The sequence below is a fragment of the Chiloscyllium plagiosum genome, unplaced genomic scaffold, assembly GCF_037043375.1.
Source record: "Chiloscyllium plagiosum isolate Xiang-an unplaced genomic scaffold, Cpla_swu_hap1 HiC_scaffold_13, whole genome shotgun sequence".
Taxonomy (NCBI): Eukaryota; Metazoa; Chordata; class Chondrichthyes; order Orectolobiformes; family Hemiscylliidae; genus Chiloscyllium; species Chiloscyllium plagiosum.
In genome coordinates this window covers 78451852-78596030 of record NW_028270151.1, presented here as the reverse complement: position 1 = coordinate 78596030, position 144179 = coordinate 78451852, and the positions used below count along the sequence as shown (strand labels likewise).

The window sequence follows — 144179 nt, the reverse complement described above, 5'->3', positions numbered from 1 at the left end:
CTCCCCTGATCTCTCTCTCCCTCCCTCCCCTGATCTCACACCCTCCCCTGATCTCTCTCCCTCCCTCCCCTGATCTCACACCCTCCCCTGATCTCTCTCTCCCTCCCTCCCCTGATCTCACACCCTCCCCTGATCTCTCACTCCCTCCCCTGATCTCTCTCACTCCCTCCCCTGATCTCACACCCTCCCCTGATCTCACACCCTCCCCTGATCTCACACCCTCCCCTGATCTCTCTCTCCCTCCCCTGATCTCTCTCCCTCCCTCCCCTGATCTCTCTCCCTCCCTCCCCTGATCTCTCTCACTCCCTCCCCTGATCTCTCTCACTCCCTCCCCTGATCTCTCTCCCTCCCTCCCCTGATCTCTCTCCCTCCCTCCCCTGATCTCTCTCCCCCCCTCCCCTGATCTCTCTCCCTCCCTCCCCTGATCTCTCTCTCTCCCTCCCCTGATCTCTCTCACTCCCTCCCCTGATCTCTCTCCCTCCCTCCCCTGATCTCTCTCCCTCCCTCCCCTGATCTCTCTCCCCCCCTCCCCTGATCTCTCTCCCTCCCTCCCCTGATCTGTCTCACTCCCTCCCCTGATCTGTCTCACTCCCTCCCCTGAACTCTCTCCCTCCCTCCCCTGATCTCTCTCCCTCCCTCCCCTGATCTCTCTCCCTCCCTCCCCTGATCTCTCTCTCTCCCTCCCCTGATCTCTCTCTCTCCCTCCCCTGATCTCTCTCTCCCTCCCCTGATCTCTCTCTCTCCCTCCCCTGATCTCTCTCTCTCCCTCCCCTGAACTCTCTCCCTCCCTCCCCTGATCTCTCTCCCTCCCTCCCCTGATCTCTCTCCCTCCCTCCCCTGATCTCTCTCCCTCCCTCCCCTGATCTCTCTCCCTCCCTCCCCTGATCTCTCTCCCTCCCTCCCCTGATCTCTCTCCCTCCCTCCCCTGATCTCTCTCCCTCCCTCCCCTGATCTCTCTCCCTCCCTCCCCTGATCTCTCTCTCTCCCTCCCCTGATCTCCCCCTCCCCTCCCCTGAACTCTCTCCCTCCCTCCCCTGATCTCTCTCCCTCCCTCCCCTGATCTCTCTCCCTCCCTCCCCTGATCTCTCTCTCTCCCTCCCCTGATCTCTCTCTCCCTCCCCTGATCTCTCTCTCTCCCTCCCCTGATCTCTCTCTCTCCCTCCCCTGATCTCTCTCCCTCCCTCCCCTGATCTCTCTCTCCCTCCCCTGATCTCTCTCCCTCCCCTGATCTCTCTCTCCCTCCCTCCCCTGATCTCTCTCTCTCCCTCCCCTGATCTCTCTCCCTCCCTCCCCTGATCTCTCTCTCCCTCCCCTGATCTCTCTCCCTCCCCTGATCTCTCTCTCCCTCCCTCCCCTGATCTCTCTCTCTCCCTCCCCTGATCTCTCTCTCCCTCCCCTGATCTCTCTCCCTCCCCTGATCTCTCACTCCCTCCCCTGATCTCTCTCACTCCCTCCCCTGATCTCTCTCACTCCCTCCCCTAATCTCTCTCTCTCCCTCCCCTGATCTCTCTCTCTCCCTCCCCTGATCTCTCTCACTCCCTCCCCTGATCTCTCTCACTCCCTCCCCTGATCTCTCTCCCTCCCTCCCCTGATCTCTCTCCCTCCCTCCCTCCCCTGATCTCTCTCTCTCTCCCTCCCCTGATCTCTCTCCCTCCCTCCCCTGATCTCTCTCCCTCCCTCCCTCCCTCCCCTGATCTCTCTCTCTCTCCCTCCCCTGATCTCTCTCTCTCTCTCCCTCCCCTGATCTCTCCCCCTCCCCTGATCTCTCTCTCAATCTCTCTCTCTCCTCCTGGTCTCTCTCCCTCTCTCAATGCCCTCCACTTTCTCTTTAAAATCCACCAAACCGTCCCCGCCTTCCCTCTATCCCTCCTCCCTCTCTCTCTCTATTTAATATCCGCTCTCTCTCCCTCTATCCCCCATTCTCTCCATGATATTTCTCTCTCTCTACACCCTCCCCCTCTCTGTAACCTTCCCTCCGACTTTATCTATTCCCTCTAATCCCTATTTCTGTCTCCAATCCCCCATCTCCTTCCCCCTCTCTCTCCTTCCCTCTCCTCTTCTCCCTCTCACCTTCTCCACTCTCGGTATCCTCTCGGCGCGCAGGCCCAGGCCGCCATCTTCACCCGCGTTTACTTCCGGCTGACGGGGCAGCATCCGGGTCAGCGGTAGGCATCAGGCCGCCATGTTGGTAAAGGACTGGAGAGACAGTGTGGAGTGATAGATAGTGAGAGAGAGGGAAGGAGAGATGGAGGAGTTGGAAGGCAGGGAGAGAGGGAATAGAGAGAATGGGAGAGAGAGTAGCAGGGAGGGAGGAATGGAAACAGTGTGAGAGAGAGATGGGGAAAGGAGAGAGTGGGGGATGGAGGGAGTGGGATTGGATTGAAGGAGGGTTAGGGATATAGAGAGAGAGGATGGGAATGGGGGGGCTAGTGGGAGGACGGAGAGATAATGAGGACATAGAGGAGGATAGGTGGGGGGATCATTGAGATTGTAGAGAGTGTGTGGAGTTAGGGAGGTCAGTAGGGAGTGAGGAAAGGGGTTAGAATGAGAGTGAGGAAATTGGAGGGAAAGGTATAATGTAAGTGGAGGAGGGGTCTACAGAGATTGGAGAAGGGGAAATTTACAGGCAGAGTGAGTGAGTGAGTGACAGCAAGAAGGGTAGAGAGAGAAATGAGGAGGTGGGAATGGAGTGAGGGATAGAGGAGAAGGAGAAAGGAATATAGAGGACGGGGAGATAGAGACAGGATAAATTGTGACAAAAGCATGGTTATGTTAGCATAAGTAAACAAAGTTTAGAGAGTGAAATTTTTCTCAAATGTTTCTATCACTGTGACACCATTTTGAGGCTTAAAAATTGTTGTGATTACTTGAGTGATGGGGAAGAGAGAGAAGGCCATCAGATTGGGAGTGAGAGTGGGATTAGTATTTGCTGCTTTGAAGCTCCTGATCCCCACTTGGGATCCCAGTCCCACTTGGGAAGCCTGGTATGAGGTCAAGGACAGGATGACAATGATTAGATTGAGAGGAGGATAACTGTTTGCTGAGTACTTTGTTTGTTGCAGCTCATATTTCCCTCATACCTGCCATCAAAAAGGCTTGATTTATTGTCTTTAAAATTTCCCCAACTCGTAACTTTATGTCAACTTGTTTGTCTCACCTGAAAGCTAAGTAAGAACAAATCAAAGCACAGACATAAGTGGAAGGTTAGAGCAAGAGTAACAGAAAAAGCCAGAAACAAAGAGCAAGTGAGACTTAAATTGCCTTCAACTTATCACGTGTTATATAATAATATATATTTTGGTTTGAGGTTAATCAATTGGATGAAAATTTGTCCAATTTGAATGTTTCTTCTTCTTTGTCATTCAATATACTTTCAGAAATTAATAAAAAATAGCTTTTCGCTTCCTTTAAAACTTAAAAGGGTCACTGGAATTGAAGTGTTAACTTTGCTTTCTCTCCCCAAATGCTGCCAGAACTACAGAGTTTCTCCAGCAATTTCTGTTTTTGTTTCAGATTGCCAGATCTGCAGTTCTTTGTTTTTATTTTCACTTTTTTTCTTCAGTTAATATACTCTCAAATAAAACATTTTTTTTGAACTTTTGGCTATTTCAAGTTGGTATATCAGCTAAAAACTGATTTCAACCAGGTCACAAACTGCCGAAAGTCAAATTTCTCCCTGGTCTTATACGATGAGGGCAGCCACATTAGTGTTAATAGTGACAAGTTGCTCATTGCGATTTATGCAACACCCACAGTGAAATGACTGACACAATGTCATTCATCCTGAGACCCAACTTTCAGCTGTAAAGTTTAGATGGCCGTCAACGTGAGGTCAGAAGCTTGAGGCTTTCAAGGGAGTGGTTTAAGCACTCCATTCCTAACTTGCAGTACCAGAAGAAAAATTAACTTGGGATTCAGAGGCACTGGGATCAAATTGAATCAGCGAGGAAGCTTAACAAATAACATTTTTTATTACTTACCACCCACTGAAGTATAGAATGGATCAAACTCCGAGTGCCTTCATTCAGGGGAAAAGTGAGAGGCTCCAGTGCGCAACATACAAGGTGCAATGTATTAAAATCTGCTGTTTTTGGAAAACCTCTCAACCTGCAGATTTACAAACAGGAATATATTTTGTAAAGGGAGTTAACTGGTTTGGTTCCAAGTATCCACCAAATCTTTGTTAACTATAAAGAGTAAAAAAAAGTGTTTGAATGAAAAGATGGCCTGATGGAAAAAAGAACAAACTAAACATAGATTTGATTTAGCCATTTTAAATTACAAATTAAATCATAGCAACAATGAGCATCCATGTACAAACTCTAGTAAGCAACACTGCAGGCAATGCACATGCAGTCTGAACTCTATAGTTCAGGTCCCATAGTGCAATAAATAATTAGTCTCACAGATTGTTTACACTATCTTGATAGTTCGTCATTTTCTTGAAAGTTTCTGCAAGTCATTTTTGTTTTGAAAGCAGCAAAAGTATGGAAAGATGTGCACGATGTTTTGCATGAATAAACGAATGGTAGGACTTTATATTTGAACAATCTTGATAAAAGCTATCTTAAAAGAATGGGTATTGCATGCAATGATTAATGTACTGTTAACGATGCATTTTACACATTACTTCAGTTTTAAGATTAAAAATGAAGTGTCTGAGCTACAACAGACTATGGTGACTTGCTGATTTAAATGTATAGTTTAAAATAGATGATAGTTTTAGCAGCCAACAGTTCCCTCCTAACATACAATAAGTCAGCACCTATTGTACCACATTGGGGTATTAATTCCAGCAGCTGGATTTTCATGGGGGGAAAAAAAACGGACCCACAATCCAGTCTGTTCCTATAACGTAGCTTAGTTTGTGAGCCAACATCCATCATATTTAAATCAAATAATTTATCAGTACGCAAGTTTTCAAGGCATTTAATTCTTTTATTTTCCTCTATCACTAACTCTAAGTCCACAACTGCTGTAAGCTTCTTGAGTTATCTTTGTGGCTGAATTTCTGAGCTAAGAATCGTTCTTAGAGCTATCTTTTTTGGATATTTTCTATTGTCACAGAATTATCTACCATAATGTGAACCATAGCCACAGACTTTAGGTGCTGCCTGAGGTGACCTTGGTGGTATTAAGATGTTATCTGATTCGAATTGAATGATTCTAATGGTATAATGCAATACCTTGTTAGCTTTAACTACAATTTCTCTACACTGGACCTGAGCTACTGGCGATCTCTGAACTGTGACATGAAGTTTCTTATCTTTCTCAATCATTTTCAGTATTGCTGGAAATGAACAAAATTCATGGCACACAACGAAGCTATTCAGCCCAACAGGTTGTACTGATAAGAAAGAACTTTCTCGCCTAATCTCACTTCTAGCTTTAATGGGACTTCAAATGTAAACATTCAACTGTTAGAGAAATGATTTGAATATTTATAAGAATACTGACTGGATCTTTGAAAACCTTTAACAAATGATGTATGAGAGAAAAGGCACTAGCTACAGAAGCACTAATGTTGCTTCCACCAAGAGCAGGGGTTTGGATGGATACATCGATCTTGTAGAGGTGACATGGTCTGGTTTGTGGGTGGAATAAGCTTATTGCAATTTATTGAACCTAGTCAGAGAGAATTTTGAGATAATTTGCCTGAGGAGCAGTAACGCTATGCTTCCTCTCTCTTTCTTTGCACCTCATCTCAACAAAGTGTATGAACTGAAAACCCATGTTGGTGATTTCCTCAAAAAACATATGAAATTTGTGAGTTCAGCTTCATGACCCCGAAACTAAAAATATTGAGAAGTGTCTGAAGCAGGTGGTGAGTTTAGGAAAGCTGAAGTACATCATTGAAAAGTATTGTGATGCATTATGATCCCTGCTGATGGTGCTACTGGACAAGTCAGATCCCAGATGAAATTCAGCTTAATAGGTGATAAGTTTTTTTTTGTTACTTAACATTGTAGTTAGTCATTAAGACATATTCACATGAGACTGTAGATTTTCTTTAATGACAAAAGAAACAAAAAAAAACAAACAGGCTAATTAAATACAGATGACATTTGGAAAGCTATTAGAACACATCAAAAAAGGCTCAGCCTGTTTCCTGATATTCAAGAGATTCAAGTCAAGAGAAATGGCGCCTGTCTTTCAACTTATACTTCACTGACTCCTGACAGTTTCTTTGCTGTGGACTGAAGGCATAATCTGATAGTTCTCCCCATCTCCAAAAGAAGAATGGAAATGTGTTCTGAAGATACATTTTTATTTCCAATAAAAAAAGTCTTCTTAACACTACTTCCCTGTTACATTAACAGTAATAATAATTAGTATTAAATGTACAAGTTTCATAACTATAGTTTGCCTAATCCATTTTAATCTTGTGAAGGTCTCGTTAGATTTCTTTCTTCTAATCCTAATTTTAATTGATCAGTTTCAGAGATAAGGTCATAAGCATGGCTTTGCTTTTATAATGTTACATAGTGTGTAAATTAATCTGACAAACTGGATCGCTGAACCTGTAAAAGCACGCTGTAATATGAAAGTGCAAGCTTTGTTTCACCACTTCATCTGCCAAACTACCTTTCCAAATGAGGTGAAATATCATTTAACTCCATCCTCATGAATCTCATTATTTTTATTCATTCAGGGGATGTGGGTGTCGCTGGCTATGCCAGCATTTATTTCCCATCCATAATTGCCCTCGAGAAGATGCTGGTGACCTACCTTTTTGAGCCGCTGTTGTCCATATGCTGTAGGTTGGCCCACAATGCTGTCAGTGAGGGAGTTCCGGAATTTTGACACCACAACACTGAAGGAAGTGTGGCCCGTTTCCAAGACAAGGATGGTAAATAGCTTGGAAAGAAACTTGCAGGTGGTGGTGATCCCATGCAGCCCTTGCTCTTCTAAATGGTAGTGGTTGTGTGTTTGGAAGGTTCTGTCTATAGAAATCTTGTATACAGAGCATCTTGTAGATAGTGTACACACTGCTGCTAATGAGTGTTGTTGGTGAAGGGAATGGATATCTGTGGCTGTGGTGTCAGTCAAGCAAACTGATACGTCCTGGGTGGTGTCAAACTTCTTGAGTGTTGTTGATGCTACATTCATCCAGGCAAGTGGGGAGTATTGCATTGCACTCTTGAGTGTCACTTGTAAATGGTGAATAGGCACTGGAGAGTTAGGAAATGAATTATTCACCACAGAACTCCCAGCCTCTGACCTGCTCTTGTGGGTACAATATTTATCTGGATAATCCAGTTCAGTCAATGGTAACCACCAGGTTGTTGACCATGAGGGATTTATTGATTGTAATATTATTGAATGTCAAATGGCCATGGTTACATTTCCATGGCCATTGCTTGACACTTGGGTGCTGCAAATGTTAATTGTGAGTTATAAGTCCAAGCCTGGATATTGTTCAGGTCTTGCTCCGTATGGCTCTGGACTATATTAGTATCTGAGAAGTCACGAATGGTGCTGAACGTTGTGCAATCATCGGTGAACATCCCACTTCTGACTTTATATAGGTAATGGAAAATTAACATTTATTGTGAAATCTATTGTGCACAGAAGGTCATTGTTGAAGCAGCTAAAGATACTTGGCTGAGGGCGCTACCTTGAGTAATTCCTGCAGTGATGGCCTGGACTTAGGCACTAACCATGGATTATCTTGAACAAGTTCCCCATTTGAATCAGAATCATCCTCCAAGTTACTACCTCTTCTTTCTAAGCTTATCTCTGGCCTAGTCATGTTGTCTAATTTCCCTGCGTCTTTGTTGTTCATGCTATTTTTAATGCCATCTCCTTTTCCATTTCTCTCTGATTATCTATCCTGTCTTCACAGTTCAAGCTCCCTTATTTCCAATTATCTTTTACTTTCTTCTTCCTCCATTGCCATTGCTCCCATTTGTATTCCTCCCATTTTTATTTTCTTTCTCTCTCCTTGTAACTCAAGTTTTTTTTTCACTTCCAACTAAACCTTAGCTCTTTATAAATGAGACATCTCAATGCCAAGTTTCCCACCTTCTAGTTTCAAAATGTTAAACACCTTGCAAGATCCAGCTTTTATTTCTACCTTCAATTTAACTGCTAACTCTTTCAGTTTAACCTCAGTGATAAATTTATGAAATGCCACCTGCTCCCACAAAATTCTTAGCAACACACAAAGCCATTTTGATCGTCCTTTCGTCACAGTTGCTCCAATCAACTGTAAACTACTTATGCAAAAATGCGTCATTTGGGTTAATGGTTATGCTAACACTTGATTGACAAATCACATCTCAAGGAATCAGAAAGTGTTTTTCTTTAAGTATTTTGGTTTGACCTCTAACAATACCAACTTGCTAAATATTGTTAACGTTTCCATGCATGGCTCGGCTTTCACTTGTAGGAAACTAATAAATAAATTGTTTCACAATAACAATCATAATCATTACTGGAAATATCGAATATGGTTTGGTGCTGACTTGTGAGAGGTTGTTCAAAAGCTGTTATTCATTCAGAGATTGGTTTGAGTAAACTGATCCTTCTGTTCACTGGCATTGGCCGGGTGAAGTATGTGCTCAATGAAGTGTCAAATCAAACAATTAGTCATTGAGTTGCAGTGAATCTCTCTGTTCGACTGGGAGTGACAGGTATTAGTACTGTGCTATCCTTAACGACCCTCCACTTGATCTATGTTGATGGTGCCATATATTCACTTTTGTGAAATGCAGATAACTTTGAGAAATTTTAATATAATTTCTTGATGCCGTAATCTCTGTGGTATTGACTTCTACCTACATGCTCTGACGATTGACGAGGACAATACAGTATAATGGAATCGATTTTACGCTATACACAGTGAAGAATGGTTCCCTTTTCTTCTGTGGAGAAGGATTTTTCTTCTTTGTTTTTGGAGAGTGTACAGTTTTGTATTGTTTGTAGCTGGATGCAACTATAATCTGCAGTAACTCAGAGAAGACTTTAGACACAGCCGGTGAGCCAAATTGGTTAAAGAGGTTGGAGAGCATTGCTATACCAAATACACTATATGTATAGCTATACAAGAAGACACAGATCTGTGGAATTATGAGCAGGACAATATGAATTTATCCAAATGTGAATATTGCGATTCCTACAATGAGATGCCTATTCTGGGTGAAGAAATCGTTACTGTACAAGTATCTGCAAATGCTTCCCATCCTGAGGACCTTCATTTTCCACATAATGTAATTCAGGCATGGATGAGTGCTATGGTGCACTCCAAAACAGATATTTTGATGATCCCTTTAGTCATCTGTCTACTTGCCTCACTTTTAGCAACTCCTCTGGTCCTGTTGGCCATCTTTTCAAACAACAACCTTCGTCAGGAGACTAGGTATCTGCTACTTGCCAACACTTTGGCTAATGATTTGATTTACTCAATACTGAACACCTTCATTGATGTTCTTAATGCTGCAGGTGTGGGAATGCCTAAAGTTGTTTGCGAGACGCTCTTGTATGTGCTAACAGTGGCTTATTGTAATGGGATCCTGACAGTCACGGCTATGGTGGTGGACACTTACGTGGCTGTGGGTTGGCCTCTTCGTTACACCTCACTTCTGTCACCCACCCGGACCCTTAAAATTATCATTTGCATATGGATTATCTCTGCCCTTGCACCATCCATTGTCTACATAATAACACTGGGAACTCAACAGAATCCATTCTCCACATTGTCAATTTGTATTTTACCTTTAATATTTGTGCTCTCCGTCCTTCATTCATCTCTGTTAAAAATTTATTACAGTTTCACAGTAATCTACTTTCTAATCTGTTTAATACTGATCTTCAGTTGCTATGTCATGTTATACTGCAAAACAAGGACTTCAGGAATATGGGCTGGCAACTCCAGGGCTCGAAAGACCTATGTCATCAATTCAGTGTTATTCATTTTTTATTTCTTTCCATTGATTGTACTGGTGACTGGGGGTGCACTCCAAGAATTGCACTTGATTTCCTATATGACGGGACTTTGGATCACTCTGTCAATGGCAAACATGCTTATGATGTTACCCAAGGCAATTTCTCCGTATGTTTATGCATTCAGGTATCGAGAAGTCACAAAAACAATCTGGTCTTTATCGATGCTAAGGCATGTACGACGAGTAAGTCCAACTGGTTAGTACGTTAGAACGAGTAAACTAGCTAATGTTTGACTCCATTGAGCAAAGCCTTCCATTTGCTTTTATCAGTGAAAATAGTGAAAGGGTTGTATTTGTCTTTGAGATTTATCTGAGGAAATACCCTATAAACGAATACACTTACACTCGTAGAGATACATAGCATGGAAACAGACCCTTTGGTCCAACTTGTCCATGCCAACCAAATATCCTAAATAAGTCTAGTCCCATTCACCAACATTTGGCCCATATCTCTCTCAATCCTATTCAGAAACCCATCTAGATGCCTTTTACATGTTGTAATAGTACCAGCCTCCACCACTTCCTCCACAGCTCATTCCATTCATGCCCATCCTCTGCATGATAAAGTTGCCCCTTAGATCCCTTTTAAGTTTTTCCCCCTCTCATCTTACAGAGTAGAATTTAACTTATGAATTGAAGACAAGGAATTTGGCAGTTTTTTTAAAATAAGCAACTTGCAAAATGTTGTTGCAAAGACAAACATGTTACTGAACCTTCATGTCTTGTATTAACACAACCAATGCAAGAATGCCAAACTTTAACCGATCACCATGATTTACACTGTTTGGTTAGCAAGTCAACTCTAACCGAACGAGGCACGTCCTTAGGGATCTCTAAGTTCTCCAAACTCCGAGGGAATTCAAAAAAGATCTTGAACATCACCCTTTTCTGTTGTAATATAATTTGCAGTGATTGTTTGAAATTTGGCATTCTTGTATTTGTCCTGATTAGCGCAAAATGGGAACCTTTTATAAAATCCATATTTTCAGCAATGCTAAAGTTCTGCACCACCAAGGATAGTTCCCAGAGAGAAAGTGTTCAGTTTGTCATTAATAGGTCATAATCCTTCAAATTTATGTGATTCCCCTTAAGAAAACTAAGGCTGTATTTGGTACAAATTTGAACCAACCTCTCTGGAAACCCTTGCTTTACTCTGCCTTTGACTGACGGGAAAAGGCATGGGCACTTTTAAAGTGGTGATTTTCTTTTTCTTTGTTAAAAGTCGATATGGATGGATATGGGCCAGGAGGAGGCAGGTGGGACTAGTTTAGTTTGGGATTATGTTTGGCATAGACCAGCAGACTGAAGGGTCTGTTTCAGTGCTGTATGAGTGTATGACTAAGTTGCAATCTTCCCATGTTAACCCAAAGAAAACTGTCATTTCCTCAATTCTTCTTCAGCAACAATTTTCAGCGGCAACTGCAATGGTGTTCTTGCCAGTACAGGGTTCCTATCAGGATAGAGAGTCAAACATTACAAATTACATCACAGCAGCTATTCAGGCAGTGCTATGAATGCCACTTATTTGTAAGTAAGTTAGCTCATTTGGCTGGAGAGCTGATGTGTGATGCAAGATGATGCCAACAGCCAGGGTTCAATTTTCGTACCATCTGTGGGGTTCATGAAGGCCCACCTTCATGTCTTGCCCCACATTCATAGAGTGGTATTCCTCAAGCTATATGTGACTAATTGTCTATCTCCCATGGCCCTTTGCAGTGTATGATTAATCTGAGAGGGAAGCCATCCCACAATTCATTCATGGCTGGCTAGACCAGCATTTATTGCACGTTCCTAATTGCCCAGAGGTAGTTAACAGTTAGCAACATTGTTGTGGGTCTGGAGTCACATTAGGCCAGGTACGGATTTTTCTCACATTAGTGAATCAGATTGGATCCTCCCGCTCAATTCGTGGTCATTCCAGGTTTTTATTGAATTCAAATTCCACCATCTTCCATGGTGGGATTCAAACCCAGATCCCCTGGGTCTCTGGATTAACAGCCTAGCGATAATACCTTTAGGCTATATCCCCATACTCACGTGTGACCCAAAGCTCCAAGTGAAACAGATAACTTACTGCAAAAGGTTTATTCAGTTCAGCACTCCACAAGCTAACAATTGCATTTCAGAACAGCAAAGTGCTTGGCCTAGCCACATTATTCAGGTTGTATTAGCTATGAACACCATTAATCACACACATTAACATAAGTTATTTAGTAACTTACCTTTAAAAACTGTTGACAAATCACTGTTAAAGAGGCAAAAAGATAAGTTTTTAGCTTCTGGTAACTGCTATGGAGGTAATTTATAGTAATACATTGAATTGCCTGTGTAATCTTTTATATTAGTTTTGTCAAAGGAACCTTTAGTTATATTTATGTTTACACATGTCAATTAATCACTAGTTTACTCAACTTTATGTTAGAGATTGTGACCAATAAATAGTATTTAGTCCATGGCTGTTGGTGTGTCTCCTTCCTTGACAAATTGATGAGAAACAGTTAACTCCCTCAGTTAATAGTTTGAAGATACCAGATCAGTGAATTGAATTACTTTTGATCTGGACTGGATTACACATAAAACAATTTAACAAGCTGGATCATCTTTCAATCTGTGCTGGTAGATAAACCCCAGACAGTTCTTTAGTGAGGAATTTAAAGAGAGGGCTGGGGGTTTTCCTGGCTCCTCAACATATACTTATGAAGACAATGAACAGCAGCTTTCTTAACCTTCATGGTTACCCTGTAACACTACTGCTACATGACTGCCAAGCAATAACCATCTCCAATAAGAGACAATCTAACCAGGCAGGTACTTAATACTGGTGTGTTACATGTTGTGATGTCACACACCTGTCTTAAAAGTTCTCACCTGTCTGGTCAGGAACCTGTGCCAAAATACAACTGCACCCATCCACTTGCCCCTTTAAAAACATGGGAATCCGTTTCTGTTGACATGCATGGATGCATACACGTAATTATCTCCGTATATTCAAGTAACATATAACACAACCACCTCTCGTCCAGTTACAATCATTTCAGCTTGACGTGTAGCTTCACACTACCATCTGCAATCCCTTTTCACAAATGGATGTATATAATTTGTCATAGATGTTATCTGGCATGATATTTTCATTATCCAAGTCAACATCCATTGTAACTTGAAGTAGTTAATACAATTCTGATATCTATTTCATTGCAGGCCTTGACCGTTTCTCATTGCAATATCATATGATCTAGATTGGGCACAATGATGTAATGTCTTTCCCTGAACATTTGTTTGTCTTGGTTCGTCTTGGAATAACTGTCTGCATGCTCACTAATCATGTTCATGTATTATTTTCTCCTTTCCTTCCAAATTTGTGCTGTGCACATGTGGTTTTTGTTGATGAGTGTATGGCTATGCAAGGGTCTGTTTCCCAAACACAAGATCAGCCACTGGAGGACAGCCATTGTTTAGAGGAGGAGCACATTGATTTAACACAACTATCTGACAATCTTGGCAATCGCTTTACACTGAGTCATCCACAAGACTGTTTGACGGAGGGTAGTGAGGAGAACAGGTAATATGTTAAATGCCCCATTTCCTGCACAATACTTGGAAGAGTTTGCTAGTCTACTGCGGAGCAAACAAATTGAATATGGCAGTCAATGTGTCAACAGACATTACATTAGTGGTATCTTTTGTTGCACAAAAGTAAATTTGCTGAAATAGTCATCAGAATGTAATTATGTCCTTTGACGTAGAGAATAACAGTCACTATCTTGCACCTCAGCATGGAACTAATTTCATTTGAGGGAGATCTTAGAATCCCTTTGGTGTGGAAGCACGCCGTTCATCAGTGCCACCCCTCCAAAAAGCATCTCACCCAGACCTACCCCTCCCCCCCCCCCCAAACTATCCCTGTAACCCTGCATCCTCCATAGCCAACACACTCAATCCACACATCCCATGACAACATGGACAATTTGGCATAGCCAATGCATTTAATTTGCACGTCTTGTGACTGTGGAAAGATGCCACAGCACCTGGAGGAAACCCACGCAGACATGAGGAGAATGGGCAAATGCCATACAGACAGTTACCCAAGGCTGAAATTGAATCGGTCCCTAGTGCTGGGAGGCTGCAGTACTAACCACTGAATGACCGTGCCACTCCACCATGAGATTGTCAGGATTGATGGAGTTCACATTATTCACATGCTTTTATTAGTTGATTGGTGTTCCTACTAATATTAATTTTAATAGATTCACTGGCCAAGCTCTTTGTTTCTCTCTGCACAAGTATGACCTACATTTATGTGGCCTAGAATGCCTCTTAGTTGACTTTCAAAACCTCCTAAGAGCAAAGATGTTCTTTTTGACCTACAAATGGAATGTCCCAACTAAGAGCTTGTGGAATTATATTCTCTTGAAGATTACATTTCAGGAGAGTCCTAATCTGAATGACCAGAGCAAGTGTACAAGGTCAGGGAACTGATGGATATGTCTGGGCTCTACACTAATGATGATCTTTTTGAGCTGCTGTAGCTAATCACCATGTGCTACAGCTTGCTGTATCTGACTGTAATCAAGATGCAGGCAATTGCGTTTATGTTAGCTTCTGGTTCAAATTCAATAATTTCTATTTGTGGGTCTAAAAGAATGTCTTTGCTTTTAGAGGGTGTCAGAAGTCAACTAAGAGAATCAGAAATGGACAGTTGGGAAGCTTGGTTTCTAAATTGTACCCCTGGATTTTCGTAAATATTTGGTGGAGTTTGGAATATTGTGTGCAGTTTGGTCTCCTTATCTGAGGAGGGATGATCTGGCTACAGTGGGAGATCAAAAAAAGTTTACCAGACTGATTCCTGATGAATGGCTCTTGCCCGAAACGTCGATTCTCCTGCTCCTTGGATGCTGCTTGACCTGCTGTGCCTTTCCAGCACCACACTCTCGATTCTAACAGGACTAGCCAGGTTAAATGTAGGAAAGTTGTTCCTGATGACTGGTGAGTACAGAACTAAGGGTAATAGTCTAAGGATATGGGTTAAGTCATTTCAGACTGAAGTGTGGAGAAATGTTGTCATTCTGCGCAATTCTGTGCCACAGGAAGTGATTTAGGTCAACACTTGGAATGTTTTCAAGAAGGAGTTAGATATAGTTTTTAGGGCTAAAGAGATCAAACGGTGTGGGAAGAAAGTAGGAACAGTACTGGGACCTATAAATCAATTTTTCTTGAATGGACCACACATCATTGTGCCAGTGTCATTAATATAGCTTGTGATATTTACACCAGTGTCAGTATTGACATTTAGCACATGTTGTCCTTTTCTTTTGAAATATATGACTCGGATCGGGGTAAAGGCTTCAATTTTTCTGATCACATCGATGTGGACAGTCAAGCCTGACTGGGGTTCTCAAGCAGTAAGATTGCAGTTACCTCTTGGTCTCAGTTGACATGTTTGTGTGGCATGATGGAACTTGGAAGTTTTTTTGGCATTGTTCCATGGTTGATTCTTTTTCACATGCTGTGGATCATTGTGTCATACTTTGGGTTCTGTAGGTGATTGGAAATCTGACACATTTCTAGCCTAATGTCCACTTGTAGATTGTCACTTGTATATGTCACTAAATGCTAGACAATATTGTTGGGAAAAACAAACCACACCTTATATAAATTTAGGTGTTGTATTGAACCTGCAAATGGTTGCAATAACTTGCAAATGCTGCTGGCCTGCTACAATTGCTTTAAACCCTTGTCCTCCTTCTAACAAAATGTCAGTAGTATGTTATTTCTTCAGGTTTGTTCAGGAATGCTTTTTGGAAAAATCTGCTGGCTATCAAAGCAATGAACAGTTCCATAAGCCTTTCAGCTAAGTTCACTCAGCAAAATTACATTCCATACATTTGTATCAACAGATGCTGAAAATTGATCATCTCACCCATCGTTGGTGGTATTACATGAACTCAAGCCTGTATATCCTAAAATAGGCTCAACTTTAAGTTGATCTTCCATAAGCGGAATGATTTTATCAGGATCTTTGCGCTGCTCATCAGGAATACTGGAAACAAAACATAATGGTCAACGAATGTTTTTTTATGAATGGAAGGAAGTTTCCAGTGATATTCTACAGGGCTCAGGGGCAGATTCCATGCTGTTTTGGATATAAATATATTATACATTAATGAGCTAGACTAAAATGTGGTAGATGTGACTGAGAAACTTGCAAAACCACAAAAAGAGGATGCATAGATGATGGTAAAGAGGCGAGTTGTCAACTCCAAAATTATATTAATAATTTGGTTGAGTCGTCAAAAAAGTGCAAATGGAATTGTATCGAGAGAAGTGTGAGCTAATCTATTTGGGGCGAGTGAAGAGGACTCAAAACTAGAAATACACTGTTAAGGGGAGGATATTGAGTCAAGCAGAGGAAGTGAGAGATCTTGGAGTGTATGTCCACAGATCCTCGAAGATGACAGGACTAGTTGTAAATGTGCTAACGAAGTATATGGAATATTTATTGGATGAGTTATAGAATACAAGATCAAGGTGTAATATTGTAACTGTAAGAAACTGTGGTTTTGAGTTTTCTGTATAGACTTGATCACTGCAATTCAGGAAGGAGATAATTTCCGTGGAAAGACTTCAGCAGAGGTTCGTAAGAATGTTGCCAGTGCTGGACTCTGTGGCCACAGGGAAAGATTGGCGAGAGTTCTTTTCCCTATAACAGAGGAGGCCACTTGAGAAGACTAGATAGATTAGACAGGTAGATAGGAAATAACTATTGCCCCTCATGAGGCACAAATTATTAGAAGGATTAGACAGGATATTAGAAAACCTGCCTTGAAGAAGTTTTCCTCCTCTCTCTACAAGAATCTCAGGGAGTCCCTCTCCCACTGCAACTCCCAGGTCATTTCCTCTGCCCTGAAGCTCTTCAACAATGCCCTGAAACAAACTCGCTACCACAGCCACATTTGCTTCCTCAGTGCCTGCCTCCGTAACAACAGTTTCCTCATTTCCCCTTCCCACACCTCACCCTAGTTCCAAACTTCCAGCTCAGCACTGTCCCCATGACTTGTCCTACCTGCCTATCTTCTTTTCCACCTATCCACTCCACCCTCCTCCCTGACCTATCACCTTCATCCCCTCCCTCACTCACCTATTGTACTCCATGCTACTTTCTCCCAACCCCCACCCTCCTCCAGCTTATCTCTCCACCCTTCAGGCTCTCTGCCTTTATTCCTGATGAAGGGCTTTTGCCCAAAACGTCGATTTTACTGCTCCTCGGATGCAGCCTGAACTGCTGTGCTCTTCCAGCACCACTAATCCAGAATCTGGTTTCCAGCATCTGCAGTCATTGTTTTTACCTAGGATATTAGAAAAGGTCTTTTCACTCAGAGCCATAGAGTCATACAGCATGGAAACAGACCCTTCAATCCAACCAGCCCATACTGACCATGTTCCCAAACTGAAACAGTTCCACCTGCCTGCGTTTGGCTCATATCCCTCCAAACTCCTAAACATGAACTTATCGAAATATCTTTTGACTGTGGTAATAGTACCTGCATCCACCATTTTCTCTGGCAGTTCATTCCACACACGAACCAGTCTGTAAAAACGCTGCCCCTTCTTGTCCTTTTAAAATCTTCCTCCTGTCACTTTAAAATTATGTACACTAGTTTTGAACACCCCCACCCTAGGGTAAACACCTTTGACATTCACCTTATGTATGCCCCTCATGATTTTACAAACTTCAATAATGTCAGCCATCAACATCCTGCGCTCCAGTGAAAAAGGTTCCAGCCTTCCCAGGCTCTTTTTATATCTAAAATCCTCCGTTCCTGGCAACATCCTGATAAATCTTTTCTGAACCCTCTCCAGTTTAACAATTTCTCATCTCCTTCTTTTTGTTTCCAATCGATTTCCTAGGATTTTAGAAGGAGAGAGTTTACCATCAGCAAGTGGGCGGCACGGTGGCACAGTGGTTAGCACTGCTGCCTCACAGCGCCAGAGACCCGGGTTCAATTCCCGCCTCAGGCGACTGACTGTGTGGAGTTTGCACATTCTCTCCGTGTCTGCGTGGGTTTCCTCCGGGTGCTCCGGTTTCCTCCCACAGTCCAAAAGATGTGCAGGTCAGGTGAATTGGCCATGCTAAATTGCCCGTAGTGTTAGGTAAGGGGTAAATGTATGGGTGGGTTGCGCTTCAGCAGGGCGGTGTGGACTTGTTGGGCCGAAGGGCCTATTTCCACACTGTAAGAAATCTAAGTAATCTAATCAAAGAGGTTGATGGGTGTCTGGAATCTGATGTCTAGTTTGTTGGTGGAGACAGAAACAGCTAACTAGTTTAAGAGGTGCCTGAATCTACACCTGAGTGTTATAATACAAACCAAGTGCTGGATGCTGGCATTTAAATGGCTGGTTCTTTTTCTCAGCTGACATCATTGCCTTCTGAACCATAGCTTTTGTATGGTACTATGTGCTTATGTGCTGGCCATGCAACCCTGTCTTGGCTACATCTGCCATTTAGTATGCAATTTTGGTGCATTTGACCTGCTAAGTCATACTTACCTCATGATATTTCTGGATATTAGAGTGTAAGATTGGTAGTTTTATACTTGCTTTGTTGAATTTTGTTTAGTAAAATTTCTTCTAGGTGCTTCAAACTGTGGAGCCTTGTACCTTCTCTCTATTCACCAGTAACTGGAATTTTAAATTTTATCTACTTCAAACAAAAACTTATTGGTTCCTAACCAGATTATAACTAAATTAGGGGATCTGATCTTGGATTGTATCAAGCTGAAAACAAAATGATTAGAGCTAGAAGTGGAATCCAATGAAAGTGCAAGTGGAATCACAAATCAAGAGATTTTGTGGATATTGCAGGAGTGTGCTTAAAACAGAAAAAAAATGTAGCTTATGTAGTGCAGTCATTCCAGGTCTTCCTAAACATGGAGCGGTATGGTTGCTTAGTGGTTAGCACTGCTGCCTCACAGCACCAGGGACCTGGGTTTGATTCGAGCCTTGGGCGACTGTCTGTGTGGAGTTTGCACATTCTCCCTGTGTCTGTGTGGACTTCCTCTGGTTGCTCTGGTTTCCTCCCACAAGCCAAAGATGTGCAGGTTAGGTGAATTGGCTATGCTAAATTGCTCATAGTGTTCAGGGATGTGTAGGTTAGGTGCTTTAGATAAGGGAATGGGTTGGGTGGGTTACTCTTTGGAGGGTTGGTGTGGACTTGTTGGGCCAAATGTTTCCACACTGTAGAGATTCTATGATTAAAAGTTCATGTAGGAAATGTGGGAATATTATTGCTACAGCATTTAACAGGATCAATAGATCCCAAAATCATTCGAATAATGCTATAACAGTACCTTTTTCAGATTTGATATCTGGATTTTAATCTGCCATTTCAGTTAATAATGAGGTTATCATTTGATGCTCAAGTTGTACCAATGGTTTCAATATTGTTTAAATGAGTGGCATATAGCCCTGAGGAAGGGTCACTCAACCCAAAACGTTAATTCTGATTTCTGTTTACAGATGCTGCCAGACCTGCTGAGCTTTTCCAGCGATTTCTGTTTTTGTTTCTGACAAATAGCTTCCATTGTTATGTAAGTTATGTCCCAAATGAGAAGTGAGAGTCATTATTTGAAACAGATCATTTAGCTCCTCTATTCTGTTACCTATACTCCACACAAACTTCTTCCTATACTACTTCACAACCTTAAATTCCACTATTCCTTTCCCTCTTTTACTTATCTAGTTTCCCTTTAAGATATCCATGAAATTCATGTCCACTTGCAAGAAATTTAATTTCTTATTGAATTTATTTGTGTCTATTTTATATTGATGGCCCCTTATTTTAAGATTCCCATAATGAAACCATCCTCTTGACATTAATCCCATAACAATTTTAATGATCTGTATAAAGTCACTGCTCAGTTTTCTGTTTTCTGAAGAATGAGCCCCAACATTTTCAGTTTTTTAAAATAATGATAAATTTTCAGCTCTATTGTACCATCTATTTACATCAGTCTTGTGCATGCAGAGTGACTTACAGGATTCCTCAATCACCATGAGTCTGGGAAGTGCATTCTGTTGGTATCTCTCACAGATCAACTTTTGGCTTAAACTGCTTCTGTCTTGTAGATTGAAATTTCATATTGGCAGGATTTATTCTGACAACTCACTCATATGGTGTCAGTGCAGATTCACTCACGTCTTATTATTAACTAATGATAATTCTAAGTACATTTATTGTCACCATGTAGCATGCTGGAATTCAAACTCCCATTTTCAGATCTGCCACAAAAGTTAAAGATTTTAAAATAAGTACATAAAATTCTTCATTTTACCAGATTTTCAGGCACCATTTGATAGAAAACATGGACCAAGTTACTGTACTTGGCAAGAGTTCAAATTTATTACAGGTAATTAGGCTCAAGCAGGTAAACAGTTATCAGCCATTAGTCTATAACATTGCTAATTAAACCACTAATCTCCTTATAAACTTCACCTTACACACACAGACAAACAGATGTAGAGGCAGGGACAAAAAAAGCATAGACAGAGGGCAAAACTAGAAAGACAGTTCAGTCATCTTTGTCCACAATTCCTATTGAGTTCATTCTTGCTGCTCCAAATTTGCTTCCTGGCTTCCCTTTTCTGAATGCTCCCTTGGATTGCAAGAGGATGGCTAATTCATTTGTAAAATGTCTCTTGACTTGTCAGTTAAAAGTTGTATCTTATAGCAACTGCTGTTACAAAGATTAACGGGTTTTCTTCAGGTTTAAAGTGAGTTTTGACTGCAGAGAACAGAGAGAGTACTCCTGTGCTGGTGGAGGTCAAAACACTTCTCTGTATTTTGTTCCAGCGCCATGCTGTTCAGTTACCTGACAACCAATCACATGGCTGTTTGCACCAAAAGAACTTTGCCATCAAAAATAGGTCATAATTCATAGGCCAATTAATTTATTGTTGTCATCTAGCTGCTGTTTGTAACCTCTCAGCTCCTATTCATCTAAAACCACTGCAGTGACTATTTCTTCAGACAAATGTTTATGATGCTGCCTTCCATAATATGCAGCAATCCTTGCAAAACATTGTTTTTTTTTAACAACATAATGATAGAATCCCTACAGTGAGGAAACAGGCCCTTTGGCCCAACAAGTCCACACTGACCCTCCAAAAAGTAACCCACCCAGACCCATTCCCCTATATTTACCCCTGACTAATGCACCTAACCTACACAGCCCTGAACACTATGGACAATTTAGCATGGCCAATTCACCTAACCTGCACACCTTTGGATTGTGGGAGGAAACCTGCACAGACACGGGGAGAAGGTGTAAACTCCACACAGCCAGTTGCCCAAGGCTGGAATCAAACCTGGGTCCCTGGCACTGTGGGGCAGCAGTGCCAACTACTAAGCCACCGTGCCGCTTAAATCTTCCTAATTTTTGTCCACAATTTTAAAAGCAAGTAACCTACTGCCATAGGTATGCATTGTAAGTGTTGGACAAAAATAAAAAAGACACATTCCATATACTATCTGCCTATTCATGTATGAATATTGTTTTTTTTTCAAATTCTGAACAGTGAAACACTACAAGATAGAAGTGCTTGGTCATTTATTTCAATAGTACAGGCGAAACCCAACAGAATTGACAACATGTTATCCTAAACATAGCATTCCTCTTCACTGTTTGCATGATGATTTGCTACAAGTCAATTGAACATATTCAATGCTAACAGCACATCTTTACAAAAGCAAAATATTACACATATTGAGAATTTGAAACATGAACAGTAAATGCTGAAAATATTCAGCAGGTCAGGTACCATCAGTGGAGAGAGAAACAAAAGATGGACTTTCCTGAATGTTCTTTCCTTCCTCTCCACTTTGCCCTGCCTTTGTATCTGTTTAAAATCCAATATACCTCCAAATTCTCCAATTTGGGTGATAGAGCACCCTAATCCGAAATGTTAGCTCTGTTTTTTTTAGCTTTTCACAGATGCTGCCTTCCCATTTCCAGCAGTTTCTGTCTCTTATATACATCCTTTCATTTGTTCCTTTTTATTCGGCTCAGCCAATTTGAACCTGGAGGCAAACATTTAGAAATTGAGGGAAACACAATGGAGAAAGAGTTATCGCCACGGCAACCGTTTGGACAAAGCCTGCAGCACCTGAGAATCAGTTCCAGGGTCATTGCCAGAGCAAACAAGGATATTTTGGTCAACCCAGTGATGTCGAAGAGTGAGCTCTGTAATTAACACTGCAGCAACTGTTAGCCATTCAGGTTGTATTGAGGCATTTCTCATTGTGTTTTACACTCATTGACAGTGACTGTCTCCTTATCAGACTGAATCTAGGAGAGCAAAGTTGTCCTTTTCGCTTCTGACTTGGGATGGCAATTTCACACACTCTCCAAAAATAAATCAATGGTTCCTGTTAGTTGGGGAGGGAGAGGTGACCAACAGCGGAAACACTGAAGAGAATATCGTAACTCAAATTCAGTGGGATTTTAAAAACTTTTGGTTCCAATGGCTGCCCAATCCCTCCAGCAGGAAAACCACTCCATTTTGAAATGTGAGCTTTATTAACACCCATCTGTGGAACAGGAAGCCCCTGCAGCTCGCAGATTTTACATGAACATAAAAGGAAGAAAGGAGCGCAAGGTGGCTTCAGCTTGCACAGTTCTTGTGAAGCATATATGATGGTGGTCATACCCTGCGCCATCAAGTTTTACGCTATAGGAACCATTCTGTATAGATATTTAACATCATGGAGTCAAAATGGTACAACTGGAGGCCATTTAGTTCATTGAGTGCATGCCAGCTCTATGTCAAGTGATTTAATCATTGGCATACCCCATTTTCTTCCCATAACCCTGCAAATTTATTTCCCTGAAGTGCTCATCCACTTTTTGCGTGAAATCATTCATTATCTCTGCTTCTGCCACCCTCTTGGGCAACAGTTTGTGGCACATTACCACATGGTGCAGAGAAAAACGTTTCTTCACATTGACCCTTGTATTTCATTCCAAAAACCATAAATCTGTGTCGCCAAGCTCTTAGCTGATTCAGGCAGCTCCCTCAGCTGCCCAGTGTAAGGCCCTGATTCAAATGACTGTGAAGTAACAGCAATATCAACCATTCTGAGTTTTGATATTGCTACAACCCTGTTTCTATATGGCAGCAGGAGGTAGAATACCAAGTCTTAAAAAAAATAAAAATAAGCATTGATTTGGAGCAAAGGAAAGATAAATAGTACATGCCTAAATCTCTCCTGCCAAAAGCACAATCTTCAAAACATTAAAATTATCCTGAAAATCAATATCCTCTCACTCAAAATCCTCATCTACAAACACCAATCTACCCTTCATATTTAGTTGTAAGGATTTGTCCGTCGGGACTATCGATTGGAAATTAAGTCATCCGAAGGCTAAAGGCTTCTAAAGATTTAAAAATCTTTGCTCTGATGTGTGTCCTCCATAAAATGTTATTTTGTGCTAAAGAGACCCATTGTAAAGGGCTCGGGTCAAATGAGATACGGTAAATCAGATCATAGGCAACACCAAGTGTGCATTTTAACAGTCTGAAAATTTAGTTTTACTTTAAGGTGTTTAAAAAGTACCGTACCCATCTTTTGGGCTTTGGTAAACTCACATGAAGCTCTAACACTGCTAGCAGGACCTATCTCTGTGTTGTAAATTTTAAGTGAATCAGAATCTTCCCAGACAAGATCAGCAAAATGCTATAGAAAAGCAAAGTACTACGGATGCTTGTGAGCTGAAAAACAAAACACAAAGTGCTGGAGAAATTCAGTAGGTCTGGCATTATCTCTTCAGTCCGAAACAGAATCACATTGGACTCAAAATGTTAACACTGTTTCTGTCTCCACAGATGCTGCCAGAGCTGCTGAGTTCTTTGAGCACTTCGATTTTATTTCGGCGAAATGTTTTATTAAGCCAGGATACACACAAATGCTGTGTAATGTGCTGTGCAAAATGCAAATGGGCCTGAATAAATGTTTGTGCAATCTGGGAATGGGAAATAGATGGAGTCTGATAATGACATACCTTTTCTTTCATGTATTAAAGTGGCCTAACTTGCGCTACGGGCTTCAAATTGAAGAGCGCCCGGATCGTGTTTGTAATTTCTCGATATCTCAGCACGTACACATAAGGGAGCACTGCCTTTGGCAGCATCAGTATGTTATTTGTGGATACAATGATCCAGAGTGCTGACTGGAACAGAATCAAGTGCATCCATAAAAGCAATCCCCCTATTACCAACACTACGAGAGGGGAGAAATAACCAATTAACAGTACTGAATGGATAAGATAAGTGTGTCTTGCCCTTGAGTTGCTAACCCATATCCCCGATTTTCTAGTCTTGCAGTAAAGCATAACATAAAAACTTAAGATCATTATTAAACATATTAGAAAATATAAGATTGCAAGACCATAAGAAATCTTCAACAAAAATATTCCAAATGGACAGGACAAAAGCACTAAAGGGGTCATGCACGTCAAGAAGTGGGAAAATGCCATTTCTTGTGTCCACAGTATTATTATAAATAGCACAGAAGAACTACTGACAGAGACAATCCATATAAAAGCTATGATCTTGATGGTCCTGGGAAGGGGTAGAAGTGATGCATAGCGAAGGGGCCAACTAATCGCCACATAAGTGTCCACTACTGTAGCAGTAATTGTCAGAATCCCATTCAAGTAAGCCACCGTTAGCAGGAACAAGAGTGATTCACAAACGACTTTCGGCAATCCAATATCTGCTGCATTTAGGATGATAATGGAAGTGTTTAATATTGAAAAAAATAAGTCATTAGCTAACGTGTTGGCAAGTAACAGATACCTGGTCTCCTGATGAAGTTTGCTGTTTGAAAAGATGGCCAGTAGAACCAGAGGAGTGGCCAACAATGAGGCAAAAAGACAAACTACTGGAGGAATGAGTAAGCCGTCCATTCCTGAGTTCGGTATGTTGAGAAACCATTCCTGTACCAAGTTATATAGACTTTGGAGTTCTGTACGGTTGGGAGACATTGTAGATAATCGCACAGTAATGATATCTTGCTCCAGATGAAAGACCTCATTGTTTAAATCACAATTTTCACATTTGGATACATTCATTCTTGAAGAACATTCACCATTCCAAGGATTTCTGTTTGTTTGCATCTGCTGCAGCAAAATTTCCAAAGTTTTTCAATCTATTCAATGCAGTGACTTTGGACAAACCCCCTTTTTAGCTATTCATAGCAGAGAAACCAATTATAGACTGTAACCAAATGCAAGTAATACCTGTAAACTCTCCAAACATGAAGAAAGCAAATTCTTCAAGACCACTCAGTTTCTGTGTACACCACAACCCCAATTTTAAGATATTGTCTTGTTTTCAGAAGCACATGTAAAGGAGTCAATCTTGCAGAAGCTTAAGACAGCAAAGTGTTCCAGACTTGTTCCAGTGTCATCCAAAACTTCTCCATCTACATTGCTCTCATAAGGCCATCAATGGATTATGTAGATGCTGATCCTTGTAGGAAGACAAGGTATATCCTCATGGAGAGTATAGTACCAGATCTGCCGTTCTTTCTTCAGCTGAGAGTTGAGCAGAGACTCATTACAACTCATTGCTGTGTTTCCCCTTCTCTGAATATTATCTTTGTCTAACGCCTTATTTGATTTGACACTTCAGTGAACATGCAGCATGTATGCCCAGTCCTGATAAATAATAAGTTCTGTTTACGCACACCACATTCTGAATAGACATTACTCGGTTTTGAATCCATTAACGAAGGGAATTCACTTTGAATATGAACAAATGGCAAATACTGACTGCAAGAAGCCTTAGATAACTGGCAAGATATGCAGACAAGTACAGGTGGAATTTGATGCAGAGAGATACAAGTTGATACATTTTAGTAGAAGGAATGGGAAGGTACAATACGAACGTATCACTACATTCTGGAGGGAATGCAGGAACAGCATGTTCTTGAGCCATATTTGCATTGATCTTTAAAGGGGGCAGGACATTTTGAGAGGGTGGTTAGCAAAGCATATGGGATCTTGGGCTTCATAAACCAAGGCTTTAGTTGTAGGAGAAGGGAACTTGTATTGTCCAAGGTGACACATACAGGTCCGGTCACTACATTTTAGGAAATATGTGGAGATCTTTAAGGGAGTGCCAAGGAGATTCATCAGAATGGTTCCTCGGATGGGTAGATTTTAATTACAAAGGAGGTTGAAAGGCCGTTCTCCTTGAGGGGAGATTTGATAAACATGTGCACAATTGTGACAGGTTTATGTAAGGTAGACAAGGAAGAATAATCCCGTTAGGTGGTTGTTCAAGAACTAGGGTACTCAGATTTAAGATATTGGGCAAGAGATACAATTTTTTTTTGCAAGTGGTCATTGAACACAAATGTGGTGCAAACAGAAACTGTCTATGATTTCAAAAGGAACTCAGAAAGACAATTAAAGAAAATAAACGGGTTCAAGCATAGGTGTGGGATTGACTGGATTGCTCCATGGGGAGCACGCAAGGATTTGAGGGGCTCTTTCATGCGAATAAATGACTCAATCACTCTAATTGGAGAGTTTTTCAATTTTACAATTTCAGAAACAAAGTGTAAGATCAGGTCACCAAGTGATTGATTAACAGCATGAACCAAGGGAACAAGTTGGATAAAACATTGGCTGAAAGTTGCTTTTGAGCCAACTATACATGGATCAAGTACTCCACAACCAATGGGCAGTGCAAGAAAGTAGCTACTTGATTGCTAGTGGCTCTCTGCATTTTTGTTTGAGTTTGACTGGCTTTAACCATGTTAGATTTGTGACCCCCACAGCAAAGGTCTTGTTGTTAGTTTTATTTGAATGTCAATGAATTCACACTCCATGTCTTTCAGACAACTTGAACATATGTTGAGGCTGCTCCCTAACCAATACATGACTTTGATGAATCAATCACTATCCAGGCTATGGACTGTTTTTTTTTAAACAACAAAAAAGAACTAAGAGAAGCAATTATTAAGAATAAGTGGGACATGATAATTAGGCAAAAGTGAGAACAGCAGATGCTGGAGTATCAGGGTCGAGAGTGTGATGCTGGAAAAGCACAGCAGGTCAGGCAGCACCCAAAGAGCAGGAGAATTGATGTTTCGGGCAAAAGTCATTCATCGGGCATGTCAGTTACAAACCTGTTACTCAATTACACAGAGGAGGCCAAGAACCTTATGGTGTAACAACATCTGCTTGGCCAGAACCTAATCACAATAAACTCGGTTGAATCATTAACAGGAAATCCTCCAGAAAACAGTGTGATGTGTTCAAAGGAGCATTTGGTACAGTCAAATATTCACAAAAGGCTCCCCTTTTGCAGTCAGGTAACTGTGGTCAACAAATTAGCCAATAAATAGTATAAAGTTAAAAGAAGAAGCTCAAAATCTTAGCAGGACTTATACACTGAACAAAGACACCTTGGAGTGCAGGTTCATAGCTCCTTGAAAGTGGAGTCGCAGGTAGATAGGATAGTGAAGAAGGCGTTTGGTATGCTTTCCTTTATTGGTCAGAGTATTGAGTACAGGAGTTGGGAGGTCATGTTGCGGCTGTACAGGACATTGGTTAGGCCACTGTTGGAATATTGCGTGCAATTTTGGTCTCCTTCCTCTCGGAAAGATGTTGTGAAACTTGGAAGAGTTCAGAAAAGATTTACAAGGATGTTGCTGGGGTTGGAGGATTTGAGCTATAGGGAGAGGCTGAACAGGCTGGGGCTGTTTTCGCTGGAGTGTCGGAGGCTGAGTGGTGACCTTGTAGAGGTTTACAAAATCATGAGGGGTATGGATAGGATAAATAGACAAAGTCTTTCCCCTGAGGTGGGGGAGTCCAGAACTAGAGGGCATAGGTTTAGGGTGAGAGGGGAAAGATATAAAAGGGACCTAAGGGGCAACTTTTTCACGCAGAGTGTGGTACCTGTATGGAATGAGCTGCCAGAGGAAGTGGTGGAGGCTGGTACAGTTGCAACATTTAAGAGGCATTTGGATGAGTGTATGAATAGGAAGGGTTTGGAGGGATATGGAGGGTGCTGGCAGGTGGGACCAGATTGGGTTGGGATATCTGGTCGGCATGGACGGGTTGGACTGAAGGCTCTGTTTCCATGCTGTATATCTCTATGACTCTATGATTCTACAAATTAAATGCAAAGTAAAAAAATGGAAATCCAGAAAACTGAGAATTTTCAAAAGTAACAAAGTGATATTCTTATGATTTCAGAATGAAAGTGACTCCATTAGATTCTAACTTTGTTTCTTCTTTAACTGTCGATGTCAGTTAATGACCACATTCACAAAAAGCTGCCAGTGTATATTTAACACAAAGAATAGAAGATGTATTCTGCAAGAAAAAAAACCTTAATTATATTACACCAGGCAAAAGAAAGATTTGATTACGAAAGGATTCAAACTCGCTCACATTATCCCTTTTACCCCAGCAAGCACCCAAAAACTAAGGGAAGGTTCAAATTACCTCCATGTTAAGACACCCTTGTTCAGATTCAGGATGGGATAATTCGAAGTAGATTCCTTATAGCAATTATCTATGCAGTCATTCAATACCTTTTCCTTTCATCTAGTGTCTCTCACTGAGAAACTTGAAACGAGCGCCAACTAAACTCACTGTTACGTTTAACCCATATGATTTCCATAAACCACGGAAGCTAGCTCTGCTCTATAGCATACCTCCCCATAGACTGACTGGCTTTCTGGATTGGTCTGTTGTTCTATGTCTCTGGACTTCTGTTACAAGACAACAGAACATGTATTTTAATGCATTGAACTTTTAACCTCCTCGGCTCCTCAAATCAATGTTTTTGGCGGCACGGTAGCACAGTGGTTAGCACTGCTGCCTCACAGCACCAGAGACCCGGGTTCAATTCCCTCCTCAGGTGACTGTCTGTGTGGAGCTTGCACATTCTCCCCGTGTCTGCGTGGGTTTCCTCCGGGTGCTCCGGTTTCCTCCCACAGTCCAAAAATGTGCAGGTTAGGTGAATTGGCCATGCTAAATTGCCCATAGTGTTAAGTGAAGGGGTAAATGTAGGGGAATGGGTCTGAGTGGGTTGCACTTCAGCGGGTCGGTGTGGACTTGTTGGGCCGAAGGGCCTGTTTCCACACTGTAAGTAACCTAATCTAAAACTTCATTACAACGCACATAAACAAGTCAAAAATAAACTAAACCAGGTCTACAATTTCTTAATACACAAAATGAAAATTCAGTTCCAAATTATACATTGTTCTTACATTATGCAGAATGTTCCAAGAGCTGCTATGAAGAATACAGAAAGACTTGCACAGTGACAACGCAAGCTTTTACGATTGTAATATGAAGAGTAGTGATTAAAGGAAATGAGGGAGCATTAAATCCAGATACTTGTGATATTGTAATTGCCAGTGAGGATATGCAGACTTGTTAAATGATGACTTGATACCATTTTCACTGTAGAAAAAGGTTAAAATATAAGCATAAAGGAAACTGAAAATTAATAAAGTTGAATAAATTTATTGAATTTAATATACAGTAAAGAAAGTGCTGATTTTGAAACTAATGAAACTTAAGATAAAAGAGTATCCAGTACCTTTGACTTCAGGGTATTGAGAAAAATAAGTAGAAGAAATTGTAGAGGCATTGGCCATAATTCTCCAGAGATCTTTTAATTCAGGGATTGTCTGACAGTAAAGTTGGAAGTGTCAGGTCATGACAGGCCTGTACATTTAATCTCAAATGAGAGTAAATTATTAAAATCTATCAGTAGAAACATAGTGCCTGAATGCAAACAATATCGAACTGATCAGAGAAAGTTGGCATGGATTTGTGATGGGTCAGTCTTATCTGATTAATTGAATTATTTGAATTTTTAGCTCGCATGTTTTAGATACGTCTGTATGCATATTTTCTATGTCAACTTGAAGGGGCTTTACACAAAAACATTATCAATTAAAAAAATGGAAGGACCCTGACAAAGTGTGTAGAAATCGGTTGGGAGATAGGGAACAGAGTAATAATAAACTAGAGAATATATAGAAATGTGACAAATGATATTCCTAAAGTATTTGTTAGTGGACTTCAGCTTTTACCAAGTTCCTGGATGTAGGTTTGCTCACTAAGCTGGAAGGTTGGCGGCATTCCAACCAGAACTCTACAAGCAAACACATTGACTTGGATCCCATTTGCCACCCCCTGAGAAAAAGAACAGGAAATGACATCACCACAGGAAATGACATCACCAACCCAAGGAAACCTAAACACATAAATAAAACGCGGGTCATACCACCAGTGCTTCATCAGGAGGCTCACTGATGATGTTACCTGGTATGGTGACAAAACGTCTGAAAACAAATTTTCCAGCTCAGCAAGCAAGCCTACATCCAGAACCTCAACCTGAGCTACAAATCTTCTCAAAACTTGTTTACGAAGTTTATTAGTGGTGTGATGGAAGGATTGGAAGGTTTACATTGCAATAACATTAAGTCAGGAGGTATAGAAAAGTATTTCAAATGGAAACCACAGTTACAAAGCATTATAGATAGAATAAGTGAGTGGACTAAACTCTGACAATGTGGAGTAGTGTGTGGTAATTCAATTTGGAACCAAGAAAGGCAGATCAGAATAAAGATACACTCTCTCAAAACTGGCAGCCATGGGACCAAGGCTGTGCTGGATTTTGGATTTTGCCAGATTTCAGGTCGGGCTGTTCAAGCAGTGAGTGGCTGAGACTCTTGTGGTTCAGGTGGGGCTAAGAGTGACTTGGAGCACAGGAAGAGATAGGCACACAAGTAGCAAAACAGATATTGTCTAGCACCTACCCGCTTTGACCAGGTAATTTTTTTTAATTGCATAAAAGGATGCATGGCATATTTTAAAAATGTCCGCTTTTTGAACATCTCTGGCTTTTAAACAGTCGAGTTTAAGAGTGCGTACCTGAATTTTTGAATGGTTGTAAAGTAGAAACTGTGAAGAAGCAAAGAGATTTTGGTGTCCGTGTACAAAAAGCACTAAAACATAATGGTAACTGCAAAAAGGAATTAAAAGGACTTTCTTTCAGTGGAACAGAATTACTACAGGAGAATTTATGTTTCAATTATATGGAGCTTTTATCAGACTCCCTAGTGCATTCAGTGCTGAACACTGCACAATTGTACTGCGCAAACATGTAGAATTATACTGTAGCCTAAAGGGTTAGGTTACAAGAAGAAATTGCCTGAAGTAAAATAATAAAGCTTTCGAGGTAATTATGAGACCTAAGATACAGCTACTTTAGTGCTTATTGACTGAGGAATTAGGTGCACAGATGGTAGTAGTGGATAGCTTATCTCACTTGCGTGGACCGAAAATAACTAATGCATGCATACTTGGTGTACCAAAGTACTAGAGTAAATATCTCTAATTGCAGGTAAATTAATGTGCTTTAGTGCTGCTTACCTGAAACTACTCACTGATTCGTGTTTCTAGATCAGCCAGGTGGACTCTGACTCATTGATTGGTTAGTTTGTTGGGTGGATCCTTATGCTGTTTGTAAAGTGTTCCATGCACCAACCACCCACAGTGCCAACAAAACCCAGAAGGAGAAACCAGCAAAGCTTATGAATGATGTGCACCTTGTGTTGTATACCTCAAAACAGTATGTCAGTATCACTTGTACATTCATTTCCAAATGTTATTGCTTCTTTATTGGCTTTTTCCCTCTGGGAAGCCAGGGAATAATGCAACAAGATTTTCAGCTTTATATAACTTTATGAAGTTTATCATACTTATTCATGCAACCCAAGATAGCAGAAAATATGTAGAGTCAAAGTCATAGAGTCATACAGCATGGAAACAGACCCCTCAGTCCATACAGTCCATGCCTATCATGTTCTCAAACTAAACTAGTCCCACCTGCTTGTGCTTGGCCCATATGCCTCTAAACCTTTCCTATTCCTGAACTTATCCAAATATCTTTTAAATATTGTAACTATACCCACATATATCACTTTCTCCAGAACTTCATTCCACACTCTCTGTGTAAATAAAGTTGCCCCTCATTTTAAATCTTTTTCCTCTTACTTTTAAAATATATCCTCTGGTTTTGAACTCCCCCACCCAAGGAAAAAGACAACTGCCATTCACCTTATCTATGCTTCCCCTGATTTTATAAACCTCAGTAAGGTCATCCCTCAACCTTCTACGCTCCAGGGCAAAAAGCCCCAGTCTTTCCGGATTTTTACAACTCAAACCTTCCATTCCTGGTAAACCTTGTTTGGACCTGCTCCAATTTAATTATATCTTTCCAATAACAAGGGGACTAGAACTGCACAAGGTACTCAAGAAGAGGCCTCTCCAATGTTTGACTGTGCTGGTTGAATTAACACAGCATCTCAGGCTCAGTCTCTCAGTTGCACTATGTTCACTCAACTGTACTGGGACTGCAGTTAAGGTGTATAATTAACTTCAGTTTTCACAGCCAGAAAAGCGGAAATCAGCCAAAAATTTCCCTAAGTACCACAGCAATCAAAATCATGAGTGGTCTGGTCATATTAGATGGGGCGAAACTGTTCCCATTTACGAAAGAATCAAGAACAAATGGAAACAGACTTCAAAGTAATTAGCAAAAGCAACTGACTGAAAATTGCCAGGGAATATGGTGGAGGTAGTATTCAAAAGGAAATTAGATGTATCTGAAAAAGAAGAATGAATGGAGAGAAATCAGGGGAATGCCATACAGGGAAATTTCTCATTTCATGAGCCAGTTTAGATATAATGATCCCAATCACCTCCACATGCACTGTAACAATTCTGTGATTGAGGTATGAATGTGGGTGGGCAGCAAGTGAGAACAGGAGCCTGTGTGTGTACATTTGAAGAAAGCCTGTTTGAACAGGGCCTGTGAATCCAGCAGCCATTAGGGCCTTGGAGACAAAAGCATCGAGCGAACCAGGAGAGAAGAATACTTCCTTTGTGAGGAGTCACATCTGAACTGAAAGAATTATGGAGTCATTTCCTGAATCTGTGCTGCTGGGGGGTGAGTCTCAAACCAAACATTGGAAATTTAAGGTTGGCATGTCAGTAATTTCTCATTCTGTTGTAACTATTTACTAATTAACAATTCCAGTATAGTAACATCTCATAAACGCATCCCTTAGCATAAAAAGGAAAATTCAGACATAGATTCTCATATACAGTTCTCTAATCCAGGAGGAAATCATCAAGAGAAAATTCAGAGAGAGTAGTAGCCAGGAGATAGTCACTGAAGCTTCCAACTCTTTTGAGACCACAATAGCTTCTGATGTGTCTCAAAAATCCTGATTTATGACAGCTGCCTACTCCCATTCAAGCTGCATTAATAAAAAACAGCCTCCCAAGCTGTTTACACAAGTTGTATTAACTAGCCAGTTCTTCACCTCTGCCTTACAACCTCTCTTAAAAATAAACCCAGGACAAAGTAACCTCTTAAAGTGCCAGCCTCATCACACTGCTTACTTTTTTATGGAAATCAAATTTGCCTTGGGCAGCTCTGAAGAAAATAGAAAGGGAAATTTTATAAAATGAGTAACCAGTCTGCTGTTACGAGAGATGAAGTTCATCCCCATGTTGTTTCTCTATGAGTTTATTATACTTCAACACCATCTGCATTTCTTGTGCATGCTGAAGTCCTCTTCCCAGAACTCTACCAATGCTATTCCTTAATTCTTATTGGAAAGCCGTTGAACACAAATATTAACGACTTTATTTTCCCTGTGACACCAAGATAAGCTATGGCACGCCACTTTATGCCAGATGAGATTAGCAGAGAGAGCAGGGATTGAGCTTCAATCTATACAAATTAAGACCACACCAGGTGATGTATCCATTTCCTGAGCCAATGGCTCAATATGAATATGCTCCAAGTTCTGAATCCCAGATCAAATGGAGGCTTCTGCATTTGATATTAAACTCAATCCCAGTGAAAATTATACTTCCAGAATGGAATCATTAAGTTTCTTGTCATGCCCAAGCAGATTTATTCTCCAGTTAATGATGCTGTAATGGCCCAGGAAGTCAGCCCAGTTGGTACAGCTTCCAGCTTATGAAGGTCGACCAAAAATGATACGGGATTGTACTGAGAAGAAGGTGCCTGCCAATATCACTAGCAGAACTTCCTTAGTCCTTGCATATTACGTTCTTCCTGGAAATCTCTTAACAGCTCTTTTCACCATTTTGCTGGTCATGTTATCAAGCACTATCTTCCCCATTCAAGTAAGGCAGGGGTTTATAACTACCTGTAAATCACCTAATATTCTGAATTTAGGAACCAACTCTTTTGAAACCATCAGGGAATACAAAGGCACCTCCCAAAAATATGAACATGTGGCTCCTTTACAATCACCCTTGAGGAAGCTGTTGCACTCGCGCAGTCCTCGCCCACACTGTGTACCTCTCGAATGATGCTGAGCTGGAAGTTCTGCTTGCTTTTTCTCAATTAAATAGCCATGAACCTGTAGCCCACTCCACACCGAACTTCAGTCACAAGTCAGAACCATTTGTCCGTCATGAATATGAGGACATACAGGGAAGTGCAGAGTTATCACAGGATGGGATATAGCTTTTATATAGCTTTTATACCTACTGTGTGATTTTTGTTCTTTAAGGACTGGTGGACTGTTATTCAAAGTTGACAAAATTCAAGGACACCCCAGTGCAGCATAAATTGGCAAGGTTGTAATTGAAATCCAGGAATTGAATTGTCAAATGACTTTGGTGCACAAATGGTGCAGGCGTGATTTGAAAATTATGTTCCCAGGCAGCAGCATTGGATTTGGCATTCCCAGAATGCAACACCATACTGTAAAGTGAGCACAGTTTCAGGGATGTGGGACTCTGAAACCCACAACAACTTCAATCAGATGCTCCTTGAGCTCATGGTGTTTCTCGCAAAATGTTCTTTATGAATTAAACTTCTCAACAAATGCATTCCAAAAACCTTTCAATTTGAAAATGACAGGATTTGCAAGAAAATTAACTATGTATGATTTGTAACAGCCTTCATACTGAGCAAATACTAATATGTGGCTCAAGGGCAAAACATTGCGAATTACAAAAAATGCAACAGATGTAAAATTCTTGTGACAATATGTTTTACTCTGTGGTGCCTGAATACATCTTCAACACTCTTGAATAACAATGTACACTCTTTGGCAGGCACATGGCCCAAGGCATGCTACAGTTCATAGCTCCTCCATGTACTATGGCTGAAAGGACCTAGGAAGCAATCTTTCACCATTGAATCTTTGCAGTTGTTGCTCCAAGCTTTAGCACATCCCTCAGCATTATTGGGCTTTGGAGTGTGCCAGTCAACAGACAATGGACTGGAAGACCAGCAGGTTTCGGGCAAACCAAAGAACATCTTTCACTAAACAGATAGTCCTGCAGGTGCAGTTGATGTTCATCTCAGTGAGCATCCCTGGGAAGAGCCCTGAGTCACAGAGTTACTCAGGATGAACTGCGATAAAAACCATTGCGGCTTTTCTCTAGTCCTTCTTCCCACTCCACAAAGAGGTGGTTAATAGTCTCTTGCCCACCACAGCCACCTCAAGGGCAACAAACGGAGAGTGTGCAAAAGAGATCTGACAGGAAGGGCCTTTCTCACCACCAGCCAAACTACACATTGGTGTTCCTTTGTAAGTTCTGACAAGGAGGCATTTTGCTAAATGACCTTGATAGTCTGCTCATGGAACCATCCATAAGAAATCCTTCAACCACAGGGTCTTGAGGACATTAGGTGCCTACCATGGCCTGACAGACTTGTCAAAGGAATTACTGCATAAACCTTTCCATGAGGGACAGGTAGCATTCAGGAACAGTGTGGCCCTCACAATCCCAAGGATGGGTTGAACCTCACCACATATTGAGACTTGGTGCCTCTGCATAACTTGATGCAGCCGTGCACAAAGTGGCCATCAGGATGAGACCAATGCTGGGTAAGTGCTTCCCCTCTTTACTTAGAGATTTGCACATCATGTCCCTGTGAACATGGCCTGCGTTCGACCTCTGGATAAACTCAAAGAAGCTAAGGTGATCACCACAGTGCAGGAGTAGGCAATAGGTCAGACCTGCACCACGCCCAGTAACACCGAGATCGCCTCTTTCCAGATTTTAGCACATGGCACAGATCTTTTGAATTATATCCTCAACATCTTCAGGTAATCTGATCTGTCAGACAAGGGGAAAATGTTTTCTGAGCCCATTTCCCAAAGATAGTGGCCTCACTCTTCTTCTGATTTGTCTTGGTTCCCGCTGCCAGACTGAATGGATAGCAGATGCTAACCAGACTCTGCACCAACAGCGGAAAATGGTGATGTTGTCCATGTTGGGGTGCATTGACCTGAGAACCTCCACTCCTTGGGATCGTTATCCCTTCTATGCTCATGTCCACTCTGAGGAATTTGACAAAAAAAGTTCTAGACACCGTGCAAACACAAAAACACAAATCAAACAAAACAGGGACAAGATGGCAACCCTGTCTGACTCTAGATTTGATTGGAAAATATTCTGATTCCCACCCATTGCTTGAAAATATGCAACACCTGAATTTTATTCCCATCCTGACTGCTTAGCATTTCATTGAAAATCACTACTGGGGAGTTTTAAATAACAGCAGCTCTGCTGCTAAGGATCTCTTGTCTCTCTGTAATCAGAAGATAACTTAGCAATAATCTACTTGGGGCTGTGGATGGCAGTTACTTATCATTTAGCTACAAGCTACAAGTAAATTTTTTTTGGAGATGCTGTCTTTGGCTCACTGTTCAAGAAAAGATTTCTGATCAATGGTCTTTCTCAGCTGCATGGTTGTGCAGATGGTTTGAGGGGCTTAGTGTGCTTATTGGCACACCAATGCCATTCCCAGCATTGACCTGCGGTTTTGGGAGTTGCTGCCACATTAGATCTCAAGAGAGCTGCATGTCAGAAAATTAGAGAGAATGTATCTTTTGACCTCTTAGAAAAAAGTCAAATCTTTACAGAACTGAAAGGTAAAGTCCATTTTTCCTCCACTTTAGAACCTAAAATCTCAAACAATTATAGTACATTAGAAAACCTCATCAAAAGGCAACTTCCCTACTTTCAGTGGACTCCCACCCCTTCAGTTTAGGTGACACCATCACCCTCAGGCCATTTTTCTTATACATTTCAAAATACCTTTGTGGCACTGATGCTAGTGTGAGGCAGAACAGAATCCAGAACCCGAAATTATCTGAGCATCTGATTCCCATGATTTTGAAAATTCTGCCCTTTGTCAGTTCCTTGACACTGTTGGTACAGTAGACTCAGAGCTTTCCTTCTGCTTCATGAGAGAATTGTGTCTTTCCATTGTGAAGATTAAAGTGCAATTCTGGTCCCACAGACATAAAGATGGGGTTGCTTCAGACACACTGTGTGTGCAATGTCTATGACAGAGACTGTTTGTAGCTCTGAAAACCTCCTACAAACTGTGGCAGGTCCATTGCTGTAGCTTTGCAGCAAGTGAACAGTTTTCTAGTAGAAATAAAGAGATGGAAAGGGAACAGCATGAGGAAAGTCAGGCCATGTATCATCAGAAACCCTAATACAGCACCTTGGAAAGCTAATTGATTTTAATGAGTGAACACTAGGAATATTTGCATGACCTCCTGAAGTTTATTATTTGTGCCAAGTATAATCTTCTCAGTAAAACTGGTAAGCACTTTAAGGAAAGTAATAAATAGATGAATGTCATGAAGACATTGAGCATTTGCTTATAGTAATCTCTTGGCTTTGCTTAGCCTTTCTTTACAGTGAATATAGAAGTGGACTCTGAAAACCAAAGTTGATTCGTTCAACAATGGGAAGAATGGCACCGCAAAAAAAGCCTCACTTGCTATGGAGTTTCAAAAAATATTTTTAGACCTTAACAGAACAAGTAACAATCAGCTCAATTAGCAGGTAATAAATGCATGTTTTGTCTTTAAATCGGATAGTCGGTTGTTGTTAGGAAAACATTAGGGAAAGCGGAATGTGTGCGTTATCAGAGGTTGAGTTGTTTGTTTTTGTGTGACTAATCCATCCGTTCACTGCCATGGACCCAGCATGAAAACTCATCCATCAACTGTAACGAATTAAAGAGCTCCACTTACGCTGGAGTTTCAGAGAGAAGAGGACGTTCCTGAGGGTTCTGCAGCTAATTGAGTTTGGATTGGTTGGGGGACTTCCATGCTGTCATATTCAGAGTGAAAGTTGGCACACGATATTGGCTATTTGGATTTTGAGTGCAGTTATCCAGAGAGGTGCAGTGTGTGCTATGCCTTCTCTCTCATAGTAAGACGTTTTGGACATCACACATCTGCTTCCCTTGGGAAATATGTGCGATATGGTTTGGAGGTCCATATGGGATGAATAATGTAACTGAATGAAGCTTGTTAAAAAAAAGAAGAAATTCTAATTATGTGGGATCACTTTCCCTTTGTCTAAAGGATAAAGAAGATAACTGATGTTTGACAATTCACTAAATGCAGCAGGATGTCTCCACTTGACGCTGAGTGTACTTATCATTTCCCTACCAATGTCTCGTCAACAGGGCTTTCAAACACTACCATTACCTCTGGTGCAATTGCTGAAATATACTTACAGTGGATTCAGGTTTTGCTGCACAGCCGAGCCAGGCTGATCATCATCCCTGCAGCTATCTGCTTCTTTGCATCTTTGGTAGCCAGTCCGGTAATTCTGGTGGCCATTTTTACCAGCAGCAGCCTCTGCCAAGAATCCAGATACCTGCTGCTCAGCAACACCTTGATCAGTGACTTGATTTACTTGGTGATAAACTTCTGCATCCAGCTTTGTAACATTTCCCAGCTCAGCGCTCCCATGTTGGTGTGTGAATTGCTGCTTTTTACTTTAACGACTGCGAGCTGCTGTGGCTTAATGACAACCACAAGCATGGTAATAGATACCTATTTAGCTATCAATTGGCCACTGCATTATATCGCACTCTTTCCCCCCACCAGGGCTGTTAGAGTGGTCATCTTTATATGGATTGTGGTTGCATTTCCGCAGTTCATCATCACCATAGTGATGCTAACAACACAACAGTCTCCATTTTGCAAGCTGACTTTTTGCGAGATAGACTATGTTTTCATGATAGTCCCACATGGTGCAATCCTCACCCAACTCTTTTATGGCTTGCTCATTGCCCTGTTGTTATCATGTGTGTGCTTGCTGCTGAGCTGCTACTTCATGTTGTACTGGAAGACGAGGAATTCTGGAATCTGGACAGGCTTTTCCTCCAGGGCAAGGCTCACTTTTCTCATGCACTCCATTGTCTTTGCCTTTTACTTTTGTTCGATGTTACTGATGGTCGTGGAAAGGATTTTTTATAATTGTGGCGTGGTCAAGTTCAAGATGGTCATATTCATCACCCGCACCATGTCTAATATAATAATGATGGCACCAAAAGCCCTGGCTCCTTACTTGTATGGAATGAGGTACAGAGAATTAGCAAAGGTCATCAAATCTTTCTTCTTTTTAAAATATGTCAATCAGGTGGGACCCATACATTAAACCCACAAGAACACAACCTGTAAAGCCCCCTCAGGCCTGTCAGAGTGGATCGAAACCCAACTATGATTGTCATGAATATTGTACAGTTATACACGTGCCTCATTGTCTGTTTTAAACACATTTGTTATAACTGATAATAAGTGATTATAAAACATACCAGCATTATCAAAAATGTAAGCTGACTCATATACCAGTGAATGTCTCTTGGCTTTGCTCATGGTAAGTTAGATTAAAAGAAAAAAAATTTGCATTTATATAGTGCCTTTCATGACCTCAAGATATTCCATCTTACTTTATAATCAACTAAACAAGTCCCAAAACGAAGTTAATGTTGTAATGTCGTTAAATGATTGTCAATTTGCCCACTCTAAGCTCTCACAAATGGCAATGAAATAAATGACAAGATAATCTATTTTGGGGAAAGATAAAGTCACCATTGACCCCAGGAGCCATAGGCTGCTGTCTCATCAGGAAGAGAGATGATTGGTAGTGGTTTAGCCTGAGAGTCGCCATGCCTCAGGCAATGGGGTGAGTTTGGGAAGGTGGGATCCCCATGGTAATTTCAGTCAAGACAGAAACCGAACCCACACTGTAGGTGTCATTCTGTAATAATGGACCAGTCATTCCTGATGAGGGGCTTTTGCCCGAAACGTCAACTCTCCTGCTCCTTGGATGCTGCCTGACCTGCTGTGCTTTTCCAGCACCACATTCTCAATTTGATCTCCAGCATCTGCAGTTCTCACTTTCACCTAATCCAGCCAACTGAGCCAGCCAACCTCCTGTACTGTTTTAGGTATTGGTTGTAGGATAAATATTGGTAGCACACCAGGAGCACATCCCTGCTCTTTGAATATTCCCACTGGGGGCCAGGGTGGTGACAATGTAATTTATGAACCACTGGGGAAAATAACCATGACATGGTTTGCAGTTTATGGGGTTACACCATTTAAAAGGCATCTGGATGGGTATGTGAATAGGAAGGGTTTAGAGGGGTATGGGTGCTGGAAAATGGAACTAGAAATAGGTTAGGATATCTGGTAAGCATGGATGAGTTGGACTGAAGGGTCTGTTTCTGTGCTGTACATCTGTATGACTCCAAGACCGTATTTGACCTGATATTTGTCAGAGAGATGCGTTTAGTGTGTCATATGAGTGTGTGAGATCCACATTGTGAAAGAGATGAGACGTTGCTGGGAAAACAACATTGAACAGAAAATCTAGACTCGAAGGATCATTAGAAACCTGCTTAAGCAGAGAAGCGAATGTGATGGAAAATAATTTCTCTTGTTTGAGCATCAGACTTCCGTAGAGCTCCGAGGTAAAAACAATGACTGCAGGTGCTGGAAACCAGATTCTGGATTAGTGGTGCTGGAAGAGCACAGCAGTTCAGGCAGCATCCGAGGAGCAATAAAATCGACATTTCGAGCAAAAGCCCTTCATCAGGAATAAAGGCAGAGAGCCTGAAGCGTGGAGAGATAAGCTAGAGGAGGGTGGGGGTGGGGAGAAAGTAGCATAGACTACAATAGGTGAGTGGGGGAGGGGATGAAGGTGATAGGTCAGGGAGGAGGGTGGAATGGATAGGTGGAAAAGAAGATAGGCAGGTAGGACAAGTCATGGGGACAGTGCTGAGCTGGAAGTTTGGAACTAGGATGAGGTGGGGGAAGGGGAAATGAGGAAACTGTTGAAGTCCACATTGATGCTCTGGGGTTGAAGTGTTCTGAGGCGGAAGATGAGGCATTCTTCCTCCAGGCGTCTCGTGGTGAGGGAGCGGTGGTGAAAGGGGCCCAGGACCTCCATGTCCTCGGCAGAGTGGGAGGGGGAGTTGAAATGTTGGGCCACAGGGCGGTGTGTTTGATTGGTGCGGGTGTCCCGGAGATGTTCCCTAAAGCTCTCTGCTAGGAGGCGTCCAATCTCCCCAATGTAGAGGAGACCGCATCAGGAGCAATGGATACAATACATGATATTGGTGGATGTGCAGTTAAAACTTTGATGGATGTGGAAGGCTCTTTTAGGGCCTTGGATGGAGGTGAGGAAGGAGGTGTGGGCACAGGTTTTGCAGTTCCTGCTGTGGCAGCGGAAGGTGCCAGGATGGGAGGATGGGTTGTAGGGGGGCGTGGACCTGACCAGGTAGTCACGGAGGGAACGGTATTTGCGGAAAGGAGTGGGGAGGGAAATATATCCCTGGTGGTGGGGTCTTTTTGGAGGTGGCAGAAATGTCGGCGGATGATTTGGTTTATGCGAAGGTTGATAGGGGAAGGTGAGCACCAGGGGCGTTCTGTCCTTGTTACGGTTGGAGGGGTAGGGTCTGAGGGCGGAGGTGCGGGATGTTGACGAGATGCGTTGGAGGGCATCTTTAACCACATGGGAAGGGAAATTGCGGTCTCTAAAGAAGGAGGCCATCTGGTGTGTTCTGTGGTGGAACTGGTCCTCCTGGGAGCAGATACGGCGGAGGCGGAGGAATTGGGAATACGGGATGGTATTTTTGCAAGAGGTAGGGTGGGAAGAGGTGTAATCCAGGTAGCTGTGGGACTCGGTGGGTTTGCAAAAAATGTCAGTGTCAAGTCGGTCGTCATTAATGGAGGTGGAGAGGTCCAGGAAGGGGAGGGAATGGAGATGGAGAGGTCCAGGAAGGGGAGGGATGATCCATCTGGTGAAACCTCCTGGCCTGACAAGAGCCAACAGCATCTCATAGACAATTATCCCATTTATTTTCAGGCAGCCATGCTCCTCATCCACTTACAGGTCTGTCTAAAAATTGGTGGATATTCAGAATCAATGTGTCAGCATGGAAATAAGTCAAGTAAGCTCAGAAATAGAATAACCATTGACAGAGAAGAAATGCAATATATAAACTTATGAATAAGAGCAGAATTCAGCCACTTAGCACATTGAGCTTGTTTCATCATTCAGTAAGGTCATGGCTGATTTGATTGAACCCCTAATAACCTTTCACTCTCTTGCATAACAAGAATCTATCTACCTCCAAATATTACAAATATTCAAGGCTTCCACCACCTTTTCAGGGAGAGAATTCCAAAGAATCATGACCCATTGTGAGAAAACAACTCTCTTTATCTCTGTCTTTAATGGGCAATCCCCTATTTTCAACGTTTTCAATTCTCCCATTAAAGGAAACGTCATTCTCCATTTCCCGCCCTCAAGGCCTTAAACATTTCAATGAAGTCATTTCTAACTCTTTTAAGCTCTAGCATATATTAGCCTAGCCTGCCCATTATTTCCTCATAAGACAACCTGCTCATTTCCGGTATTAGTGTGGTAAGCTTCTGTGAACTGTTCAGTAGCATCTTCCTTCAACAAGAAGACCATGCAGTGCACTGTGCTCCAGATGCAGTCTCACCAGTATAACTTGCAGCATAACCTCCATTCTTCTAGATAGTTCTCTTCGCAATAAATTGTATTATTTGATTAATATTCCTGATGACTTGCTATATTTCCATGCTATCTTTTTGTGATTCATGCATGAGGACACCCAGATCCCTCTGTATTCCTGAGCTACAGAAGAAGGCTCCTGTCATGGTTAGGCACACTGTGGTGACTGGCTTTCATCCTAGCTTCCTGAAGCATCTGCACTAACCACAAGCACCATGAGACTGGATTGTGATGGAGTACCATTTACAACTCAGATACTGAAGCACTCCAACTCCAAATGTAGCAAGACTTGGACAATATCGAGGCTGAAAAGTGGCAAGTAACATTTGTGCCATGCAAATACCAGGCAATAACTATCTCAAAATAAAGACAATCTAGCCACAACCCTTCGACATTCAATGGTTTTGCCGTCAATAAATCCGCCATCATCAACATCCAGGGGTTAGCATTAACTAGCAGAGACAAGGAAGAATGAATTGTCAATTTGTTACGATCCTGGTCACAATAATTTATGTCATGATTTAGCCAACATCTTTCATATTTAAAGCAGACAAAGGGTGAGATCAAAGTACTTGCTGAGGGAATGAAGTGGCACAATTCCATGATTTTGAACAAACAATAATAAACGTAACTGTACAAAGTTAGAACAGTATATCTACTATTTATATAACTTATATTCCAATATTGAGAATTAACTTAAAGCAAATTGGGGGAACCCAACAAAATCCGCTGAATAAGCAAATACACAGATTCCTCAGTAAACCCCTATGTAACTGGACATGTTCTGGTGGTTCATCTTCCTTTCCCATAACTACACTGCTCTGGATGTTTGACACTACACTCCAACACTTACTCTTTTGCTCGAGTCCAGTATTCCTAAAGCCAGCCAGCTTCACAAAGCTCGTACCATCCCTGTATTCTGTTCCCTGAGCTCCAACCTTACTGATTTGCCCCAAGTAAATATTGTTTGAGGACTTTTGAGTGCCACTCTTGAGTAACTGAACTGTTAGTGGCACACACCCTGATCCTAACACCTAGTTCCCTATTGACTCAGAACTTCCCTGTGAATTTGGACTGAGCCAAACTATTTAACTGCTCTGGGACTGCTTGCTGAGCCCCAACCACACAGAGTCAGTGTATTCATTTATCTTCTCAGCTGTCCAGTAAATTATTTCTTTTCTTCAGGGAGTTTGCTTCTGTTTTCTAACTCTAACTGTGGAATTTGAACTACTGTTCATGGCCATTGAACTGTTTTCAGTAACCGATGAGAAACACAGCTACCTCATTGCAATGAAGGATTCAATGTAAATAACATATCTTGGAACATTAGGTCCATTGTTCATAGGTTTCTGGCATTCACAGTTTAAATTGGATCCAAAGAGACAAAGATTCCCTCACTTCTGTTCCCTTGGATGAAAGAAAGTTTTGCTATAGTGAAGGTTTCTTTACAGCGACTTTGAAAATACAATGGTCCTTATTATCGTAATCTTTCAGCAAACCGCTTGCAGGCTGTACAGATAAGGCTTTCATTTATATATTTGCGTAGAGCAAATTAACACAATTCCAAAAACTTAACGCAAATAAAACCATGTACAGGTAGTTCTGCTATTAAGCGATAGTTGTGTTCTTTGCAACCTCGCACTAAATAAAAATTGCACAATAAAAATAGCACTTACAGAGTTAGCAATGCAATCACGTTATAGCCAACATGTGTTTTAAAGGTTTGTGCTTTAGAAACAGCATCGCCTATTGATCAATCTCATTACAGCCAACTTGCATTGATGAAACATGCGTTATAGCAGAAATGACCTATATGTGTAACAAGTTGGATTAGCAAGATTTCAACATCACAATATGAATATAACTCAATGCCTGCATTCTTTTTCTTACACCCTTTCCTGGAACATGGACAGAGCATCAACAATTAAATTGACTTTCTAGCTATGAGTAATTTTTAGCCGCAAAAATCTAGAACGGTACAATGAAAAGTAATTTATCACTGTAACCTGGTGCAATTTTGAGTTGCAAGAAAAGAAAGAAGTTGCACAAACAGAGTTCATCTCCTGTACAGGAGGTCCTCAACAATAGTCCTAGGACTTCTGCAAGGTCTCTGCGAGGATGTCCCAATCCTAAAGGAGTCCCCACCCTTCAGACATACCACAGCCAGGAGTCCCCACTCTGGGCACCATCACTGCTGCAGCCAATGACCCACTGAGCACAGCCTCGGCTTCCCCACCACGTCAGAAGACAGAAGGAAAGAAAGAGAAAAAAAAGATAAGAAAGAGAAGGATAGGGCCAGCCTGGAGCAGACAGTTTGAGGAGCCTAAATACTACTTACCGAGCTGGCAACCTGCAGGTTAGTTCCACCAACAACAAAAAGGGGCTAGTTTGATTAGTGTAGCATTCCTTACATCAGCATGATGTAGAGCTAACGATGTTCACACTGGCTGATAACTGCCCGATGACATACAGGTTTGCCCCGCTGTCCAAAAGTAGATTGTTCCTATGAAGCCTTTCATAAGCTGAAATGGCGTGAAGCAAAGAAGCAATTGCTTTTTTTGTACAAGCAAAAATCCTCTTCGGATTTCTTTCGGCTAGTGGAAACAAATACTAATGTAGGTCTTTTGTAAAAGTGAACTGGTATAAAGTGAACTTTCGAAAAGCAGGGGATACCTGTATATGTCATAAGCAGTTCAGCTGTGTGTCCCCAGCACTTCTCTGGAATGTGTTGCAACACCTTGTGTAAATTTCCTAACACCCTCGTACTGGCTAATGTTGTTTTGGAGGATGGTGGTTTGATTAGTGAATGAGAACTCTCCAGCTGCTAAAGGAAAGATGTTGTGAAACTTGAAAGGGTTCAGAAAAGATTTACAAGGATGTTGCCAGGGTTGGAGGGTTTGAGCGAAAGGGAGAGGCTGAATAGGCTGGGACTGTTTTCCCTGGAGCGTCGGAGGCTGAGGGGTGACTTTATACAGGTTTATAATATCATGAAGGACATGGATAGGATAAATAGACAAAGCCTTTTCCCTGGGTTGGGGGAGTCCAGAACTAGAGGGCATAGATTTAAGTTGAGAAGGGAAAAATATAAAAGGGACCTAAGGGACAACTTTTTCACACAGAGAGTGGTACGTGTATGGAATGAGCTACCAGAGGAAGTGGTGGAGGCTGGTACAATTAAAACATTTAAACAACATCTGGATGGGTATATGAACTGGAATGGTTTAGACGGATGTGGGACAAATGTTGGCAAATGGGACTAGATTTATTTAGGATATCTGGTCGACATGGACATTTTGGAACAAAGAGTCTGTTTCCATGCTGTACGTCTCTATGACTTTATGAGTATGACTCTGTCTCCTCATGTGACATCTCATTGTGTTCTTATTATCATCTTTCCTTTTTAATAACTGAAATATGTTCACTGGTGTACAAGCTTCCTGGTCACAATGGGTTTTCAGCATTTTTAAATGACAATCCCATTGACATTTACTTCTGTCTGCAGCACTAATTATATAATTTATCTCCTGGAGCCTCCTTTAGGTCCACTAAACCTGCCTTCTGGGACTCCACAAACAGAGTGATAGAGATAACAATTTATCCTCAAACAGAACAGTTTGTGGTTTGGCTCAGCTACCTGTTTAGAGAGTCATTATTAAGAAACTGTAAAACGTTTCTACACTAAAGTGTAAGCTTTCAAAAGACTTTCTTGAATATTGGACACATAATCCAAAGAAATATTATTTTTTCTGGGCATGATTCTTTCTTCATTGTGCTTTAATGGTTACAGCACTTAACGCCTATGGACTGGCTCAAAGGAACTAACTCATTAAATGTAGAACAGTACAACATAGGAATAGGCCCTTCAGCCACCATGTCCGTGCTGATCGTGATGCTGTATCAAATGTAGTGATTGGAACCAGGTGGATCTTATTGACTTTGAGATCCTGACGGGGCTGTTAACCTAGGCTAATCAGGGAGCCCTGGCTGATAGATATAAACAGTGGCTTCAGAGTCTCCTCACTTCGGGGACTGACTCTGAGCTGCCTGGACACATGTAAATAAAGGGTGTGCATAAAGGGTGTGCACATGTAAATAAAGGGTGACTTGGTGACGGGATACCAGACTCCATGCAATTATTTCACCAAACTAGTCCCATCTGCCTGCCCATGGTCTGTGTCTGTCATTCTTTGCTTGTTCATGTGTCTATCTAAATGCCGTTTAAATGTTGCTACCTGATCTGTTCCTACCACCTCTTCTGGCAGCACGATGCAAGCACTTACCACCCTCTATGTAAAATAAATTGCTATGCACATCTCCTTTAAACTTTCCCCTCTCACCTTGAAACTATGTCACCTAGTTTTTAGCAAGTCCAGCCTGGGAAAAAGACTCCGAATATCATTCCCATCCATGTCTCATTTACCTTTTCCATTCACAATAGGATTATCCCTCACTTTAGTAAATACAAATGTAATTTAGACTATGGCATTTCATGATCAGCTATAAAGGAAGCAAGACCATTTTTCTCATCGTTTATGCCGTTCCAGCCTACAATCTATTGTTCATGTCTCTATTCTACAGTTGTGCTTAAGAAATGTTTCCAGAACATGTCAATCAAGATTTGGTGTTGCAGAAGGTCAGAAATGAGCACTTGCAGAGCATTCCATTTCATGTGATTTCACAGGATGCTGGTTTCCCAGTCTGCACGCAAACCTGTGATGCTGAAAATATCTGATGCTGGAAATGAGGGTAGGACTTCCACATCCAGTTTATTTTGAGACATTAAATTCCAGCCCTTAGTCTTCATCTGAAGTGGGCAATAATTAAGCAGGGTGCGTGGTCATAATTCCATGTCTTTACTAAAATCTCACAATATCCTGATTGAAATGTGATACATTGATATTATGTCATTAAGTATTAAATATGAAATCATATGATAGTTTGGTAAACAGAGACTAAGCTTTAGAGCACTTTTCCGATAGTACAGGTTGAGGATTATTGAGATGCAAACTAAGATGTTACAGTGTTGGCAAAGGCAGAAAGCTGTAATTGGAGGTGTGAAATTATTATTAAAGTGGTATTGTTGCCAAACTAGTAGTCCAATGATCGAGGTAAATGCCAGTCCAGTCAGCATCACCCACATCCCATGAGTGCATTAAAAATATCCAACAGTAGATGAGCAGTGACTTTCCTAACAATGTTTCAGAGGATGAAGTGGAACTGCACCAGCACCTTGTGGCCACATTCTGTGTTTAGCATGTAACTGGGCTCTGCTTGGAGAGAGAAGTCCCATCAAAACTCATTACATCGAACATAGAACATTACAGAGCAGTACCAGCCCTTCAGCCCTCGATATTGCGCCGACCTGTGAAACCAATCTGAAGCCCATCTAACCGGCACTATTCCATTATCATCCGTATGTTTATCCAATGACTATTTAAATGCCCTTAAAGTTGACGAGTCAACTACTGTTGCTGGCAGGGCATTCCATGCCCCTACTACTCTCTGAGTAAAGAAACTCCCTCTGTGCTGGTGTGGAGTGGGATGGTCAGCAGTCAGTGGGCTGGTGTAGAGTGGGCTGGCTAGCAGTCAGTGGGCTGGTGTAGAGTGGGCTGGCTAGCAGTCAGTGGGCTGGTGTGGAGTGGGAGGGTCAGCAGTCAGTGGGCTAGTGTAGAGTGGGCTGGCTAGTGGTCAGTGGGCTGGTGTGGAGTGGAATGGTCAGCGGTCAGTGTGCTGGTGTGGAGTGGGATGGTCAGAAGGCTGGTGTGGAGTGGGATGGTCAGCGGTCAGTGTGCTGGTGTGGAGTGGGATGGTCAGTGGGCTGGTGTGGAGTGGGATGGTCAATGGTCAGTGTGCTGGTGTGGAGTGGGATGGTCAGCGGGCTGGTGTGGAGTGTGATGGTCAGTGGTCACTGTGCTGGTGTAGAGTGGGATGGTCAGCAGTCAGTGGGCTGGTGCAGAGAGGAAAGGTCAGCGGTCAATGGGCTGGTGTGGAGTGGGATGGTCAGCAGTCAGCAGGCTGGTGTAGAGTGGGATGGCTAGCGGTCAGTGGGTTGGGGCGGAGTGGGATGGTCAGTGGTCAGTAGGCAGGTGTAGCGTGGGATGGCTAGTGGTCAGTAGGCTGGTGTGGAGTAGGATGGCTAGCAATCAGTGGGCTGGTGTGGAGTGGGATGTCTAGCGGTCAGTGGGCTGCGGCGGAGTGGGATGGTTAGCGGGCTGGTGTGGAGTGGGATGGCCAGTGGTCAGTGGGCTGGTGTGGAGTGAGACAGTCTGTGGTCAGTGGGCTGGTGTGGAATGGGATGGTCAGCAGTCAGTGGCTGGTGTGCATTGGACGGTCAGTGGGCTGGTGTGGAGTGGGATGGTCAGTGTCAGTGGGCTGGTGAGTAGTGGGATGGGCCAGCAGTCATGGGCTGGTGTTAGTGGGATGGTCAGTGGTCAGTGGCCAGAGGGCTGGGGTGGTGTGGGATGGTCAGTGAGCTGATGTGGAGTCAGATGGTCAGTGGTCAGAGGGCTGGTGTGGAGTGGGATGGTCAGTTGGTAGCGGGCTTGTGTGCAGTGGAATGGTCAGTGGGCAACGGGCTGGTGTGGAGTGGGATAGTCAGTGGGCTGGTGTGGTGTTGGATGGGCAGTGGTCAGAGGGCTGGCGTGGAGTGGGATGGTCAGTGGGCAGAGGGCTGGTGTGGATTGGGATGGTCAGAGGGCTGGTAAGGAGTGGGATGGGCAGCGGTCAGTAGGCTGGTGTGGAGTGGGATGGGTCAGCAGTCAGTGGGCTGGTGTGGAGTGAGATGATCAGTGGTCAGAGGGCTGGTGTGGAGTGAGCTGGTCAGTGGGCTGGTGTGGAGTGGGATGGTCAGCGGTCAGTGAGCTGTTGTGGATTGGGATGGTCAGTGGTTAGTGGGCTGGTGTGAAGTGGGATGGTCAGTGGTCAGAGGGCTGGTGTGCAGTGGGATGGTCAGCGGTCAGTGGGCTGGTGTGGAGTGGCACGATCAGCGGTCAGAGGGCTGGTGTGGAGTGGGATGGTCAGCGGTCAGAGGGCTGGTGTAGAGTGGGATGGTCAGTAGTCAGAGGGCTGGTGTGGAGCGGGATGGTATGTGGTCAGAGGGCTGGTGTGGAGTGAGATGGTCAGTGGTCAGTGGGCTTGTGTGGAGTGTGATGGTCAGTGGGCAGCAGCCTTGTGTGGAGTGGGATGGTCAGTGATCAGAGGGCTGGTGTGGAGTGTTATAGTCAGTGGGCAGCGGGCTGGTGTGGAGTGGGATGGTCAGTGTTGAGAGGGCTGGTGTGGGGTGTGATGGTCACTGGGCAGTGGGCTGGTGTGGCGTAGCATGGTCAGTGGTCAGTGGGATGGTCAGCGATCAGTGTGCTGGTGTGGAGTGGGATGGTCAGCAGTCAGTGGGATGGTCAGTGGTCAGTGGGTTGGTGTGGAGTGGGATGGTCAGTGGGCAGCGGGTTGGTGTGGTGTGGAATGGTCAATGGTCAGTGTGCTGGTGTCGTGTGGGATGGTTAGTGGGCAGAGGGCTGGTGTGGTGTGGGATGGTCAGTGGTCAGTGGGCTTGTGTGGAGTGTGATGGTCAGTGGGCAGCAGCCTTGTGTGGAGTGGGATGGTCAGTGATCAGAGGGCTGGTGTGGAGTGTTATAGTCAGTGGGCAGCGGGCTGGTGTGGAGTGGGATGGTCAGTGTTGAGAGGGCTGGTGTGGGGTGTGATGGTCACTGGGCAGTGGGCTGGTGTGGCGTAGCATGGTCAGTGGTCAGTGGGATGGTCAGCGATCAGTGTGCTGGTGTGGAGTGGGATGGTCAGCAGTCAGTGGGATGGTCAGTGGTCAGTGGGTTGGTGTGGAGTGGGATGGTCAGTGGGCAGCGGGTTGGTGTGGTGTGGAATGGTCAGTAGGCTGGTGTGGAGTGGGATGGTCAGCGCTCCCACTCCACACCAGTCCTCTGTCCATCCCAATGGGGATGGTCAGCGGTCAGTGTGCTGGTGTGGAGTGGGATGGTCAGCGGTCAGTGGGCTGGTGTGGAATGAGATGGTTAGTGGTCAGAGGGCTGGTGTGGAGTGGGATGGTCACTGGGCAGTGGGCTGGTGTGGAGTGGGATGGTCAGTGGGCTGGTGTGGAGTGGGATGGTCACTGGGCAGTGGGCTGGTGTGGAGTGGGATGGTTAGCGGACTGGTGTGGCGTGGGATGGTCAGTGGGCAGAAGGCTGGTGTGGAGTGGGATGGTCAGTGGGCTGGTGTGGAGTGGGATGGCCAGTGGTCAGTGGGCTGGTGTGGAATGGGATGGTATTAGATTAGATTAGATTAGATTAGATTACTTACAGTGTGGAAACAGGCCCTTCGGCCCAACAAGTCCACACCGACCCGCTGAAGCGCAACCCACCCATACCCCTATATTTACCCCTTTACCTAACACTACAGGCAATTTAGCATGGCCAAATCACCTGACCTGCACATCTTTGGACTGTGGGAGGAAACCGGAGCACCCGGAGGAAACCCACACAGACACGGGGAGAATGTGCAAACTCCACACAGTCGGGAATTGAACCCAGGTCTCTGGCGCTGTGAGGCAGCAGTGCTAACCACTGTGCCACCGTGCCGCCCATGTGGTCAGAGGGTTGGTGTGGAGTGAGATGGTCAGTGGTCAGTGGGCTTGTGTGGAGTGTGATGGTCATTGGGCAGCAGGCTTGTGTGGAGTGGGATGGTCAATGATCAGAGGGCTGGTGTGGAGTGTTATGGTCAGTGGGCAGCAGGCTGGTGTGGAGTGGGATGGTCAGTGTTCAGAGGGCTGGTGTGGGGTGTGATGGTCACTGGGCAGTGGGCTGGTGTGGAGTGGGATGGTCAGCAGGCTGGTGTGGAGTGGGATGGTCAGTGGGCAGAAGGCTGGTGTGGAGTGGGATGGTCACCAGTCAGAGGGCTGCTGTGGAGTGGGATGGTCAGCGGTCAGAGGGCTGGTGTAGAGTGAGATGGTATGTGGTCAGAGGGCTGGTGTAGAGTGAGATGGTATGTGGTCAGAGGGCTGGTATGGAGTGAGATGGTCAGTGGTCAGCGGGCTTGTGTGGAGTGGGATGGTCAGTGGGCAGCAGGCTGGTGTGGAGTGGGATGGTCAGTGTTCAGAGGGCTGGTGTGGGGTGTAATGGTCACTGGGCAGTGGGCTGGTGTGGCATAGCATGGTCAGTGGTCAGTGGGATGGTCAGCGATCAGTGTGCTGGTGTGGAGTGGGATGGTCAGCGGTCAGTGTGCAGGTGTGGAGTGGGATTGTCAGTGGTCAGTGCGTTGGTGTGGAGTGGGATGGTCAGTGGGCAGCAGGCTGGTGTGGAGTGGGATGGTCAGTGGGCTGGTGTGGAGTGGGATGGTCAGTGGTCAGTGGGCTGGTGTGGAGTGGGATGGTCAGTGGGCAGAGGCCTGGTGTGGTGTGGGATGGTCAGTGGTCAGTGGGTTGGTGTGGAGTGGGATGGTCAGTGTGCAGCGGGCTGGTGTGGAGTGGGATGGTCTGTGGGCAGCGGGCTGGTGTGGTGTGGGATGGTCAGTGGGCAGAGGGCTGGTGTGGTGTGGGATGGTCAGTGGTCAGTGGGTTGGTGTGGAGTGGGATGGTCAGTGTGCAGCGGGCTGATGTGGAGTGGGATGGTCTGTGGGCAGCGGGCTGGTGTGGTGTGGGATGGTCAGTGGTCAGTGGGTTGGTGTGGAGTGGGATGGTCAGTGTGCAGCGGGCTGGCGTGGAGTGGGATGGTCAGTGGTCAGTGGGCTGGTGTGGATTGGGATGGTCAGAGGGCTGGTGTGGAGTGGGACCGCTGATCATCCCACTCCACACCAGCCCACTGACCATTCCACTCCACAACAGCCCACTGACTGCTGACCATCCTACTCCAAACCAGCCCACTGCCCACTGACCAGTGGTCAGAGGGTTGATGTGGAGTGGGATGGTCAGCGGTCAGAGGGCTGGTGTGGAGTGGGATGGTCAATGGTCAGTGTGCTGGTGTCGTGTGGGATGGTTAGTGGGCAGAGGGCTGGTGTGGTGTGGGATGGTCAGTGGTCAGTGGGCTTGTGTGGAGTGTGATGGTCAGTGGGCAGCAGCCTTGTGTGGAGTGGGATGGTCAGTGATCAGAGGGCTGGTGTGGAGTGTTATAGTCAGTGGGCAGCGGGCTGGTGTGGAGTGGGATGGTCAGTGTTGAGAGGGCTGGTGTGGGGTGTGATGGTCACTGGGCAGTGGGCTGGTGTGGCGTAGCATGGTCAGTGGTCAGTGGGATGGTCAGCGATCAGTGTGCTGGTGTGGAGTGGGATGGTCAGCAGTCAGTGGGATGGTCAGTGGTCAGTGGGTTGGTGTGGAGTGGGATGGTCAGTGGGCAGCGGGTTGGTGTGGTGTGGAATGGTCAGTAGGCTGGTGTGGAGTGGGATGGTCAGCGCTCCCACTCCACACCAGTCCTCTGTCCATCCCAATGGGGATGGTCAGCGGTCAGTGTGCTGGTGTGGAGTGGGATGGTCAGCGGTCAGTGGGCTGGTGTGGAATGAGATGGTTAGTGGTCAGAGGGCTGGTGTGGAGTGGGATGGTCACTGGGCAGTGGGCTGGTGTGGAGTGGGATGGTCAGTGGGCTGGTGTGGAGTGGGATGGTCACTGGGCAGTGGGCTGGTGTGGAGTGGGATGGTTAGCGGACTGGTGTGGCATGGGATGATCAGTGGGCAGAAGGCTGGTGTGGAGTGGGATGGTCAGTGGGCTGGTGTGGAGTGGGATGGCCAGTGGTCAGTGGGCTGGTGTGGAATGGGATGGTATTAGATTAGATTAGATTAGATTATTTACAGTGTGGAAACAGGCCCTTCGGCCCAACAAGTCCACACTGACCCGCCGAAGCGCAACCCACCCATACCCCTATATTTACCCCTTTAACTAACACTACAGACAATTTAGCATGGCCAAATCACCTGACCTGCACATCTTTGGACTGTGGGAGGAAACCGGAGCACCCGGAGGAAACCCACACAGACACGGGGAGAATGTGCAAACTCCACACAGTCAGTCGCCTGAGTCGGGAATTTAACCCAGGTCTCTGGCGCTGTGAGGCAGCAGTGCTAATCACTGTGCCACCGTGCCGCCCATGTGGTCAGAGGGTTGGTGTGGAGTGAGATGGTCAGTGGTCAGTGGGCTTGTGTGGAGTGTGATGGTCATTGGGCAGCAGGCTTGTGTGGAGTGGGATGGTCAATGATCAGAGGGCTGGTGTGGAGTGTTATGGTCAGTGGGCAGCAGGCTGGTGTGGAGTGGGATGGTCAGTGTTCAGAGGGCTGGTGTGGGGTGTGATGGTCACTGGGCAGTGGGCTGGTGTGGAGTGGGATGGTCAGCAGGCTGGTGTGGAGTGGGATGGTCAGTGGGCAGAAGGCTGGTGTGGAGTGGGATGGTCATCAGTCAGAAGGCTGCTGTGGAGTGGGATGGTCAGTGGTCAGAGGGCTGGTGTAGAGTGAGATGGTATGTGGTCAGAGGGCTGGTGTGGAGTGAGATGGTCAGTGGTCAGTGGGCTTGTGTGGAGTGGGATGGTCAGTGGGCAGCAGGCTGGTGTGGAGTGGGATGGTCAGTGTTCAGAGGGCTGGTGTGGGGTGTAATGGTCACTGGGCAGTGGGCTGGTGTGGCATAGCATGGTCAGTGGTCAGTGGGATGGTCAGCGATCAGTGTGCAGGTGTGGAGTGGGATTGTCAGTGGTCAGTGCGTTGGTGTGGAGTGGGATGGTCAGTGGGCAGCAGGCTGGTGTGGAGTGGGATGGTCAGTGGGCTGGTGTGGAGTGGGATGGTCAGTGGTCAGTGGGCTGGTGTGGAGTGGGATGGTCAGTGGGCAGAGGCCTGGTGTGGTGTGGGATGGTCAGTGGTCAGTGGGTTGGTGTGGAGTGGGATGGTCAGTGTGCAGCGGGCTGGTGTGGAGTGAGATGGTCAGTGGTCAGTGGGCTTGTGTGGAGTGTGATGGTCATTGGGCAGCAGCCTTGTGTGGAGTGGGATGGTCAATGATCAGAGGGCTGGTGTGGAGTGTTATGGTCAGTGGGCAGCAGGCTGGTGTGGAGTGGGATGGTCAGTGTTCAGAGGGCTGGTGTGGGGTGTGATGGTCACTGGGCCGTGGGCTGGTGTGGAGTGGGATGGTCAGCAGGCTGGTGTGGAGTGGGATGGTCAGTGGGCAGAAGGCTGGTGTGGAGTGGGATGGTCATCAGTCAGAGGGCTGCTGTGGAGTGGGATGGTCAGCGGTCAGAGGGCTGGTGTAGAGTGAGATGGTATGTGGTCAGAGGGCTGGTGTGGAGTGAGATGGTCAGTGGTCAGTGGGCTTGTGTGGAGTGGGATGGTCAGTGGGCAGCAGGCTGGTGTGGAGTGGGATGGTCAGTGTTCAGAGGGCTGGTGTGGGGTGTGATGGTCACTGGGCAGTGGGCTGGTGTGGCATAGCATGGTCAGTGGTTAGTGGGATGGTCAGCGATCAGTGTGCAGGTGTGGAGTGGGATTGTCAGTGGTCAGTGCGTTGGTGTGGAGTGGGATGGTCAGTGGCAGCAGGCTGGTGTGGAGTGGGATGGTCAGTGGGCTGGTGTGGAGTGGGATGGTCAGTGGTCAGTGGGCTGGTGTGGAGTGGGATGGTCAGTGGGCAGAGGCCTGGTGTGGTGTGGGATGGTCAGTGGTCAGTGGGTTGGTGTGGAGTGGGATGGTCAGTGTGCAGCGGGCTGGTGTGGAGTGGGATGGTCTGTGGGCAGCGGGCTGGTGTGGTGTGGGATGGTCAGTGGGCAGAGGGCTGGTGTGGTGTGGGATGGTCAGTGGTCAGTGGGTTGGTGTGGAGTGGGATGGTCAGTGTGCAGCAGGCTGGTGTGGAGTGGGATGGTCTGTGGGCAGCGGGCTGGTGTGGTGTGGGATGGTCAGTGGTCAGTGGGTTGGTGTGGAGTGGGATGGTCAGTGTGCAGCGGGCTGGCGTGGAGTGGGATGGTCAGTGGTCAGTGGGCTGGTGTGGATTGGGATGGTCAGTGTGCAGCGGGCTGGTGTGGAGTGGGATGGTCAGTGGTCAGAGGGCTGTTGTGGAGTGGGACAGCTGATCATCCCACTCCACACCAGCCCACTGACCATTCCACTCCACAACAGCCCACTGACTGCTGACCATCCTACTCCAAACCAGCCCACTGCCCACTGACCAGTGGTCAGAGGGTTGATGTGGAGTGGGATGGTCAGCGGTCAGAGGGCTGGTGTGGAGTGGGATGGTCAATGGTCAGTGTGCTGGTGTCGTGTGGGATGGTTAGTGGGCAGCGGGCTAGTGTGGAGTGGGATGGTCCGTGATCAGTTGGCTGGTGTGGAATGGGATAGTCTGTGGACAGAGGGCTGGTGTGCAGTGGGATGGTCAGTGGTCAGAGGGCTGCTGTGGAGTGAGATGGTCAGTGGGCAGCGGGCTGATGTGGAATGGGATTGGCAGTGGCCAGAAGGCTGGGGTGGAGTGGGATGGTCAGTGAGCTGATGTAGAGTCAGATGGTCAGTGGTCAGAGGGCTGGTGTGGAGTGGGATGGTCAGCGGTCAGAGGACTGGTGTGCAGTGGGATGGTCAGTGGTCAGAGGGCTGATGTGGAGTGGGCTGGTCAGTGGTCAGAGGGCTGGTATGCAGTGGGATGGTCAGTGGGCAACGGGCTGGTGTGGAGTGGGATAGTCAGTGGGCTGGTGTGGAGTTGGATGGTCAGTGGTCAGAGGGCTGATGTGGAGTGGGCTGGTCAGTGGTCAGAGGGCTGGTATACAGTGGGATAGTCAGTAGGCAACGGGCTGGTGTGGAGTGGGATAGTCAGTGGGCTGGTGTGGAGTTGGATGGGCAGTGGTCATAGGACTGGTGTGGAGTGGGATGGTCAGTGGTCAGAGGGCTGGTGTGGATTGGGATGGTCAGAGGGCTGGTGTGGAGTGGGATGGGCAGCGGTCAGTGGACTGGTGTGGAGTGGGATGGTCAGCGGTCAGAGGACTGGTGTGCAGTAGGATAGTCAGCAGTCAGTGGGTTGGTGTGCAGTGGGATGGTCAGCGGTCAGTGGGCTGGTGTGGAATGGGATGGTTAGTGGTCAGAGGGCTGGTGTGGAGTGGGATGGTCAGTGGTCAGCAGGCTGGTGTGGAGTGGGCTGGTCAGTGGGCTGATGTGGAGTGGGATGGTCAGTGGGCAGTGGGCTGGTGTGGAGTGGGATGGTCAGTGGTCATCAGGCTGTGTGGATTGGGATGGTCAGTGGGCTGGTGTGGAGTGGGATGATCAGTGGGCAGTGAGCTGGTGTGGAGTGGGATGGTCAATGGGTAGTGGGCTGGTGTGGAGTGGGATGGTCAGTGGGCAGTGGGCTTATGTGGAGTGGAATGGTCAGTGGGCTGGTGTGGAGTCGGATGGTCAGTGGGCTGGTGTGGAGCGGGATCGTTAGTGGGCAGCGGGTTGGTGTGGAGTGGGATGGTTACTGGGTAGCAGGCTGGTGTGGAGTGGGATGGTCTGCAGTCAGTGAGCTGGTGTGGAGTGGGATGGTCAGCGGTCAGTGAGCTGCTGTGGAGTGGGATGGTCAGCGGTTGGTAGGCCCAAGCTTAGCGAAGCTGCCTGCGGTTTCAGGGCGGGGATGGAACAGCCAGCAGGCTGTGGGCCTACTTGGATTGGCCAATGGACAAGCGGCCCAGTGTGGTCAGTCTATCTCAGCTCTCAAGCCCGGCAATGCTGGGAGAGTAAGAACACATGTGGAAAGCCAGCAGCATGAAGAGACTGCAGACTATGGCAGGACTGTAAGCTTTACCTTTTAACTTGATTTCTTTATCTTCCTAATTTACATTATGAAGAATTGTAATGGAGAACGTTTTAGCTTTTCTCTTTACTTCACTATTTTTGTACCTAATCCATTTTAGTACAGTCGGTTCTGCTATGACGTGTTTCTTCAACGCGAATTGGCTTTAATGCGATTGAAGAATTTATACTGCTATTTGTAGAATGTGAACCTCCCTACCTGTACTGGCTATAATGTGATTATGGCCCCATTAGTTTCAATGGGATGACTATTGCGTGATTTTCTTATAGCGTGAGATTGCACGTGAATGGAACTGTTGCGTAATATCAAAACCAAGATTTGTACCTAGGTACTTTGTATCTAAGATGATGCCTTGGGTGGTGACATATGTCACTGTACTTGTACTTGAGCACACATAACAGTAAACCTAATTCTAATTCTACAATTTGTCTTTTGACTAACAGTGGAACAGTAATTAAAACCATGCTTCATGTGAGTAGATCACTTTGTTCAACTTAAATTAACTTTGAATTGTCCAGATCATGTATCCTTGACACAATTATCATATGGCCACTCAATTCTTCTCAGTTTTACCTTTCAAAATCCAGTCTAGATGGTCAAATACCTGCATTTTATCTCATGCTGTTACTTTGCCAAAAGAGAACAAGCAGCTTTCCATTGCAATGGAAGTGAAGGGATTGCTAGTGTTTTCATTTACCAAAACAAACTGATGGGTTTCCTATCTCCAGTTTATGATGCTACACAATTAAAGTCAACTCATTAGAATTCTAATAGCTTTTATCTCCGTATTTTTTAATGTGCATTAAAGAACATTTAATACAAAACATTTCCAATACCTTCTTGCCAAATCCATCTTGTGGAAAACTAGTCAAAAGATCCGAAAACCTAACATTGATATACCGTGTATTTAGTCAACACTTACCATATGCCCAGCATCAATTATGTAATACTCCTTAACTGAGTACTTAAGATGCGCTGGGCTTGTGTCTGCATGGCACAATATAGTCCAATTTTATTTGCATAATCACATAGTGAGGCATCTTAAAAGATATTCTGACTGAGTAATCAATACATATTGTACTATATTGTACCATACATCCTTGACCATCACTACCCAATATGTTTTGATCCAACGCTGTATAACAAGTTGATCAATAACAAACTTAACGTTGAAGAAAACATGTTGTTGGTTGTCAAGTGGTAAATCTGTAATAACTGGACTTGTGTCTGCATTGATGTCTTTATATTAGTATTGATACAGAAAGACCTCTTGATGTCTGCCAGAAATGTCACAACCTGGAAAAGACTAACACAGAACTAAACCTTTCCTTTGAAGTTTGCAATCTATTTTAAACAAAACAAAATCTTGAGGTGGGTTTCAGATTTTAGACAAGTGGTATGCCTTAGATTTCCCTCTCAGGTATTGTAGCATAATCCAGGTCAGTCACTTTTGTTACCACCTCATGATCACTCCAATCTTTTCAATTTCTGTCTGGAATTACAAATGGAATCTTTTAGAAAGGCAAAATTCTAAACCTTTCAAAGGTTTCAAAGACTAAAAATAGACAAATAAAACCTCTCCAATGAGGCAGGAATGGAAATACCACAGTGTTGTAATAAAGATACATGGAAGAGAAAGACATTCAGCCGACTGTAATTGTCTGATCTTAGAAAGAGTTATTTTATTTATCTCACTCTCCTAAACTTTCCACACAGATGTGAAATGTTTCCTTTTAAAGAGTCTATTCAATTCCTTTTTGAAAGTCACCAATGAATCTGCTCCCAGAAATTCCAGATCATAACCAGATAGCTTATAAGAATATTTCTCATTATTTTGCCCCTGGTTATTTTGCCAATTACCATAAAACTGTATCTCCTGGTTATCAAGACCCTGTTCTCTCCACATCGCTGGAATCCCTTCATCCCTTGCACCATCTTCTCTTCAGCCACTTAGATTACCCCTCAGTTGTCTAACATCAAAGGGATACTAGCCATGTTTATGAAAACTTTCCTCAGAATATAACCTTTACATTCTGGTACCAGTCCATACTGAATCCTTCTATGGGTAACAATATCATAACGGCCTTCCTCAGGGAATGCTCAAAACTGAACACAGCACTCCAAGTCTGGCCAACGCTCTATGGAACTGAAGCATAGCTTCCTCCCTTTTGTGTTGTGGTCCCTTAAAGTAAAGATTCTGGCGATAAAACAAGAATGAAGGAGAATCATTTTAATATATGAATAAAAGTGAAGGTGGTTTAACCCACAAATTCAGATGAAGTAGCGTGCACTCTCATCCTGCTGTCATGGAGGACATTCAGCCATCATCATGACTACAGAGCACAAGATTTCTTTAGCCTTCTCCGCCTCTCTAGGGATTTTGAATCTGACAGCCCAGTTACCAAGAGAATGGTGCTTAGTGAATGGTTAACTGGACAAGAACCCAGCTACAGTTAGCTCACACACTGTGTGATTTAAAGGCTGTAGCGCAAGGTCTCTTTGTGCAGACAAAATGTGCACTAAACACTAAATAATGCAGAGATACTTCTAATGAACAAATAAACAGCTCAAGTAATCTTAATTATCTTCTTATCAGCCTGTTTTCCAGCAAAATAATAAAGATTTCAGTTTCAACCCAGGTGTGCTGCAATGTATGTCTCTCCTTTTTCTATAGATCGTCTAGTCAGCCATGAAATGTGATGGTCAGACTGCTGGGAAAGAAGGGAACTTGCTTTAAAGTGAGACAATGAAGGAGGATATTTGGAATAACAAAGACAAAGTGACCCCAATGAGAGTACACCCGTCAAAAAGAGACATGAGTAACAGAGTGAACCTGGGATAATGGAAAGAGCAGAGAATCTGAGATAACGAAGCATACAGAGAGTCTTGGGTAACAGAGAGAGAGAGAGAAAGAGAGAGAGAGAGAATGCACGTGGGATAAGAGTGAAAGAATGAGTTTGAAATAATGGAGCAAAAAAGGCTATGGTAAAATAGGGTCTGTGATCATGACATGCAGAGTTTGAGATGATAGCAGAGATAGAATGAATCTGGGATGATAGAGAGTGTGAACTGAGGGTCAAAGAACAAGATGAGCCATCACAGCAGGAAAATTGAAACTGGAGTGACAGCAAAACAGATTAAAGATTGATCTCAGAAAAGTAGAGGCAAAAAGCAGAATAATCCTGAAACAACAGAGAAATGAGTAGAGGTGAATCCAGAATAACAGGTAGCTGCGCAAAGCTGGAATAAAAACAACAAACCTGGGATTATGTTGTGTCTTTAATTAAAACAAAGGCCTCCAGGATGCTTCACAGAATTCAGGACTGAGACACTTACAGTGATATTAAAGAGTTGAACATACTTCAAGTTAGGCAGTAACTGTCAAGAGAAACTGAGTCAACATTTTCTTTTAATAATGACATTTCATTAGAACTAGTTAAGATGATATTAACTCAGATAGCAAAACATTTGTTGAAAGAGACTGTTATTATGCAGTACATTAACACCCAGAACGGGAGATGGAGATTCAAGGAAGAAATTTCAGAACTAAAGAAACTGATGGCATTGCTGCCACGGTGGAAGCAATTAAAAATTAAAGGGTCAGAATTATAGAAGCCCAGACAGCTTCGAGGGTTGTGAGACTGGAGGATATCATGGAGGATCATGATGATAATGGAGAGATTTGAAAATGAGGATGAAAACTTTAAAACTGAGATATTGCTTAACTTGGGAGCCAGTGTTGATCAGCGTGCACAGGAATGATCATTTGTTTGAGTTGTTGTTCATTGTTCGAGGTGAACATCCTCTGGGATGTTTGGTTAGGGGGTTCGGTCAGTACTTGGATGACTTCTGAGGTCGATTTGTGCCCACAAGGTAATGCTGCTAATAGTACAGATGATTGAGCTGGGGCTTTCCGCACCTTGTATTTTCTCTCTGCCTCTGATAGAATTTGCTTTCGTAAGAAGCTGCATCATTTTATTTGGTTGTGCAATGTGCAATAATGAACCTCTCCCAGCACTTGGGGTAAATATCAAAATTCCTACGTGAAGCCTTCAGAATGTTTTTGGTTTACTCATTCATGGGATGTGGGTTTGGCCGAGTGCGCAAGCATTTAGTTTCTGCCCTTAGTTGCCTTTGAGAAGGTGGTGTTGGGCTGCCTTCCTGAACCACTGCAGTGTAGGTGGAACCACAAAACCATAAGGAAGGGGGTTCCAGGATTCTGACTCAGTGACACTGCAAGAACAGAGATGCATTTCTGAGTCAGGATGGTGAGCGGTTTGGAATGGAATATGAAGTTGGTGGTGATACTATGTGTCTGCTGCCTTTGTACTTCAAGATGAATGTGGTCATGGTTTTGGAAGGTGTTCTCATAGCACGTCCTGTGGCTGCCATGTAAATCTTAACCCCATGCTTAAGTTTTCCACAGTGGTTTTACTTTGGTAAGTAAGTGTTAGGTATTTTGGCTACAGAATCCGTTGTGACTGTTTCAGTGGGGTGGAGGGAACAGCTGAAATGAATACCTCAGCTATTTTGTCCTGGCATCTGATCTTCAGAAGGCACCTCAAATGTAAGCGTTAGAGCTTCTCAGCTTCACATACACAGTCCAAGTCTCATGTGTGTATAGCACAGTGGGCAGGATATTGCACTACAGACTTACAGCTAAAATGACAGATTTAATCCTCTTTGTTCCACTGAGGTTCAAAGTCTGCCAAGAACTGTACTTATTTTGACCATTCTTGCAAGGTATCCCCTATCGTACAGGCAGCTCGAGAGATAATGGTGCCCAGAGAAGTGAACGCAATGAACACCTGCCCAGCAACAGAAGTCCAGAAGCTGATGGTTGCTCACCTTGGGTCTACAGGGTCAGTGGCCTGCAGTGTGAATTAAGACACAGACATCAAAGTTTTGTGATGACCTTGCACTTACATGAAGAAGAATGTAGCAACAGGCCTGGACTCTATTGAATTAGCCAAGTCCAGAGATGACTCCATTTTCACAGAGCAGCGAGGAGAGAGGGCGGCGAGAACTGAGGGCTGCCGGGAAGGGAGAGTGCGAAAACTGTTTTTAAAGGAGCAGCTGAAGGAGAGGCCACAGCGAGGAGCAGAGGGCAGCCGGGTATATATTTGGGCAACAGCTGAATCCCAAAACACTACACGTGTAGTGTCTCCCACCCACCCTCCTCCGCTAACCAAACAAAAGGACTCTTGTTGCTAAGGTAAGGCGTTTCAATTGATATTTCTTGTGTATCGTATGATTGATTAAAAGTTTACTGTTAGTTGGTTCTTTGAATAAGACCATACTAGAAATTATTTAACTTTTACATTTGTATGAATTAATTAAATAAGTAGAGATGGCTGGTCAGATGATGTGCAATAGCTGTATGATGTGGGAGCTGGCTGATCCCATTGTGAACGGCAGTGACCACATCTGCAGCAAGTGTTGGTTGCTGGAGGAACTCCGACTCAGAGTTGATCTGGTATCTGAGATTCAAACACTGTGGCACATCCAGGAGTGGGAGAGTTACCTGGACGTTTTGTTTCAGGAGGCAGTCACACCCAGTAGACTAAGTAATTCAAATTCAGTTAGTGATCTGGGACAGCAGGGTGTGTCTGTAAGTGAGGCAGGTAGGGGGTTCTCAGTTCAGTAGTAGAGGAGCCTCAGCCCTTGACCTTGTCTAACAGGTATGAGATTTCTTGCTCCCTGTATGGATGAGGAAAAGGGCTGTGGACAGGACGAGCCAGCTGACCACGGCACCATGGTGCAGAAGGCCATTCAAGAGGGGGGGAGCAAAAAGACAAGTAATTGTTATAGGGGAGTCCATAATTAGGGGGACATGGTATCCTTTGTGAGCCGGATCAGGAGTCCCGCATGGTGTGTTGCCTGCCCGATGCCAGAATGCAGGACATCTCCAATCGGCCTGAAAGGATACTGGAGCGGGAGGGCGAGGATCCCGTTGTTGTGGTCCACGTTGGCATTAACAACATAGGAAAGGCTAGGAAGGAGGACCTGTTTGGGAACTAGGAGAAAGTGAGGACTGCAGATGCTGGAGATCAGAGCTTAAAAATGTGTTGCTGGAAAAGCGCAGCAGGTCAGGCAGCATCAAAGGAGCAGGAGAATCGACGTTTCGGTCATATCAGAAATGATTCCTGAAGAAGGGCTTATGCCCGAAACGTCGATTCTCCTTCTCCTTTGATGCCGCCTGACCTGCTGCGCTTTTCCAGCAACACATTTTTAAGCTCTGTTTGGGAACTATCAAGCACTAGGAAAGAAATTGAAGAACAGATCCTTGAAGGTCATAAACTCTGGATTACTGCCCGAGCCACGTGTTAGTTGACATAAGGATAAGAAAGTTAGGGAAGTAAACACGTGGCTAAGAGATTGGTGTGGGAAAGAGGGATTCCATTTCATTGGACATTGGCATCAGTTTTGGAACCAGGGGTGATCTGTACCGATGGATGGATGCTCCAGCAAAAAGGATAAATAGGGTGGTCACTAGGACTTTAAACTTGTGAGTCGGGGGAAAGGGAAAGGGAAAGCGACAGGGAGTATGGAGTCAAGCAGAAAGGTTAGCATGTGTGCATGGTTTAAATTCAAGGGAGACTAGGAATGAAGCAAAAAGGAAGAATAACTTAGGACATATTACTAGAGATGTTTGGAATCAAGAGGATAAGAAAATTAGCATTAAGGCGCTTTACCCGAAAGCTGGTAGTATTCGTAACAAAAGTGATGAAATAACGGCACAAATCGACATGAATGATTATGATGTGGTAGACATCACAGAGACGTGGTTGTAGGGGGTTCAGGACTGGCAGTTAAATATCCAAGGATTTACAACTTATCAAAAAGACAGGGAGGTGGGCAGAGGGGGCTGGGTGTCTTGTTAGTTAAGAATGAAATTAAATCTATGGCACTGAATGACATAGGGTCAGATGATGTGGAGTATGTGTGGGTGGAGTTGAGGAACCACAAAGGCAAAAAATCATAATGGGAGTTATGCACAGACCTCCTAACAGTGGTCAGGACCAGGGGCGCAAGATGTACCGGGAAATAGGTAGGACATATCAGAAAGGCAAGGTCACGGTGATCATGGGGGACTTCAATATGCAAGTGGAGGGTGAATAATGTTGCTGATGGATCCAAAGAAAGGGAATTCATGGAATGCTTACAGGTTGGCTTTTTTGGAACAGCTTGAGATGGAGCCCACAATGGAGCAGGCTATGCTGGACTTAGTGCTATGTAATGAGCCAGACATTATAAAAGAGCGGCACAGTGGCTCAGTGGTTACCAGTGCTGCCTCACAGCACCAGGGACCCTGGTTCAATTTCTGCCTTGGGCGACTGTCTGTGGGAGTTTGCACATTCTCCCCATGTCTGCGTGGGTTTCCTGCTACAATCCAAAGATGTGCAGGTCAGGTGAATCGGCCATGATAAATTGCCCATAGTGTTAGGTGCATTAGTCAGGGGGTAAGTAGGGGAATGGGTCTGAGTGGTTAGTCTTTGGACGGTCGGTGTGGACTTATTGGGCCAAAGGGCCTGTTTCCACACTGTAGTTAATCTAATCTTAAAGTAAGGGAAAACTTAGGAGGCAGTCATCATAATATGGTAGAGTTCAGTCTGCAGATTGAAAGAGAGAAGGCAAAATCGGATGTAATAGTGTTACGGTTAAATAAAGTGCATGAGAGAGGAACTGACAAAAATCGACTGGAAGCAGAGCCTAGTGGGGAAGAAGATAATAGAGCAACAATGGCAGGAGTTTCTGGGTATAATTCAGGACACAGTGCAGAGGTTCATCCCAAAGAAAATAAAGATTATCTGGGGGGGGGGAGGGGGGGGGGGGGGTGCGGAATTAGACAGCCATGGCTGACAAAGGAAGTCAGGAAATATATCAAAGAAAAAGAGAGAACCTATAAAGTGGCCAAGAGCACTGGGAAATTAGAAGATTGGGAAGACTACAAAAACAAACAGAGGATAACAAATAGAGAAATAAGGAAGGAGAGGATCAAATATGAAGATAAGCTATTCAGTAATATTACAAATGATAGTAAAAGTTTCTTTCAATACATAAGAAACAAACGAGAGGCAAAAGTAGACATTGGGCTGCTCCAAATTGATACAGGAAGGCTAGTGCTGGGAGATAAGGCAATAGCTGAAGAACTTAAGAAGTACTTTGCATCAGTCTTCACAGTGGAAGACATGAGTAATCTCCCAACAATTAAGGAGAGTCGGGGGGCAGAGTTGAGTATGGTAGCCATTACAAAAGAGAAAGTGCTAGAAAAGCTAAAAGGTCTAAAAATTGATAAATCTCCTGGCCCTGATGGGTTACATCCTAGAGTTCTGAGGAAATAGCAGAGGCGTTGGTTGTGATCTTTCAAAAGTCACTAGAATCAGGATAATTGGAAAATCACTGTTGTAACCCTCTTGTTCAAGAAAGGATCAAGACAAAAGATTGAAAATTATAAGCCGATTAGCCTAACCTCGGTTGTTGATAAAATTCTAGAATCCATTGTTAAGGATGAGATTTCTAAATTTTTGGAAGTGCAGGGTGGGATTAGAACAACTCATTGGATTTAGTAAGGGAAGGTCGTGCCTGACAAACCTGTTACAATTCTTTGAAGAGGTAATGAGTAGGTTAGACTAGGGAAACCCAGTGGATGTTATATCTAGACTTCCAAAAGACCTCTGATAAGGTGCCTCATGGGAGGCTGCTGAGTAAGGTGAGGGCTCATGGTGTTTGAGGTGAGATACTGGCATGGATTAAGGATTGGCTGTCTGACAGAAGGCAGAGAGTTGGGATAAAAGGTTCTTTTTCAGAATGGCAGCCAGTGACAACTGGTGTCCCGCAGGGTTCAGTGTTGTGGCCGCAGCTGTTCACTTTATATATTAATGATCTGGATGAAGGGACTGGGGGAATTCTGGTGAAGTTTGCCAATGATACAAAGTTAGGTGGACAGACAGGTAGTACTGAGGAGGTTGGGTTGGCTGCAGAAAGATTTAGACAGTTTAGAAGAGTGGTCCAGGAAATGGCTGATGAAATTCAATGTGAGCAAATGCAAGGTCTTGCAGTTTGGAAAAAAGGGTACAGCCATGGACTATTTTCTAAACGGTGAGAAGAAAAGCCAAAGTACAGAGGAATCTGGGAATGCTGGTCCAGGATTCTCTCAAGGTTAATTTACAGGTTGTGTCCATGATTAAGAATGTAATGTCATTTATCTCAAGAGGGTTGGAATATAAAAGCACCAATGTGCTTCTGAGACTTTATAAAGCTCGAGTTAGGCCCCATTTAGAATACTGTGTCCAATTTTGGGCCCCACACCTCAGGAAGGACATGCTGGCACTGGAGCATGTCCAGCAGAGATTCACACGAATGATCCCTGGAATGGTAGGCCCAACATAAGATGAACGGCTGAGGATCCTGGGATTGTATTCTTTAGAGTTTAGAAGGTTGAGGGGAGATCTAATAGAAACTTACAAGATAATGCATGGCTTAGAAAGGGTGGACACTGGGAAGTTGTTTCTGTTAGGCGGAGGGATAAGGACCCGTGGGCACAGCCTTAGATTTAGAGGGGGTCAATTTAGAATGGAAATGAGGAGACATTCCTTCAGCCAGAGAGTGGTGGGCCTGTGGAATTCATTGCTATGGAGCGCAGTGGAGGCCGGGACGTTAAATGTCTTCAAGGCAGAGATTGATAAATTCTTGGTATTGCAAGGAATTAAGGGCAACGGGGAGAGTGTGGGTAAGTGGAGTTGAAATGCCCATCAGCCATGATTAAATGGTGGCGTCGACTCGATGGGCCAAATGGCCTTGCTTCCACTCCTATGTCTTATGGTCTTATGACACAATTTAAATGAAGCTTCAAGGCTAGACAGGTGAGGCTTGTATCCTCTGGAGTTCACAAGGGTCAGAGGTGACTTAATTGAAATGTAAAGGATCCTGAAGGGACTTGACCGGGTGGATGTTGAAAGGATGTTTCCTTTTTTGGGTGAATTTAGAACTAGGAATTTCAGTTTAAAAATGAGGCACCTTATTTTTAAGACAAGGATGAGGAAACATTTTCTTTCTGAGGGCTGTGGGTCTCTGGAGTTGCAAACAATTTGGTTCAGAAGCAGAGTTGTCAGAGACATGGATAGAGTCGTTGAGAAATGAATCATGTGCACGATTTGGGGACAGCACTGTGGCTCAGTGGTTAGCACTGCTGCCTTACAGCACCAGGGACACGGGTTCGATTCCAGCCTTGAGTGACTGTCTGTCTGGAGTTTGTACATTCTCTCCGTGTCTGCGTGGGTTTCCTCCGGGTGCTCTGGTTTCCTCCCACAATCCAAAGATGTGCAGGTCAGGTGAATTGGCCATGCTAAATTGCCCGTAGTGTTAGGTGCATTGGTCAGAGGGAAATGGGTGTGAGTGGGTTACTCTTCGGAGGGTCGGTGCGGACTTGTTGGGCCAAATGGTCTGTTTCCACACTGTAGGGAATCTAATCTAATCTGCCAGCTGGGAAATGAATATTTAGTACACAAACTTCCAAGGGAAGTGCGTGTATGAGACCTTTCAGTAGTACAGTGTAACAAATGTAATAATGTATCAATTATTCTTATAATCTAGTAAATTCTACCTCCCATAGATCACTCTGTCTCACAGGTGCAATGTTAAAATGGCATGTGATTCAGCTCCCACTCTCCAACAGCATTCACATTATATAATGTCAACAAATTCCTAATTGAATTGTCAATCAAACAAATCCAGCATTCAGATACTGTGACCTCACTGAGAAGTGACTATTATTAATTTCAGGGATGCACATTAAGTGGCCTGTTGGGACATAAACCTGTACAACATGATACAGTTTTCTCACATTCACATAAAACTACACACGTTCTAATTTGCCATGAGCATCATGACAGTTGTTTTGGAGGAAGCATGTCTACCTTTGTCTATAAACAAAATGAACTATATCTCCAGTAATTTATAAAACATATTTACATTTCAAGACCGTTTTCAACAATACTTCCAGTAAGGCATCGACTAATCTGTTCCGGACCTGGCCCCTGAGCAGAAGCACTTAAGGCAGAATGGTTTCTGAACATTTCAACCCCAGTCTGAATGCTGTCCATATTGGACTTGGCAGTTGTCCCAGGTTTTAAAGGCATGTTCCAGTTTGAAGAGGAGGCAGGAACAACAATATCAATAGGCAAATAAACAAAGTTGTTGGCCTAAAATGCCACTTGAGTCAAAGTAGAATCTCAAGAACATTGAGCACCATTATATGTTTAAAAACCTTTGCCATGGAAAGATAATTGATAATGGGGAATTGATCACCTGCTTTACTGGGCTCACTTGCGTCATTGACTGTCGATCTGAGAGAGATGCTATTTCTTGGGCTCTAGCCAGACTTTCAGTCTCCAATTCAAGTAGCACAATGCACCTCATCATTCTGATGGTGGACCAGGCTATACACCACTGATACACATATGCAGCAATGAGCAACCCATTCACGGCCCCTTTCCTCGCATTAGTAAACTGTACGGGACACTTTGCCACCCTTGAGTCAGCAGGGGGCTAAAGTTGAGACTTCTACAAAGACAAGGACAGCAGGTGCAATGGGAACAGCGTCCCTTCCAAGTCAGATAACATCGACTACTCCCTGGAGATACTTTGGGCTCCTATGTGTTTATCACATGTACGCGATGGGTTCTTATTGTAAGTAGCCTCTTGACTGCTTCTGCCAATTCCCTATACCTCAAACCATAAAGGTAAGGGCACAGCAGTCGTGGGAGCATCATGAAAACGTGAATGTTGATGGAGTGGAGCCATATTCTATCACTGAGGCTGATGAGGTGTGAATTTCTGAACAAAATCTCGAAGCTAAAAATCAAACAGGGGACGAAATACAGGAAGAGAACTATCGCATGTATTAGTAGAGTCATTCTCGCCCTGGATTTGACACTGTCCCAGATGCCTGAGCTCCTTGTTTTGACGTACAGCATGACGTAGCAATACAGTACCATTGGGAAAAAGAGCAAAATGATGCACAGAAGGAAAATGTTCATTTCTAATATCAGGTGGTGGTCAAAAGAGCTCAATTCTGGGAGCGGCAGCATGAGGCACATCTTGTGACCATGAGTAAGAGCTGGTTGCTTTGCCAGGATTGCAGATAGCAAGATGAGTGGATACATTGATGCTAGAATCCAAATCAGGATTATAAGCTTGATGGTTCGGGACGGGGATATGAGTGACAAGTAACGTAGTGGGAAGCTAACTGCCACATAGGTATCAATCGCCATAACTGTGATGGTAATGACACTGCTCAATTCAGATACGATTCGTCCAATAACTACAACATCACAGAGCAATGTGGGCATGCACTGCTGCGCAGATATGCTTATGGATATAAGGCTGTTGAGGAGTAGGAAAATAAGGTCTGCCACCAGTATGTTGGCCAGAAGCACGTATCTTGTCTCCTGGCGAAACCGTTTTGTTAACAAAATAAGCACCACCAGCAGTGGGTTAGCCAACAATGTACCCACGAGACACAGAGTCACAGAGATGAGAAACATGTTTAAACGCTGTTGAAACATGCTTATAACGGAGAAAGTGCAGACCTGGCTGGCATTGGTGGCATTGAAAAGCCTGCCCGGCAAGTTCACAGTGAAATTGGAAACACTGATCCCAAGGAAAACCATTGTGTTCCCAGTCTGATGGAGACAGCATTGGGAAATGCCAACTTCTCAGCTTGATGCCATGATCTCCTGCAGACTTCTCTATTGCTGATTCTTAATGTACTTTCTCCCAGCTTTGGGGCTTGGGTTACAAATTGGAATTTCAGCCATTTGCCATGATGCCGTTACATTGTTTGTTCCACTGTGCACTATTTTCCTTTCTTCGGGGGTCGATATCCAGATTTCATCCCATCCAAGATCGATAGGCATATGGGCATAATCTGGCACTTGATTCTCACCTCTTGATTGCTGTAAATAAGCATTGGTTGAAATTTAACAGCAAAGTCGTAAGTCATAGAGATGTACCCTTTAGTCCAACTCATCCATGCCAACTAGATATTCTAAATTAATGTAGTCCATTTGCCAGCATTTGGCCCAAATCCCTCTAACCCTTTCCTATTCATAGACCCTTTTAAATGTTGTATTTGTACCAGCCTCCACAACTTCCACTGGCAGCTCATTCCACACATGCACTACCCTCTGCATGGAAAAGTTGCCCCTCAGATCCTTTTCAAACCTTTCCTCTCTCATCTTAAACCATCTTATGCCCTCTAGTTCTGGACTCCCCCACCACAGGGACAAGACCTGGTATATTCACCCTCATGCTCCTCATGATTTTATAAACCTCAACATGGTCACTCCTCAGCCTCCAATGCTTAAGGAGAAACAGTCCCAAATCGGTACAAAATGCTCTCAAGTTTTAAATCTTGTGGAAATTTTTAAAGAGAGAGACTCAAAGACAAAACGGGAATGAAAAATCAAAATTGCCTAAGTCATCTTGCCAACACGTTTCAATTGATTTATGTTCACTACTTATTTCTGTTTAAAAAGTGCAATGATGAATCTGAGCACAGTACGTGAACTCGGTAGATCTTCGAGAAAGCGAGGACTGCAGATGCTGGAGATCAGGGTTGAAAAGTGTGGCGCTGGAAAAGCACAGCAGGTCAGGCAGCATCCAAGCAGCAGGAGAATCGACATTTCGGGCATAAGCCCTTCATCGGAACTTTCATCATATAGATCTATGTTTATCAAGGGAGTTTGGGCAAACAGAGGTCAAGGTGTGCAGTGGGTGTGTCAGGACCTGATGGCCAAGGAAGATATGATAAAACATGTTGAGTATTAACTAGCAAATCCTTCCATCACAGGCCAGAGGTAGGTGATCAGAGTAGGAGTTTCCTGGTCGCACATGTAATGAAAGAAATTGTACCCTCTATCCTCACTATCCATTGCTCCAGGCGACAATCTGCTTGGACAACTGCATGTTGCTACAGCAACTTGGACTGCCAGACAAACTATAACAGAGAGAAGAGGCGAGTAAACAGAGTTACAGTGGCTCAGTATTTAGCACGACTGCCTCACAGCACCAATGACCTGGGTTTGGTTTCTGCCTCAGGCGACTGTCTGTGTGGAGTTTGCACATTCTCCCCGTGTCTGCATGGGTTTCCTCTGGGTGCTCTAGTTTCCTGCTGCAATCCAAAGATGTGCAGGTTAGCTGGATTGGCCATGTTAAATTGCCCGGGATGTGCAAGCTAATTGGATTAGCCATGAAAGGTTACAGGGATGGGGGATGTAGGCGAGATGCTCTTCAGAGGGGCAATGTGGACTCAGTGGGCTGAATGGCTTGCTTCCTCACCAGGGATTCTAAGTACAGATCAACCAAGTGCTGAATGAATAATAGAACAAGCTCAAGGAGCTATATCAATGACGTAGATTTTTACCAAAGGTTAGCAGGTTGAGGGGTTATCATGGTCAGGCAAATCGAATGACTCACTGACTACTCCTGCCAGATATGACATTCATCAATCATTGGAAGCTCACTGTTTGATAAAGAGACAAGATGGACACCTGATGTGGGTAGCAGGAATTTAAACATCAGCTGTAACAATCTGGAGCAAGGTGACAGTTCACTGGCCTCAATGGCTTAGACAGGCCCCTCAATTTGCAGAAGCCGAACAGTCATTGCCGAGATGAGTTAATACTTACAGAGGGTGCTCAGGAATGTGCCAATAATGTGCTTGGTCCTCAGAAGTCTGTCAGTATTTCCAGGGCATCCCAGAGAGTGTCTCAGTATTTGCAATTAGTGGAAGATGCCAATATTTTAAATTAACCAAAGTAACTGTTTGTTTATTTCTAGAGCATCTTTTCTATACTTAGGGCATCAAAATCCCATTTGACTGTCAATGAAGATCTAAGGAAGTGTTGAGATTAGTGTAATGCAGGAAAACAGCAGTCCTCAGGAGTAAATAGAAGAGTGAGTGGGACAAGCAGTCATTTACAACATGGCCAATGTATTAAGAAACTTAAACAAGGATTGATTTAAAGGATAATATATTTAACGTTCAACAATTTTCAAGTGTAATACGGTATATGCTATACACAGCACTTCTATCTATAGATGTAGGAACAAAGTACTGCAGACGCTGTAATCTGTACTGAAAACAACAGATGCTGGAAGTCACAGTGGGTCAGATAGCATCCATGGAGAGAAAGCAAGTTAACATTTCAAGGCGATCTCTGATGAAGAGTCATCTACATTCAAAGTGCTAGCTTGCTCTCTCTCCATAGATGCTGTCTGACTCGCTGCAATCTCCAGCATTTGTCCTTGACTGTATAGATAGTTATGTTTTGAAATCACCACATTTTAGGGGTGACAACATTTCTCCAACACTACTTTGTTAGTTTTTCTTTAAACCTCTTTACCGTGCGGACATATGAAGTGTTTATCAATCAGCTATCGTGAATTGAAGAATTGTTTCTGGAAATGCACCATTTTCTAACTTCTCTGGATTTTGCTTTACTTCATTTCTGGAATTCTAAAGTTTGATAGGATCTCTCTTATTTCAGTATATATAATAATTTTATGTTGAATCCAAAACTGTGAAATTTCCTTCCAAAACCTCTCCACCTCTTAACTCTTTTGAGATGCTCCTTAAAATCCTCCTTTTTGACTGCCTGTCCTCACATCTCTTTATTTCACTTTGTGCCCAATTTTGTTTGAACACCCTCCTGCAAAGCACCTTTGGGCATTTTATTGTGTTAATGGGCACTATATAAATGCAACCTGTTGTTGTTGGGTCTTATTTATTTGAATAACTGCATAATGAGTTTACCTGACCAGATAGACAATCTCTCTTACTTTATCCTGAGGGTTTTGACAGGGCTTAAGCGAGGAAGTGGATGAAAGTTCAATAAATGATTGAGTGTACACACAGGTGAACGAGAACTTTTCCAAAACTGGCTTAAGTTTTTCACCTGAATTGTTAAAAACAGATTTTCTCTCAGGTACATCTCCAGCTGCAAAATATGTTTGCATACAAGTGGAAAAGTAAGTTAAACTTAAGAGGTGTTGAGGGGCATTGTCCCACTGGCGTAGCAGAAATCCAGGAGATTCTGAAAGTCATAGCTTAGCAGTTGTTCATAGCAAGGGATAGTGACAGTAAAGAACTGACTTCCTCACTTCCCCCAGCACTCCCTCTCCTTCCCCATCACTTTCTGATTTCCAACTCTTAGTTAGTCTTTTCCACACAAACTTTCTGTTCTGATGAAGAGTCGCCAGACTGGAAATGTTAACTCTGCTTTCTTACCACAGATATTGCCAGACCACCACAATTTCTGGTTTTTTGTCTGCCACAGAAACTGTTGCGCTGACTGATCTATAATTCGCACACATTCACATCTCATTCCATTTTAAGCAGTAAGGTTGTTAAACAAAAAAAAGCGAAGCCCATTAAAAATGGAATGTTTCCAGCCAGTGCAACCATGCGTTAACTGTACATAGAATAAATTAAGGTTTTCACTCACCTGACTGAACTGAGCTGGTGCTAAAGTGCTTTTAGAAATGGAGTCTTTGCTAAGTAAACCTCCCAGTAGCCAATCATCTCTTGGGTGGAAATGGGGCTACTTCAGTAAATATTGCTGCTATTGACACATTAGGAAATGAAGTGATAACACTATTGTCATCACACCTGAATAACCAGGCAAGGCTATCTCTGCCATAGTTACCAAGCAAATAAATATTACACCAGGTACCATTATGCTCATGTAAATTATTGCCACTGATAAGCACAGTTACAGGTGTGGAGGATAGCAAGGAGGAATGGGATGGGGGAATTACAGACTTTAAAGGAATTGTGCAGACCACCAGTACAGTACCAACACTGCAGGAGAAGACAACCATTGGCAGCCATCTTAAAAACTAGTCATCTGTGCAAAGGTTCCCATGAAGATTTGTCAAACATTGACCAACAGGCAGTGAATAACATTTGGCTCTTTCAGCGATATTACCGTGGAAATGTGTTTCCTGGGAAAAATAGATTTCAATACCTCTACTTCAACAACAACCTCTGTATTTGAATCTTTAACTTTGTGATAAATATCCCATAATCCGAATTTGAAATAGCTAATGTTGAAGGTGTGTTGATTAATGTTAAGGATATACAAGTGGAAGGCATCGATTAAGTGCCTTGAGCACATATAAAGAGCGACATGGTGGCACCGTGGTAGTGTCCCTACCTCTGAGCCAGGAGGCACAGGTGTTTTGATGAAGGCCATCAACCTGAAAAGTTAACTCTGTCCTTTCCTTCACCAATGCTGGCTGACCTGCTGTGTATTTCCACCACTTGATGTTCTTATTTCTGATTTCCAGGCATCTGCAGTAAGGGCAGATTGGTGGGTCAGGAGTGAGTTCTTACCAGTATCATTTGTGAATCAATCAGTCACACTCTTGTCTCTAAATGAGCACGTTGTGTGTTCAGGTCTGACTCCGAAACTTGAGCAGAAAATGTATTCTGGTGAGAGTATTGCTCTGTTTAAAGTGCTGTTCTTACACGTGAGAAATTAAACTGAGATTCCCATCTGTCACCTCAGGAAAATATTAACAATACGATTCTCCTGTTTTAAAGCAGAATAGAGGAGTTTTCCTGGTCTAATGTTTGTCCCTCAATAAGCATCACAAGAACAGATTATCCGGTCATTGTGGGATCCTGCTGTGCATAGACTCTCTGTTGGGTTTCCTCTACCGTCTGAGTGACCGGTACTCCATTTATTGAGACATGACGTGGTTCTGGAAAGTTTTGGCAAAATGCAAACTTTCTTCTTTCTTTACATTGAGAATGTTCAATATGTGGAACAGACTCTTCCACTGAGGCACAGAGATCATGAGAGGTCATGGAGATGTGAAGATATTCAAGTAAGATATAGAAGTAGGGAGGTCTTGCTAAAACCATACAAAACACTATTTAGACCACAGCTAGAATACTGTGAGCAGTTTGGGACCTCTTATCTAAGAAAAGATGTGCTGACTTTGGAGGCAGTCTGAGAAGGTTCATTAAGGTTGATTCTGAATATGGAAAGACTACATTTTGAGAGGTGGAGTAGATTGGGTTTGTCCTCATTGGAGTTTAGAAGAATGAGAGGCAACCTCTGGGGCTTGCCAGGATAGATGCGGAGAGGTTGTTTATCCCTGTGGGAGCATCAAGGACCAGAGGTCATAACCTTAGAATAAGAAGTCATCCATTTAAGCCAAGAGATGATGAGGAATTTCTTCTCTCAATGAGTGGTGAATCTGTGGAATTCTTTACAGCAGAATACTGCTGAGACTGGGCCATTAAGTATATTCAAGCCTGGGACAGAGATTCCTAATTGTTAAGGTAAATCAAGAGTTGGGGGGAATGGCAAGTAAAGTTGAGAATTAGCAGATCAGCCATGCTCTCATGGAATGGTGGAGCAGACTTGATGGGTCGAATGGGAGGAGAAAGTGAGGACTGCAGATGCTGGAGATCAGAGCTGATAATGTGTTGCTGGAAAAGCGCAGCAGGTCAGGCAGCATCCAAGGAGCAGGAGAATCGACGTTTCGGGCATGAGCCCTTCTTCAGGAATGAGGAAAATGTGTCCAGCCTGCTAAGATAAAAGGTAGGGAGGAGGGACTTGGGGGAGGGACGCTGGAAATACGATAGGTGGAAGGAGGTCAAGGTGAGGGTGATAGGCCAGAGTGGGGGTGGGGGCGGAGAGGTCAGGAAGAAGATTGCAGGTTAGGAAGGCGGTGCTGAGTTCGAGGGACTTGACTGAGACAAGGTGGGGGGAGGGGAAATGAGGAAACTGGAGAAATCTGAGTTCATCCCTTGTGGTTGGAGGGTTCCTGGGCGGAAGATGAGGCGCTCTTCCTCCAGCCATCGTGTTGCTATGGTCTGGCGATGGAGGAGTCCAAGGATCTGCATGTCCTTGGTGGAGTGGGAGGGGGAGTTGAAGTGTTGAGCCATGGGGTGTTTGGGTTGGTTGGTCCGGGTGTCCCAGAGGTGTTATCTGAAACGTTCCGCAAGTAGGTGGCCTGTCTCCCCAATATAGAGGAGGCCACATCGGGTGCAATAAATGATGTGTGTGGAGGTGCAGGTGAATTTGTGGCGGATATGGAAGTATCCCTTGGGGCCTTGGAGGGAAGTAAGGGGGGAGGTGTGGGCGCAAGTTTTGCATTTCTTGCGGTTGCAGAGGAAGGTGCCGGGAGTGGAGGTTGAGTTGGTGGGGGGTGTGGACCTGACGAGGGAGTCACGGAGGGAGTGGTCTTTTCGGAACGCTGATAGGGGAGGGGAGGGAAATATATCCCTGGTGGTGGGGTCTGTTTGGAGGTGGTGGAAATGACGACGGATGATATGATGTATATGGAGGTTGGTGGGGTGGTAGGTGAGGACCAGTGGGGTTCTGTCCTGGTGGCGATTGGAGGGGCGGGGCTTAAGGGCGGAGGTGCGGGAAGTGGAGGAGATGCGGTGGAGGGCATCGTCGATCACGTCTGGGGGGAAATTGCGGTCTGGGTTGTATGGTATTGGAACTGGTCCTCCTGGGAGCAGATGCGGCGGAGACGAAGGAATTGGGAATATGGGATGGCGTTTTTAGAGGGGGCAGGGTGAGAGGAGGTGTAGTCTAGGTAGCTGTGGGAGTCGGTCAGTTTATAGTAAATGTCCGTGTTAATTCGGTCGCCCGAGATAGAAATGGAAAGGGTCGAATGGCCTATTTCTGCCTAGTGGCCTTATTGTCTCAATAACATGCTTATCCTCCATTTTCTGTTTGCCAAGTACAGGACAAGATTCACATTTATGTTAAAAATCACACAACACCAGGTTATAGTCCAACAGGTTTAATTGGAAGCACAATAGCTTTCGGAACGTCACTCCTTCATCAGGTGATAGTGGAGGGCTCAATCCTTACACACAGAATTTATAGCAACAATTTACAGTGTGATGTAACTGAAATTATACATTGAAAAATTGATTGTCTGTTAAGCCTTTCATCTGTTAGAATACCGTGATAGTTTCACTTCTTTCATGTGTAAATCACAAAATCTTTTTTTATAAAAAGTTGTATTCTTGGGTTAGCTGTTAACAATAGTGACAGCTAGACAATATGTTGAAGGTATGGGCCCCCTGTGTTCTCTGTCTATGCCATGATGTTTAGATTGATTCTAATGTAAAAAGTGAGAAAATTGAGTTTTACATAAATTCATACAGCTTTTGAGCTCAGAGCTCTACATGAATGCATGCAGTTTTTGAGCAAAGTACAATGTAACCCTGAAAGTACAAATTCATCCCACAAAATATATGTGTGCATGTGGGTCTTTGTCTGTTTGTGTGTGTGTGTTTTTCTGGGTTGGGGGTTGTGAGTGTGAGAAAGTGTATGTGTGTGTTTGTAGTGAGTGCAGAGCATCTTAAGTCTGTGAGGGTAGTATTACACATGGGGACACCTCCCACCTTGTACATGGCAGGTACTCATGTGACTCAGCCAACGTTGTCTATCTTATATGTTGCAGGCAAGGATGCCTGGAGGCATGGTACATTAGGGAAACTGAGCAAAGGCTACGACAACGGATGAATGGGCACCGCACAACAATCAACAGACAGGAGGGTTCCCTCCCCGTTGGGGAACACTTCAGTGGTCCAGGATATTCAGTCTCAGACCTTCGGGTGACCATCCTCCAAGGTGGACTTCGGGACAGGCAGCAGAGAAACGTGGCTGAGCAGAGGCTGATACTAAGTTCGGTACCCATAGGGAGGGCCTCAACCGGGACCTTGGGTTCATGTCACATTACAGGTGATCACTATTGCACTATACACACACACACACAGATACTCCTACACATGCACACACTCTCACACACACTCCTATACACACATACACATGGACACACATATACACAGATGCACACACAGACACCCACACACACCCTTACAGACACACACACTCCCACACTCACACATGCACCCCCTCACAGACTTAAGACTTAAGACACCCCCTCACTACACACACACATACACTTTCTCACACACACAACCCCCAACCCAGACAGGCGCACACACAGAGACAAAGACCCATATGCATACATATATTTTGTGGGATGAATTTGTACTTGCAGGGTTACATTGTACTTTGCTCAAAAACTGCATGCATTCATGTAGAACTCTGAGCTCAAAAAACTGCATGAATTCATGTAAAACTCCGTTTTCTCACTTTTTACATTAGAATCAATCTAAACATCATGGCATAGACAGAGAACACAGGGGGCCCACACCTTCAACATATTGTCTAGCTGTCACTATTGTTAACAGCTAACCTGAGAATGCAACTTCTTTTATAAAAAGGTTTTGTGATTTACACATGAAAGAAGTGAAACTATCACTGTATTCTAACAGATGAAAGGCTTAACAGACAATCAATTTTTCAATTCACACTGTAAATTTTTGCTATAAATTCTGTGTGTTAGGATTGAACCCTCCACTACCACCTGATGAAGGAGCGACGGTCCAAAAGCTAGTGTGCTTCCAATTAAATCTGTTGGACTATAACCTGGTGTTATGTGATTTTTAACTTTGTACACCCCAGTCCAACACCGGCATCTCCAAATCATCACATTTATGTTCATAGTGTCAGACAGCACAGAAGCAAACCCAACCAGCCCATGCCAACCATATTCCCAAACTCAACTAGTCCCACCTGCCTGTGCTTGGCCCATATCCCTCCAAACCCTTCTGATCCACAAACTTATCCAAATATCTTTTAAATGGTTGTGAGGGTATCTGCATCTGTTACTTCCTCTGGCAGTTCGTTCCACACACCTCCTGTTGCCTTTCATGTCCTTTTTAAATCTTTCTTCTCTTGCCTTAAAAATATGCCCCTTAAGTTTAAACTCCCCCACCCTTGGCAAAAGACTTTTGCTATTCACCTTATTTATGCTCCTCGTGATTTTATAAACCTTTATAATGTCATCCCTGAGCCTCCTATGCTCCAGCGAAAGAAGTTCCAGTCTGTCCAATTTCTCTTTATATCTGAAACCCGATCTCCTTGAAGTGTTGGGAGGGGGTCCACCAGCCCCACTGTCCACTCACCAGGAGAATGTTAATTGTAGATGTTAATAGCCAAAAGTATGCCTGTCAGCTGGCCTTCTATTTCCAACACGCTGTTTATATGTAGGTGGTACCTAATGTGTTTCACGATGATTTTGCCGAGGGGTATCATGTGATGAGAATAAGAAAATGCCATTTCACGGAAACAGGCCCTTTGGTCCAACCAGTCTATGCTAACCATAATCCCAAACTAAACTAGTCCCACCTAATTGTGCTAGGCCCATATCCATCCAAACATTTCCTTTTCATGTACTTATTTAAATGTATTTTAACTAGAGCCGCACCTGCCACTCTCGAACCACTCTCCGTGTAAAAAAATTGCCCCCCATGTCTTTTTAAAATCTTCCTCCTCTCACCTTAAAAATATATCGCCTAGTCTTGAAATCCCCCACCCTCAGGAAAAGACACCTGCCATTCACCTCATCCATACCCTTGATGATTTTATAAACCTCTATAAGGTCACCACTCAACCTCCTATGCTCCAGTGAAAAACGTCCCAGCCTATTCAGTCCTTCCTTATAACTAAAACCCTCCATTCCCAGCAACATCCTGGTAAATCTCTTCTGAACTTGTGAGGAAGGGTTTTGACAGACTGGACATGCATCAGTTGGAGTCTAGATTTGATTGAAATATATATGATCCTGAGGGAACTTGACAGAGTGGATGCTGGAAAGATGTTTCCTCTTGTAGCACCGGGGAACACAGTTTTAAAATAGGGGCCTATCATTTGAGATGGTAATGACGAAAAATAATTCCTGTCAGGTTTTGGCAACCTTTGGAACTGTTTTTCCGAGAAGGAAGCAGTGTTATCGAATATATCTAAAGGAGAGATAGTAGATTCTTGGTGAACCAGGGAAGGAGAGGGTATCAGCGGTATGAAGCTCAGTGGAGGTGAGACCATAGTCAGAGCACCCATGATCTTATCAAATGGTGAAGCAAGCTTGAGGGGCTGAATGGCCTACTCGTGTTCTTAACTCTTTGGTTCATGTGTTTTTGCATATGTCATCAGATGAAGACACAGCCGCCTCCTCAAAGGTAGGCAAGTTGTTTTCTTTATAAATACCTTTAAAAACTTTGAACACGTTTTAAAACTTTTACAAACTTTGAAATACTTTTAAACACCATGAATACTTTGCAAAACTTTTTTAAAATTTTCACAAACGTTGATCTCTCCCGGAACTTTCCAGATGAACCCGTAATTCTTCTCTGGTAACTGCTCATTTACCAGCCCAGTTAGATTGCCTTTGAAACTTCATTAAAGTATAATGTTTTATATCTCTTGAGATGCTTGCACGCTTTAATTTTAATTCTATTCACTGCCCACGGTTTTTTAAATCTAAACTTCAGCCCAGCTGAAGTGGTTCTCCCAGGAAGCTTATCATGTCTCCCTCCTTCCTTCTCCCAGCCTCTCATCCTTTTTCCCCATGGTTGGGCTGCAATGGACCGATGAAGAGGACCAACAGCATGTGGGTCACTTTGGGCATCAAGTGCCATGAATTGGGGCAAGCGGGCACAAGCAGTGGAAATAGCTGTTGCTGTTAGACCAGGGCTGAGGCTGATCAAGAATCTAACGAAAAGATACGACTTCAACCCTTGCACCCAGACTCAACCCCACAAAGTATAACCTGTGAGATAAACTCCAGCTGGGGTTTACAAGAACAGAGTCTGCGGTGCACAAGTAAGTCAGAACTCAAATTCACATGGAACCACATTGGTAATGTGTTATTTAAAAGAATCTGAAGTCCAATTAATCATAAATTTAAAAACAAAAGTTTGGCAAATGGAACTGGAGGGAACATGTCACTGAGATATGTAACGTGTTAGAGGGTGTTATAGTATCTAACATATGGCTAATCTGTTCATCATCAAGTTTTACACCTGCTTATTTAAATAGCATTAAATATCCAGTGTTATTTGTGGGCAATCAGCCTAAATTCATGCAGTATAGGTCCATGACACTTTCCAAAATAACTCAGCAGGGCCATCACCAGATGCTCTAGAGGAGCTGCTGAGTCTGTACTCTCCCTTTTTCACTCTTAATAGCTTCACTCTACTTAGCGTCACATTATATTTGACCCGTACCTTTTAGTCTAATTATTTCCTCACCTTGGTTCCTTAATACCTTGAGGAGAAAGTGAGGTCTGCAGATGCTGGAGATCAGAGCTGAAAATGTGTTGCTGGAAAAGCGCAGCAGGTCAGGCAGCATCCAGGGAACAGGAGAATCGACGTTTCGGGCATAACCCGAAACATCGATTCTCCTGTTCCCTGGATGCTGCCTGACCTGCTGCGCTTTTCCAGCAACACATTTTCAGCTCCTTAATACCTTGCCTACCAACTTAGTCTATCCAACCTATCCCCATAATTTATCTCTTTTAGTCAGTGTTGACCTTCTCAATATCTCTCTGCTCCTCACATATTGACTCTACATCCCACTGTTTCCAAAGTGTTTCCATTACATCATATTGTTTATCCAATGTGCATTTTCTAGATCTAGTGTGTAGCTGCTTTCCAAACCAAAAATCTGCAAAGAATCTTTTCAAATTCCCAAATATTTTGACAAGACAGTGTTTGTCCCACAGAGTTCCATTGCAAAAATGGTGGTCATTTCCCCAGTAATGTCCAAAGAGAATGGACCATCAGGACAGGAAATTGGTTCTTAGAATGCATCCAAATGGTGGGGTAGAAATTCAGGACAGTGTGGATTTTTGGAAATCCTTGAGTCAGGAATTGAGTTGGTGTCCTGCTGTCATACGGAGACGGCTCCAGGAACGATGCGGCGAATGTGTGTATAGGACTTCCGAACAGTGACACTACCATGGTGCGAGACCCCACGGGGCAAGACACACTCCTCCGTCAGCTTCTGCTTCTCTGTGTCCCAGCACAACACAGTGGCAATCACCTCATTCTTCTCGTCACGCCCTCCGGTAATGAAGAGCTTGTTGTTGCACGCCGCAATCCCACAGCTGGCACGTTCATGGCCAAACTGGGTGACCAGGCTCCACAGGTCTTCCACAGGGTCGTAGCAGTAGAGAGCCTTCATTGCGCCACCTTGAGAAAGAAAGAGAGAGAAAGAGAGAGCAATTAAGAGCAGCATATTAGAGATGACCAAGGCTGAGCTTCTGAAAACTGAGGAAGGAGACTTGCTCCACAGATACTCCAGCTCAGTATTCAATAATGACAGTGCAATGAAAACTGAAGGGAGATCAAAGGTGCCCCCTCATGTACCACTTATCCCATCCATAATTACACCAATAACTCAGCTCATTCTCCAACTACAACCCCTCATCTTCTGACCACACCTCACCTTCACCTACCCAGTTCACCATATCTCTCACCCCCACCTACCCAATTCACCATATCCCTCACCCACACCTACCCAGTTCACCATATCTCTCACCCTCGCCTACCCAGTTCACAATGTTCCCTCACCCTCACCTACCCAGTTCACTATATCTCTCACCCTCACCTACCCAGTTCACCATATCTCTCACCCCCACCTACCCAGTTCACCATATCCCTCACCCTCACCTACCCAGTTCACCATATCCCTCACCCTCACCTACCCAGTTCACCATATCCCTCACCCTCGCCTACCCAGTTCACAATGTTCCCTCACCCTCACCTACCCAGTTCACCATATCTCTCACCTTCCCCTACCCAGTTCACCATGTTCCTTCACCCTCACCTACTTCACTGTATTCCCCCACTCTCACCTACCCACTTCACTGTATCCCTCACCTTCACCTACCCAATTCATCATAATCCTGATCCCCTTTTCTCACCAGAACCACATTAAACCCTGTCTTGACTCTATCCACACTGTCCATTTCAGCGACCTTCCAGGGTGACTTATTTATTAACATGATTGCCCCTTTTTGCTCTCTTCTGTCCTTTTGAAATTAGAAGTTACACTCCTGCCATTCAAAGTTGCCTTGTGAAAACAGTTCATACCGTCAGCTGTTTTGGAGCCTGTTTCGGGTTTACTAACCGATCCATCTGACAGTCACAAAGGAGTGAAACTGAGCCCATGAGATCGTTAAGAAGAAGATTCTTCAGGGATGAGAGATTGTCCAGAGGATGGCGCTATTGTTCACACTAAACTGAGGTCCCATAACAAAGGCCAACTTTTCCAGCACTCATGGCTAAAACTGCCATTTTCACAACTGCCAAGTTCAGAAACATAGAAAAGCTGACATACAGCTTCAGAAAAATCTGATACAGCCCAAAAGGTCTGGCAGAAGGAAATGCAGGCAACTTATTAAGAACAACACAGGCTGAATTTTTCCAGCCCCCGGCAACAAAGAGTGAGACAAGACACCTTATACAATGGGGCCAGAAGGTACTGGAGCAAGTGAGGAGCCCAATGTCTCCTCCTCCCTTACTCCCACCACCCCACCACGGTATGAAATTCTGAAGTAAAGGGCCAGAGGTGGGTGGACAACCTACAGCCACCAAATCCCCCAGTACCATTTTACCATGGACAGGATGGGCTCTTATCAGATGGGAACACCACTAAGTAAGACTGGAAACCTTCCAAGTGGTATCCAGAGGATGGAGTGGGCAATACTGAGCTTCCTTAAAGGCTACTCCATTGCTCATGGAGGGAAGACCGAGTTCCTCCAACCCCACCTCCTCTGAGTGACGGTGGCTATCTCTGGGGCTCCTTTCGATTTTGATGGAATTTTAGACTGCCTTAATTGGATTATCCTTAAACTGTCTAAATGTAGGAGAATATAAGTCAGGTTCATGAAGCCTGCCTTCACAATATCATCCTAGGATCTGGTATCTTCCAGTGGGTTCCCATCAAGTACTTTCCAAGGCTAAGATATTTATCTCAAGATGAGACATCCAGATCTGGACCCAGTACTTCAGATGAAGTCAGATCATGGCTCCATGCAACAGAAGCATCATTTCACTCCATAAACACAGAAAGTTAACACTGGGGCAGCAGTTAATCAGGAAAGCTAATGGAATGTTGGCCCTTATTTCAAGGGGGTTTGTGTATAAGAGTAGGGAAGTCTTTCTGCAACTGTACAAGGTGCTTGTGAGACCACATCTGGATTCCTGAGAAACGTTTTGTTCTCCTTATTTAAGAAAAGGTATTATTCAATTGTAGGCAGTTCACAGAAGGTTCGTTAGGATGATCCCTAATATGGAAGGATTGGCTTATGAAAAAACATGAAATGGATTTAGACTCTAATCATTGGAGTTTAGAAGAGTAAGAGGTGATCTCATTGAACTATATCAGATGTTTGTAAGGAGTTTGACAGGGTAAATGCTGAGAAGATGTTTCCCCTCATGGGACAGTTTAGGACAAGAGAGCTAAGTGTCAGAACAAAAGGACACCAAATCTAAGACTGAGATGATCAGAGATTTCTTCTCCCAGAGGGTTGAGAGTCTTCAGAACCTACTTACCACAGAGAGCTGTGCGGGCAAATTGCAGATTTAAGACTGAGATAGATAGATTCTTGATCATTAAAGAAACCAAAGATTATGAGGAAAGGGTGTCAACGTATATGTGAGGACTGGCAGATCAGCTGTGATCCTACTGAATGGCAGAGCAGGCTCGAGGGGTCAAACGCCCTACTCCTGTTCCTATTTGTTCTGGTTCTACAAGTCTTTGCATTCCAGCTCCCTTGAGACAAGGATCACCATCAGAACCGTAGAAAAGGTATGGCACAGAATGGGACCATTCAATCCATTGTGTCTGGGTTTGTTCCAGTGGGTTGTACTTTAACATGCACATTCTTTCCCACCTTCACAGTGTATCTTACCTCTCGGAAAATATTCCTGATAACATTTGTTTTTAATGGAGCCAGAAGGGCATAGCGTCATGCTTTCTCACATTGAACACCATCTGCCCAGTTCTGTCCACATCTCAAACCTGCTTCTTTCACTTTGCAACCTTTTGCTTCCAATTCCCTCTGTGGCCTGGACCTACTCATAGGCACATTGGCAGGTAGCAGACCCACAGGGAGCTGCTCTCATCTGTCACTCGTCTCATTTTGCGTACAGCAATCTGAAAAATGTATACTATAGAGCTTGGAAACCTTAAGCATGTTTAACCTTGCTTGCAATAGTCAATTAAAATATATTTCACCAAATGGGTGTTCTGTTTGAGATATTGAATTAAATTATAAGGAATTCTGTTCACTGGAGAAGTAACATATTGACAATTAATATTCCACACTTTGCTCAGGACAGAGGCTCTGGTATTTTATCACAGAATATAATATCAAAGTTTCTGAGAAATGCTTACTTTACTGTTTATCAACTGCCCTTGTAGTTTTTACCAGGTTAGAGATTTAATCTCTAATCTGCATGCCTCAAGCTATCTCGATTTTCATAATCACAGTCAGTCAAATGTGATAAGAATGATGCTCCCCTTAACAAATATGAAATTCCTTATGTCAGTTCCACACCTGATACATGCAGATACAAATATCAGCAGAGGAACAGTCTGAAACCATTGTGTTGAGTAATGGCTTAAAGCCTCTTGTATTTTGACATGGATTGTATGGGTTGTGATTTTACTTGTTATTTTAGTTAACAAGTACTTATCTACAACCCCAAGAAGTAGGACCCTTATTTGTTGAATTTGTCTGTCATTTAATCCGTAAGGGGCACACCTTATGAAGTACAGCATTGTTTGTGTCTCTCTCCACAAGAGCAGGAATGGTTTGCACTGCGGTGCCAGGGGTGGGTCTTAGTGGCGTGGGACCTGTGTTGTCTGCAATCTCTTTCACAAGAACCAGTCTCACTATGGGTCACCCTTGTCAAATGGGGTTCATCACAAGGAACTTGTTAGCAGCACCCTGCATTTTCCACTGTTTGATCCAAAGGGTGTGGTTATCAACACATTGCCCAGCTACGAGTCTCTATGAGCAGGAGGTAGAGAGGCCGCCGTGAGATCTTTTCTACCACAGGCTTCAGGGTGGAAGTATGAAGGCAGTGGGGTCCCCGTAGCCAAAGTCTGTCCTGAATAAATGTCAAACGCACAACAGGGTGGAGGCCACTAATTTCTGCCCAAGATTGGAAAAGTTTCCTGAGTTTGAGAATGAGTTTGCCATCAACAACTTGCATTGAAATTACACCTTTAACGTACTGTCACAGAAGATTAATAAGACAGAAAGTTGACACCAAGCAGGGAACAAAGACCCAAAGTAATGCATAGTCACAGTGATAGAGAAGTATGTTTTAAGTAGCATCTTAAGGGAGAAGGAATAGACAAAGAGGTTTGGGGATCCATCAGCGGACAGCCAAGTTTAAAACCAAGAACATTGGAAGCACATCTGCCAATGGTAAGTTAAGGATGCTAGGATGAAAAAGGCCAGAGTTGGAGGACTATAGAGATCATAATGTTTGAAAACCACTTGAGATAGGACAATCCTTAGTCAGATGATTGTGCATCTTAGGAATTCTGAACCTCAGAGTACTGTAAGTGTTCAGCTGTTCGATTTGGCGATGGATAGCTTTCGGGGAGTGAAGGGGTATGGTTATGGGGTGACCCAGCAAAGTTAATGCAGAAATTCAGCCGTAATCTCCCTAAACAGTCAAGCAGGTTCAAAGGTCCATGTGGTTTGCTCCTGTGGCTATACCTTCTGGTCTTACCTCGGAGGAGGAGGTCACAGGGAAAGGGTGAGATCGTGGACCAATTTTGAACCTGAGAATGAGATTTTTAAGTTCAAGATGTTGCCAAACAGTTTGCAAGTATAAGTGGTGATGGGTGAATGGACCTTGCAGTGTTAGGATACAGGCAGTAGAGATAGGGACGAAATCAAGCAAATGGAGGGGTATTGATTGGGAAGTGGGGAGAGGCCAGAGAGAAGAACATTGCTTGAGCAATGCAGAGATAGGTTGGAATTATCAATCATTGGCTGATAAAATAAGCCTATGGTTGGCAAATGTGGCTTTTGAGTGTAATGCTGGTGAGAGGTGATGGGAATTTCTGCATTACTAAAGGGCCACAACAGCCACTGAGGCAGAGAGGAGAAGTGAAAGTGATTGATCAAACAATAATACGCAGAAGAAATGTGATGAGACAATAATAAGGTCACCGCAAGACAGATGTCTAAAAGTATTAGTCAACTCCGGCCTTAAGGCAAGATATTCTGCAATGGAAACTGTAGAAATTAGGAAGTGACAGATCAAAATGGCCAGAAAACAATGAGGAAGCAGAGCAGTGTGACACATTCATCTTGCAATAAATGTCAAAGAGGCCTAAGTACAACTTGAAACTTTCAAACTTTTCCTCTGTTTGTTATTTATTCATTCATTCACAGGATGTGGGTGTTGCTGTTTGGGCCAGCAATTGTTTCCCACTCCTAACTGACCTGTAGGAGGTGCTGCTCGGCCACACTCTTGAATTTCTATAATTTCTTTGCTGTTGGTGGTCCCACAATGCCCTTGGGGAAGGAATTCCATGATTTTGACCCAGTGACACTGAAGGAATGCCAAATATTTCCAAGTCAGGATTGTGAGTGGCTTGGAGGAGAACCTATAGGAGTGGTGTTCCCAATATTTGCTGCTCTTGTCCCTCTAGATGGTAATAGAACATAGAACAGTACAGCACACGAATGGGCCCTTCAGCCCATGATGTTGTGCTGAACATGATGCCAAATGAAACAAATCCCTTCTGCCTGCCCTTGGTCCATACCGCTCCATTCTTTGCACATTCACATGCTTATCTAAAAATCCCTTAAACACCCCTATCGTATCTGCCTCCACTACTTCCCTTGGCAGCACATTCCAGGCACTTACCACTCTCTGTGTAAAACACTTGCCCTCACATCTCCATTGTCTCCCTCTCATCTTAAATGCCTACCCTCTAGTATTAGATATTTCAATTCTGGGCAAACGATTCTGACCGTCAACCCTACCTATGCATTTCATAATTTTTTAGACTTCTATCAAGTCTCCCCTCAGCCTTTGCTACTCCAGAAAAAACAACCTGAGTTTTTCTAGCCTCTCCTTATGGTTCACAGCTTCTAATCCAGGCAGCATCCTGGTAAACCTCTTCTGCACTCTCTCCAAAGCCTCCACATCCTTCCTGTAATGTGGCAAGCAGAATTGAATGCAACACTTTTAAGTGTGGCCTAACCAAAGTCTTATAACACTGCAACATGACATCCTGACTCTTGCATTTAATTCCCCAACCAATAAAGGCAAGCATACCATACACTTTCTTTACTACCCTATCTACTTGAGTGGCCATTTTCAGGGATCTATGGGCTTGAACCCCAAGATCCCTCTGCATATCAATGCTGTTTGAGGTCCTGCCATTAACTGTATACTTTTCCTTAACATTTGATTTCCCAAAGTGCAAAACCTCACCTTTATCCAGATTGAACTCCATCTGCAATTTCTCAGCCTATACCTGCAACTGATCTATATCCCTTTGTATCCTTTGACAATGCTATCCACAATTCCACCATCTTTATATCCTCAGCAAACTTACTAAGCCATCCATTGACATTTTCATCCAAGTAATTTATATGTATCACAAACTGCAGAGGTCCTAGTATGGATCTTGTGTTTGGAAGGTGCTGCCTAAGGAGCCTTGATGAATTTCTGCAGTGCATCTTTTAGATTGTACACTTTGCTGCTACTGAGCATTGATAATGCAAAGAATGAATGTTAAAGGTGGTAAAGGGGATGCCATTCATGCAAGCTTCTTTTTCCCGAATGGTGTTTAGCTTCTTGAGTATGATTGGAGCTGCAATCATGCAGGAGTATTCCACACACCCTGACTTGCATTTCACAAATGGTGGACAGATGTTAGGGTGTGACAAGGGGCAGAATTTCAAGACTCTTGCAGCTCCAGTATTTACATGGCTGATCATGGCAAATCCAATATATTGATAGTGGGGAAATTCAGTGATGGTGATGCCATTGAATGTCAAGGGGCAATGGTTAGATTTTCTCTTGTTGAAGATGGTCAGTCCTAGCAGGTGCTTGCAGTGAACATTACTTGCCAACTATCAGACCAAGTCTGGATGACATCCAGATCTTGCTGCACATGGACAACATTGATAGCTTCAATATCTGAGGAGTTGGGAATCATGCTGAATATTGTGCAATGAACAAAGTATACCCAACACTTCTGACCTTATGGAAGGTAGATTATTGATGATGATGTTTGGGCCTAGTATACTCCCCTGAGGAACACCTGCAGAGATGTCCTGGAGCTGATATCTTTGACATCCAACAACCTCAATTAGTGATGCTGATCCCTGCATGCCTGTCTGCCCCATTTATTGAACCCAGGGTTGATCCCAGGTTGATGGTAATGGTAGAGTGGGGGATATGCCACCTTGTGGCTGAATTATATTCTGTTACTGCCAATGACCCACAGCACCTCATGGATGCCCAGTTCTGAGTTGCCAGATTTGTTCAAAGTCAATTGCGTTGAGCACAGGGGTAGTGCCACACAACACGATCCTCAATGTGAAGATGGGACTTCATTTCCACAAAGACTGTGCATTGTTCATTCCCACAATTACTGTCATGGACAGATGAATCTTCAACAGGCAAATCAGTGAAGTCAAGGTCATGCTGGCTTTTCCTTCTTGTGGATTCTCTTACCACTTGCCACAGACCCAGTCCAGCAGTTATGTACTTGAGGGACTCAGTCATTTTTTTTAAGTAGAGGAGCTACTGAGCCACTGTGGGGGAGTCCAGATCTCGAGGACATAGGTTTCGAGTGAGCGGGGAAATGATATAAAAGAGACCTAAGGGGCAACTTTTTCACACAGAGGGTGATGCGTGTATGGAATGAGCTACCAGAGCTAGTGGTGGAGGTTGGTACAATTACAACATTTAAAAAGCATCTGGATGGGCATATGAATAGGAAGAGTTTAAAGGGATGTGCCAGGTGTTGGCAAATGGGACTAGATTAGGTTAGGATATCTGGTCGGCATGAACGAGTTGGACCGAAAGGTCTGTTTCTGTGCTGTCCGTCTCTATGACTCTATGACTCTAAATGGCTCACTCAGAACACATTCTGTAATCTTTCCACCACAAATGCTTCTCCCAATTGATATTCAACATGGGAAACAGATTCATCAGCTTACAGGGGCTGTGGGGGTGGGAGTGGGGGAGGTGGAACTGTAGGTGGTAATCAGCAGGTGGATTTCTTCCTATGTTTGACCTGATCTATGAAACATCATAGGATCTGAAATCAATTCTAAATACATCCCTGGGCATTTTATAGCTTTGTTTCAACTGGAAAGCACTATGCCGCCAACTTCACCAAGTCTGTCCTACTGGTGAGACAGGATATATCCCAAGAATGGCAATGATACTGTCTGGGATACAGAGTCATAGAGTTGTACAGCAAGGAAACAGATCCTTCGGTCCAACTTGTCTGTTTTGAATAGATATCTTAAATTGATCTAGTCCCATTTGCTAGCATTTAGCCCATACCCCTCAAAACGCTTCCTATTCAATATACCCATTCAGATATTTTTTCCATGCTGTAATTGTACCAGCCTCCACCACTTCTTGTGGCAACTCATTCCAAACACGCACCACCTTCTGCATGAAAATGTTATCCCTTAGGTCCCCTTTAAATCTCTCCCCTCTCACATTAAACCTATGCCCTCTAGTTTTGGAATCCCCTACCCTGGGAAAAGGACAGCGGCTATTCACCCTATCCATGCCCCTCATGATTTTATAAACCTCAATAAGGTCATCCCTCAGACTCCAACATTCCAAGGAAAACAGCCCCAGCCTGTTCAGCCTCTCCCTGTAGTTCAAACCTTCCAACCCCGGCAATATTCTTGTAAATCTTAAATGTAGTCATGCTCACGGAATCATATCTTACAGACAATGTCAAGCTGATTGTTGTTTGACTGTTTAATACAAGAGCTGCCACAAATTTGGCCCCTAGATGTTAATTCTGAGGGTGTTAAATGGTCAACAGGGCATTTAAGAAGGAAATCTGCTGTCCTTACCTGGCCTGGTCCACATGAGACTCCAGACCGCCATCAAGTGTGATGGACTATAACCACCTTCTGAAATGGACCGCTCAGTGAAGAAGCATGACAAAAACAGGACTTGCCAGCAATGCCCATATCCCATGTAGGGATAATAAAAAACATACTGAGCATAATGTATCCACAACATAGAACATAGAAAAGTGCAGCACAGAACAGGCCCTTCGGCCCACCATGTTGTGCTGAGGATTAATCCTAATCTAAAATAAAATAACCCATGCACCTCTTAATTAACTGCTGTCCATGTGCATGTTCAACAGTCGCTTAAATGTCCCTAATGACTCTGCTTCCACCACCACCACTGGCAACGCATTCCCTGCATTCACAACTCTCTGCGTAAAGAACCTATCTCCGACATCTCCTCTATACCTTCCTCCTAACACCTTAAAATTATGACCCCTCGTGGCAGTCAATCCTACCCTGGGGAAAAGTCTCTGGCTATCAACTCTATCCATGCCTCTCATTACCTTGTACACCTCGATCAGGTCACTTCTCTTCCTCCTTCTCTCCAGAGAGAAAAGTCCATCTGAAACATTTTCTTCCAGAAAGTGTCCTTTTGAATTTTAAGCTTGATAGATTTTTAATACCTAAAGTTGTCAATACTAATGGATCAAAGGTGGGAAAATGAAGTTCAAATAAAGGTCAGTCATGATCTAAGTGAATGGCCAAATGCGCTTTTCACCTTCTGAAACATTCTCCTTAAACAGAAAGTTGCACCCAATCTCTTTATCCAGGTCCGAACACCTGCACTCACCACCAACCCTCCCACAGTAAAGCAGCACAGTCCACATACCTACAACATAAATGTGATCATTGAATGTAACGGCATTGATGCACTTGGCTTCAACAGGCATCGGTGACTTGAGGCTCCATTTATTTACTGTCGGGTCATAGCATTGGGTTCTGTCAGTGGCCAACTTCCCATTGGGTCCTCCTCCAATCACGTAGAGTTTCTTCTTATAGGTGGTGGCTGCAAACGAGCTCACATTTACAAGGAGTGGAACTACCTGCAGGAGAGGAAATCATTTGAGTCTTGCTTAACTAATGCCCAGAATGGAAGGACCCCTTTGGGAGTGAGCGTTGTAATTGCTCAAGTAAACTTAGAGATTAAAAAATATTCAGTCTTTCTCTCATTCCTTCAGCTTCTTTCCATCACGCTTCTTCAGAGCCAAGTCTTTCCCTGCCAAACCTCGAGACCACTCTACCCCCTCTCTCTCCTACCAGGTCTGAGCGAAGTGGAGAAACTCCACATGATAGAAAAAAAAAACGTTTAATGCTCTGGTGCTGCAGAATCTAGGGGCCACAAGAGAATTCTGTCCATTTGGGGCTCATGCCTTAAGTTACAGACTCAACCAAAGCCGTTCCAGTACAACTGCAACACTGGACTCTAATGAACAATGGATATAGGTTTGCTCACTGAGCTGGAAGGGTCATTTTCAGATGTTTCATCATCATACTGGTTAATATCTTCAGTGAGCCTCCGAATGAAGCACTGATGGTGTAGCCCACTTTCTATTTACATGTTTTCCAGGAAATGGCATCACCAACCCTAGGAAACTCAAACATATAAATAGAAAGTGGGCTACACCATCAGTGCTTCATTCGGAGGCTCACTGAAGATGTTAACTAGTATGGTGACGAAACGTCTGAAAACAAACCTTCCAGTTCAGCGAGAAAACCTACATTCAGAACCTCAATCTAAGTTACAAATCTTCTCAAAACTCTAATGAAAGCTATGTGAGTATGTCCTGTTCACAAAAAAAATCAGGAAAGATCCAATTCTATAAATGCTTCATGAATTTCATTACAAACTTTGTTTCCACGGATACTGCCTAACCTGTTATGTATTTCTATCATTCTCTGTTTTTATGACAGTACATTGTTCTCTGATTCTCTGGTCTACCTGTTCAGCTGTGGGCTCCACAGCGTGAAGTCTAGGCCTGGAAACAGGCCCAGACTAAATCCTGACCCACATCTCGAGAAAGGTTTCAGAAGAGGAAACACTATTCTCATGTAACTCCAGTTTGTTGTCTTTCAGTGCTAGCAAAATGCTTTGGGAAATCTTAAGATCACACTTAAAATACAATCATTATTCCCTGAAACTGCAAATTAGTCACAATGTGTACTTTTGAACAACTTATTGATTTTCTTTTCAAGAAACTGTTCTATTTTGTTTCAGGACAGTTGTGTTCACTCGGTCATTTCTGGGTCAAACAAATTGTAGGATCAAGTCGCTTCCCAGGATGTGTACACCTAATCCTGGCTGACAATTTGGTGCTGCATAGTCAGAGGTACTGTCTTTTGAATGAAATGTTAGACTAGGGCTTTAACTACCCTCTAAGGTGGACATAAAATATCTTGACCTACACAATATAACTGCTGTGGCTTAAATTACTTTACAACAGTGACTAAGAGGTACACCAATGGTTGTGAAACACTTTGGCACATTTTGAGGAAGCCTTGAATCTAATGATCCAAATGCGACCAAAGTAGCACAGCAGAAAAATTGTCATACCAGGTATAATGGGTGAAATAAACAGAAAGTGCACAGTCCATAAGAAAAATTGCATTATGCTCCAGACTGATATTAACATTGACAATACAGCAGAGATGAAAACAAAATACTATAGATGCGGGAGAGCTGAAATAATAACAGAAATTGTGAGAGAAACTGAGCAGGTCTGGCATCATGTGAGGTCAGAGAGAAATACAGTTAACTTTTCGAGTCCCATATGACTCCTCGTCAGAATATAACACAGTTGTGGGGTTTGATAGATACCTCTGACCAGCAGTTGTGAAAGGGATCGTATGCTTCCACACTGTTGAGGCGTGAAATGCCATCAAAACCGCCCACTGCATACACTTTGCCACTCAGAACTGCCATCTTGTGCCGCCACCTTCCAGTGTTTAAATATTCAACCTGAATCCACTTATTTAAGGAGGCGTTGTACTTCCACACTTCATGCTGTGTCTCTTTACCACCTGCAAAGATCCACAGAGAGAGAAATTTTAGTCTTGCAAACACTTAACTCTTGTCCTTTCTCTTTTCCCAAGATAATTTCTTTATTTTTCTATTTTATTCATAAGATCTGTAATGCTAGGTTTTTTTATTTCTTTATTTTTCCAACCTTTTTTCCCCCAAAATTTGGACTTAAGAATCTGTACCTGGGTACCTTGTACCTAAGATGGCACCATAAATGGCGTCTTGTAAACTCTTCCCCATTTGAGTACACGTGACAGTAAAGCTAATTCTAATTCTATTTCTGATTTCTCCTGAAAGGAATCTCTGGCTGTCACAGGTCTCGAACTTGGGGCCTTGTGGTCGAAAAATACATTGTATCCCCCAAAGAAAGTGAATTTCCTGGCCTGGCAATCACATGCTGAGAAATATCAGGCTCCTTCAACAGTCTACCACAGTGCTCCCCAATCACTTCCCACTGCGACCTTATTATGAGGTTTGAAAATTGTTGCAATCCCTCCCTGAGAGAGTGGGAGCCTGTTAGAGAGAGAGAGATAGAGAGAGAGAGAGAGGTTGTTATAACTCAGTCAAGAGCTGCATAGTGGCTAGATTAGATTAGATTACATTACAGTGTGGAAACAGGCCCTTCGGCCCAACAAGTCCACACCGACCCGCCGAAGCGAAACCCACCCATACCCCTACATTTACCCCTTACCTAACACTACGGGCAATTTAGCATGGCCAATTCACCTGACCCTGCACATCTTTTGGATTGTGGGAGGAAACCGGAGCACCCGGAGGAAACCCACGCAGACACGGGGAGAACGTGCAAACTCCACACAGTCAGTCGCCTGAGGCGGGAATTGAACCCGGGTCTCAGGCGCTGTGAGGCAGCAGTGCTAACGACTGTGCCACCGTGCCGCCCACTGAGGCTATTGCTGCCTCAGAGTTCAGGACCCCAACGGTTCAAGTCTCTACCTCACTTTGGGTTAATCCAGTCCACCACCATGGTGCATCTTGAAATACCCACAATGCTGAAGACAAAAACCTAACTAATGGAGCTCAAGACAGTTGGACAACATTTAGGATGTGGGTAATACCAGCGAAGACTTTACTGTTCAGTTGTAAAATATGCATGTTGCAGGTTGGGTCTGTGCAGATGCCTCTCCCTGTCCCCCACAGGTCCTTTCCACCCACCCAACAATCAAGGAGCTAAAACTGACACAAACCCCACGACAACGAATCACAGAATCCCTGCAGTGACCAAGCAGGCCATTCAGCCCATCAAGTCCACACTGATTCTCTGAAGAGCTTCCCACACAGACCCACCCCTGCATTTCACATGGACATCTGTGGAAAGGATGGGCAATTTAACATAGCCAATCCACCGAATCTGCACATCTTGAGAGGAAACCCGGAGCAAACCCACGCAGACACAAGGGGAATGTGCAAACTCCACACAGACAGTCACCTCAGGATGGAATCGGAACCTGGGGCCCTGGAGCTGTGTGAGGCAGCAGTGTTAACCACTGAACCACCATGGCTGAGGTGCTGGACACAGCGGCCGTCGGACTGGACCCTGGTGAGCAGATAGGAGCTGCAGAGGAGTAGAGAAATTTGGGAATCCAAACACACAGGAGTGCTGCGGGACAGGTACAAAAAGAAATCAAAGAAACAAATCAGATATTGGCCTTCACCTTGGAGTGACTGGAATAGATAGGGCAGAAAGTGATGGATGCTTCAGTGTATTGGACCCCATCTGGAATATTGCATTACATTCTGGGCACTGAGCGCCAGTTAAGCTATAGTAGATTTGAAAGGTGTACAATGTAGATTCAGCAGAATGATGCTGAGACTTAGAGAGTTACATAATGAGATATCAGGATAAAGTCTATCATCTTGTGAAATAGTATGCAGCAGATGAAATTTAAAGCAGAGAAATATGTTGTGATGTGGTCCGATAGGAAGAGTGGGAAGGCCTACATGAACTAACTTGTTCTAAAAGTCATGCAGAATTAGGGAGACTTGGGCCTGTATACACTTAAATCTTCAAAATGGCAGGCAAAGTTGATAAAGCCAATTAAAGAAAAGCATACTGAAACAATGATATATATAGAGCACAGATGTTCTCCAGAATGTTTATAAATCACTAACTGATTCAACCTCAGTTGGAGTATTGCGGCCAGTACTGGATACTCTCTTTCGGGAGGATGTCAACATAGTGAAGAGGCTTGAGATTGACTGGAATGATGCCAGGGATGGAGACAGCGGAGAGACTGGAGCTATTCTCTTTTGAGCAGTGAGCGTTAGGGAGAAATTTAAATAAGGTGTTGGAAATCATCAAGGTAAATAAGGAGGAACTTGCAATGAAAGAAAAAGCACCAACCGGAAAATACAGAATCAAGAAGACTGGCAAATAACCAAAGGCAACAGAGGGAGAATTCTCTTCGCGCAGCACCTCTCTCAGTACCCGAGCTGAAGTGTCAGCCTAAACTGATGTGTGCAAGTCTCTCACATGGGACTTAAACTTTCTGATTCGGAGACAACAGTCTATGGCTGACCAGAAGGAATTTAATTTTTAAAATGTAAAGGAGAGAAGGGCTTTGGGGAAAAGTGAGGAGCTCAAGAGATAACAGGCAAACTAAGCTGAATAGCTTCTTTCTGTGTTCCGTCATGCCGTGATTCAATAACTGATTGCACGGATACATAACCTCTTCTGTTTAGGAGGTTGTGAGTTGATCTGATTGAGGTGAGTAAAATGATGAAAAGATTTGGCTAGAGTAGATGCAGAGAAGTTGTGGGCTGGATTTTGACGCATCCCAAATCCAGCTAATTTCGCAGAGTTAATATAACCCTCAATTTCTTCCAGTGAGAGAACATAACCTTCAAATGAGAGCTTGGACATTCGGGAATGTAGTCAGGCAATACCATTTCACGCAAAAGATAGTGGAAATCTGGAGCCATCTCTCCAAAAGGTTTGAATATCCAAACATTGTCAAGAATCAGAGCAATAGATTTTTATTAGGCAAGGGTGTCAAAGGTGGATAAATAAGGTAGAGGTACAAATCAGCCAAGATCAGATTAGCAACCGGTTGAGGCTTGGTGTCATACTTGATCTTGAGGTGAGCTTCTGGCCACTTGTACAAAGCCCTCCCAATTCCACCTTGTAATATTGTCCATCTCCACACATGCCTCTGCTCATCTATTGTTGACTCCATCACCAGGCCTATGTTGACTTTAAACCTGACCATTATAAAATATAGCTGAGTTTGAACCCACTTCCTCCCTGCATAATTTTAATGTCATCTGAAGTTTTCTGTGCCAAACGCTGTTCATCCATCACCCCTGTGTTCACCAGTCTATATTGGCTTCCTTTTAATCAATGCCTCACTCTTAAAGTTCTTTTCCCTGTGTTCAAAACTATCCATGGCCTGACTTTTGCCTCGTCTCTACATTGTTCTCCAGTCCTACTACCCTCCAACTACTGTGCACTCCTCTAACTCTTGCCTTTCTCACATTCCTGATTTTTTAAGTCCCATCACCATTGGAGAAGTTCCCTCTGGTCCATGGAATTACCTCCCTAAAGCCTTACACCACTTTTCCTAATTTTTCTACTTCGAGATTAAATCTGCCACTTTGACCAAACCTCTGGTCATCTGCCATGATATGACTCAGAGTCATATCTCCTTTCTCTTTGAGAACTCGTCTGTGAAGAGCTTTGTGAAGGGCATTACATAAACACAAGTTGTTGTTGTTAAGTAGTAGAGCCAGATCAAGGAGCTGAATTGTATACTTCTGTTCCTGTGCACTCCAAATTATAAGGGGAAAAGAAACTAGGGGATAAAGATAACTTTGGAAATGCATGGTGCCTAACAGCATGATGAAGGAGACTGTTAACAGTAAAATTCAGCTTGGTTCATTAATATGTAAAATAGTGTCCTAAGCTACAATTTCCTTCTGTATTTCCATTTTCTATGTTGCTCTCATTGTTTTCCATCTCTGGCCAATTTGTTTGGAACAGCCACTGGCTTCTTTATTTTAAGAAGGCAGTTAAACTATTCACAGGGTTTCTGGAAACAGGAATCAAATACATGTTGCCTTTTTAATTTCTGAATCATTTTGTTTGTTGAGATGAGGGTTAATACTGGCTGATACAGAGTGCATCTCCCACTGCATTGTCCCACGAAAGACTGGTAATGGAGCAGTGGTAATGGCACTTGACTAGCAATCCATCAATTCTAGACCAATGTTCCAGGAAGATAGGTTTGAATCCTACCAAGGCACATGATGGCATTTGAATTCAATTTTAAAAATCTGAAATTTTTAAAAAAAGTCTAAACAATTGCTTTTTCTGGTTTGTCCTTGAAAGAAGGTAACTGCCATCACTACGTCTGACCTACACATGTCTCTGATCCACAGCAATATAGCTGACTTTTAACTGCCCTTTAGGCAATACGGATGGGCAGCTAATGCCCATTTCTCTGCGAGCGATTTTTAAAAATACAAACCAGGGAAAGTGCAGCTTAGGTGCAGAGAGAAGCTCCTTCTATACCATCCCATCTAATCTGCACTGAGATTAGTCACTGGTTTGGGAAGGCTGGAAATGTGAAGTGATCCTTTCCCCATGGCTCACCTTGGTGAGGGCAAAATATGCAAATGCAAAGGGCCAACCCAGCAGGGGGTGATGAGCAGACGGTTTGAAGCTCACGGCTCACCTGAGATGTAGACTTCATTCCGAAATGTGATACAGGCAAACTCCACCCACTTCTTGTTCTCACTCTCTATCTCCAGCTCTGTAATGGGCAGCTTGGCTACCTCCAGGCGGCTCCGTCGGAGTGGGTCTAAACAGGTCACCTCCGACACAAACTTCTCATCCTTGGTGCAGCCACCGATTATCATGAAGACCTCTGACTGGAACTCCTGCATTCTGGGTTTCGTCCTCTCTGAGATAATCTGCAAACCATTGAGAGGAAAGGCTGAGTGTAAAAGCAGGGATATGCTTTCCTTTGTTCAGACCCAGGTTACCATGAAACAGGGTCACTCTTTACTCTCCAAATCAGAGACTGTATTGTGTATTGTGTGCAGTTATAGTCTCTAAGTCCGAGGAAGGACATTCTCGCTTTCGAGGGAGACCAGCAAAGGTTCACCACACTGACTCCTGGGATGGCAAGGCTGACATATCAGGAAGACTGAATCGACTGGGCTTGTACTCGGTGGAATTTAGAAGAATGAGGAGGGGATCTCATAGAAACATATAAATCCTGATGGGACTGGGCAGTCTCAATGCAGGAAGAATGTTCCTAATGTTGGGGAAGTCTGAGACTAAGGGGTAAGCCATTCAGGCCTGAAATGAAGAAGAATTTCTTCTCTCAGAGAGTTGTGAATTCTCTCCCACAGGAAGCCGTTAGAGATAGTTCATTAGATATATTCAAGAGGGAGCTGGACATTGTCATTGTATCTGAAGTGACCAAGGGATATGGGGGAGAGGTTGGGAATGGGATACTGAGACTGCATGATAAACCATGATTATATTGAATGATGGTACAGGGTTGAAGGGCCAAATGGCCTACTCCTGCACCTATTTTCTATGTTTCTATTTTGCAAAGGTTTCACCTTTAATCCCTGAGCTGATCACCTGAATAGCCTCAAGTATTGGCATCAGAATTGGTCTCGTGTCAAAATCTGGTTCTGCCTCTGACCCAGAAGGCATGAGTTCATGTTCCACTCCAGAAGCTTGATCACACAATCTAAGCTAAAGACAATCATTTTGAGGGAGTGCTGCACTGTTGACAGTGGCATCCACAGTCAAGTACTAGACTCTACAAGGAGAAAGTGAGGTCTGCAGATGCTGGAGATCAGAGCTGAAAATGTGTTGCTGGTAAAGCACAGCAGGTCAGGCAGCATCCAAGGAACAGGAGAATCGACGTTTCGGGCATAAGCCCTTCATCAGATTTCCTGATGAAAGGCTTATGCCTGAAACGTCGATTCTCCTGTTCCTTGGATGCTGCCTGACCTGCTGTGCTTTACCAGCAACACATTTTCAGTACTAGACTCTACAGCATGGCTATACCAGAGAGAGAGAGAGAGAAAGAGATGTGCTGCCTCACAGAATGATATGTTTTATGATGCAAATAAAAGGAACTTTGCAGAAACCTACCAGAGTCAGATCATATCATTACTCTTAGGTAAAGATAACCTTCCTCATACAGTCCCAAGTCTGTACTACAGTTATCCCTAGAGACATCCAAATAGTGGAACCAAAGCACATATCTTTAGCCTCGCTACTGCTGACTATTCCAATGTTCCCCTCACCAACCTCACACCTAAAACTCTCTGTAAACTTCAGATCCTCCGAAACTTTTGACCATTTCCAAATGCTTTTGAGATCCTCTTGCCCGTCACTCGCTGTGCTGGTGAATTGATTGGCTCCTGCTGTATAGCGATTCTCATACTTAAATTCTCAAACAGGTTTTCTGTAATCCCAGCCAACTCTGAAGAAAAGTCAGACTGAAATCAAAAGATTAACTCTGTCTCTCTCTCTCTCCCCCCCACAGGTGCTGCCAGACCTGCAGATTTTCTCTGTTTGTTTTCTAATCCCTCAATGGTCTGGTGCCTCCCTATCTCTGTAACTGCTCAAGTCCTATCTTAGGACGCTATAGAAATCCAACCATCCTAAATTTTCCTTCTTTAATCATGTTATGTCGAAATTCCTTCCTTTGAAGTATCTTAGGGTATTTTGTAATGTTAAGGATGCTTTATACATGCAAGTTGTTGATGTAATATCACACCATACCTAACAGAAAACAGATCCAAGGACTCGAAAAAGAAAAGCAATTCTCTGGTGCAATATCAATGACAGTGCAGACTGCAGCTAGGAAAGGACAATGCTGCATTATGAAGCATTTCCATCAAAAAGAGGAAATGTGTCCATCCACATCAATTATCAGTGATTACAGATGGGGCCAGAGATGGAGCTGGGTGGAAAACATCTACAACAATTTGTATTGGTCAATAATTTAAATGATTGTGAAGTCCCATTGCACAAGATACTTTCAGCCTAGTCTCCCTGTTTCTATATCTTCGCCTTCTTTTGACTGACTCTCCCTCCCTTTGTCTGTCTCACAATCTTTCCATCAATTGTTATAAGAATTCCTATTCTGGGTTTCTCTGTGGTTCTCTGTACCTTTCTGTGTTTGGCTGTGCACAGGGGTTGTTTCAGGGCCATGTTTTTAGGGCTTCCTGGTGTTAAATTAAGATAAAACAAACAAAGACGCTGTGGATTCTGGAAATCGGAAACAAAAACGGAAATGGCTGCAAAAGCTCAGCAGGTATGGCAGTGTCTGTGGGGAGAAAGCAGAGCCAACCCTACAGATCCAGTGGCCCTTCTTTCAAATTTGAGAACCAGTTCTGAAGAAGGATCACAGGACCAAAATGTTAACTCTCCTTTCTCTGTTCAAGTTAAAATATCCTGTTATTTTTTAGGGCTTGCTGATTTTGAGGCTTTGAGGTGTAACACGAGGCCGTTTCAGGTCCCCACTATATTTAAGGCTATGCTGGTTTTGAAGCTTTACCTCTTTTGAGACTTCTGATTGTCAGCATCACAGACTAAAACCCCTATTCCAATGTGGTTAGTATCAGTTGAACAGCGTGACCTGCTGATATGGTAGTCATGCTAATGAAAATCTCATGCAGCCTTTGCTAGTAGGCCCTCAAAGTGCTGCTTTGAAATATTGTTGGTTGAACTTACTGTTTAAAGGCCTTGCTTGTTTTGAGGGTTTTTTTTCAGGTTTTGCCCATTTTGAGACATTGCTGCGTTTATTTTTACCAAACGTCCAGTTTTGAATAACCCCAAATTTGTGTAATTTAAAATGTGTAGGTAAGTATCCTAAATAATCTGTGCAACCAGATATTTGTTTACTCACTGATATCAGGAACACAAAATGGAGTCTGGTCAATACATACTGCGGCCAAACACCAAGCAGGGATTCCCTATATGAAGGAGGTCTGATGAGGAGTGAAGGTCAGCGTCCACAGGAGCACTGAACAATTGGTTTAAGAGCATCTGTGCACTCATAGGCTTGCGCTGAGATTAATTTAAACACAAGAATCCAACTCTGTCCCGCTGTTCCATTTTTGTCCCTCAGCTGCTGGTTTTGAGCTCACATTTCATGCAGGCCATGATCCTGCCCACAATAGTTGACTCCTGTACTGCATCAGGAGTGATGTGGGTCTCCAGAGTTGTCCCTGTGTTGTTGGAAGCTCCTCTGCTTTATTGTAATCCCTCTTACAACTCCAAACAGGTCTTTAGATTTGGCCCAGCTAAAGGGATTGTAAAAGCTCTTAGTCTCGTCACTACCTGCACCATTTTCCAAACAGGGCAGAAACAAGAATTCAACTTCTGTTCGGTGAAATCATTGCTATGGCATGGGAGAAGCAGTATAGTGATGTTGCAGCAAAAATAAATGTCTGATTGGATTATGGTTATCAAACTGATCTCCTTTAATGACACTTACTAACACCAAAGATTTTGCACACCCAAAAACAGGAATGAAGCTGGAAACTCATATAATAAATAATTTGCTGTTGGACTAAAAAATGACCCATTATGTTCTTTTATCTCTCATTTCCACTTATTTTTAGATTAGATTCCCTACAGCATGGAATTAGATTAGATTACATTACAGTGTGGAATCAGGCCCTTCAGCCCAACAAGTCCACACCGACCCTCCAAAGAGTAACCCGCCCAGACGCATTTCCCACTGACTAATGCATCTAATACTCTGGGCAATTTAGCATGGCCAATTTACCTGACCTGCACATCTTTGGACTGTGGAGGAAACTGGAGCACCCAGAGGAAACCCACGCAGATACAGGGAGAATGTACAAACACCACACAGACAGTCGCCCAAGGCTGGAATCGAACCTGGGACCCTGGTGCTGTGAGGCAGCAGTGCTAACCACAGAGCCACTGTGCTGCCCCTGTACATTGTCTATTTCCCTACTAATTCCTTTCTCCTTGTATAGACAGGGTGGATAGCATGAAGCTTTTCCTAGAGTGAGGGACTCAATTACTAAGGGTCATAAGTTCAAGTGAGAGGGGAAAAGTTTAAGGGAAATATGCATGGAAAATTCTTTAAGCAGAGGGTGGTGGGTGCCTGGAATGCATTGCCAATGGAGGTGGTAGAGGTGGGCATGATAACGTCATTTAAGATGTATTGAGACAGATACATGAATGGGCAGGTAGCAGAGGGATACAAATCCTTGGAAAATAGGCAACAGGTTTAGATAGAGGATCTGGATCGGCATAGGCTTGGAGGGCCGAAAAGTCTGTTCCTGTGCTGTAATTTTCTTGGTTCTTTGTTCTATCACTCTGTGTCATACATATAAGGAGACAAACTGACATGTATTATCTTTAGTTTTAGGAGCTAAATTTGGTTCAACCAATATCAATTTCCATGCTCTCAGTTTGTGGTCAGTGTTTTGGCTTTTGACAATTGATCTTTATTTTCTGGTGTCCCTAACACTGGGTTAATTTAAAAACGCAAAGCAAGGTCCAAAGTATTGCTCATGACCCTTATGCAATATTCATCTAAATGTAGGTGGACTGTTCAAGTCTCATTCCTAATGAAGGGCTTTTGCCTGAAATGTCAATTCTCCCGCTCCTCGGATGCTGCCTGACCTGCTGTGCTTTTCCAGCACCACACTCTTGACTCTGATCTCCAGCATCTGCAGTCCTCAGTTTCTCTTGGTTGTTCACCATGTGTGTTCAAACTAGCTTTTGCAGATCCACATGATTCTAACCTGCGATCCTTAATTTACTGATATACTTCCTTGAATGTGTGTGCAGAACATAATTTAGTTAGGATAGCTTGACATATACAGAAAGTATTGTTAGGATTGCTTGACGTAAGCCAAAAATTTTCTGGATGAAATTGAGAGTTGCCACAGTTATAAAGAGATATATTAATTCAAAGATATTGGAAAATGTGAAATCATGAGCTCATCATGGTCAAGAAAAATATCCCAGAGAGATTTTAAGACAAAAACTAAACGTATCCCATAAAAATATGGTAAGAACAAGAAAGACAGATACAGCAATTGAGTAAAAATCAAACATGACTCAGTTCAGCTGCACTTGTGATTTCTCACACATGTCGAGTCAGATAATTTTTCTAATAGTAAAGGACCTCATAGCAGCAAATATGCAAAGATATTTTAGGCTCGTGTGGTACAGTGGTAGTGTCTGAACCATAAACCAGGAGGCCTGAGTTCAAGTCCTACATGCTCCTGAGGTGTATAATAACAGCTCTGAATAGGTTGATTAAAATAACAACAAAGATATCATTTGGTGTCTTGTTGCACCATTGTAGTGCCCCTACTTTTTGATCAGGAGGCCTGGCTTCAAGTCTGACCTGCTCCAGAGATGTGTCATTACATGTCTGATAGGTTAATTAAAAATATCCCTAAAGGTGTCATTTACTTGGAATCTCAGTGCACTGTCAGTGATGGTATAGTGGCAAGGCTCAGTCAAATGCACATGAGCTCAAAGCCCATCATTGCAACCAGCAGAATTTAAGTTCAATTCATCATGTTAGAATGTAAAGTCAGTCTCAATAATAATGGCCATGTAATTGTCACTGACTTTATAAAAATTCATCCATGCACTCAGGAAGGAAATCGTCATTCCGTATCTAGTCTGACCTCCCTGTGACTCCAGACTCTCTCAAATGGCCTAATAAGCCACACAATCCAAGGGATAATTAGAAATGGGTGGTAAATGTTCACTTTGCTAGAGGCACTCACCCATATGCCATGAAAGCATATAAACGAACAACACTTCTTTGCTAATATATCACTGGTTCAAGTTTCTTAGTATTTTGATAACTGTAGTTCCTGCAACTACTTCCTCTAAAAGTTGCAGGAGCACTTAGTCCCATGGTGCAATTATTAAAATTAAGCTCAATGGCCAATTCTGGAAGATCATTGGACTGACCTCTTAGGCTGCAACAGTACCTCCTATTTCAGGTTTATAGTCAGCATTAATTACCCCACTTCCATAATATCAAACAAAGAACTGCGGTCACTAGAAATCCGAAACAAAAATAAAAATTATGAGAAAAATGCAACAGGCCTGTTGAGAGAAAGCAGAGTTAATGACCCTTCTTCAGAACCCTCCCTTTCTTACTTTCTGTTTTTTTTTCTCTGGCTCATGTATTCTCTCACAATTTTTTTGGTTTCTTTCTGTTTCTTGCTTTGTGCCTTTCTCTTACTCTTCCTCTCTAGATTTCCCATTCTCATTCATTCCTCATTCGCCTACATCTTTTGTAGTTTCCCCAACTCAGTACATTTTCATTCTCATTTCATCAAGCTGACCAGGCTCTTGAGATTGCAACCTAGCTTAGATTGGACACCTGATGAAGAAGCAGCACTTCGAAAGCTTGTACTTGCAAATAGACCTATTGGACTATAACCTGGTGTTGTGTGACTTTGAACTTTGCCCACCCCAGTCCAACACTGGCTCCTCCACATCATGACAATCATTCCTGACAGGCCACAAGACAACATGATATTAGTTTAGCGCTGATTTTTAGATTAGATTAGATTACTTACAGTGTGGAGATAGGCCCTTCGGCCCAACGAGTCCACACCAACCCGCCGAAGCACAACCCATCCAGACCCGTTCCCCTACATTTACCCATTCAACTAACACTACAGGCAATTTAGCATGGCCAATTCACCTAACCTGCACATTTTTGGACTGTGGGAGGAAACCGGAGCACCAGGAGGAAACCCACGCAGACACGGGGAGAATGTGCAAACTCCACACAGTCAGTCGCCTGAGGCGGGAATTGAACCCGGATCTCTGGCGCTGTGAGGCAGCAGTGCTAACCACTTGTGACCGTGCCACCCACTTTTGTTTTAACAAATTTCCTCCCAGCTCTCCTGAAGGTCTCTCCTGGATAACAACAGCCTTCAGCGATTTGTGAGTAAATGAACATTGTGTCTACGATGACAATGCATTCAAAATAAGAACATTATAAATTCTCAACAAATAAAACAATTCATGGGTTCAGATATTAAAAACTAGTCACTGGAAGTAAGATATGTTTGAAAATCTAATGGAGTACCAGAACGTTTAGACCAAGAGTCCTTTCAAATATCAAAGCTGGGAATCTCACCAATGAAAGCAAAAACTTTGGCTAAAATCTGATATTGATTCAAAGAACAAAGAAAAATATAGCACAAGGAACAGGCCCTTCAGCCTCACCAAGCCTGTGTTGATTCCTAAACCTTATTTCGACCCACTACTTATTGCCCATATGTGTTTTTTATCCGTGTGTTTGTCTCCTGTTCATGTATCTATTAAGATATGCCTCAGCGCTGCTAACATGCCTGTTTCCACCAATGGCAGTGCATTCCAGGCACCCACCACTCTCTATTAGAAAGGTTTTCCCTGCACTTCTCCCCTAAACCTCACTCCTCTTGCCTTGAACCTGTGCCCTCTTGTAGCTGACCTTTCCACCCTGAAAAAAGTCTCTATCTTTGCCTTTCATTATGCTCTAGGCCTCTATCAACCTCTGTATTTCCAGTGAAAACAATCTGAGTTTATCCAAACTCTCCTCATAACTAAAACCCTCTCGATCAGGCAATGTCCTGGTAAACCTCGGCATCCTCTCCAAAGCATCCACGTCCTTCTGGTAGCGTAGTGACCAGAACTCAGTGAGAAGTCAGATTGCAATCTAAGGAATCTACATTTCCAGCAGAAAGCTGGAAACTGGTCTTGGGAATTTGAGCTTGCACCCACTGTTACTTTTCAGTCTATGCTTCCTGATCACTCTGCATGATGGTGGCACTCACAATGCTGAGAATCAGGGGTTCAAACCCACTGCAGCTGGTGGTGAAAGTAACATTCACTTCATGCATCTGGAATGAATTAATTCATGTTAATATCAATATGTAGGTGGACTGGGAAAATTGAATTGGGACAGCATATCCCAAAAAAAGGAATTTGTGAGATGTCTATGAGATGGTTGTTTGGAGCAGCTTGTAGGACAGCTCATTAGGGAACAGGCAGTTCTGGATTTGGGGATGTGTGATGAGGCAAATTAGGGAGTTTAAGGTGAAGGAATCCCTATGGAGCAATAACCATAATATGCTAAACTTCACCCCATAGTTTGAAAGGGAGAAGCTGGAATCAGATGTAACAGTGTTACAGTTCAGTAAGGGTAATTACAAAGACGTGAGGGAGGAGCTGGCCAGAGTTGATTGAAAAGGGAGCCTAGCAGGGAAGGTGATGGAGCGGCAATGGCAGAAGTTTCTGGAGTAATTTGGGAGGCACGGCAGAAATTCATCTCAAGGAAGAAGAAATATACTAAAGGGAGGATGAGGCAACCATGGCTGACAAGGGAAGTCAAGGATTGCGTAAAAGCAAAAGAGAAAGCATGCAATCTAGTGGGAAGTCAGATAATTGGGAAGCCTTTAAAAACCAGCAGAGGATAACTAAAAAAGCAATAAAAGTGGAGAAGATGAAATATGAGGGTAAGCTAGCTAGTAATATAAAAGAGGATTGTTTTTAGTATCTAAGAGGTAAGAAAGAGGCAAGCGTGGACATTGGGCCATTGGATAATTAGGCTGGAGAAGTAGTAATGAGGAGTAAAGAAATGTTGGAGGAACTGAATAGGTACTTTGCATCAGTTTTCATGGTGGAAGACACCAGTAGAACTTCAAGAGAGTCAGGGGGCAGAACTGATTGCTGTGGATCTCACTAAGGAGAAGGTGCTGGGGAAGCTGAAAGACCTGAAGGTGGATAATCCTTTAGAAGTGAGATGAGGAGGAATTTATTCAGAGAGTGGTGAATCTGTGGCACTCATTACTCCAGAATGGTGTGGAGGCCAAGTCATTGACCGTATTTAAATACAGAGATAGATAGGTTATTGGTGAGTAAGGGGATCAAGAGTTAGTAGTATCATGGCCATAGGAACTCAGGTTTGCAGAAACTTCCCTGCAGATTGAAGGACTGATGAAACTGGAACATTTGCTTTATTCTCTTTGGGGATGAGGGGTGTTCAAGAGGAGATATGATTCAGGCATTTAAAGCAATAGAGGGAGCTAACAGGCTCTGAGGGGCTGACTTAATTTAGAATTGTGCAAGCTAAAATGGACCATTCTCCAAATGTTTCACCAGGCTACTCAACTGTGGAAGTCATCACTTTCAGGCCCACTCCTTTTCTGAACTGTCCTGTGCCAATGGGCACTGCCAGAACAAACCACCTGATCATGATCAGGAAGAACCATACATACTTTGTCAAGATATATGGAAGTCAACCATAATCCTGCATCATTTATTCAGATGGAGTCAGTTTAGTCACCTCAGCATCCCATTTGGTAGTGATTTTACAATTGGACAATGGAGGGAGCTCATTTTAAGTCACCTCAGCTGACTGAATCCAGTTATTAGACCAGCCTTAAGCCTAGGGGTTTTGTGGTAAAGTGGTAGTGTCCCAACCTTTTTCTCAAAAGACCTGGCTTCAAGTTCTATCTGCTCCAGAGGTGTGTTGTAACATCTCTGAACAGGTTGATACTTAAACCTCTGTGGTTGTGGGTTCAAGTCCCACTTCAGAATATTCAACACACAGTCCAGGCTAATGCTGCAGTGCAGTCCTGAAGGAGTGCTATCTTTTGGATAAAGATTAAGCCAGGGGTCTGTGACGTTCAGGCAAATGTACAGATCCTAGGGCATTGTCTGGAAGAAGGAATTCTCCCTACTGTCCTGTTTTAATACTTATCCCTTGGTCAATCGCACTAAGACAGATGATCTGGTCAAGTTTCTCACTGCTGTGCACAGTTGTGTTAAATGATTCTTTAGTTGACTACATGTCAGTAACTGGAAAATGCTTTGGGACTTTCTGAGGTGAAAATTGCTGGATAAATGCGAGTTCTTTATGTTTCCTTTCGACAGCCAACATCACAGACTAGCGCAATCTGAAAGTAAAGCGTAGGAATGACTGAAACAATCGTGGGGAAAAGGCTAACCTCATTGCCTGACAGGTGGTACATCCTAGCTTCTTGCAACAAATGGAAGACATCAGGGTTTTGCCGAACAAGTTCATCGCCCTCCACTTGCTCCACAAAGTACCAGGGGTCCAGGAGGGGGAGACGTACATGCCTGAGGACTTGGGGGAGCTGATGGCACCTCTCAGACTCCCGATAGCGCACCCAACGCATCACTGTCTCAAACACTTGCTCCTCATCCGTCACGTACAGCTCGTCGCTCCTCAGGATATCCGAGAGAATCTCCGCTGGCAGTTCCAGGAACTCCTCGTGAGTCAATACCTGAGGGAAGTTCTGAATGATGTAGCTCTGAACGCGTCTCCGCAGGCTGTCCAGGGAGTGAGTGTCGGCTAGCCGGAGGATTCCCACGCAGTTGTCCGGGTGCACTGCATCCATCAGGAAGCTGGCACATGCATCCACCATCCGCAGGAACTATTGGACAAGGAAACAGCCACATGGTCAGTGGTGACAAAATTTCTCCCTTCCTATACCACCCTCACCCTGTGGACCTGGCTTTTCTTATCCTTAAACCTCCTGCCTCTCCTCTCCATACTCTGGGTGTTCCACTAATATAGAATCCCTGTAGTGTGGAAACAGGCCCTTTGGCCCAGCAAGTCTATGCCGACCCTCCGAAGAGTATCCTACCCAGATCCATTCCCCGACTTTATTACTCCACATTTATCCCTGACTAATGCACCTAACCTACACTACGGGGCAATTTAGCATGGCCAATTCACCTAACCTGCACATCTTTGGATTGTGGGAGGAAAACCCATGCAGACACAGGGAGAATGTGCAAACTCCACACAGAAAGGCACCCGAGGCTGGAATTGAACCTGGGTCCCTGGTGCTGTGAGGCAGCAGTGCTAACCACTGAGCCACTGTGCCACCCTCCTCCCTCCTTCACTTTGTCTTCAAGTTATGAACTCAGACTGTGAGGTGAGTCCCATCACAAATCAAACCTGATTCTCATGGCTATACAATATACAAGAGAGTGGAAATCCTTGTTGATGTTACTCCCAACCCCTGGTCTCTGAGGCCAACTAACTAACATGACCTCTCCCATTTCACCTCATTTCACAATGGTGAAACAAATCTTATTTATTCAATAAAGCAGCAACTTCCAGCTTTACACACCAGTGGGGTACGCATTGAAAAGAAACAAGAACTTACACTTTTCACTAGCTCAGTATATTCAAAAGGTGCTAGATAAAGACTCAGATGCTTCCTTAAGGATTTAGGGAACACCAATTTAAAGCCTCTATCTGGAAAGCAAGCATCAACATTCCAGTCTTGAATGGAAGGACTGTTGCACTGTCAGAGGTGCCATCTCTGAGCAAAGACATTAAACTGAGGGTCAGTCTGCCTTCTCACACAATTTAATCAAATACTCCCCCAGTGCAGGTACATCATGGGCATGTGCAAAATATAACTTCCTCTGTAGCAAATGTTTACTGCATCCAATCTGGGAATACATGACAGGCAGAAGAAAAGGAGTCTGCTTTGCACCTACCTGGTGCTGAACCTGCTCTGAAGTGCATCAGGTCTTGGTTAGAGCACAAACATCAATGCAGGTCAACTCTGTTAGAGGACTCTCCTCCAGCTGATACGTTTAATTTCCAAGTGATCACAAAAGACCCATTGCACTATTTTGAAGAACAGCAAGGGAGTTAGCCCCAGCATCCTGGCCAATATTTATTCCTCAAGCAACATCACATAAATTGGTTTTCTGGTCATTAGCTCTATGCTGATTGTGGAGTTTGATGTGTCCACCTTGGCTGCTGTGTTTCTGACATTACAAGGTTTTCGAAGTATTTCATTAGATGTAAAGTCCTTTGGAATGTCCTGTGGTCATGAAACATATTATCTAAATGCAAGCCTAACTATCTTGACTCTGTAGTAATCTACACTGTACCTGCCCTGACAGTTTGATGGAATTATGGTAGTTCTTCTCTGTTCCATGCACTCTGTTTAAAGCTCACTGGAATAGAAAGAGTTGAAGTCCTCGCCATTAACTTTTGCCGCTTAAAAATGTCACATAAACAAAACTTTAAACAAGAAATAAGCTGCAAGAAAAGGGAGGCATTGTGTAAAGTATTTGTTTCTAATCCAAAAGGCTAACTGCTTGGTTTAATGATGAGAAGAACTGGAGGAGATGTGACAAGTACGTTTTGTAGAATGTTGAGGGAGGAGTGGTCACAATATAATATGGACTTGGAGTGGAGGATCCATCTTGGCCTACTCCTGAGATTACCCAGCATCACAGATGCCAGTCTTCAACCAAATCAAATCACACTATGTATTGTCATGAAATGGCTGAAGGCAATGGATACTGCAAAAGCTATGACCCCGACAACATTCCAGCAACAGTACTGAAAAATCTGTGCTCCAGAACCTGCCATTACCCTAGCTAAACCTCTCAGTACAAGTACATCATTGGCATCTACCGCCAATGTTCACAAAAAGCAGGACTGGTGTAGTCCATTATCACTGCATCAGTCTAATCTTAATCGTTAGCAAATTGGTGGAAGGGGTAGTTGACAATGTTATCAAGTAACACTAAGTCATTATTAACCTGTTTAGTGATGCTCAGTTTGAGTTCTGACGGGGCCATTTAACTCTTGACCTCATTACAGCTTTGGTCCAAACATGGACAAAGACTAGCTCATATAGCGATGTCAGGATGAATGACCTTGAAGGCAAGGCCGCATTTCACCAAGTGTGGCATCAAGAAGTCCAGCCAAACTCAATCAATAGGATTCGGGGGAAAGCTCCTTGCTGGTTGGAATCATACCAAGAACAAAGGAAAATGATTGTGGTTATTGCTGGTCAATCATCTCAGTCTCAAGGATATCACTGACAGAGTTCCTTGAGGTAGTGCCATAGGCCCAACCATCTCCATCAAAATCCTTCCTGCTATCATAAGGTCAGAAATGGGAAACATTTATTGATGATTTCACAATGCTCAGCATCATTCACAGCTGTCCAGATACTGACCGATGCAAAAAAACAACCAATTTCAAAACACAAACCATTCAAATCCCAGAGCAACTTAAGAGTGGTATGTCATTGACAACAAATTACTATAAACTTAGTTTAAAGGATCCATTCATATAGTTTCTCTATTATACCTCAGCATCAAACAGAGTGCTCTAATTGGTCTTAAGGATCTTGTATCCCAACTTCTATCAATAATTGCAGCTCATCTCTTCAGTATTCTAAATGTTGCAGCAACAATCTTTACACACAAGGACTCTACTTTAAAGATCAGCATTTAAACTTGAAAATTGATCTGTGCCCATAAACATCTTGGGCTACTAAGTGACAAATAATATTCCCACCCCACAAGTGCCAGGCAATGACCTCTCACCAATAGATAGAGTCTAACCATCTCCGTATGACATCCACGGCATTACCAGTGATCAGAAACTGAACTGGACTAGATCTATAAATAATGTGGCTACAAAAGCAAATCTAACTAGGAATTTTGCAGGGGACACCTGACTCCTGATTCTCCACTTAACCTGGGTGAATGCAGTTCCAACAACAGTAATAAAACTCAGCACCATCCAGACAAAAAAGCAGCTCAGTTCATTAGCACCCACTGTCTTCTAGACTCACTCTTTTCAATGCCAACTCACAATGGCAGAAGTGTATACCATCTACAAGATGCGGTGTAGTAATTAACTATGGCTGCTTTGACAGCAGCTTCCAAACCCTTTCCCACTGAGAAAATCAAAGGCTGCAGATACATGAATGGAATGCCATCACCTGCAAGTTTCCTTCCAAACCACCCAGCAGACTGATTTGGAATTGTGTCAGCCTACTTTCACTGTCACTGAACCGATATGCTGGAACTCTCTCCTTAATAGCGCTGGCGGTGTATTTACAGACTAAGGACTGCAACAGTCAAGAAGGTGGCTACCCACCACCTACTCAAAATGAGCAGGATGAGCAGAAAAATGGTAATATCGTCTGTAATTCTTGCATCCCATAAAAGAATAAATGAAAATAATAATATTGGATATGGCCAACTATGAAGGAATGCGAATAAAACTTTGGTGAAAATGATTAACAAAGAAGCAGAGCAACGATGTGTCAGTTTTAAAGGAGCAAAAGCAACATTTAGACTAAATATTTTTCACAAATTAATAAGAAAACACGAGTCATGGATACGTACAAAAGCAAGGGGTGAGGATAAAAATGAACCTGAAGATTTGGACATATGCAAAGTAAAAAAAATAACACAGGGAGGATGACAACAGGAAATGTGCTAATCTCAGGAAAGAGGTTAAAAAGACAAAGAGGAAATAGGAAATGGAAATATCCCAACTAATTTTTTTAAAATGGCATAACACATCCTAAAGTGACCACAGTAGAGGAAAGATAGTGTCGAGCTACTGGAGACAATATGGGTTGTTAAATAAATACCATGCCCCAGTTTTCACTAAAGAATTTGACAAAAAGGAAATGATGGGAGTAGCAGGAAATGGGCTATTAGAAAAGTTAAGGTCGAAAGAAAGGAGTTTGTTACACAAATATAATGAGCACAAGATGCTGACAATGACTGCATCTGCATATAATCAAAGAGGAGATAGCAGAGGTAGTAACATAAATGTCCTGTACCAATATTGAATAGGACAAGTAATAGAGCCTAAAGACAAAATTGCAAATATAATTTCTGTCTTCAAAGGGGAGATAGACTAATTTAGAGAACTTTGGCCAGTTAGCTTAATGCCCATAGTGGGAAAGATATCCTGTCACTAAAAATGAACTATACTGTATGCAATAATACCCAGTATAGATTTCAGGAAGCTCAGATTCAATTGATCTCATTGCATTGTCTGACGGAATAGCACTAAGTGTAGACAGGGCAATGTAGTGCATGTGGTGGGCATGGGCTTACATGATGCCTTTGATACTAACAGCCGCATGATAATTGTTCTGGGCTAGCCAGTTAAGGATAATTTAGCAGACTGGGAGAAAGTGAAGAGTGATGTCCTGCAGAAATCCATGATGACATCATTATTGTTCACCATATCCAACAAAGATGTTTTTTTCATTCATTCACAGGATGAGGGCATCACTGACTGGGCAGCATTTGTTGCCCATCTCTAATTGCCCAGACAGCAACTAAGAGTCAACCACATTGCTGCGGGTCTGGAGTCACATGTGGGCCAGACGGGGTAAGGATGGCAGTTTCCTTCCTTAAAGGACTTTAGTAAAGCAGAAGGGTTTTTCTAACAATTGAAGATAGATCCTTGGTCAAATTTTAGACTCTTAATTTGGGCTCAAAAACTTGAGAATTGGTGCAAAATTTGAAGTTGACACCAAATTCACTAATAAAGTGGAGGAATATACAAGAAAAGAAGACTTAAACTGGCTTGCAGACTGGATAAATGAAGGGGACAAATAAACAGGTAGGCACTGATAAAATATAGGGAACCTTAGTTAGAATACATTTGTTTGCTGTTCTAATCTCCATACTAGAAAAAGATTATTAGAAGTGGAGAATGTGCATGAAAGATTCCCAATGATGCTACCACATTTAAGAGGTTGCAACAATCAGAGAGTTTTGAGCAGGGAGCTCACTTTTCCTGGAGGTGATATAAAAGAGCAGACATTTCTCAAATTATTAAGAGTTGGAGAAGATAGATTTTGAGAACTGGCTTCACCATGACTATGACTATGTCTGCATTGAAGAGGCATGCATATATGGAAGCCACTAACAGATGAACCAAAGCATTTCTTTATGCAGAGAAAGGTGGTAAAGTGCAGGCCACTGTCATATGAAAGAGTTCAGACAGATGACATTGATGCATTTGAGGGGATGCAAACAGGAGGGAGAAGGGAATGAAGGAACATGGAGACAGAGATAGAAAATAGTAACTTGGGAGTGGGACTCTCATCTGGAGAACAAATATGGGCACAGGCTAATTAGACTAAATGTGTTGATACTGTGCTGCTGAACTGATGTGGGTTTCAGAGTAAGAGAACTACAACAGAGACAGCAAAATGCACTGGTGTGAAAACCACACCATCCTGCTGTTTACAGACAAATCTGGACACGTGTTTCTGTGTTTTGAAACCATAAGGGAATAGCTTTCTCAGACAACTGATAAATAACAAACAAGCTGTGCTTTTCAGAGCTGCAGCACCAGCTGCCCAACTCATACGGTAAAGATAGTATCAGTTTCAGGGTAATTTGAGAGGCCTGAACCCGTGTTGTATTTTCAAATCAAATCAGAGTGACTGCAAATGTGGAGAGGGAGAAGCTGAGATGTTTATCGTCGATATCTGTAATATGTTTTATTGCTCCCTATACAGACAGAAAGTGTATAGTTTGTGGTGAGATGCAAATACTTCAGTTGGTGTCTTAGATTCCGCATGCTGGAATCAATCATGTGTACACAACAGATATTTTGCTTTAAAATTGGAGTCAATCACTGCCAATGGGAGATGTTGGGTGGGGGGCATGTTTGGGGGATGTGCCAGCCTGTGCCACCTCACTCCTGATGGGCACTCATCTTTGCCTTCAAACTTGGTGATGGCAATCAACTATTGTACTTAATAATCAGCCATCAGTTCGTTCTTTGAGGCAAATGAGCTGGCTTACATCTTCAGTCTCCCTGACGAGTCGAGATGGTTCCAGTTCTTTAAAAGACTCTTCAATGACTACTCCAGCTTCCCTTAAGGTGTTGATGAGAGTTGAACCTTTGATGATGCCTTTAGCTGGCTTTACTTCATGGGTATAATTTGCTTTTTATGCATTGAGAACTTTAACAGGTTCCCCCTGACGGGTCAAGTGTGACCAGTTTTCTGCTCTAAGGCTTATTTCATAGTTATTCATAACGCCAGATGCGACATCAAACTGGTGCCAAAAGAGGAAAACAGCAGATGTCTGACTTAAATGAATGAACTGTGAATTAAATGAATGAAAATTGGGAAATACATATTAGGAAGCTTACGGAAGACTGTTAGAAAGGGATCACAACTGCTGGTTTGTCTTCAGTAAGACTGGGGAAGCAGGTGAACAGGCCATGAAGAGATCCCTAGAGGCAGGTACATGTCTGGCAACAAATACAGGAGTAGTCGAGCCATGTTTTGTTACTGCTAATGTGGAGGCGGTGTTATGGGAGCTGCATTGCAAGGAATATAATCCTCCATAACACCCCACGATAATATCTTCTTTAGTCAGCATTGCAGGAAACCTGCAATGAAATGCACACTGGGCTTAGGTTGCTATAGGAATGATCATAGTGAATGATGCAACTCAGTTATGCTCTCAGCTACCTCAGTTGACTGAACTCTGTGGGCTTTGCCATAGGAAGATGTCCCAGCATCCCCAGAGGTAGGCAGCAACATCTTGTCAGCTGCGATCGTGGCTACAGGTAAATTTGGAATGGGATTCTTTCTAAACATATCATGGGAGGTAAAGCACAACCTGTTGTGATAGAAGTGTACCTCTGGAAAACAATGTAGGTCAGATATTCACACATCTTCATGATAGCTCCCACATTCTGTTGTTACATTTTACTTTGTGAAGGGGAAGTTTCCCTTGGTACGTGTGTGCTAGCTCTGGCTGCAGATGTGTGTGTCCGACAGACAGTGTGAAATCTCTCTCAAGCAGCCTAACCTGGTACAGATTACCCCCCTCTTCTGAGCAGAAATATCCCCCAAACTTCAATATGGACCATCTGATGCATAGTTTTGATGAAAAGCAAACTGTGGAATGTGTGCAATTCAATAGCATCAGTTCCAGTAGACGCTTGAGGCAACAAACCACAAATAATAATTTCGAATAACTGTCACGAAGACTCATTGAAAGCATTAGTGACAGTTAGAAGAATGAAACAATAGGGGAAATTCAGTTAACAATGAAGGGCTAAGGAAAGTTAAGCTATCCAGTCCCGAGCAACCCTTTGGTTTCATGGGAACAGACTGTTCTTGACATGATACATCTTCACCTCCGGCACCCTTTCTCAACATCAGTTTTTCCATCCGTTTTAATATGGAAGTGAAAGCCCGGTTTGCTGACGATGGGAACTTCCAACACCTCCCATTACCCAACTCCTCCGTGTCTCCAAGGGCTCAAATAGAAATCCCCTCCAATGTAACACCATATAACATCATGTTGCCCCAGAGTACAGTGACAAAACATGGAAACAACTGCCCCCACAGTGGAAGGTTCGTTAGCTGCTAACCTGAAAGAGACTGGCAGCTTCCAAGGTCGCCTGGACATTCTGTCTGGTGATAGAGACTTTGCTGGTGTAAGTGTACTCCAGTAACATCTGCATGGTATCCGCATCGACTCCCTTAATCACTATCTTTTCTTCATGCTTTTCTTTAAGATCATTGCAAAACATCGCCCTGGGAGAGAAAAGAAACCTTGCATAAGACAATGAATCATTCATTTCCTTTGTCCTTTGCCTGCTCTGTCTTCCCTTTTGTTGAAAGCAGATCATTTGGAGAAGGTGAGACAGGTTCAAATATAGATTTCTTCCCAGGTATTGTTAAATTCCACTCTGTGATCAAACAGCATATCTCACAGCACACAAGCAGCTCTTCAGGTCATCCTACCTGACCCACAGTTTGATCAATCTGCTCAATGAGTCCCACATCCAATCCTCCTTTCTTGTAGAACTGTACATTTCTCATTTTCAATATATATCCAATTCTCCTTTGAAAGTTATAATTGAATCTATTTCTAAATCATCACCATGGCTGTGTTAAAAAAACTTCCTTTCTTCTGATTTTTTTAAGCTAATTATCTTAAATCTGTTACCTTTGCTTATCAGCCCTCCAGACAGTGGAAGCAATCCTTCTGCCCTTATCTCATGATTTTGAACACTTTTATCACATCTCCTCTTGATCTTCTCCAGCTGCTGTAAGGCAAATCCCAGATTCACCAGTTTTTTATCCCCATGACTGGAATTTCTCATCTCTAATATGCTTGTCCTCTGCACTCTCTTCAAAATTTTCAAATAACAAACAAGATGGAAAGAACCCAAGGGGACACAATTTGCTCTTAGAAATGAAGATCAGTTGCCAGATCTCCCCTTCACACACCAGCCAAAATGAATGCAATGTAAAATATGTTTTGCAGAAGACTGTGGATTTGATCTCCCTCTGGGACTTGAGAGCAAAAATCAATACTGCCCCTCCCCATCTCAGAGCTCCGGTGGAAGAGTGCTGGAGGAACAATTTAGGTGTTTGGCTAAACAACTGGATCCCCACAGAAAAGCTGCCTTGCTAGAGTACCAGTAATCAGACCCGAGCCCACTAAAAGCATTCTGGGAGAAGTGAAGTATTTTACAGATGACCTTATAACTGCTGTTTGAGGTGATACCTTCAGTCTGGGAAGTCACTTGTATTTTTAGCACATGGACATTTATCTGAGTTTGTAATTTACTGGCATATTTTCCATGGACTGGAATATATATGAAGGATCAGTGGCAACTCAAACCTTCTGGAGTCCTTAGTTGCCCTAAGTCTGTGGCACTTTATTTCAGCTGGTGCCATCAGCAAATATTAGACTCTTTGCCTGCTTCCCATTTTGGAATCCCAGAGGACATGGCCTCTTGAGGTGAGCACCTGCCAACCACAATTCTTCCCAAGCCTTAGTCCTTCTGATTTGATGTAGTTGTGAGCGACAGACTCTGTTGTAGAAATAAGTCTAACTTTAAGTGAAGGCATGTACAGTTAATGGGCTGCATTTTAAAATATAACAGGTCTTCCTGTCCTTTCCCTTCTTCTCATTTCACTCTAATGTGTCCACAGTGAACATAGCAAATCAATGAAGTTCTAGATTGAACAGAGAATGGGATATTTTATGCTGGATTATTGTGAGTTTGGTGAGTATAATGTAAATTGTTGGTATGGTAATATCAGAGTGGGAAATCAATTCAATCTCCCTCAAATTATTATATTTGAATTTCAACTGCTGGTAGTCTCTGGCTGAAGAAATCCAATTGTTTTTAGTGTACTGGCTGCCTTGCTGTAATCATGTGATCTCCTCCTCTGCAGCAAGTCTGTGCTACCATTTCACACATCACTTGAAACGTGGATTCAGGAATGGTGCCACTAAAAATGTGTGGATATTCAGTGCTGGAAGAGAGCGATCTACCATAAAACAGAAACAGCCATGAATGCCGACCTACAAATGTGTTTTCAGCCTGAAAGAAAAGATGAATGCGCTGGAAAAGAAGGCAGCAAGGCTAGTACAATTGCAACATTGAAGAGGCATTTGGATGGGTATATGAATAGGAAGGGTTTGGAGGGATATGGGCCAGGTGCTGGCAGGTGGGACTAGATTAGGTTGCGATGTCTGGTCAGCATGGACAGGTTGGACCAAAGAGTCTGTTTCCGTGCTATACATCTCTATGATTCTATGACTATAAAAATGACAACCCCTACAGACTGGATGATCAGCATGGCAGCAGCGATAAAACCTGGAAAACTGAGACTGTGTGTTATTCCAATGGATCTCAATAAAGCTATGAGGGATCATACCACTCCCAAGCCACCCACTGAAGAAATTCTGACACAACTTTGTTTCTCTCAATGCAAAGGATGGTAGTGGCAAATGAAGCTGCAATTCTTCAACTACATTCTGGACCCATTCTGGAGATACGGATGGTTAATGTGTTGTTTGGTGTTTCCATGAGAGCATCACTGCAGACAGCATGAGGTAGTCAATGATCTTCCTGTAGTGGAAGATATTGTGAGTGATTTGTTGATCTATGAAGGAGGGGACATAATGAAACAAACTATCATAGTATGATGTCTTAACAGAATTCCCCGGCTAACCCTAACGCTGAACAAGAAAAAGATACGATTGAAAAAGACAAACATCAAGTACATAAATCACGTATTGACAGCAAAATGACTTTGCCTGGATCCCGACTCAGTAATAGCTGTAGTACAGATGCAGTGACCAACAAATGTGAATGCAGCGTAATGATTTGTTGGAAGATTGAACTGTTTTGCAAAGTTATTAGTGTGTGAGCCTCCCTGCAAGCAATGATTTGCTGAAAGATTGAACTGTTTTGCAAAGTTATTAGAGTGTGAGCCTCCCTGCAAGCTCACTGCTAAGGATGTGCAGTGATATTGAGGCACAGAACAAGATGGCGGTGGTGACTGGGTAGGAAGTGTTTGGGCTCTTGTGGCAGCAGTTTGAGCGATGGCTTCAGCATCGGCAACTTGGTGGGTCTAGTCTGTCCCTCCTTGCCATGGTGACGATGTGGCAACTTTGGTTTTGGCAGTGTGTTGGGTCTGATCCGGAAATCTCAGCTTTGGCTGCTTCGGCAGTGTAGCCACTTCAGAACCCAGGAGCCGTGGAGGAAACAAAAGATGAACTTTATCTTAATTTTATCTCAATTATTTCTTTTATAATTTCTCTAATTAAAATGGAAAGCGACTTATTGACATCTCACTGTATTTTCATAAATGCAAGTGACAAATTGATATCCTGTGGTATACTAAGAAGCAGAATTTACTAGCATCAGACAATTACTGACAACAATGCCACTGCTGAGAAACATCAATGTTAATGATGAAGTCACCTTGGCATAATTACCTACATCAGGCTTCTACTTATTGACTACAGCTCCACCTTTAACATTATAATGCCAATCCAAACTAATCTCCAAACTCTGAGACTTGGCTCTCTTCTCTGCCCTCTGCAACTGGATCCTCAGCTTCCTGACCCATTGACCACAATCAGTCAGGATAGACAACAGCACCTCCTTCATGATAATCCTCAGTACTGGTGCCCCGCAAGGCTGTGTACTCAGCTCCTTATTGTGCTCCCTGTACCCTGTGCCCCATGACTATGTGCCCCATGACTATGTGACCAAATTTCATCTGAACACCATCTACAAGTTCAATGATGACATCACTGTTATAGGCCGGACATCAAACAATGACGAGACAGTATACAGGAAAGTGATAGAGTGCCTGGTAGCATGGTCTAAAGATAACAATCTCTCCTTCAATGTCAGCAAAACTAAAGAGCTGATCATCGACTTTAGGGTGCAAAGAGGAGGACATGCCCTTATCTACATTAATGAAGCTGAGGTGGAGAGAGTCGAGAGCTCCAAGTTCCTGGGAGTGACAATGACCAAGAATCTGTTCTGGACCACCCACATTAATGCGACAGTCAAGAATGCACAATGATGCCTCCTCTTCTTCAGGAGGCTAAGGAAATTTAGCATGTCCATGAGCCAGTCTATCATGCAAGTCAATCTTCCATCCATTGACTCCATCTACACTTCTTGATGCCTGGGAAAGCCAGCCAACATCATCAAAGACCTCTCCCACCCCAGTTATAATCTCTTCCAAACTTTTCTGTCAGGCAGAACATACAGAAGCTTAAACACATGTGCCAACAGGTTCAAGAACTGCTTCTTCCCCAGGAAGGAACATCACCGTAGGACTGAGCAAGTGCCAGAGAAATTGCAAATGGCAAGATGAATGTCTGCCATTAGAAGACATCCACTATTAAACGATTGTATATGCAATACATGTGAAGAGACTGACAGAAGTGGAACTGACTAGAGTTAGAACACAGTTTTGTTAATGAATGATCATATTCTTTGCCTGTTGCGCAACTTGGGTAATTACCAACTGCAATAATACTTTTTTCGTTTTGTCTATAAATGGTAGTTGTTTGGAGAAATGCAATTTCACTTAGTGCATTAGCTGGTTTTCAGTGCCCTAAATTGCTCCACAGATCATCTGCACATTTATTTCATGAAACACATTCTTGGGTGAATATATTGCAATATATATTCCAACATCTGGTATTGACAAAATGTTAGAAACCACAAATGTACATTCCAACATATAGGGCAACACAGTGATTCAGCGGTCAGCACTGATGCCTCACAACACCAGGGACCCAGATTTGATTCCATCCTCAGGTGACTGCCTGTGTGGAGTTTGCATATTCACCCTGTGTCTGCATGGGCTTCCTCCAGGTGCTCCAGTTTCCTCCCACAGTCCAAAGATGAGCAGGTTATTAGACATGCTAAATTGCCCATAGCATTCAGGGATGTGCAGGTCAGGTGGATTAGCCATGGGAAATGCAGGGTTACGGGGACAGGGTGGAGTGTGTCTTTTTAGAGATTTGATGTAGACTTGATGGACTAAGTGGCCTGCTTCAACACTGTAAGGATTCTATGAAAACTCTAACTCCTTATAAACTAGCCATCAGGAAAACCTGACATCGAAAATCAGAGTGAGCCCTTAATGGGTACATCTTGCTATCTCGCTGAGTTACCTTTACCTTTCCCAGGAGCCAAACTGTGAAGCAGAGTGTGATCAATGTGCCACATACACCCTTCCACTGCAAATCCTGGCATCAAAACTTCAGTGACCCATTGCATCACCATAATGTGTTGGCAGTGTGCTCTGCAAGCCCAGACTTGCAACATTGCACCCCTACATTGGGTACGGTCAGCAGTCCATGTAGTTGATCAGGCCACCTCCTTGGGCTACTGCCTTGCACCTGGTGCCTAACAGTCTGCTCACAACATCCATGGCCCTAGCTCGCCCTGCTCTAACTTGCATTTGTGATTTGGTGCAGACACACAAACAGACAGATGGCCATGCTAGTGCTCCAGTGCTCAGTCAAGGGTGTCTGCATCATGAAATATATCAGTGTGCCATGTCTGTCTAGCACCTATACCACATGGCAGCAGCGCTGGCAACAAATATCCACCATCTGCAGCAATCAGGGATGGGACATGTCTGAAAGTCTTAGAGGAGTTGACCTGAACAAAGTCCACAAGGTAAAAACAATGACTGCAGATGCTGGAAACCAGATTCTGGATCAATGGTGCTGGAAGAGCACAGCAGTTCAGGCAGCATCGAGGAGCTTCAGCAAAATCGACGTTTCGGGCAAAAGCCCTTCATCAGTAATATTCCTGATGAAGGGCTTTTGCCCGAAACGTCGATTTTGCTGAAGCTCCTCGATGCTGCCTGAACTGCTGTGCTCTTTCTGAACAAAGTCCAGTAAAGTCTGTTAGTGTTTGGGGTGTCTGACCCACATGCTTAGTACCACACTGACGATGGAATTTATATTATACATTGCTTATACATGTGAAAAGCAGAACATCTTTTTGACTTGTGGATCATATCAAACAACATAACCTTTTGGCTGTTCACAATAAGTAAGGTACTGACTGTATACAATGAGCCTGTGCTTGCAGCACTGCTAGCAGAGTGTCCAACATTAGATGTGATTCTGCAATTGGACAGCATGTGTTGGATAATCATCAGTGTGTGATAGCTGGTTTAGGATTGTCAGCTGGGCTTGCAACGTGACACTTTTGCATGTACTGAAACTGTATATAACAATTCACAGAGCCCTGTGCTTTGCAACCAGATGGAACATGTACACTGTGCTTATTTCAACTCAACAGAGTAGTTGATAAATGTTTCCTGGTTCAATTTTGAGGACCTTGACCAGTTTAAAATTTAAACAAAGTTTGGCAATTAACAGTCAGTCATAATTACCTGGTGCATTCTTCATGGCAATACCTCTACCAATCAGAACTCTTCTCTCAAACAGAATAAATATTGAATTCCCTGACATTGGCATTTTTTGTGAATTGTCCTGATGAGTGCAAGATATGAAACATTGTCAAAGCGTGCCTTTTATATCAAATTGAGTTTTTTGAGAACGTAAAAAATTATGATTGATAATGGTGAACAAATAGATGTAGTATATTTGGATTTCTAAAAGACAATCAATAAATGCCCAAAACATTGACTGCACAGGCTAACAGTTTGTGCTGTAAATGATGATATTTTGGCATATAAAATGATTGGCAAAGACATGGGAAACAGAATGTCGGTATAAGTGGGTGATTTTCACACTGATAAATTAATGCTGCAGGGATCAGTGCTGTGCTCTCAGTTACTTACAATCTAGATCAGTGATATGTGTGAAATTTGCTCAGATAGAACAGCAAACTGTGAGGAGGGTACAAACAGTCTACAAAGGGCTGTAGATAGGTTAAATGAATGGGAAAAAAATGTGTCAGCAGATGAAGTATAATGTGAGACAATGTGAGATTGTCCACTTTATCAGGAAGAATAGAGAAACAGAATATTGTTTAAATGGAGACATATTTTAGAATGCCGCAAAACAGAGGGTTCTGGGTGTCCTAGCACATGACTCACAAAATGTCAGTGTGTAGGTATAGTAAAAAATTAGGAAGTCAAATGTCCTTTATTTTAATTGGGATGAAGTGTAAAAATAGGAAAGTGTTGTGGCATGTACAAGACATTGTTAAGACTATACCTGAAATAAAGTATACAGTTCTGATCTTCTTCCATAACGAGACCAGACTTGCATTAGAAGCATTTTAGAGCAAGTTCACTAGGCTGATTCCTTGGCTGAAAGGGTTGTCTCATGAGGAAATATTAAGTAGGTTGGGCCTATGCTCATTGGATTTTAGAAGTATGAGAGGTGGTCTTACTGAAAATAAGATTTGGACGGTGTTGACAGGTTCTTGCTGAGACATGGTTTCCTCTCATGATGACATTCAGACCAAAGAAGCAGCTTTAAAATAATCATTTGAGACAGAAATATGAAGAAATTTCTTCTTCAGAGGATCACGAATCTTTAAGTTTCTCTTCCACAGAGAGCAGTGGAGATTATAATTGGAAATGTTTGAGGCTGAGTTAGAGAAAATTCTGATTGACAACTGGGAAATCAAGGTTTACAGGGGACGCTGAGACATGTGGAGTTAAGACCACTGTCAAATCAGCCTGATCTTATTGAAAGACTGAGTAGGGTTGGTGGGCTAAATGACTGACTCTCACTCTTAATTCTTATGATCTCAGGTGTGACCTACAATTCTGAAGTGGCACTCTTATCTGTGAGTCTGAAGTCTGTGAGCTGAAACACTGCAAACAGTGTATATTCTGGGCTGTCACATCAATGTATTACTGTTGGGCTGCTGGCTTTTGATTGGGATGTTATATTTCTTGGGTAGATATAAAAGATCCCATGATGCTATTGGAAAAAGACCAGGGCAGCTCTTCCTAGAATCCTGATTAATATTAACTAACATTATGAAAATAGTTAACCAGATCATTATCACATTGCTATTTGTGGGACCCTGATGCCGCATTTTCAACATTTTCAACAGTGACTGTACAACGTATGAGGGCATTTTGAGATTGTCACAGGAACTTTATAAAGGCAACATCTCTCTTTCTTTCAATAGTGACTCCTAGCATTACAACATTTCCCTTTAGGTTTCCTTACAAAGCACTCTATTTTCCACTTGCAGGATGATTCTGCAACCCTGTCTAATGAAGTCAAAAATCACACGACATTGGGTTATGGTCCCATAGGTTTATTTGAAACCACAAGCTTGTGGTTTTCAATAAACCTGTTGGACTATAACCTGGTGTTGTGTGATTTTTTACTTTACCCACCCCAGTCCAACACCGGCACCTCCACATCTTGTCTATTAAAGTGTTGGGCCTGGTCCTGTACTGAGAATGGTTTTGAGGAATGGGATTAAGCTCTTTCTTGAATGGTTTCCTACAAACAGGAATAGGCTACAGAGATGCTAACAAATTTGAGTTCTGGGTCACGGCACTGCAGTGTGAATTTAGATTCGCCATGACTTGTATTTTCTTTTATGGAATACAAAAGTACTTTGGTATGGGCTGCACCAGGTTTTACATCTTTCAGCATCTTTTAGTAATTTTAGGAGGTTCCAGTGATTTATGATGCTTGTTCCAGTGGAGCTGGGACAGGATTGTGTTATTGATCTCGTCATAGTGTACCATGCAGCAGTAACTATTCTCCAGATAATGAATACCTGAAGGTCTGTAACCCACACAATAACCCACAGGGAATTACTCACGAGTCAACATTCACCTCAAAATAAGCTGCTGAGAGTGCCATGTAAAGAATCAGTGGCACCATTTGACTCTGAGTCAAATGATAAGGGGTTCAAGACCCAGTCTAGGTTTGTGGACATAAACTGTGTGCAGTACAAAGGGAAACAACATTAATGGAAGTGCTACCTTTCACATGAACTGGTTCAACTTGAAGAAGATCGAAGGTGTCCTCCAGGTGCCCTGACCAATTTTCATGCCTCAACCAAAACCAGCAGTGACTTCTGTGTGAAATTGGTTACATCAATTCAATTGCTAATTTTTAACACTTTCCCAGACTTCAAATTTAGGAGAAATTTATAATTTTTGCCTGGAATAAATATGGCTATTTATTTTTTTGTACGACCTCGCAAAGCCAAAGTTTGTCTCTCAAAAGTGAATAAATGAGTCATTATTACATTCTGCCTCTGTTTGTTTGACAACAAAGTTCTTTGCAAGTTAACAAAGGCCTAAATGAATACAGTATCTGTGACCACTATGCTTCTATATGGCAGGGGGACCTGGACATTCCATCAACAAAGAGTCCACCGCATTCTCCCGATTTAATGGGAGGACCATCAAAGGAATGCTAGTGTCTCTCTTGAAGCTAGTTCCACAAGCATTCAGAGGAAACCTCTGCAAGATGAACTGAACACTGTGTCCACCCGGATGGCTGAAATTTTCTCACTTGCCAGGAGTCTTCTTAACTTTTGAATGGTCGGTGTTCCGGAGAGGGAAAAGAACACCCTCCAAAGCCTGTCTGAAAATCTCCTTGAGGCACAGTAGCAGTAGCATCAATGACATGTAGAAACTTGCTTCCATGTGTTCCAAATGGTGACTATCTGTCTCTCAAATTGAATCACATTTTGTATCCAAACACCTCAATGATGAGGCAAAGTGGTGGCAGAGAAGAAAAGGAAAGACAGTAAATCCTGCACTCCAGATCCCGCTGTCTCATCTGACCAATGTACCCAAAGATCTGCAGGTTTATAATTGGCCTGTGAATCATATTAGGACCCAGGCCAGAAACCCGCAATCATACATTGACATCACCCTCGATTCGAGGAACAGGTGGCAATGATCTTTCTGTGCGCAAATTAGCTACTTCGTTTGCATACACACCAAAACACTTCGCAAAGGTACATCATTTGGCATTTTACTGCTTTTGAAAGTTCTGATGATGTAAATATTTATTAGGCAGATTATTTCTTTATAAATTTAAAGCCATAACAGAACACAATGCATGCAGTGAAAAGGTATGAGTCGGCCTGTCAGCTAGATGCCTGTACCCAAACACACATCTTCTTAGGTGCTCACTCCCCACAGTTTTTTGCATCCTTACATGGGCCTGTAATTTTTCCCACATTTTGAGTTGCCAACTTTATTTGCACATATTCTTTTGTCACACAATCGTCACCTTCCAATGGCTCTATATCGCCATACAGCCTTTCTTTCCTTTTTAAATATCTCTGTATTTAATAAATGCAAGTAAATGAATGAATTGATGAAAATAAATGAGGCGATTTTTATTGTTGTTTGTTGCAGAGTCTGGATATTAACAAATTTTGCTCATCCTCACATTTCCCTGATGTTCTGTCCTAATAATCACAGACAACAAGAGGAGACCACAGTGGGACACCAGGAACAATCTAGTAGCTGAAGCCATCCTTATTTGTCAGTCGTGGCAATTAAACAGTGAACAGAAAGAAGGGTACAGAGTTTCACTGGGTAAAAGAAAGTTGGTCACACAACATTGAACATCTGGAACATCATTAATGCACATTCTTTACCTCTTTATTTTAGTCTACAGCCTCCAGCTTAAAGAAGAGATTGTTATGGAATGTCTGTGGCGACACTTACCTCGAATATCAACGACTTACATTTATGTAGTGCCTCCAATACAGTAAGTAAAGATTTGGACTCTCCACAGGAGAATTATCAGACACAGATTTAACACAAATGAGATATTAGGGACAGTGAGTAGAAGTTTGGTCAAACAAGGAGGTCTTAAGGAGCTTTCTAAATGTCAGTGGTGGACAGGCAAAGGCACTTAGAGATGGAAATCAGGACTTCGGGCCTAGATAACTGATAGCTGATGCCAGGCCGAAGGAAATATCAAACAGTCTCGGCAAGTAAACAAAGAAATGTGCTGTACATTCGGCCTACCTGAAGTAACTGCTGGCAGCTGCCAGGACAACCCGGTGGCAGGAAAATTCTCTTTTATCCACACACAGGACAACATCAGTGAGGGAGCTGTCCAGCCGGAGGTCATCCAGGCCGCCCTGCAGGATGGTGGAGAAGCCAGCATCGTCGAATGTCACCGTCCCATCGGATGATCCTTCCCTCAGCCCCTCAACGGTCCAGCTATGTTTCCCAGCCTGGCAGCCCGAGCCCTTGTCAGTGCTGTTCTCCACCACATCGGCCATTTCGCATGCTACTGTCTGATTGCTCCACTCCTCGCAGGCTGAAGCAGAGTTGGTTGTAATGTTGCCCTTTGACGGATTTCCTGCTCATGACTCGCTTCTTATCAGAGACCAACACACATGTAGAACAGGAAGAGCTGCACTTTCTCATTTTTTTTTCATCTTCGCCACCCTCCTCACCCCACCCCCCCCAACCCCCCAATTGCTGTCACTGATCCGCAGTTAACTTAGCACACTGAATGATCATAATTAAATACTTTGCAACTCTTTCAAGTTTTCTTTCTGCTGTACAGGGAATTGATTGTTACTTTACTGGATGCAGCTCTAGTAATGTAAGAAAGTTAATAGCAATTGGGTGTTAGAGTCAAAACAGGGGCTTGGATGACATAAAATAACCATGGAATTGCTTAATGAGAGTATCTAATCTGAATCCTCAATGTGACAGTCAGTTCCTATCCTAGGATGCCTTCCCCAGAGCAAATTATTTTCCAATCGGGACAGTCCACAACCAGATAGCAATGATTTTCCACCATGCAATTCCTTTAATTTTCTGCCATCTCTCCCAGAGGACAATGGTGCTTGTTGATGTTTGATGTTATGGGCATGGAAAGTTCACACATTGTGTTCCAAGGTGCAAACATGCCTCGCTCTGTGAGTTCACAAATTCTCACAGTTAATGCAAAGCTGTATCACTTCAGGATGAGGGGATCTAGTGCAGCAAATGTGACCAATAGAATAGGTAATAGATCCCATTGAAATACAGTCATTAGGTTGATGGGGGTGTCAGCATTAATCACTCTCATTATATGTAACTTCAGCGTAGCATGGCAGTCTCTTGAAGCCATCAGCGCAACCTGAATATCGCCACTAGAATAAAGTGAGGCAAGTCTACCAATAAATGATGCTTTTTGGGTTATAGGATATCAGGTCAAATGGAGCAATTTTCCACTTTTTAGCTCTTGAACTTTATCAAACTGTCCCAAGCCAGGAATCACATGTATAGGGGTTGAGGAAAGCTTCTTCCACGTTATGCCAGCAAACATTTCCAGAGTGTTATATTACAGCGTAAACCTCTCATATAGTCTCATCAAACACTACCTGGGCAGTTACAGCCAAGGTTGACATAAAATAAAACTCCTTTTCTGCCTTGTCATGTGTTGCCAAGCTAAGTATAAAATTAAAGACAGAGTAAAGCTGACTCTGTAAAATTGAAAAGTTCTCAGGTCATGCGCATCACTGTTGGGTACAAAGTATAAACTGTTCTGTCAAACTCTCCCAGATGAAAGCAGCACAGGTTGAATACAGAGTAAATCTTCCTCTACAGTGTTCTAACAAGAAGTAGAAAGTGATGAACAACATCAATGAGGTACATTACACCAATAATTCGATCTCAAACCAACCTCAATGTCACCTCCTACTAAAGAGTTTATCCTCATGACTTTTCCAAGGGAGATTGTCAACTGCAAGACCATTTCGAATTTGTACCAAAATGTAATTCATGGGCTGGTGATGTCCATTAGAAACTGTTCTAATACAGGGCAGATTAAACTTATTAAGCATTTACAAACATCTATCATATCGGCTTGGTCTACATTTCCAACGTGGAGTGAAGGGAGAGATCTAATGAACTGTGGCAATAAATTTGCATTGGTTGTTTCAGTCCTGTTCATTCATTAGAGCATTTCCATGACGCCACATACCTTTTTGAGGGCAATGATTGCCAGGGAAACAGCTGCGAGTGTTTGAAGGTTCTGTGTATTTAATTTTACCTGCAAAAGCAGAGAAAACAGTCTGGTTTATTTTAAGCAAGTTGTGATATGAAAATAAGGAAGTAGTGCAACACTTACAGAGCCTTGGTCAGATTCCTTCCGGAGTATTGTGTTCAGTCTTGGAGCACTGCATCTTAGGAAGAATATATTGGCTTGATTGAATGTACAGAAACACTCCCAGAATGATACCAGGTCTTAAATGATTAAATTATGAGGACAGTGCTCATACAAAAGGCACACTCTCTCAAATCCCTCAGCCTCAAATAATGAGGCCATGTCAGATTTTGGAACTTGCTGACTTTCAGGGGAAAAATTGGAATGTGTTAATTCAGATCAGGACCCAGTCAATACGAAACCAACAGAATTGTAAATTAACCACCATGTTGCTGCTGATATTAATTCAGTTCACACAGCAGTGGGTGTAATGGCTTTTACACACCTCTCCCCACTTCCCTACATCGGTCAACTTATTTAAATCAAGAACACATCTGTCAAAAAAGTGGTTAGTTTATATGTGAGTGACCCTGTATAAATGCACACAGTTATGATTTGGAGATGCCGGTGTAGGACTCGACTGTACAAAATTAAGAATTACATAACACCAGGTTATAGTCCAACAGGTTTAATTGGAAGCACTAGCTTTCGGAGCACTGTTCCTTTATCACCACCTGATGAAGGAGCGGCGCTCCGAAAGCTAGTGTGCTTCCAATTAAACCTATTGGACTACAACCTGATGTTGTGTGATTTTTAACTTTGCACACAATCAGTTCAGTTTATCACACTGCTTAGAGTCACTTAATATTCTGGCTGTTATCCAGGTCATTGGATCTGTTGTTATTTTGCATCAGAGAAATTCACTTTAAGCTCTGCCGTCAATTGTCCGGTTTGCTGAAGTCAGCCTATTGTTCTGCAGAAAGATGTGCTTCATTGACTATCATAGATATCCATCTCACATTGAGATTTATACCCTTCTGCTCAGCTATGCCTTTTCCAATGGGACATCTTAAAATTCAACCTTTGCTCAGCTTTCATCCATCAAAATTGAAATAAGAGTCTAAAATTTCAGGATATAATGGACAATCTTTGTCCTCTGTGGAGATGGGGTGGCAGGGGTCGAATTTTATAAGCTCAATCATCATCAAAAACATTTTCACAAAGTTTTACTTTTTCTTTAAACATATAACACATATTAAACATATTTTTAAAACACATTAAACAAACTTTAAACATATTATCATTGTCACATTCATGCATTTTGATAATATGGAACACTATGGAATGGTACATTTTCCGTCCATTACTTAGGAATATTGTGTTACAAAAAAATCATTAACTTTAACTAAGTCTCCTATCGCCTCTCTCACATCCCTGGGAGAACTTACACAAGCTAGAACAAAACTCAATGATTTTCATCCTATTTTGTTCAAATTATTTTGTTACATATGCAACCTTAGACTTTGCACGCCATCTGAAAGAAAAAAATGAGCATTTGTATAGCACCTTTTTGCAATCTCAGGTGACTGCCCAAAAGTATTCACATCAACTGACGTACTTCTGAAGTGTTGCAATGTAATAACCGCAGTGGCTTGTTAATGCATCATGCTCCCACAAACCACAATTAAATAAATTGTCATTCATTTAGAGTCACAGAGTCATAGAGTCATAGAGATGTGCAGCACAGTCCAACCTGTCCATGCGACCAGATATCCCAACCCAATCTAGTCCCACCTGCCAGCACCCTGTCCATATCCCTCCAAACCATTCCTATTCATATACCCATCCAAATGCCTTTTAAATGTTTGTACTAGCCTCCACCACTTCCGCTGGTAGCTCATTCCATATACATACCCCCCTCTGCATGAAAAAGTTGCCCCTTAGGTCTCTTTTATACATTTCCACTCTCACCCTAAACCTATGCCATCTAGTTCTGGACTCCCCCACCCCAGGGAAAAGACTTTTTTTTATCCTATCCATGCTCCTCACAATTTTATATAACTCTATGAGGTTACCCCTCAGCCTCCGACGCTCCAGGAAAAACAGCCCCAGCCTGTTCAGCCTCTCCCTATAGCTCAAATCCTCCAACCCTGGCAACATCCTTGTAAATCTTTTCTGAACCCTATCAAGTTTCACAACATCTTTCCAATAGGAAGGAGACCAGAATTGCACGCAATATTCCAACAGTGGCCTAACCAATGTCCTGTACAGCCGCAACATGACCACCCAACTCAATACTCTGACCAATAAAGGAAAGCATACCAAATGCCTTCTTCACTATCCTATCCACCTGCGACTTGACTTTCAAGGAGTTATGAATCTGCACTCCAAGGTCTCTTTGTTCAGCAACATTCCCTAGGATCTTAACATTAAGTGTATAAGTTCTGCTAAGGTTTGCTTTCCCAAATTTTAGCACCTCGCATTTATCTGAATTAAACTCCATCAGCCACTTCTCAGCCCAATGGCCCATCTGATTAAGATCGTGTTGTAATCTAAAGTAACCTTCTTCGCTAACCTCCAATTTTGGTGTCATCTGCAATCTTACTAATTAAACCTCTTATGCTCACATCCAAATATGTATATATATGATGAAAAGAAGTGGACCCAGCACCAATCCTTGTGGCACTCCACTGGTCACAGGCCTCTGGTCTGAAAAACAACCCTCTACCACCACCCTCTGTCTTCTACCTTTCAGCCAGTTCTGTATCCAAATGGCTAGTTCTCCCTGTATTCCGTGAAATCTAACCTTGCTAACCAGTCTCCCATAGGGAACCTTGTCGAATGCCTTACTGAAGTCCATATAGATCACATCTACCACTCTGCCCTCATCAATCCCCTTTGTTACTTCTTCAAAAAGCTCAATCAAGTTTGTGAGACATGATTTCCCACGCACAAAGCCATGTTGACTATCTCTAATCAGTCCTTGCCTTTCCAAATACATGTACATCCTGTCCCTCAGGATTCCCTCCAACAACTTGCCCACCACCGATGTCAGGCTCACTGGTCTATAGTTCCCTGGCTTGTCCCTATCACCTTTCTGAAACAGTGGCACCACGTTAGCCAACCTCCAGTCTTCCAGCATCTCACCTGTGACTATTGATGATACAAATATTTCAGTAAGAGGCCCAGCAATCACATCCCTAGCTTCCCACAGAATTCTAGGGTACACCTGATCAGGTCCTGGGGATTTATCCACCTTTATACGTTTCAAGACATCCAGTACTTCCTCCTCTGTAATATGGACATTTTCCAAGATGTCACCATCTATTTCCTTACATTCTATATCTCCCATGTCCTTTTCCACAGTAAATACTGATGCAAAATACTCATTTAGTATCTCCTCCATCTCCTGCGGCTCCACACAAAGGCCGCTGTGCTGACCTTTGAGGGGCCCTAATCTCTCCCCAGTTACCCTTTTGTCCTTAATGTATTTGTAAAAACCCTTTAGATTCTCCTTAACTCTATTTGCCAAAGCTATTTCATGTCCCCTTTTTGCCCTCCTGATTTTCCTCTTAAGTATACTCCTACTGCCTTTATATTCTAAGGATTAATTCGATCTATCCTGTCCATATCTGACATATGCTTCCTTCTTTTTCTTAACTAAAATCCTCAATTTCTTTAGTCATTCAGCATTCCCTATACCTACCAGCCTTCCCTTTCACCCTGACAGGAATATGCTGTCTCTGGATTCTCGTTATCTGATTTCTAAAGGCTTCCCATTTTACAGCCGTCCCTTTACCTGCAAACATTTGCCCCCAATTAGCTTTTGAAAGTTTTTGTCTAATGCCATCAAAATTGGCCTTTCTCCAATTTAGAACTTCAACATTTAGATCTGGTCTATCCTTTTCCATCACTATTTTAACACTAATAGAATTATGGTCGCTGGCCCCAAAGTGCTTGCCCACTGACACCTCAGTCACCTGCCCTGCCTTATTTCCCAAGAGTAGGTCAAGTTTTGCACCTTCTCTAGTAGGTACATCCACATACTGAATCAGAAAATTGTCTTGTACACACTTAACAAGTTCCTCTCCATCTGAACCTTTAACACTATGGCAGTGTGAGTCTATGTTTGGAAAGTTAAAATCTCCTACCATAACCACCCTATTATTCTTACAGATAACTGAGATCTCCTTACAAATATGTTTCTCAATTTCCCTCTGACTATTAGGGGGTCTATAATCCAATCCCAACAAGGTGATCATCCCATTCTTATTTCTCAGTTTCACCCAAATAACTTTCCTGTATGTATTTCTGGGTATATCCTCCTTCAGTACAGCTGCAATCCTATCCCTTATCAAAAATGCCACTCCCCCTCCTCTCTTGCCTCCCTTTGTAAACTTCCTGTAGCATTTGTATCCTGGAACATTAAGTTGCCAGTCCTGTCCATCCCTGAGCCATGTTTCTGTAATTGCTATGATATCCCAGTCCCATGTTCCTAACCATGCCCTGAGTTCACCTGCAAGGCCTCTTGCATTAAAACAAATGCAATTTAATTTATCAGTCCTACCTTGTTCTCTGCTTTGTCGCTGCCTGCCCTGACTGTTTGACTCGCTTCTGTGCTCAACTGTACCGGTCTCAGACTGATTGCTTTCCTCACTATCTCCCTGAGTCCCTCGGCCAATTCCAATGATCCAAAATTGTGAATCCTTCTCTCATACACCAGCTCCTCAGCCATGCATTCATCTGCTCTATTCTCCTATCTCTGCCCTCACTAGCTCGTAGAACCGAGAATAATTCAGATATTACTACTCTCAAGGACTCCTTTTTAAATTCCTGCCTAACTCTCTGTAATCTCCCTTCGGAATCTCAACCTTTTCCCTTCCTAAGTCGTTGGTTCCAATGTGGACAATGACATCCTGCTGGTCCCTCTTCCCCTTGAGAACATTCTGCCCCTCTATGGAACATCCTTGATCCTGGCACCAGGGAAGCAACACACCATTCTGATTTTTCGCTGCTGGCCACAGAAATGTCTTTCTGTACCTCAGACTAGCGAATCGTCTACCACAGTCAATCTCTTGCTCTATTCTTGTTTATGTGCTCATTTTTGGTGGAACTGGTCTTTGCCAGTAACACACGATGGTCTCTTAGCAAATCAGCAACATGTTTTATACCATGACCAGTTGAAACCAGCAGAAAAGTTTCAAAGTGCAATATTAGCTCTTGTTTGGGATCCCCTTTTGTGTTAATAACTTAAAACATTTCAACCCCCATAATATCTTCAATTCATGCTTAACAGAGCAAGGACTGCGCAGTGGACAACAGAGAACATCACTCAATGAGTTGCCAACCATCCTGATCACTGTTATACTTGAAGATGGTATCACCACCAATAAATTTGATATTGGAAATATTTCTAATGCTGTGGAACAGGAAGCACAGAGCACAATACTGAGCAGTCCTGATTAAATAATGGTGATGTATGGATTGTTGAGGTTTCAGCTGTATTTTTAATTTCCAGAAGTACTCCTACACTTTACTGGTGATGTATTTTTCAAATTTATTAACCATCACCAGTAAAACACCATGATTCCAATTAAATACTTTCTCTCCAAAGTCTGTAAAGGAGGGCAATAATTGTATCAATTATACATTCAGATGAGGGCATTGTTTGGATGGTTACTTGAATATATACAGCTAATATGTGAGTAGAGTGGAGTCAGGAGCTATGTACCTCTGTGAATATATCTTTCACTCTGTGAATAAATCATTTCCACATTAAGATTTGTTTGTGTTTCTTTTTCAACTGACTATCAGGAGTACAGCATAGGGGACACTGATTTCTAATTTTGAGCAAAGGGGTACATGAGCAGGAAAGTTTAACAGCAAGTGGTAATGACCCGGACCTCACTGCCCACAAGGGCGTTGGAAGCACAACCAATGATTTCAAGCAGAAATTTGCGGAAAGAAGGACCTGAGGGAAATAAACATGCAGAGCTATGGAATGGAGCAGGGGAATAGAACTGATTAGTTTTCTTCATAGAGATCTAGTAGCTATTCAGTTGGCCAAATGGCTCCATCTGCGCGTTACGACAATAGAGAGTGTCAGAATGTAAAGCGTGTGTTGAACAATTATATGGCTCCTGGGAGTATAGAATTAAAGCAGCTAGATTCAGTCAAAATTTATCTGAGTTCCAGGACGAAATCGGCGTCAAGAATAGTAATGTCACGATGTCTGAAACATCACATAGTCACTTTGAAATGAGGACCTGTGCATAGAGAAAATTTGGAAATAATTGTGAGAGGTAATCAAGGATAGCTGATGTTGCATTTGGTTTCATAAAGCCAGGAGATAGAGACAGTGTAGGGGTTTAGAGAAATAGGTCCTCAGTCATGGAAAAATAGTGGTTGACAGCTCTGCTCTGCCTCCCCCCCCCCCCCCCCCCCCATAATGGGACAACATGGGAGCTAATTGGTAGTAAACCAGCACTGATGAATGGAGGGCAGGAGATGGAGGAGGTTGTAGAGGTATATAAATGATATTTGAGAGGGAATTACAAATCGGGATGAACAATATGAAATCAATGAACTGGGGTGACTAGTGAGCTGGGCTTAGCTTGTGACAGAATGGGGCTGTGAACTCCAAAAGATTGTGTAAAGATTAAGTTGCAATAGTCGCACCAGATTATAGTGCTATTTTGTCATTAGAGACAGTGTGATGACTAGTGATGGTTTAACCTGAGGGTCACCATGTCTCAGGTGAGGAGAGACATTGAGAAGGCCAGATCTTCACTGTAACCTCAGCCAGTGTGGGAACTGAACCCACACTGTTGGCATCACACTGCATTGCAAACCAGACATCCAGCTAACTGAGCTAACCAAACCCCTAATGATTGTAAAAGATGGAGATAGAAGACTTCTTGTTGGTAGCCGATGACCTCAATAGCATGAACAGATGTTTCAATGATGGCCGTTAAACAAAGATAGACAAGAGTTAAATCAAGGAGATCAAAATGGCTGAGGTTTGTAATGGGCATGAATAGGGGGGCTGTATATTATGATTTTTGGCTAAGTTCAAATTGTGGCGAGTATTTTTAATGGAATTCGCACCAGGAGGCCTTGCAGTTTCTGACCAAGCTCACTGCATTAGCTATCTGGTTCTCCCCTATTCAGCTCCTCTTGTCTATTCAGGCACCAACTTACCATGTGGCATTCCCAGAACAACTCAGTACTCAGCAGATATCTCAGAATTCATTGCCGTTCCATGTGACTGCGCCATCTTTAATAGCCACGGTGCACACTAACAAGTCCTGTCAGTCTGCACTGTTCCTGACATTTACCCAAGACATGGTAGCTAGGGAGCAATCAGTGCACTGTTTCTGTGGGCAGAGAACTGGAGGCACAGCTGGATGGGTTCACGGAATGTCCTCTCCCCCCCATCCCCCACCAGCCGTGGAGGCCACAACACTGGGACATAGCAGCTTTGTCTGAGGTGCCACCTGGATTATAGCAATCTCAGCCATCTGGAAGGTGCCACACTCTTCTCTCCAATACCTCACACTCACTCTGTATCTGCTCCTGTCCCGAACCCCCCACCAAGGCTTGTACTCAACCACTCTGACTATTGCCTGAACATCTTTCCTCGCTCACTGTCACCCAGCCCAACCCTGGGCACCAGGACCTCTGCATGCCCTCTGTACTGCCTTGTCACTTGTTCCGGATACCTCTCCACCTGCACTGAACGGAAGAGCTATTCCACTCATTTTCATCTCACTTAATACCTCCCTGTCTCTCACTTAAAGGGAAAAACAACAGGGTAGTGGTCTGCCCAACATTCAGTTCCTCATCTCTTATGAGGAGAGCAGTCTGACCAACCCCAAGAAGCTGACTGACCATGTCCAAGTTCTTAACATTAACATCAGCCTATACTAACATCAGCCCTCGTATATGTCCTGAAGAAGGGTCACTGGACCTGAAACATTGACTCTGCTTTCTTTCCACATGTGCTGCCAGACCTGCTGAGTTTCTCCAGTAATTTTTCTTTTCGTTTCAGATTTCCAGCATCCATGGGTTCTTTATTATAGCTCAAGTATATTGGCATTGATTTTCCCCAAAAGCAGTGATGAGGACTATCAAGTGCAAATTGTCTTCCTCCAATCAAATTGCTCTTAGAAAGAAACAGGAGGATGCAATGTCTTTGAAGTTTCATGGGATAGTTAATTCTGATTGTTTCTAAAAATTCATGGAATTAGTAGTGTGTGTCAAACTGCATTAATGGTTTTTGAAGCACTCCCTCTATTGCTGACCAATATATGGATGACTGATAGAAGTGACTCAGATGTAGACAATGGGGTTGACATATTGCACTGGCCTAAAGTATTGTTTCCAGTCAAGGCTCCTCCTGACTCGAAACCAGCTCAATGGTGCTGAATTAAAATCCTACCCATAACTGCCACACCTACAAAGGACTTAAGTGAAAAGCTCCCAATGACTGGAGGAGGATCAGATATCAGATTAGCAATCCTTTTCAGGATTATTTTGGGAAACCTGATAAAAATTACTGAGAGAAAATGTTCTCTTCAGGGAAAGAAGTGAAGGAGATGCGCATGTAATAATGAAGAAGGATAGTCAAAGTATTTTTCATCTTGTCCAAATTGTTAATTGAATTGTGGGAGAAATGGATATGAGTATTGGGTTGGCCAATATGAATGGGATACAACTGGCATTTAGCTCGGTTTAGTGGAAAGGACAATACTTAAAGATGTGTTAAGAAGGTGAACAAGTGAAAACAAAACTTATGCCCGAAACGTCAATTCTGCTGCTCCTTAGATGCTGCCTGACCTGCTGTGCTTTTCCAGCACCACACTTTTTGACTCAGACTTTCCATCACCTGCAGTCCTCAAGTTCTCCAAGTGAAAGCAATAAACCTGTTAGGTCTCATGAGCTTTGTTTATTTCTGACAATTTGCCAATTGTCTGGGGTGGTAAGAACATGATCACAAGCTTGCTGTTGCATTTGACCTGAACATGAGCTTTCAACCACAGATCCACAGAGTAGACTGATGGGACAACAATTGACCGGGTTGGATTTGTCCTACGTTTTGCGGATAGTCATACCTGAGCAAATTTCCAATTGCCAGTGTTGGAGCTGTACAGGAATAGCTTGGCCAGGAATGTGGTTATTTCTGATACACCAGTCTTCACCACAATTGCCGTATAGTGATCTGTAGACATTACCTGATTTTTCTTTTTCTCACCCAAAGAGCTTTGGTGGAAATTAACAATAAAAGCTGGATCTTATCTAGTCTGTCATTTACAAAGACACCATCCTTCCTAATTGATTTTTAGCACTTTTCTTCAATAATTCCCACTTTGGGCGGCATGGTTGCACAGTGATTAGCACTGCTGCCTCACAGCGCCAGACACCTGGGTTCAATTCCCGCCTCGGGCAACTGTCTGTGTGGAGTTTGCACATTCTCCCCGTGTCTGCATGGGTTTCTTATGGGTGCTCCGGTTTCCTCCCACAGTCTAAAGATGAGCAGGTTAGGTGAATTGGCCATGCTAAATTGCCTGTAGAGTCAGGTGAAGGGGTAAATGTAGGGGAATGGGTCTGGGTGGAATGCTCTTCAGAGGGTCGGTGTGGACTTGTTGGGCTGAAGGGCCTGTTTCCATACTGTAGGTAATCTAATCTAATCTAATCTAATCTTAATCCTGACCAGCGATCTTACTGTTAATTATATTCTTACAGTTTCACAATCATCAGTATAAACATCCTGAAACATAATTTAATCTCACATACTACATGCACCTGCACAACTTTATGTTGTGGGTAATGGAAGATAAATCCATTTTTGTCTCCTCAACTCATTTAGTTCTATTTAGCTGGTTACAGAGAATGCTTTCATCATTCTCAAAGTCATTTATGTACATGTTGTGGTTTAAAAACTGAACCAGAGGACACAGCTTAAAAATATGGGGTAGACCATTTAGGACAGAGATGAAGAGAAACTTCTTCACCCAGAGAGTGGTGGCTGTGTGGAATGCTCTTCCCCAGAGGGCAGTGGAGGCCCAGTCTCTGGATTCATTTAAGAAAGAGATGGATAGAGCTCTCAAAAAGTGGAATCAAGGGTTATGGAGATAAGGCTGGAACAGGATACTGATTAAGGATGATCAGCCATGATCATATTGAATGGTGGTGCAGGCTCAAAGGGCAGAATGGCCTACTCCTGCACCTATTGTCTATTGTCTAAAAAGCTAATTCAATTCATTTGACCGAATGCTGGCTAGAGTGACACAATTCATACCAGGTGACCAAATAACATCCAAGAGCTAAACATCAATACTGTACCACAATGTTCTACTTTCACTGCTGCTGTGGGCATTCACAATATTTGTAAATTCCTTTTCCTGGAACATTACCTTGACTCAGGTTCCTATCAGGCAACACTTGGCTGTTTAAGAGTCATTGGGTTGAATTTTAATCCGGAGCAGTGCATAAGCTTGGCAAGGGGTGAGGGAAATTAAAGCTTTGTAATTGACAAAACACGTGGAAACCAGTTTGAACGCATAATTTCTGCATTTTAGATTAGATTAGATTACTTACAGTATGGAAACAGGCCCTTCGGCCCAACAAGTCCACACCGCCCCGCCGAAGCGTAACCCACCCATACCCCTACATTTACCCCTTACCTAACACTATGGACAATTTAGCATGGCCAATTCACCTGACCTGCACATCTTTGGAGTGTGGGAGGAAACCGGAGCATCCGGAGGAAACCCACGCACACACGGGGAGAACATGCAAACTCCACACAGTCAGTCGCCTGAGGCGGGAATTGAACCCGGGTCTCTGGCGCTGTGAGGCAGCAGTGCTAACCACTGTGCCACCGTGCCGCCCACCGTGCACACCGCTCTTGTGCAATAGGCCACCTGTCTGTGACTACCTTGGGACAGGCAGATTGTCAATTACCACATATTAATTCCTCAATTAGAGCAAATTTTCATCACACTTTTGAGTTTAAAATAGTCTTCCCATCTATCCTGGCCTCCCCAAGATTCACCAGTGAAAGCAAAGTCAGTACACAGCAGTGGCTGAGGGAGCTCAGTTATAAATAAACAGTAGTTATTCTTCAGTGAAAAGATGTATTTTGCTTTGCAAAGATACCCCCTGAGAGTCCTTCACTGACAATTTATTTCATATGAACAAACCCCAATAGTAAAACAATAGGTAGAATTCTATAGGTGTGTGAGCAATGCGGGTTATGGCAAATATTTGTGGCAGAGTTGGACATGCGGTCCCAATGAACCTATCTTAATGTTTGAAATACCTCCACAGAGGCCAGTATCCCGTCACCAAATCCCCCTTTATTTACATTTGGAGGGTTGTTGACATGGATTCAATTCCCTCACAGCCAGCTCTCAGATTGAACAGAACCTCTGTCACACCTGTTTTTTTTCTTTTTGTTTTTTTTCTTTTTCTTTTTTTTTTCTATTAACCCCCACACTTCCGCTTAACCGCGGTAGTGCTTATGCACCCATGATGTGTGTGTGCAGGTGTGAGACACAGTGAAAGACACAAAGTGCACGAATCTTTATTCAATTTCCACCACCGGGAAGATAGGAGTGGCCAGTGACAAGCAGTGCCCTTCACATCAAAGGGCACACCTGTTTATATCTGTCAGCCAGGGCTCCCTGATTGGACCAGGTTAAGAACCCAATTCAGGGAACTCACATTCTATGAGGTGCACCTGGCTGATCAATCACCACATTCCTCCTGCCCAAGTCTGAAGATAAAGGCCAGTCTTTTTTCTTATAGCTCCTCTTGGGCCATTTTAACACCAGGTCAGATCTTTCCAATTCTGTGCCAGATTCGAACGGCCTATAATATTCATTAGCTTGCATCTTGCGTCCAGAGCATCTCGGGAGAAATTCATTCTCTTCTTCCAGCGGCAAAGGCATCAATGTGGCAAGACCCACTGTGCCCATCTCACATTCAGAGGTCTCTCCAATGCTTGCTGGAGGAGCACCCATTCCGACTGATCCGAGGAGCTGGCCACATTTTACTCCCACACAGTTTATGTGTTCGTGGCTTTCATATAGTCCAAATGCTTCTTCAGGATGGTCACTCCTACCCATACATTATACCTTACATTGACCAAGCCTCTTACCCATGCAGGGTCATTCCTGTGATTCTCACATCATATAGCGTCCCCTATAGTAAACGGTCTCTGTTGCTTGGTAGAGTTTGGCAATTAGCACTGGCCATTCCTGATCAGTTTCAATGTTGGGAGAAACCTGCTGCGTGTTTTATGCATTTGTCAAGCACCCAGATAGTTTCTCAATCAGCAGTAGCGGATTGCTGATTAAAGGAGATTATAGTTTGTTGAACACTCTATGAATGGCTCATCGTACCTTATTAATATTTGGCATGCTAACTCACCAAATGTGCTAAACAATCCAAATGTCGAGAAATATCAACATGGAAGACAGAGTGGTAACTGGCAAACATCAGCTCATGTCTGCATGTTAGGGCTGGGGTGCCACGGTGGCTCAGTGGCTAGCACTGCTGCCTCATAGCACCAGGGACCAAGGTTCAATTCCAGCCTTGGGCAACTGTCAGCGTGGACTTTGCACATTCTCCCCGTGTTTGCATGGGTCTCCTCTGGATGCTCCAATTTCCTCCCACAGTGAAAAGATGTGCAGATTAGGTGGATTGGCCGTGGTATAGTGTCCAGGGATATGCAGGCTAGGTGGGTTAGCTGTGGGTAATGCAGGGATAGGGATGGGTGTGGGTGGGATGATCTTCAGAGGGTCAGTGTGGGCTGAATGGCCAGTTTCCACACTGTAAGGATTCTAACCTATCCTATGTTGCTCCATATCTATTGGTTGAGTGGTGAGTTGTTCCAGGAATGACGCTTGGTAAGATGGGACTAGAATCGGACATAAGGACACCATAGAGGCAGGGAAGGTAGTTAATGAGGTGTGTTTAGTAAGATACACGGAGAAATCGCTCCAAAACCCTCCAAAAAGTTTGGCACAACTGGCATTTAACAAATAAAAAACTGATTCTCTCAAGCTGGCCTTTACCTATTCCTTGTCCAACTCTTGTTCTCGCTCTCTCCCTCTGGGCTTCATCTCCACCTATTGTTTAGTCCTTTCCCTTCCCCCACCCCTTCTTCAGCATATATACCTTTCCTAGCTATAATTGTTTCTGAAGAATGGTCACTAGATCCAAAACGTTAACTCTGATTTCTCTCCACAGATGCTGCCAGGTCTGCTGAGCTTTTCCATCAATTTCTGTGTTTGGCACCATACCAAAGTAGTGTATGATTCAGCCCACTGTCTTTCAAACCCAAGGACAGTTCATTTAGAATGCCATCTGATACGACAAGAACTCATCTCAACATTTTTTGGCACCTCTGGAT

The 144179-nt window shown here is 43.4% G+C and overlaps 5 protein-coding genes across 6 annotated transcripts in view; 1 reads left to right on the top strand and 4 right to left on the bottom strand.

Moving 5' to 3' along the window:
- LOC122555753 (presenilin-associated rhomboid-like protein, mitochondrial) overlaps window positions 1-2148 on the bottom strand; it is a 46336-nt gene extending 44188 nt beyond the window's left edge. Inside the window, exon 1 of the mRNA XM_087993799.1 lies at window positions 2071-2148. Within this exon, the coding sequence (XP_087849925.1) occupies window positions 2071-2117 (47 nt within the window). The 5' untranslated portion in view covers window positions 2118-2148. The remainder of the gene's footprint in view (window positions 1-2070) is intronic.
- A 6607-nt stretch (window positions 2149-8755) lies between these two features.
- On the top strand, window positions 8756-12334 carry LOC122556285 (putative G protein-coupled receptor 148). Its single transcript, XM_043702912.2, has one exon. The coding sequence runs from the start codon at window positions 9087-9089 to the stop codon at window positions 10146-10148; it is 1062 nt and encodes a 353-aa protein (XP_043558847.1). The 5' UTR covers window positions 8756-9086; the 3' UTR covers window positions 10149-12334.
- An 11682-nt stretch (window positions 12335-24016) lies between these two features.
- Window positions 24017-25072, bottom strand: LOC148148353 (putative G protein-coupled receptor 148). The gene has a single exon (XM_087993198.1). The coding sequence runs from the start codon at window positions 25070-25072 to the stop codon at window positions 24017-24019; it is 1056 nt and encodes a 351-aa protein (XP_087849324.1).
- Window positions 25073-69117: 44045 nt separating this feature from the next.
- Window positions 69118-70300, bottom strand: LOC122556286 (putative G protein-coupled receptor 148). Its single transcript, XM_043702913.2, has one exon. The coding sequence runs from the start codon at window positions 70298-70300 to the stop codon at window positions 69281-69283; it is 1020 nt and encodes a 339-aa protein (XP_043558848.1). The 3' UTR covers window positions 69118-69280.
- An 11684-nt stretch (window positions 70301-81984) lies between these two features.
- klhl6 (kelch-like family member 6) lies at window positions 81985-129125 on the bottom strand. Of its 2 annotated transcripts, none has more exons than XM_087993795.1 (7): window positions 128800-129125; window positions 117933-118098; window positions 109840-110160; window positions 99393-99630; window positions 94498-94700; window positions 92512-92725; window positions 81985-82770 (listed from the first exon to the last, which is right to left on the bottom strand). In XM_087993795.1, the coding sequence occupies exons 1-7, from the start codon at window positions 129057-129059 to the stop codon at window positions 82469-82471; spliced, it is 1704 nt and encodes a 567-aa protein (XP_087849921.1). In that variant the 5' UTR covers window positions 129060-129125; the 3' UTR covers window positions 81985-82468. The 2 variants fall into 2 exon arrangements, with proteins under 2 accessions (XP_087849921.1, XP_043557776.2); XM_043701841.2 differs by having other exon boundaries at window positions 81986-82770; window positions 109711-110160.
- Between the last annotated feature and the right edge of the window lie 15054 nt (window positions 129126-144179).

Coding starts and splice junctions, on each gene's coding strand:
- LOC122556286 (XM_043702913.2), bottom strand. CDS start 70,300: ATGGTTTTCCTTGGGATCAGTGTTTCCAATTTCACTGTGAACTTGCCG.
- klhl6 (XM_043701841.2), bottom strand. CDS start 129,059: ATGGCCGATGTGGTGGAGAACAGCACTGACAAGGGCTCGGGCTGCCAG. Junction 92,726..94,497: donor TTCACAACTGCTGGTCAGAG/GTATCTATCAAA, acceptor CCTCTCCTGCAG/GTAGTTCCACTCCTTGTAAA. Junction 82,771..92,511: donor TGATCACATTTATGTTGTAG/GTATGTGGACTG, acceptor TTCTTTCTCAAG/GTGGCGCAATGAAGGCTCTC.
- LOC122556285 (XM_043702912.2), top strand. CDS start 9,087: ATGAATTTATCCAAATGTGAATATTGCGATTCCTACAATGAGATGCCT.
- LOC148148353 (XM_087993198.1), bottom strand. CDS start 25,072: ATGAATGTATCCAAATGTGAAAATTGTGATTTAAACAATGAGGTCTTT.